At 37.4% G+C, this 104,675-nt stretch overlaps 2 protein-coding genes and 1 long non-coding RNA gene across 3 annotated transcripts; all 3 read left to right on the top strand.

Moving 5' to 3' along the window:
- The first annotated feature begins 2,938 nt into the window (after positions 1–2,938).
- On the top strand, positions 2,939–7,394 carry LOC130013512 (uncharacterized). Its single transcript, XR_008788677.1, has 4 exons — positions 2,939–2,965; positions 3,363–3,499; positions 3,917–4,088; positions 7,198–7,394. It is a non-coding gene; the product is annotated as an uncharacterized LOC130013512 (long non-coding RNA).
- A 6,749-nt stretch (positions 7,395–14,143) lies between these two features.
- Positions 14,144–19,717, top strand: LOC126826820 (AAC-rich mRNA clone AAC11 protein). Its single transcript, XM_050555923.2, has 4 exons — positions 14,144–14,299; positions 15,123–15,302; positions 17,650–18,492; positions 18,776–19,717. Exons 1-4 carry the CDS (start codon positions 14,255–14,257, stop codon positions 18,923–18,925), a joined length of 1,218 nt encoding a protein of 405 aa, XP_050411880.1. The 5' UTR covers positions 14,144–14,254; the 3' UTR covers positions 18,926–19,717.
- An 8,069-nt stretch (positions 19,718–27,786) lies between these two features.
- On the top strand, positions 27,787–88,823 carry LOC126826788 (uncharacterized). Its single transcript, XM_050555864.1, has 19 exons — positions 27,787–27,891; positions 62,463–63,000; positions 64,196–64,347; positions 65,048–65,478; positions 66,526–67,072; positions 68,104–68,270; positions 69,890–70,130; positions 71,259–71,511; positions 72,955–73,089; positions 74,683–74,729; positions 77,066–77,555; positions 78,231–78,448; positions 78,832–79,286; positions 79,506–79,889; positions 80,729–81,064; positions 82,036–82,276; positions 84,018–84,270; positions 85,284–85,427; positions 86,192–88,823. Exons 1-19 carry the CDS (start codon positions 27,846–27,848, stop codon positions 86,322–86,324), a joined length of 5,211 nt encoding a protein of 1,736 aa, XP_050411821.1. The 5' UTR covers positions 27,787–27,845; the 3' UTR covers positions 86,325–88,823.
- The last annotated feature ends 15,852 nt before the right edge of the window (positions 88,824–104,675 follow it).

Consider the following 104,675-nt stretch of genomic DNA (forward strand, 5'->3'; position numbering starts at 1 on the left):
AATATGTGGTTTTTTAATACTTAAGGGGAGGGTGATGGACCCGGTCACCTATATTTAACTCAATTTTACTACTTATTTAAAATAAAAACAGTCGGAACCAAAATATACATTAAAAACGCGCAGGATAAAATGTTTTGCAAATAGTTCGTATTACCATGGATATCAACTGTGCTTCTGTGCAACTGTGTACTTCGATATTGATGCGTTAGTTCAGTTTGACTCCGTTTAAAGAAGATAAAATGCGTCCTTTATGTATATTTAATAGGAATACACGACGTATTATCATTAATGTGGCGCAGTAGTGGTACAATATATTATCTACAAACTGGTACCCTCGGCTTCTGAAATCAAAGATATGCTACTCCTGAGGGTAAAATAGTCATTATAGCCATTGCAACGAGAATATCAATATTGATTTGATTGGTAAATATAACGTGTCTCTCTCGGCTATTATTCTAGATATATTTAATTGACACGTATACTATTACTATCTCCCTGATAATGTCTACTACATCGTTAACACAGTTCATCGCCTGCATTTTGCATACCGATAGTTCATTGGACAATCACGCTATTTTACCGACATTTCGCCTAATAGTTTGGATGCAGCTATGGCGGGTGTGGCGCCAGGCAGGGTAAGCTTACTCTTCCGGACACCTGTTACCACTGTTTGTCGTGTATTTTGTACACGAGGAGCAGTTCATTTGCTGATTACACTATTTTGCTTGAATACACTATTTTGCCTATAACGTTTTTTAAGACTTCGAATTCTGTCTTATGGTTTGGATTGTTCGTACTTGGTTTTATTTTATTCGTACTACCATCTGATTCTCAGATAAAATGGCCAAACTGCCGCCAGTTAAGATTTACCAGTGAGTGGATATGTAATATATTTACTCTTTGTAAAACAATCATTTCAGATACTTTAACTAGCGATCCTAGTTCAGAAAATGAACCATTTACTGTAGCAGAATATGGCGCTGCTGATGGTTCAAGTTCAATGGGACTTATGACAGATATAATTAGTAAGTACAGTGATAATAGCTTAATGGATGTTATTATAATATGGACTATATCGATGGCTATTCCCAGAACACCTAGCACCACTTCTAATTTCTGTGAATATTCCCAGTTTTAAATTAAGCAGTAGATTTCCGATACTTGAGGACGATTGGTACCTCTTGTACTATAGAACAATGCAAAAAGCCTACATTATATTTTTAATTAAATTATATTTCAGACACGGTCAGATCAAAGTGCGGAAACAACAAAGAAATACATATAATGTACGAAGATCTTCCACTGAGTGATTTTAACAGTTTATATAAAAGAATTCATGGTTTGTAATAGGTTTTTAGTAGTTTTTCATTTATCGTGAATAACGAATACTACTATGCATTTGTAGTCATATTCTTAATAAATAGTTGGGAATTACGAAGACAACTCTAAAAATCTCAGATAAGGGCGTTTGAGAGAAAAAGTTGGTTTAAAACAAAATAACAAATAATTCGGGTTTGTTTCTAACAAACACTACATTTGTTCACATTTCCGTCCGGACGTCTGCCCACTCACAATTTGTTTGTGAACACTCTACAGGTCACACCTTTTATCCGATTTTGACGAAACTTGAAATATAGGTTTATATCCCAAAGATCTTGGTTCCTTTCGATATTGGCATGTATCGGACTATAACTTCATGGATTATGGGCACTGATTGTACGATTGTACGCACCCCGTACGCACCCCGTAATACCAAGCCTGTGGACCCTCTAGAAGTCACAATTTTTATCCCATTTTGAAGAAAGTTGAAATGTGTTTTCATAGGCCAAAGATCTCGGTTCCTGCCGATATTCGCGCATATCCCCAAGAACCTTCCAATTATTTCTAAACACTGTGTCCAGAATTTTCCATACTTTCTAGGAGTTTCCAAATGACGATTCTAGACTGCGTGATCTCCTAAAGTGATCATAAACGATATATTTCGATGAATTATCATCACCCCATCACACAGAGGTCGTCGTAAGCTATTTCCACAGTTGGTCGCGTCACGCGTGTATGTGAAGCCCCCGAAGATATATTTGTGATTTCCAACCCAGTTTTCTGTTAAAACTGTTTTAAGCGCAGACATAAAGAGTAACCCACCTCCAGCCCGTGCCATCTCGCTAGCACACCAGGAATACACTGAGCGTCCGATAAATGGGACTATGCCCACACACGCTTGGCTAGACACGACCTCCCCTAAACACACACAAATCAGCTTTAATGATGTCTTGCCTCTTCTAGGTATAACAGCCATTCCCCGGTCATATCTTTTGGACCATGAAAATGTTTACGTAACATCTTCAGGTACCAATTTTTATAAACAATGTTTTCCTGCCAACTCCGTGGATCTTGCAATATCCTTCTCGTCGCTACATTGGTTATCAAAGTAAGTAATCTTTTAAACAAAATAACTGATGTTTAATGTCATACTTTTCTTCACCGACTGGACTACTGAAGACGGAATTACGCCATGCAGAGTGCCACGAGGGAAATTTTACCCACACAGTGCCATCCGAACGACTAGACAACTCGGTTTTATTTTTAATGTATTGTCTTTACAGAATTGAGAGAGAATTGTTTTTATGTTTTTATTTTAGATCGGTGCAACTCTCTGATAGCGTGTATCGTAATTTTTCAAAGTGTGAAGAAGAAAAAGATGCCATTAAGGAACTGGCGTATTATGATTGGATGACTTTTCTCAAAAACAGAACAAAAGAACTAAAACCAGGTTAATAATATGCTTCCTTACTAATCCAGATTAAAATCAAATCTTTTTAAAACTATCCTTGTAAATGATCGAAAATGTCACGGTGGCCATGAAACGGAAGATACACCACATTACTTCCAAAACTGTCCTTTGTATAATGAGCAAAGGAGTATATTATTTGATCAGTTAAGCAAGTACAGAAATACATGTTGTAAGGTATGTAATCCCGAGGTATTCTCCCTAGTCCATATTTTAAATACACTGAACTTGTGTAAATATGTTTGTTTTGTTAATTTATTGTTCATTAGTATCTGATATGTACATTCATTGACTTTGTTTCACTGATTACCTACTACAATTATGTTGTATTGGAGAGGACTCATTTGTAAGTTTTAGTAACTTTGGTTACTTAAGTAATAAAATATGTTTAAATCAATCAAGTTTAACGTCACGAAGTTCAAACAATAGCCGGTGACAGCCGGTAGAGTGAATGTTCCATACTCTCATAGTGAGGTCGTAGCCTATTACGTTCTCCACGTTTCTACCGTGGTCGCACCACGCTACAAAGACCTCGCTGGGGTCATAACGACTGAATTATAGGAATCTATTTTAGGTGGATGGGGTATATTTTCAACTTTTGGGGAAGATGAGGCCACACTAGAGAAACCAACCAAGATGTCCTTTCAGGATCTACTCACTCAGATTGATAAACTTTGGAAAAGCTTTTATTCTCGTGGTATTATTACACAGGTAAATAATTGTAATATAGATACAACATGGAAACCAAGATCGTACGCCAGCCAAAGATAGGTTTTCCCCGGATAGACCAGTTTCCTTCTACTGCTAAAGACGAAATGAAATAGTGTTTAACATCCTACTGTTTTGTACCAACCGGTATAATGGAGATTGTCATACGACATGCAGTACGCTATGAAGGCAATTTTTGCCCGAAGTGGCATTTCGGTCTATTCATATTTCAACTTTTACTGTACACGCCCCCCCCCCCTTCTCTCTCTCTCTCAGCCAACCATTTCCTAGTTGTAATCTGCTCTCAGAAACATTTTGAAGTATATGTCATGTTTGTTGTTTTCATAGCCAACCATTTCCTAGTTGTAATCTGCTCTCAGAAACATTTTGAAGTATATGTCATGTTTGTTGTTTTCATAGGCCGAGTTTGTAAGAGGAACACTTGCTGTCGTCTTTAGAAACACACGGGAGCTAGAAGAACCATTCCGGGCCTCAAACGAATTACAGAATTTGGGATTGCAGCTTCACAAAGTCAAACTGGATATCTCTCCGTGCTACTTAAAAACAGAATGGAAGGAGAGACTAGAGTTAGGTAAATATATTCCGCCCTTCCCGTTTAGAAATCGTAATTAAGTCCGTCTTGGGAATAAGACATGTATTAGGTTAGTGGCACATACAAAGGCAGTGGCGAAGTTTTTAGGTAGTCATTTGCAGCTATCCATTAAAGTAATTTTATAAAACAACTCAGTTATCGACTAGGTTTTAGATTTGAAAGTTGTTAATTCCCCTCTCGTAGACAATCATTGATTTGATCAAAACTCTATTTAAAATTCGAGGAATTACTGCCCAATTTCAAGCATATTAAGAATGAGTTCGCGAGAGAATCATGCAAAATTTTTAAAAAAAAAACGACACAAGCGGTGTCCGGCGATTTTGACCAAACTTTGCAGAATTGGTCATTGGGTACCCCGTATGCCCCACATGAAATATGAGGTTCACCAGCCTCGTAGTTACGAAGAACCAGCTACGGCCATTTTAGAGTTTAAAAAACGTCATTTTTTAAAAAATAAAATTCCCTAAATTCAAAATATTTCCCATAAACTGCCTATTTATTTTTTTAATTTTTTTTATGAATGATCTTGTCTACTACTTCAATATATATGACTATTAAATTTTTTCGAAACAAAATGAGGCTATGAGGAATTTTTTTTGAGACGTAGTTTTTGCTATATGCTAAAACATATAAATTTTAAAATTTCATGATGCTATGATGCTGAGGACAATTCTATTAATAATGGAAGTTGAGAACTATTAATACTAATATTTGGTTTTGACAAAATGAGGAATTTTTTTTGAGACGTAGTTTTTGCTATATGCTAAAACATATAAATTTCAAAATTTCATGATGCTATGATGCTGAGGACAATTCTATTAATAATGGAAGTTGAGAACTATTAATACTAATATTTGGTTTTGACAAAATGACTGGCACGGATTTCTTTCATATTAAATTTGATGGTCGAACATGAAGAAAATGACTTCATTTTTGTCATCATTTTTCCAATAAAATCATTCATTGCCTGGATTATTAGGTCTGATAATGCCCCATGCAACCGCCTTCTAGCAACCCTGTGTAGGGTCGTTACAGATAATTCGGGAGTTCCACAAGGATCAGTCCTTGGACCTGTCCTTTCTGTAATGTATACTAAGAATTTAGGAACACTAATCGATAATCATGGTTTCTAGGACGACATTCTAGTGCAGATGATACACAGCTGACCAAAAACTGTTCATCGCCTAATTATTCTGACGTCAAATTGTGTATACATGACATTAAAGATAAGATGACAAGAGATATGTTGAAATTAAATTAAAATTAAATCAGAATGTATTTTATGTGGTTCAAATACACATCTGAAAAATACAGGTTCAAAAGTGTCCTCTTAGGGTCCAATTTGAGCATGGACAGTCACATTAGTGACATTTGTCGAAAATGTTATCTTCGGTCCAGGAACATTGGCCATATAAGACATTTTATTAGCCAGGAAGCAGCTGCTACACTTGTATGTTCTTTGGTATTCTCAAGGATTGACTACTGTAACAGCCTGTTAGTAGAAACATCTAGTGCCAATATTTAAAAAAAATCAACTTGTACAAAATACCGCAGCTTGAATTCTTACCAGATCATCAAAATACTCTCATATTACTCCTGTTCTGAAACCACTCCATTGGCTGCCAATAAATGAAAGAATCAGCTAACAAACAAGACTGTGCATCAGCTATTATTTTGGCGGAGAAAGTTTACGTAACGATATTGTTTAAAAGGTGTTGATTCTGTACTGATGTTTTTCACTGAGCTATACTAAGTCTTCAAATCGGAAGGTTGCGGGGCGGTGAATAGAATATCGACTGACTTCTGAACAGAACGTCGCGGGTCACTGAATATCGATAGTATTCTACCTCTCATGACCCCAATGCTTCATTGAATAACTCTGGGACGTGTGAACAAGGTTTTCAGGTAAAACGGGATAACTCTGGAACGAAAGGTCGCGGAACACTGAAAATATACAATTTCGTCCTCTCGACTCGTGACCCAGAGCAAGAAAGACTTTGGATCACTAACCTGGGGGTCCCGTGTCGATCCCGGTGGTGGCCGAGAAAGTTCAGCGGGATTTTCCGGCGTGGTTCCCCCTTGTCAGTGGTTCAGGACAAAGGATCTGGCAATCGACAACGTATAGTCGTTCGGATGGGACGAACAACCGGGGTCCCGTGCACACATTGGCGTACACGTAAAAAACCGCTTGGCAGTTGGAATTCAATATAGGAGTACACTGTAGTGCCAATGTCCGGGCAAAATTTCCCTCATATGACCGTCTCCATTAGTGGGTGTAGAACAATTCGAATGGGATGAAAAACCTGGGGCACGTGTACAAATAGGCATATATAGTATTTTCCTATTAAAATTTTACCTGAAATCTATGGGAAAAACTATATAATTTGCACTACAGAAACTGTAGAATATTTGCGACCGCTTTTTCCTACAGACTCTCAAAATTCTGTAGAATATATATAGAATTTCATCCTATAGGAAATGGGATAGCCCCCCCTCCCAACTCTCTAGAATGTTCTAAAGAATTCTATAGAAAACCAGTCCAGGCCTTTATCTTTTACATTTAGGAAAATGGCTAACACCAGTAAATAACTAGAACTGCGGGTGGCGTTACAGATCAGTAGATTTACAGGGAAATTAGCGCATTGGAGATTTTCGCTGGTTGGTAAAAAAATGAATTTCCTTTTAATTAGGAATGTTTTCTAGGACCACCCGGTGAATTTGAAATAAATATGGTAGGTATGTTGCTTGTGTGGTGCTTATTAGATTGGTTGAAACGACTATGCTTGACCACTTTTGCTCCGAGATTGCTTAGTTGATTTCAGCCACATTTGTTACAAAGTTTGCTTGGGTGGTGGTTGTTCCGATTTGTTCAAAGGAAGACAACCAGAGCCATAAAATCGTCCAAATTACTATTTAAAGAATACATTTTAATAAGAAGAATGTCGTTCACCTTTAAGTTTAAATATATAAAAAATGTACCTTGTAGGTAATGGAGGTTTCTGTTTGGATTGTCTTCCTGATACAACCAACTCAACCTGGTAACAAACAGTTGCGTTGATTGTTTTATTGTGTTGTTTTTAATCCACAGGTGTAGATGATAGAGAAACATTTGCTCAGGATTTAGTAAATTTACATAGAGTACCAACATATAATACCTTTTATGGAGCACTGGATGGTGAGCGGAGCGAGGATGACAAATCTCAGATTTGTGAATTACTTTATGAAGAACTGCGAGACGCGTTTTCAACCAGATACCCAGAAGAGGTGGATAACGATGGAATAATTATAAATACGTATGTTTTTAAGCAATAGGCGTATCAGTTACTCAATATGGGACCCAGGATATGAAATAATTAGTTTCAGAATTTAATAAAAGATGATTTCTTTACGATATCTTGTACTTTTTGTAAGGATTACACAGGTTTTACACTTCTTAGTTGGAACCGGGATTGACCCCCACCCCTGTCCGATGGTTGGGATTTAGATTCAAACATGACAGTTCTACACGTAGTTATAAGTACAGGCCATGTTTCACAAAAACTTAAACTAAAATAGATTTTAACTAAAATCAAAATGAAATTTTAAATTTTATGCTTTTCATGAGGTCGATTTAACTTAAAATGCAATTTTAATAGATTTTAGTTAAAATTGCTTGCGCCCGCGCACTGCACAATTTCGGCGAGGGAACTTAGGGTTTAAGCATAAACGCTTCGGAATGGAAAACTGTTGCCAGGTTGAACTAACCGTTACGATACCAACGAGGAGAGTTTCATACGTTGTAACAATGTCTGCACATGGTCAGATAGTAGTAGAAAGATGAAATAAATAAGTTTTTTTGCTTATTATTCGTTTTGAAATGTATCAGTTGGTTGGCCTTGAACTTACATGTCGCTTTCGTGACCTTGACATTTGATTTACTCACAGGCTTCAATGGAAATAATGCGTATCGATAAACTAAATCGCTTGAATTTCGTGGTTTTATGGTATTTTGGATAACAGAAACTATTGAGAATTGTCACAAACATGCGATATTTCTGACGATTAATCTAGACTAAAGTATTGTCGAATTTTAAAAGTATTTAACAACTTTTAAACTACATGTCTAGATTTGTAATGTCAGGTGAGGGGTTGGATGGCTGAATGGTTAGCACGTGCGTGCTGTATCATACGGCCTGTCATTGAGTCAACTGGCGTGGTTTCGAATCCCCGGTTGTACGTGGCAAGGAGTAGGGTCGCCTGTCCAACCTCGTGGGTTTTCTCCGGGCCCTCCGGTTTCCTCCCACTGCTAAAGACCCCTACGCCAAGCGAATTGTTGAAATAAAAAATTAAAATCCACATGTTAGTCCCGAAATGACCTAGTTTGTGTCTAGTGGACGTTAAATCCCATTTCTCTCTCTCTCTGTAATGTCAGTCCCAGGGACCCTTTCAATAATACTTTGAAAATGCCACACTCCTTATTGGATAATGCCTATCTATCTTACTAAATTAAAATGAGTTTTTCCCAACATGAAATACCCTTGGCTCCTATATATATCATCATAACCCCAAAACCATAAATACTTTGCATATAGCGGGATTTCAATTCCCCGGCTGTACGTGACAGAAGTAAGGTCGCCCGTCCAAACTCCCACTACTAAAGACCCCTACGCGCAAGCGAATTAATCAAATAAAATTGAAGTTTGTGTTATTCCCCGAAATGACCTAGTTTGTGTCTAGTGGATGCCCCCCCCCCCCTCTCTCTCCCTCTCTCTCTCTCTCTCTCATATGGTAATATATAAAATAGTAACAAAGAGTTTTGTTTAATGGGGTTTTGAGAGTTTTTTGTTCTTGTGGTTTTAATTTGGGGCGTCATCTAATTGCTTATATTGCCTTACAATAAAATAAACGGATGGACCGCAGCTATACTTCCCATACAATGAAAAGAAATTGAATGAAAATTATTTTTGTGAATGATAGTATGTTTAAATTATATAACCCGGGTCACTGGCAATATTATCATTATTCCAAATATATCTATATGTCGCAATAGATCTCACATAGCTCTAATCAATTTTTGTTTAATGTCGTGATTTTAAGTTAGGAGAGGGTGACGGCTGTCCTAAGTTAAAATTGATTTTGCTAATATTGTCCCTAAAATAGTTTTGTGAAACGCCACTATTTTAAGTTAAGATACAATTTTAACTTACAATATTATTTTAGTGGATTTTATCTAAAATGCTTAAAATCGTTTTGTGAAACGTATCTATCTTCAGTTAGGATGGAATTTTAGTTTAAGACGATTTTAAGGAGATTTAAGTTTTTGGGAAACAGGGCCCAGGTACCTAAACACAAAGATTACAGTAATGATAGACCTCGCCTCCCAGAAAATAATGGATCTACAATCGGAAATATGAGATTAAAATTTACAAAGTTTCATTCGGGAAACATGCTGGTTTGAAATAAAGGGTATAGACAGACCGAAGCGATCAATTCGTTACAGCATATCCAGTATGACGGTATAACGCTTTGGAGTACAATAATAGATACCCTGACAAGTTGCAGTTCCACGAACAATCCCATCAGGTTTGAAACATGAATTTAAAAAAGAAACCATGGAATATACGGGCTGTGATACACATATGTCCACTTACTTGATTATCAGAAAACCATTTTCCTCGTAAGCCTTTTTATACGCCCACATACCTTTACCAATTTACACAACTGGGTGGTCATTAACCGTTTACACGACTGGGTGTTCATTACCCCTAGATTTTACGATGAATTATGGATAGGTCAACATCTTGTTCGAAAACGATACTCACCACTTAACGCCATGTTTGAATAAATGAGCTTGATCAGCAATTTATAGAAACAAGGTAAATTATATAGATTAAATTTAACGTTATCTACATGTAACATAAAAAAAGTATACGTTACAGTTAGACAATCCCTGTTGGGTTGGGGGGGGGGGGGGAGCTGAGGCTATTTGCCAGAAAAGTTTCTTCATCACCCGAATTTTCAGAATGAATCAATCATTGACTAAAACTTATTTTCTACAAAGCTGTGATGGTTGTTTATTTTTAACTAATAACACAATTACGCAACAATATAAATTTACAACATGCTAGGCAAAAAAAAAACAACTTTAATGTTCACCATTCTCTGATGTTTGTGCCCGATTTTTTGGATTTTTCAATTTTTGTAAATTTATTTTCAATTTTTGTAAATTTATTTTCAATTTTTGTAAATTTATTTTCAATTTTTGTAAATTTATTTTCAATTTTTGTAAATTTATTTTCAATTTTTGTAAATTTATTTTCAATTTTTGTAAATTTATTTAAATTGACAAAGGATACCACTCCGAAATGTGCCTCCCGATATAATATATAATGGAGGAACGACCCGTCTATATTATAAGTAAGTTCTTTTTCTCTTTGTATATTTTTATGTAATTTTATTTTTATATTTGTTAACAGTTTTAAATTGAACTGATTGATATTAAACAATATACTATACTGTATAATCAATAAACCCCAAAGTTCAAACGAAGCCTATACAAGCCTATAACTACCATTCGTTATTTCTACTTTTCGCCCCTTCAAAACACGAAAGTCGAAAACTACGACAAAATGTGAGGCGACAGCACGCTATACAAGCCAAAATCGACTCAAAAATAGGAAATTAAGAAGTATTACACCGCGATAATAGCGCCCCTCGTTTTTTCCTAATTTTTTTATTCTCTGCGATATCACCTCGGTGGAAGCGGACGTAAAATACAACTAACTAACAACATTTCCTAATTTCTTATTTTCGACTCTCATTTTGGCTTGTGTACCGTCTTGTCGACTTTCGACTTTGTCATATTTTTGTATTTATTGATGTTAGTAAGATGGCGCCAACACGCATACCAAGCCATAATGCAACTCGAAAAGTAGAAATTAGGAAATAAACCCACGCGCTATTAGCGACCTATCATTTTGGTAGTTATAGGCTTCCACAGAAATCTATGCTGTTATGACTTACATTTGCGGTTTATTCAACAGGTGTAGTCAGATTTAGCGGATAAAAATAATTATATTATTTTGTCTTCTAAGTCATAAGATGTTGTTTATGAAGGTTGTAGCGTCTTTAAAGATGAGTTGGTCTAATTTCGTGCAATGTTTAGTGTTACTTAACCGATTTTCTGCCTCCGAGATATAGTCTGTGCGTCAACGCGAGCCTTTATGACTTTTCTTGATTATTATGTTTTTGTCTTTTTTAGGGTGTTTAATGCTGTTTTTGTTGCTCGGTTGAGATTTGGTTTTTGTTATTGTGGTTGGAGGGATGATATTTCTGAGTTCATTTCGTCGAATGTTTTTAGGATGGCTGGTGATAATGACTTTTTGGGTGGTTTCCATATGGATTTTTCTGTGAATAATTTTTTAAGCACTGCGGGGTTTGTTTCTAAAAATTAAAGATACATTAGTTAAGAGTTTAATAAAGAGTTGGTCATTCATGCTATGATAATTCAAAAATAGATGATAAAAAAAAGAAAATATTGAAAATTTCAGCCAAATTACTTCATTCTGAGCCAAATTATCACTGTTTATTGTTTTGACAAGATGTGTGCATAGCGGTAACTAGCGCACTGGTATATTCGCGGAGGATCATGTGGCTAAGTGGGTAAGACGCTGGTTCGCTAGCCTGGAGGTCGGGTGTTCGATCCCTGCATTGGCCGAGAAAGTTCATCCAGATTTTCCGGCGTGGTTCCCTCTTATCAGTGATGCAGGACGGAGGGCCTGGCGTACATTGGCGTACACGTAAAAGATCCATTGACAGTTGGAATTCGATATAAGAGTAGGCTGTATTGCCGCTGTCCGGGCAAAATTTCCCTCATAGCACACTGTATGGTGTATGCCCGTCTTCATTAGCCCAGGTTAGGAGAACAGTAGGACGTTAAACCCCATTTCATTTCATTTCATTTCATTTCATTTCAAAGTACTAGAGACAGTTATCAGATAAAAGTGAATTGATATATTAAAATTAAAGTATATTTTGAACTCAATGCTTCTTATGGAACTTGTAATACATCGTAGTGGGTAGTCATGATATGGTCTGTCATACAGACAAGTGTCACAATTACGATCCCAGGGATCTTTTACGTGCACGCCAATGTGTACCTAGGTTTTTCGTCCCATCCGAACGACTAGACAGCTGTCCTTGTCAGGCCTTCAAATCCTGCATCACTGCCAAGGGAAGTCACACCGGAAAATCTGGATGAACTTTCTCGGCCAATGCAGGGATCGAACTGATACTTTGAAATAAGACATTTGAAATTTGGGGGCCGCAAAATTATGAATAGGTATGATGTTCGATCCATTTTCTTTTTCATTTTTAAACTAACTTAATCTATTGGAACAACTTATTATCTGATCACGTCCGCTCTTGGTGAGTACATAAATGAATAGTTATAAGAGGTCCGGTGTAATGGCATAACCTTGTCAAAACAGGTCATTTAATCAATAGTAAACGATGTCAATACACCTTCTCATTTAACGTGTCTGTATAGAAAAGGGGGTGATAGGTGTGGATTATATTTGTGTGAGTAACTTAGTTAAGACACGTACTGAATAATATACCACTCGATCAAGGGGACATTTTATTTTCTGATCTTTTCAAGGTGCAATTAATATCTTCAACCCATTGTCTTAAAACATACCCTAACATTTCAAAATTATTTGTTTTGCACACTAATAATAGATAATATATGATAATATACGGCGTTGGTCTGAAATGACTTCACTAATTCAGATTAAAGCGCTTAAATGAACGTGAAGAGCTCAAATAGGTAAGTTCAGTTTTATGGAATCTCTATATCAGTGATTTGTATCATTCTGATTTTGGTTGAAATAAGCTCTGATAGCAAAATGTTTTGTTGTAAGCAAAACTTTTCATAACTATTTCTATAGCTTTATTTCAAAAGCAGCATGACCAATTTTAAAATGTCTTTTAAATCGTATTTGAAACTGCATTAAGGGATTTGTTTCATTCATTTATTGTCTTGTTTTTGTTTGTAACTTGTTTTATTTCAGAAGCTGGTTACCTTGTAAACATGACCACTAGCTGTTCCTCAATACCAGTTATCAATAATGGCAAAGTGATTTCATCAACGAGTACTGAAGCTGAATATGAGTGTTTATCAGGATTTCAGTTGGTAGGCAGTAAAGTTATAAGCTGCAATACTGCTAATGGATGGGAATCAACCCCGACTTGTGACGTTATTAATCAATCTGATAATGTTGTAACTTGGGGTATGCTCGAATTAACATATAATATTCTAAAAACATGATATTTCTCAATCATTTTAACGTGAACGATATCTAAGCTATTCTAAATAGACTTCTTTTTTAAAATTATCATTAACCGCTTTTTTGAATTGACGTTACCAAAGAGATGATGTATACGTTTATGTGCCTGTGTTATGCAATAGCAGATTTTGATTACCAGAAAATTGCCATATATCAATCGGATATAATCAAAGTGTGTTTAATATTTTAGGGCCTGAATGGTTGATGATTTTGTTAGGTGTTATAATAGTACTAATGGTTCTATCATGTACTGCTTTAGTTATTTGGACATGTTGTTGGTAAGTGTTTCACTGTGTTGTGTATTTAGAAAATTAATAGAAATTACGATTACGACTATGTTTTTTTTTATCTGTAATTGTTTGAAATATATACAATAATCCTCTTTATTTTATTTTTTTTTAAAAAAACCCAAAACAAAACAATCACATGGCCAACGAAAATAGAGAGAAGTAATTATCTATTTATTTTAGAGACTGTTTAAAAAAATAGAATTGGTATTGTTTCCACCTGTGTTAGATAAAGAGTTTGTGATCATTCTCGTTAACAGGAATGTAAGTTCATAAATACAATAGAATGTGGCGAGGTTTTAGTTTTACTGCATATTATATATACTTTAGACATATTTGGTCTATGATTAAATCCTCTTGAATCGCTATAATGAATACAAAGGTGTGATGTTTATAATATTCTAGTAAACGTAATGGTCAAGGTTTTCTATGTTTTGGTGGTAATGGCGGTGGTGGATTAGGTGGTTTGTCAGAGAAAGAATATGTTGATGATAGTGAACTGAAGTATAATCAAAGTTCTGGTGTTTATACAATGGCGGACGGTACAATGTTTATACCAGTTCAACCTTTACATAAGGTAGGGTTTTAATTACCGCTTGTATTACATATTTCTGTATTGTTATCTATAATAGAGAGAGAGAGAGAGAAAGAGAGAGCGGGGGGGGGGGGGGCTTAACGTCCACTCGACACAAACTAGGTCATTTCGGGACTAACATAATGGTTTAATTTTATTTCAATAATGGGACTAACATAATGGTTTAATTTTATTTCAATAATTCGTTTGCGCGTAGGGTCTTTAGCAGTGGGGAGAAACCGGAGGACCCGGAGAAAACCCACGAGGTTGGACAGGCAACCCTACTCCTTGTCACGTACAACCGGGGATTCGAAACCACGCCAGTTGTCTCAATGACAGGCTTTATGATACAGCGCGCACGTGCTAACCATTCGGCCATACAACCCCACCACCTATCTATAATCAGAATACTAGGACGTTAAACCCCATTTCATTTAATTTATAATAAGAATTCGAAGCTTACATTGTGATTGAAGAAATTTTACCATTCATTTAAAAGCCTTGCGATAACTATTATCTACTTTTTAGCGAAATGCTTTAAAAGTAAGTGCAGGTCATACCCGTCTTACCTTTCACAATGCACCAGGCCCGTAGCCAGCTTACTAGCTGCGGAGGGACAGTGAAGTTTTTAGGGGGGGGGGGGGCACACCCGGAACAGTCTACAGTAGGTATTTTAGAGCTATGGTCGGCAAATTTTTTTTCGGGGGGGGGGGGCAAAACATATTTTCAGGCCCTCCCCCCTTCCCCTCCGCTGGCTACGGGCCTGTCATGCACAGCTAACTTCAAAATCCAGTTGATAACCATTATACATGTTCTGTTTTGTTAGGGGGCCACACAGAAAAGAGCAGGTGATCGCCAGTATGAAGAGGAAGAAAGTCGTGGATTGTTTTCTTGTTGTGGTGAACGAAGGTTTCGAAGAAGACCCTCGGCCGATATGGTTTATGATGAGGCGGAAGGAGTGTATACCTTAAAGGATGGAACCATGTACACACCAATAAAACCCGAGGTAATTCTGAAATCTGTAGACTCTACCACACACAGGGAGGTGATGGCAAACATGGTTTGTGTTTATCCCCAATAGCATAACTTATCAGCGTCAACTACTTCTCGAGAGAGAGAGAGAGAAATGGGGTTTAACGTCCACTCGACACAAACTAGGTCATTTCGGGACTAACATATGGTTTAATTTCCTTTCAATAATTCGCTTGCGCGTAGGGGTCTTTAGCAGTGGGAGGAAACCGGAGGACCCGGAGAAAACCCACGAGGTTGGACAGGCGACCCTACTCCTTGTCAGGTACAACCGGGGATTCGAAACCACGCCAGTCGACTCAATGACAGACTTTATGATACAGCGCGCGCACGCTAACCATTCAGCCATCCCCCCCCCAAGTACTTCGAGGTTGACCACATCATTGACACAATAAGTTATGAAGAACATGAGTGAAGACCAATAATCGGTTAGAAATTACATGACTCACTTATAAAATCTGAAAGGGCATATCAAGGGGTAAATTTAGGAGTACGGGAATACGCCCCTATTTACGTTAGGAATTATGAAAACTTGGTGAGACTGTTCATTAGCGTAGCGTATATGGTGGTCTTTAATTTTATGAAATCTTGAGCCACTTCATTTAATGATCGATGTACATCGGAGTACTGCTTGGAACTGTGCCTCTCACTTCATCCCTGGGAACCACGGTGGCTAAGTGGGTAAGACACTGGTTCGCTAGCCTGGAGGTCGGGTGTTCGATCCCTGCATTGGCCGAGAAAGTTAATCGGGATTTTCGACGTGGTTTCCCCTTGTCAGTGGTACAGGACGGAGGGCCTGACAAGAACAGCTGTCTAGTCCTTCGGGTGAGAGGAAAAACCGAGGTCCTGTGTATATATTGGAATGCACGTAAACGATCCCCTGGCAGTTGGAATTCGATATAAGAGCAGGCGATAGTATCGCTGCCCGGGCAAAATTTCCCTCACAGCACACTGTATGGCGTATGCCCGTCTTCATTAGCTCAGTATATGAGCAGAACAGTAGGACGTTAAACCCCATTTCACAGCACACTGTATGGCGTATGCCCGTCTTCATTAGCTCAGTATATGAGCAGAACAGTTGGACGTTAAACCCCATTTCATTTCATTTCATTCCACTTCATCCCTTTATGTGGTGTAGAGCGAGCATGACTTTGCAGATGGTTCACATCGCTAATTGGTGTTTTTTTTCTTGTTATGAATTTTCAAAGTTTAACAATTTATCTCTTTTGTGGAATAAAAAATCAATCGAAGTACAGATATAAACCCATTTTAATTACATAACCAAAGTCAAAACATAGATAAGTATTTTTCGTTGTGTTATAATGTGAATTTCAATAAACATTTGGATGAAAGAATCAATATTGCATGATATATCAACCATTTTGAAAACATTACTTCAGGTCTAGAAACTTCTGAATGAATATCGCAGGATATATCAACCATTTTGAAAACATTACTTCAGGTCTAGAAACTTCTGAATGAATATCGCAGGATATATCAACCATTTTGAAAACATTACTTGAGGTCTAGAAACTTCTGAATGAATATCGCAGGATATATCATACATTTTGAAAATATTACTTCAGGTCTAGAAACTTCTGAGTAAGAAACTACACTGCCCACATTTCCATATGGACGTATTAGGTCGTTGTCTCCCCGGTCCGGGACGTCCGTTCACATTTGGTTGTTGACACTCTACAGGTCACAATTTATACCCGATTTTGAAGAAAATAAGCTTATATCGCAAAGATCTCGAATCTTCCCGATAATGGCACGTATCGGAGCGTATCTTATGGATTTTTGTCCCAGATTGTATTACAAATTAGCTTGTGAACCCCCTATAAGTTACAATTTTTATCCGATTTTCATGAAACTTAAAATATATGTTAATAACCCGCAGATATAGGCCATAGAGGCCACAATCTGTGTTCGATTCAGATGAAACTTGAATAGATCTTGGATTAGTTCCATTTTGGTGCGCATCAGAACTTCCGTTCTGGAGTTATTCCCCTTGCCTTTTACGCAAAAGCTGAAGACGCTCGAAGAGTCCACAATTTGTGTCCGTTTCCGAATGAACTTAAAATATGTAAAGGATCAAAAGATCGCAAATGAGGTTGGTCTGGTATACATTCGACCTTGTGATTCAGAGTTATTCCCCCTTTTCCGAAAATCCATCGCAAAATTTGGGCGTATCTTGCATGGCAACCTACTTGTTGTTTATCGTATTTGTTCCATGGGATTTGTCGACAATGAATTTAGACTTCACGTGGATATCGATGTAGGTGACCTTATCGGCCTTGTCAACGTTATTTTATTTATTTTAGAAAACAAATGATCCCGAGAAAAGCGTAATATGGCGGAATGCTCCTGATGTCGACAGTAAGAATTGGTTTATTCACCACGGGGGATATGCAGGTGAAATTAAAGGCCCTAAATCTAGAAAATATGATCCAAGAGATGTAGAGAAGTTTGGCAAAGAGGACTTCAAAAGTGATAAACAGAATGGCCATTGGTTCCTTGGAAATCCAGACAAATCAAACAACAACCGTAACCTAGTAACTACAAGTCTTAGAGAAAGTCACCAAAAACCAACAACTGTATATGTCGTTGACGAGGATCCCAGACTTAAAGAACACGTCCCATCACCAAGACCCAAATCACCTGTTACACCAAAAGCCATTGTTGTACAAAGTCCGCCACAAAACGTAGAACCACAGCCAAGGGCGGCCCCGGGGGTTATAGTCGTCCACGGCAAGAACACGGACAAGGATAAAAACAACGCCAAAGATTCAAAAGATGATAACCATAAAGATAATTTTATGTCCAAGGATGACAACGAGAAGAATAACAAGAAACAGGGGAAATCTAAATCGGATACGAAGATAGTCGTCATCAACGTCAACCACAGGGACAAGGGGCGGTCGAAGTCAAAAAATAACGAGAAGAACCCAAATGACTTGTACAGTGACAAAGGCAACAACAATGATGACACACCAGTGGTTCAGACTAATAATTACGTAACCAGAAGTTTGGATGATAGCCATTTGCCACTTCCCGTATCCACTCCGTCAGACACTGGTACAAGAGATACATTTAGCATGGCGGATGTGAATGATTTGATTAACTCTGGTTTGATTAATGATACCGATGGATCCACCGATGAAGAGGTGAGTTCTTGAAATGATAAAATACATTTTTACTGACTCCCCCCCCCCCACCGAAAGGTGTGCTGGCAGCTGTCTTAGTGTCTGTATTTTAAGAGGTGAGTTCTTGAAATGATAAAATACATTTTAACTGACCCCCCCCCCCCACACCGAAAGGTGTGCTGGCAGCTGTCTTAGTGTCTTTATTTTAATTCTAATGTTATATATATCGTGTTATAGTTTGGGTGAATGCGTCCTGTTTTGTTGTTTATGAATAGGCATATATATGTAATACATCTTTTTACAGGGCCCACATAAAATCAACCCCGATTCCAGTTTTGTGGACGCTGTTAACAGAGAGTTGATCCTTGAGAAAATGAGAAAAAAGAAGAGAAATGATAAGGTCTGGATTCCTCACAGTCACCCAGTTCGAAATAGCAAACATTTCACTAAATAATCTACAATATGACCCTTTTAATTGTCTGCAAAAGTTCGGTCTAAATAAACGACAATTACAGTCATGGCGAATGTACTGCACTACAAATATGGGAATATATAACTTGTAAAATCACGTTATAACTATTATTCTCACGCTTAAGATGTTGAAATTTTATATTTATTGACTATGGGTATTCTAAATAATTTTAATTCGGGTCATTTTGCACAAAGCACGGTCACCATTCTATATATTCGCTACAAATCAGGACCGGTATTTTGGGGTTCCGTGGAAATTACCAGAATTTGATTTGCGATATCACGCGTACACTTTTATTACCAAAATATATCAGAATTAACATATTTATAATCGTGTGTCGGTATCAATAACAGTCTAAAGAATCATCCGAAGTCGATCCAAAGGCAAACGTACCGTCACTGTCACCTGTACCTGACAATGTTCTGCTGTGTAATTTTCGTGCTTTAGGTGGTGGTGGAAATACGTCAATACCAGACTTTTGAAACATAAATCGAAAGTGGTCGATGATCATAATGATAGCTAAGTTTCCTCATACAATCTTACCAGATTCACAAGGCTACATAGCATTTTTTTCAATTATTTTCAAAGCACGGATTTCAGATTTTCAAAGCACGGATAATAATAAAAATAATAATAATAACTAGAACTCCACGGGAATACTGGAGGGTTTCACAACACCAAAACGTCATGGTGAGCAGCTGTAGCATTCTTCACGACAATTTGTAATCGAGGTTAAGCTCGAGAACAAGACGTGATTGGAGTTTACGCAAATTATCTAAGGTATCTACTTAAAGATCTAATTTATAATTTCTATGACATCTGAAGCCTAAATAAAGGCTTGCAATAATCAGATTTAGCTCTTGCATAATGTATGTTTAAAGATACATTAGTTTAGAGTTTTATAAAGAGTTGGCCATTCTTGCTATAATAATTCAAAAATAGATGATAAAAAAAGAAAATGTTGAAATTTCAGTCAAATTACTTTGTTCTGAACGGAATTGTCACTGTTGGAAGTTTGGACTAGAAATGGCATCAATTGTGTCTGCACCGTCTATGAGAATTGGCGATCGTTTGATTGACAGACGATAACTCCACCCACATATTCTCGATTATCAAGTAACAAGCTCAATGGCTATGGTAGCCTCGCTTGGCAGGCCTTTCATCACCAGTTTCCGGTAGTGACATCAGCGACTAACGGTAAACGTTAGCTTGGTCCGCCATTTATTGATTTAATTTTAGATGAACGACTGTTTAAATCCAGACTGTATCCAAGCCATCCGTGGTTCTACAGAGTTGACTCTGAGCTTGTCGTGTAAATAAAAGGTCTAATTGATAATTTTTATAACATCTGAAGCCTAAATAAAGACTTGCAATAGGCAGATTTAGCTCTTGCATAATGTAAGTTACTCCACTGTTTCGCCTGGATTCGGTTGATGACGGTGAAATAATACATCTTTGGCAACGAAATACGCCGTTTTAATTCTCGATCTCTTTTTTCCAATTGACCCAAAAAATGATAACGACAAAGTTTCTAAATTCGACAGTTTTAAACTACCATCTGTTCAGCAATGTCCCCGGCTATATTTTCAATTTTCGTGAACGTTAAAGATTTGACGCAATTCCGCTAAGCGCACAAGTCTGGAAATAGCTTTAGGCAGTAACTGCGCCACACTTTCACAGAAAAAAATTAAACCCCAGACCTCTATCCCTTACAGTTGCTGAGATATACCCCCCCCCCCCTCCCCCCCGCAAAAAAAAGAATAATAATCTTAATAAAAACAATAGTCTTGAGCCGAAGGCGAACACCTAATTAATTTATCCATTTCGTTTAGTAAGTCATTTTCAACATGTAATAAAGCGGTTTCAGTATTTTCTATATGCAGATTGGAATACTTCGTTGAGGTTATTATTATGCAGATGTCTTTTAAATTCGGATGCAACAGAAAAGAAAGATTATAAACCGGTCTGTAAATCTTTAGTAATTCTTTATCAAAGCTGGGCTTTATCCAAAGGCACGTTCATCCCTGTAGGCACGTTAAAATAGGCCCTGCAACAAATAGCAATGTTATTGTTACTTGTTGCAGGGAGTGCTGGCACGATATATCGTTGAATCGGTGTATCGCGATCCACAAGACGCTGAATCGATGTATTGCGACAAACATGACGCTGAATCGATGTATCGCGATTCTTTTTTTTATGTTTTTTTGTCGCTTCAGTAAATAACCTAGTCTCTTTTAATTATCCAAGTTACACATTATCCATAGGTACACAAATACTCTTAAATTGTTTTGGTCCTCATTTTGATCCACGTGAATATCGTGATATAAAATATCACTCCCTAATTTATCCTGTAGTTTTCTTGGTAAATATTGACCTCTTTATGAATCGTATCGTAGCATCTGAGTCACAGTCCGAAAATACTTCCCTCACATTCATCCGCACTTAATACAATAAAAGATATTTTATTTTTTCTACACGACCTCAATAAATTGTTTTAATTGTTGATTTTAGAAATTTGCAAATAGTTATATTTCTGAAAATGTATTTTCTTCGATGTATATAACAACTGACCTAATACAAACTCTATTAAAACTATTAGTAATACTGAAATTTCTTCTGTTTTTATATTATTAAAGATGCATTATGTAAGACCTAAATCTGCCTATTGCAGGTCTATCTGTAATACTATAGGGGTTATTTTAGTTCTATGAAAGATGCCCTGTTTAATATATTAAAGTGGTTAAACAAATGGGTGACAACGAGAAATGGGGTAAGTAGGTATTTTGCAAGATTCAACTTCCTTAGACTCAAAGACAGTTCCTGTCAGTACTATCGTCCAGTCATCTCGTTCACAGATTAATCCGAATAAATAGAATAGTGTTGACGTAACACTTACCCAAAAATGGTAATTGCCCCGCCCTAATAGCTGACGCATCTATACCTTCTATATAAGAAAGAGCGAGGTTAAATTTCCCTTTAGACATCATTTAGTATTCCCACAAATTCCCCGGCTGAGAGGCTGGGAAACAGACATCATTTAGTGATCCTAGGAGAGACATCAGGTGGGCTTCCTAGTGAGACGTACCGCTAGCCGTCCCGGCTTACAGGACGGGATATCGACACCATGCAGGGTTATAAGAAGGCATACTCACAGCCTCTTCGGCTTAGAGGCCAGGATATCGACATCATGCAGGGTTCTTTGGACGTACTCTCAGCCACTGGTTCGAGGCCGGGATAGAAACAATGTAGTGTTTCAGTCTTTAGGTCTGAGTTCTAGACTTGTTAAACTCAGACTGTAGATATCATAGTAACTCCTAGTGTACCATCTTAGATGTTGTAGTTTCCTGTATTTCATATATAAACATATAAAGGTTATGTTCTATACATTTAATCTAAACATTGTTGATGGGAGAAGTGCAGATGGTCAAGCTGGTGAATTTACTTGTGTTAAATACAATGGTGCTTCCGTGGTTGACTATGTCGTGGTGTCGACTGATATTTATAAGCTGATTCAATCCTTCTGTGTAGACTGTAGAACTGAGTCGGATCATCTACACCGCATTCGTTCATTATCATACTATACTCTTCAAAAAAAGTAGGGGATATTGAAATGCAAATACCTATGCAGGTTGTGATATGATAAATAGTCATGGACACTTGACATGCTTTGAGAGTATGTTCACAGATGAAGAACTTATCGCCCCAACAGAACCACTGAGCTGCACATGCGACACGCAATAGCGCCATACACGTGGATGGGGTTCATTGTCAAATTTGACACTTCAAGGAAGGGTTGATGAAAACTACCGCTTGCTGGTTTATCATATCCATGTTTGCTTTCCTATCGGTTCTTGCATAAGATTTACTGTTTAGCGTATCTTTGCTTTAGTGTGTTACGTTTAATTTGATCGGGAGACGTGTTCGTCGACGTCAACGTCAACCGACAACACTGCAAGTATTGGCCGTGGCACTGCAAGAGGAGTGGGTCAGATTGTCCCAAATCGTGATTGGACGGTTGATTAGGAGCATGTCACGACGAATTGCTGAATGTCTGAGGATTGGTGGAGCAATTACTCATTAAGACAAAAATCAAAAACGTCCATTTTCACTTTTGACAGTGTATCTCTTTGCGAGTGAAATGGGGCCGTCAGATAAGCCGCCCATATGAACTGTTTATGTTCATGTGTAGGCAATTGGCCTGTTATTAACATACACTGGTTACCACTAATAAAAACAGCAGTGCATTTCCGCAATTTTGTATTGTTTCTGAATATCCCCTACTATTTTTGAAGAGTATATGTATGAGAGACAAACTTGTCTACGAAATCACCCTTGGTGGAAGTGGACGTAAATCTCCAGGAACGAACGGACGTGAGAGATAGTGACGTCATATTCAAAGGAAAAATGGTTGTTGTTATGAGTCTTAACTAATGTTATGTTTTGATTGTTAACATTGTTTTACTCATGGATGTACTACAAATGTATGGTTGTAATTCATTATTGATCATTGTTTGATAGAGATACCTGTAAAAGTATTGAAACGTTGTATGTCTATAGATATAAGGTACGTACAGCAGGTCAAATTACGGCTCTAAACTCTTGACCGACACGTTCCTACATCGTGGGCAGGTTAGTTTAATAAAGATACAATATGGGAGATTAGATAAAGAGCTGGCATAATGTTTGTTTAACGTAATCTGTCTAGTACGATAATAGAATTTATCGGACCTGAATTTTGCGACTGTAAACGTACGTAGTGTTAAACATACATTATGCAAGAGCTAAATCTGCCTCTTGTAGGTCTTTCTTATAGGTCTGAAATGTTATCTAAATTATTAATTAGACATTAATTAATTTATCCAGACCATAATCAACTCTCATGCCATCGCTCGCCTGCGATATTTAATGGATTAGAATCCGATCTGCTGATCAACGCTCATTTATGATTAAATAAATAAAAAATGAATACTTGAGACTATGTTGCGTTTTTTTTATCGTAGTACCGACTTTAGTATCGATGATCAAGGCTAGGTCTAAAATTCAATCGCTAAATTCTCGGTCAGAGTGGACCAATTTGGCTGAAATTTTCAGCAAATTCCCTTTACATTATTTAGTTTTTAACTATTAGAGCGAGAATTGCCAGTTCTATACCTAATCTCCCATAAAGTATCTTTAAGTACAAAATTATTATAGACGGAAATAAAGAAGATAGTCCTAGCCACTAGACAAACGATCTAGCCAGAAGAAACAAGTGATTTAGACCGTTTTCACAACGGGGGGTCTAGACGGTTTTAAGAGACATCCCTCTAGTCCCTCGCAAGAGAGGCTAGAGACTCCTAACCTACAATCGAGGAAAGCAACCGGTATGGTTACAATTACGCATTTCAATTTCTTTGTTTTGTGGTTTCGTAAACCATCTAAAGCCTTGTTTGGCGACTGTTTTCTGTCGATTTTGACCCCCCCCCCCTCGCCCGAGATTAACAAGCCTAGATCAGACGGCTGATTCTTCGGGTCCTCCGGTTTACTCCCACTGCTAAAGAGCCCTACGCGCAAGCGAATTATTGCAATAAAATTAAACCATATGTTAGTCCCGAAATGACCTAGTTTGTGTCGAGTGGACGTTACCCCCCCTCTCTCTCCCTCCCTCTCTCTCTTTCTCTCTCTCTCTCTCGCTCTCTCTCTCTCTCCAACGGCTGAAAAACACTACATATTGTATCTATCCCGGCCTCGAACCGGGCGGCTAACGATATGTCTCACTCGGAAACTCACATGATGTCTGAAGCGAATTTAACCCCGCTCTTTCTTACATAGAAAGTGTAGATACGTCAGCTATTAGGGCGGGACAATTACCATTTTTGGGTAAGTGTTTCGTTTGGCCACCATTTTACGTCAACATTATTCTATTTAATTGGACTAATCTGTGCACAAGATGACTGGACGATAGTACCCTACTTTCAGCAATTGATGGTGGCAGGAACTGTCTGTGAGTTAGTCTAAGAAAGTTGAATCATGCAAAATACCTATACTTAGCCCACCTATTTGTTTAAACACTTCAATATATTAAACAGAGCACCTCTCATAGAACTAAAATAACCCCTATAGTATTACACCTAAACGATTAAGGGTCAGTAGAGTCGTATGAGCGCCATGGACTACCGCAAGCCGCGGTGGCTCAGTGAGTAAATGAGAGAGAGAAATGGTTTTAACGTCCACTCGACCCAAACTAACACATGGTTCAATTTTTTTTCAATAATTCGCTTGCGCGTAGGGGTCTTTAGCAGTGGAGGGAAACCGGAGGAACCGGAGAAAACCCACGAGGTTCGACAGGCGACCCTACTCCTTGTCAAACACAACCCCGCCAGTTGACTCAATGACAGGTCGTTTGATACAGCGCGCACGTGCTAACCATTCGGCCATCCAACCCCACCTCCAAGTGAGTAAGAAACTGACTGGCTAACCTGGCGGACCTGTGTTGGCTAATAAAATTTAATGGGATTTTCCGGCGGCCGTGGTTCCTCCTTGTCAGTAGTGAAGGACGGAGGGCCTGGCAAGGAACAACGTATGGGACGAAAAACAAGCGTATGCTGTAGCGCCGCTGTCCGGGCAAAATTTGCCTCTAGCACACTGTATGGCGTATGTCCGTCTTCGATAATCCAGTCGGTGCAGAACAGTAGGACGTAAAACCCCATTTCATTTCGCCATGGTCCCTAGCTACAATCTCCAGTATGAAAACGGGACAAGGAATGTTCGAATAAATACAACTGTGAAGTGATTTTTTTTATCAGGGTGTGCGTCTCTATGTTTTTGTCTGTTAGCAGTAATTGATAAGTTAGCTAACCCTTAACATCACAGTAACAACTTCACTGGGCATCTCAAACGCTTCCCTTCAATATTTTCACATTGTCAAAGGTCACGGTCATTAATGGCTACACAGGTCGAGGGTTATATGATATTGTGTCTTTATGACGTTTAGTTAAAATAATGTTTTATATCTTGAAGGAAATTCATTTGGGTATGTGTTTATTGGAGGGAAATCAATCTTTGGTATGGTCATGTGCAGATAACCATTTCCTGTTAAGTTTTAACTTCAAATCAAATACTCTAGGTTTTTGTACTGAATAATGTTCATTTGCCTCAAACGTCTTGTGGGTTTTGATTATATGACGTCATGGACAAAAAGTTTGTTAGTTCTGTATTTTTTAGTATCGGTTTAGTTGATTAGACAAAAGGTAGATAGATTTTAATAATGTACAGTGTAATCTATAATGCGCAGTTTAATCTGTAATAGAAAATTGAAATGAAATGGGGTTTAACATCCTACTGTTTTGCACCAACCGGGCTGGTGAGCTGTATTATGGGGACAAATTTCCTACGCCTACTTTTATTTCGATTTCTAAATGTGAATGGGAAACCATGCTGGAAAATCTGGATGAACTTTCTCGGCCAATGCAGGGATCGAAAACGCGACCTCCGGGCTAGCGAGCCAGCGTCTTACCCACTTAGCCAAGACAAGCCTTATGATCAAATGCGTACACATTAGAACCGGGCCCGTATCTACAGGGGGGGGGGGCGCAGGGGGCATGGCCCCCCCGCGTGAAATGCTCGCCCCCCCGCTCAGAAATTGCTAAAAATCATTAAAGTATACACAGTTCCTTATATTAACCTAAAAAAAACTACGCTTCCCTAAGCAGAAGGAGGTATAATTCAGGCGACTATGCGCATATTAATCCCGCGGTATCTTATTACTTTATAAACCATATTTTTTGTACTAATCTAAAATAGTTTTAAATAAAATTTAAAAAATCACGATTTTTTTTTTGTTTGAATACTTATTTTAAAATGCTTATTAGACGCCTAGGTAACTACATAGCATGATGATTACAACAGTCTGTTAGAATGACCTTTCCGAAAATTTCCTCAAAATGTTCGCCCCCCTACCGAAAGGTAATGCCCCCCCCCCCGCCGCTTAATGGTGTCTAGATACGGGCCCGATTAGAACACTTGGCCACAATGTGAGTTGGGTGAGGGGGGTATTATTACATAACATACAGTGTACTACATACAATACAAAGCAAATACATATACAAACTATCGACTATTTAGTGTTGTGTTTTGGCCATTTTGATATTAATAAAGGACGACATTGTACACGCAAGCATGAAAGCGGTTAACGTCGTTTTATTCTTACCCCGCCATTGAAATTCAAAATAATGCATTGAATGGGGTTCAAAGTCTCGTCTATAATTTATCTGGTGAGGTTATTTTGTAAGTTGCTTTGAGAGAGAGAGAGAGAGGGGTGTTACCTCTTTCTAATTGGAGGGGGGTGGATGGCCAAATGATTAGCACGTGCGCGCTGTATCATAAGGTCTGTCATTAAGTCAACTGGCGTGGTTTCGATTCCCCGATTGTACGTGACAAGGAGTAGGATCGCCTGTTCAATCTTGTGGGTTTTCTCAGGTTCCTCCGGTTTCCTCCCACTGCTAAAGACCCCTACGCGCAAGCGAATTATTGAAATAAAATAAATAGAATTGCCAAAATGGAACCGCACTTGAAAATCACAAACTAAAGTCCGTCTAGTATTAGATTCCATCCAATGTGGCCGACATGTTTTACAATCGTTAGCAAATGTTCGGTGAATTTCAGTACCCGACCTTTATTTTGTACACTCGAAAATATTCCGTTAAATAGTGAACGCCACTTTAAGAATAAGTGAGCGAAACACCAAAATGAGGATTATCCCCCTTTAACGTTCCTGTATTATGGAATGAGCCCATTGAGCTTTAAGACCACGTGATAGGTTTATCTCTTTAATGTGTTAAGGTATAAATTGCGACTAAGAGACGAGCAGGATCTAGATGGTGACTTTGTCGCCTTGAGGCAAACAACTATCGGTGACTTAAACATGGACAAATTTATCGTTTTCTTAACTTGGCTTCTGTTTCTGCAAGGTAAGACACAGATCTTAGATTATTTTCATTCGACTTAATTTGCATTTTTTTTTTTTTTTTTTTTTGAAATCCTGGGTAACCGAAAGGTTAAGTACGCTTATATGTTTTTGCAGCTTTGATGTTCGGGATTATAAGAGATCAACTTCGATTTTAAATTTGTTAAACTTGTGTCAAGGTTTGGGATTGGTGATAACAAATCCATAATTATTAAGGAATGAAGAAATTTGGAGAACTACGCTTTTACACACACACCCTACCACACCCACACCCACACACACACACCCACACACATACACCCATCATCACATCTTTACGAGTTTATAAAACTTCAAGACCGTTTTCTTTTTATTATTATTCAGGGTGACTTTAACTTCTGATTTACCCATATTTTAAAGGCATAAAAAAATGTCGATGACCGTAAAGCCTGAGTCCCTTGGCAATTGAAATTCATAAACGTCAACACGAAATGCTGTTATGATAATTCAGTTATCGATCTGTAATATCTGGCAATATTCTTTTAATGTTGACGTACCATTCTTCTTATTGCCTACTTGCCTACCGTATATATATACAGCAACAGTCCGGCGTGGTTCCCCCTTATCAATGGTGCAGGACGGTGGACCTGCCAAGCACAGTGTCTAGTCGTTCGGATGGGACGAAAAACCGAGATCTCGTATACCCATTGGCGTGCACGTAAAAGAAACCTGGACAGTTGGAATTCGAAATTAGAGTAGGCTGTAGCGCCACTGTTCAGGCTACATGTCAGTCTTTATTAGCCCAGTCGAGTGCTGAAAGGTAGGACGTAAAACGCCATTTCATTTAATTTCTTAAGCAACAGTCAATAATCTCGTAATGTAGCGTAGACAATACGGTAGATTATTTGATGAACATAATATCTTATCTAAAAATAGACTAAAATTACAACACCGTGAAAAAAAAAATGAAAGAAAACATGTAAACAAACAAAGTGTACCGAAATAAGATATGACAAAACTGTGCTAAGTACATCTATATCATTATGTAGTATCATTAGGTTGGTTTACCGTTATCTCAGCTGACAGGCAAATATTGTCTATATACTCGACAGAATATATTATTTTAAATTCCTGAGAGAGAGAGAGAGAGAGAGAGAGAGAGTCTGGCACGTAGGGGTCTTTAGCAATGGCTTTTGATCACCGGTGAATGTTGGTCCAGACCGGATTATGAGATGGGCTTTAGAGGCTGCGGTCATGAACCTCTGCAAACTGGGAGCCCTCCACAGATTAAAGATGCAGTCCCGTGTACAAAATATGTGGTTAGGTGATAAGTATATTAAAGATACGTTATGGGACATTAGATAAAGAGCTGGCAGTTCTCACTATAATAGTTAAAAACTAGATAAAGTAAAGGGAATTTGCTGAAAAATTTCAGTCAAATTGATTCACTCTGAACCGAGATTTTAGCGACTGAATATTGGGACTAGCCTCGATCATCATTACTAAAGTCGGTAGGATAAAAACATAGTCTCGATTATCCATTTTTTGATTGATTTAATTATGAATGGAAGTCGAACAGCAAATCAGAACCTAATCAAATAAACAAAGCAGGCTAGCGATGCCATCGAGAGTTGATTATGGTCTAGATATGTTAATTAATGTCTAATTAATAATTTAGATAACATTTCAGACCAAAAGAAAAGACCTACAATAGGCAGATTTAACTCTTGCATAATGTATGTTTAAAGTAGCTAAGTCTTTAACTCAGTATCATCCAAAGTCTTCAACATTGAAAACACGAATTATTTGTCGATTTTAATCAACATTGGTGTTGTGATCTTACCGGGAAAAGATGGGCTTCTAATATCCAATATTTAAGACAAAATAAACATTTTACGAATTGTACCATAATGTGTTTCAGCGCAATTTGTAACAAGCGACCCGAAGAACGAGGTTAGACATATTCCACAAGTCATGTCAAACGGTGACCCCATATTCTTATCTGAAGAGCATGTGCAATAAATACTATCGGTATATTTCAATTAGAGTAAAAAGGGAAACGATTCAGTGTAAATCAGTTTATTTACATTCATATTACATTATTATATGGGTTGTGACCCATTTGTGCCAATTTGTAGGTCCCAAATATTAGCGATTTAGCTCCTTTAACTAAAATATACTCATACTAATGTATCTAGCAAAAGTATCCTTCAAATCCCTCTCAAAACATTTTAATCTAAAAAACTACCCCATGCTGTTAGAATCTGTTTTTATCAGCGCTGTCGCCCGTCATATAAATATCTAAGCCTTAGAAAATTCGGAGTGTTGGATGATCGAATGGTTGGCACATGCGCGCTATATAATAAGGTCTGTCATTGAGTCAACAGGCGTGGTTTCGATTCCTCGGTTGTTCGTGAAAAGGAGTAGGATCGCCTGTCCAACCTCGTGGGTTTTCTCCGGGTCCTCCGGTTTCCTCCCACTTCTAAAGACCCCTACATGCAAGTGAATGATTGAAATAAAATTGAACCATGTGTTGGCCCCGAAATGACGTAGTTTTTGTCGAGTGGACGTTAAACCCCATTTCTCTCTCTTTCTCTCTCTCTCTCTTAGAAAATTCATTTTTCTGAAACAATTGGGCATCGGCTTTATATGGGGATGAGGGAATTTTTGACAGACGTTACTTTAATTCCATCTACCAAGGGTTCTTTTAAATCCCTGACAAGGGAAAACCAAGGTGGAAAACCATTACCAAGAAAATATATATACTTTTTATTATTAGCTAACTAGAACGATAACAAGAGCTTGGACTTTAGAATGTTTTGATTTTCAATAATTGCACCGGCTTACACGTCCTAGTCACATACAATTTGAAAAATGAAATGAAATGGGGTTTAACATCCTACTGTTCTGCTCCGAACTATGGCAATGAAGACGGGCATACGCCATACAGTGTGCTATGAGGGAAATTTTGCCCGGACAGCGGCACTACGGCCTACTCTTATATCGAATTCCAACCGTCAAGGGATCTTTTACGTGCACGCCAATGTGTACACAGGACCTCGGTTTTTCGTCCCATCCGAAGATGTCCTTGTCAGGCAGGCCCTCCGTCCGAATTTGAAAAATATAATAGTGAAAGGTACAAAGTCATGAGTAAACCGTATTAAAAAGTAATTTGTGTATCTAAAAACTGGTTATGTATTCAAAATTATTTAGCAATGAAGCGCTTTACACAGCAGAAATGCCGGCAAAGTTTTCGCAACCTCCGGGTGATACAGGCTTCATATATGCAGCTCTAGATGTCAGTGTGATTCCTTTCTATTACTATAACTAAGCAATTCCAGTAAGTGTAAAACAAAAAAAAATGTCAAAAACTCTGACCCATACCGCCTTTAAAGTGTTTTGGTGACCGCGTCCATACATTCACATAAAACTGATATACGACACGGAATTTGTAATAAGTTTGTAACGAAAAATCTAAAAAAATTTCAGACTCCCAGAGCGTCTATATTGTGGACCGATGCTGGAATTTGTTTGCGGAGTAGGGGAACGTGTACGGCGTCCATACACTTACATAAGACTGATAAACGGCTCTGAATTTGTAATAAGTTTTTAAAGAGCGTCTCTATTGTGGACGGATGCCGGAATTTGTTTGGGGAGTAGCAGGAACGTGTACGGCCAGTTAAATTATAAAATTCGCAATGATGGTTTCTGGACCTCGAGTGAATAATGATAATGGAGACACGGCCTTATATTTAAAACTTAATGTTTTCTTGCGGGGTACATACCAATTTAAGTGGCAACGGGTCTGCCAGATCGACAAATGGACAGATTGAGAGGAAATATTGAATTATCTAATCTTTACTAAATAGTCATTTAGTGGCATTTAGCGATCGGGGAACACATTAACAGAACACAGTTTTTTATGGGGTACAATCACTAGGTTTATTCTAAAAGCACGACGTTTCGACAAGTACCCTTGTGCTTGATAACGATAAGAGGATACTTGTCGAAACGTCGTGCTTTTAGAATAAAACTAGTGATTTTATCCCATAAAAACTGTGTACTGTTTACCAAATAGCTTTATCTTAGTCCTTGTAACGATCTTTTAGAGGCATTTAGTGACTGGATAAAGCAATAAACTATAACACATACTTATGGAAGAACAATTACTGATTTATTAAGGCGACGTTTCGAAGAGTATTCTCTTAAAAACGTTGAGAAAATACTCTTCGAAACGTCGCCTAAATAAATCAGTAGTTGTAAACAATAATTTATAACACCAGTACTTAGTTTTAACATTAATTCAGATAAAACAAATACTGTTTGTTTGTAACTTACATTCATAATTAACTTGAATCTTTTCATGTATCACACCCACGTACATGACTTCCTTAATAGTAAACAAAAAATTTCATTGTATATATTTTATTGTTAATCATCAAAAGATTAAATGAAGCAAAGATTAAAATAACCTCCTGGGCAATACAACTAAAGTACTAGTATTTACAGCAAAATTACTTATATTTATACTGCGTATATAAATATATATAGAGAGAAATGGAGTTTAACGTCCACTCGACACAAACTAGGTCATTTCGGGATTAGCACCTGGTTCTATTTTATTTCAATAATTCGCTTTCACGTGGGGGTCTTTAGCTGTGGGAGGGAACCGGGGGACCCGAAGAAACCCACCTGGTTGTTGAGGCAACCCTAGTCCTTGTCACGTGCGAGCGGGGAATCGAAATCTTTACTCAATGACAGACCTTGTCATTTTACGCGCATGCGTTAGGTCACTAGCCCCCCCCCCCCATATTGTGTATAATAAGTTGTAAATAACAAGGTAGCCACGGTGCCTCAGTGAGTAAGATGCTGGCTTACTAAGCCACCGTTTTTGATTCCAGTGTCGGTCGCGGCTTCCCCTTGTCAGTGGTGCAGTGCGGAGTTTCTCTAGCAATGGACATTTGATGAAGAGTATAATAGCGGAAAGATTGCAAGTCATTGCCATGGGAACTGCTGGGATGTCAATTAGACAGATTGCCCAATAATCGGGTCACCATCCCTCGACCATTGGTCGTTTATTGCAAAATTATCAACAAACTAATGACGTAAAGGGCCGTCAAATTTCTGGTAGATTACGTAGTACATCTGCAGGAGAATATACAACCCCATGCTTATGTGCCAAGCACTATGTTGATAAGTGAAAGGTTACCCCACCTTGGGGGTGGCTTTACCATGTGTAAAATAGCTCTATTTAACATCCGCTTCCACCTAGTGAGATCGCAGACAAAGCTCTACCATGATATTGTTGCCTTTTATATGATTGCAAGCTTCCTATGGTAACTTTTAGAGGTAGCCTCAACTGGCCAAGGGCGATCCTGTACAAGCTTCTTGTGTCCCTCTTTAACAATCATCCTCTTCTCACAGGCCAATTTTTATGGACGACAATGCTAGACCGCACCACGCACCATGAAGCCGTTGCTACACTACCTTGACCAACCAGAAGGCCTGACCTGAATCCAATTGAGCATATTTCGGACATTCTTAATTATGGGCGTAAATCCGTCAGTGCAAAATATTGACGATTTGGATCAGGCACTGCACTAGCAATGGATAAACCAAGCTATTGGAAGTTACACCAGATAACGACCCCTTCCAATGTTTTGACGGCTCCATGCATGGTCAACTCGAACATGCAATAACATGAGCTGAAATGTAGGATGTCCTGCTAACCTATACCAGGCATGACTTGGTTTCACCTATTGTCTGTCCCTGTCTTTGAACACGGCAGAATCACGGCAAATCCTTTTCTTAAAGTTCAGTGTTTGTCTTTATTGGCTTGTTGGATAGTATCCACGAAGTAGTTCTACGGTTAAATAGTTAATCTATTAAATAGCCTATAATAGTTAACATATCTGATCAAACTCTATTATCAAGTAGGAGTGTTTGATATGTTTTTCCTGTGTATCTATTGATACAGAATGTTAGATATTTATAAAAAACGACATTTATATACATGTATATATATAAAAGGTTAAAGATGCATTATGCAAGTCTTTCTTTAGGCATGAAATGTTATATAAATTATTAATTAGACATCTATTAACATAAAAAGACCATAATCAACTCTCGATGCCATTGAATCCGATCTGCTGTTCAACGTACGTTGATGATTAAACACAAAAATCGAGACTTTGTTAATTATCGTGACTGCGCTAACAATGACAGTCGAGACTACAAAGATTTTAAAATAAGGTTTTCTGGGCTTAGAGTGAAGCAATTTGACTGAAATTTTCAGTATATTCCTTTTACACCATCTAGCTTTTAACTATTATAGTGAGAACTGTCAGTTCTTTATCTATTCTTCCATAATGTATCTTTAAATAATATCTACTAATCTACGCGGATATATCCTGAACGTATTATCGCTACAACCTATTTATAATAGGCCAGGTCACGTACCGAAATCAAATAAATCACCGGTTGCTGATAAAATAACTTCGGAATTTTGTAAACACTTATGTTGCCATGTGTGGTCTTATCCGTGGGCTTTAGTGTCATTGAGTCGAGTCCCGTCGTTTCGATCCTTGACTTGTACACGACAGACAGTATGACATACTAAACTTAGGATGCTTGGCTACAGTTAGCTCGACTCGAGGACAGACACTAAGCTAGTTGACCGATATTTTAAGTCGAAAACACTAATTATGCTTCGAGAATTATGTATTCTGCCTCCATTTAATAAAATTGAAAAACTGTATATAGTCTTTGTGTGTATGACAGATGTGAAATGGAGTAGGACCGCTTTACAAAACAGTATACTAATTTTTGGATATGGCGGCCATTTAGGGCAGAGTTCTATTTTTGAAGTAGGAGGTAGATGGATATCTGTGTGCTGAATGGGAGTAGGGTCGTCTGCCTAATTTCGACAGTTTTCTCAGTTTTATCACTGCTATATAAAAATACACGTAAGGGATTTACTGAAAACAAAATGTACCGTATAAGTATTCTCGCGACATCTCCTGGCGCAATTTGGGTGTTTTGCTGGAGAAATGAAACCAATATTTGCCCAGATTTTAGAGAGAGTCGCAATTGCTTTTAAAACCGCTTACCGAGCGTAAATTCCCCCATAACAGCCTGGATGTCGTGCGTTCGTCTTTATTATCCCGATTCTCGTAGAAAGGTAGGACGCTAAACCCCGTTTCATTTGATTACACCTATAACGTGACACGGGGGCCACGGTGGCTAAGCGAGTAAGACGCTGGTTCGTTAACCTGGAGGTCGCCGTGCACATAAAGACCACTGTGGCGAGATTGAAAGATAAAAACGGCGCTGTTGGGGCAAAAATACCCTTATAACATACCCCAATTGCTGCCAATTTCATTTAGGTTAACGCATTCCTGGCTGAAACTAATGAAAAACAAGATTGTTAATCAAATATTAACGCGAAAACAATCGTGTGCACGACATGACCGTAAGACTCCCAACCTAGGGGCTAATAGTTCACGCCACTTTAAAGAATACGCCGTTCAATAAATGGGAATTGAAACGACGAGTATCGATTCCTACATCTGTCGCGCGTGTTGAGTTATGGAGGATAATATCCCATAGAATATGTCTTGATCCGTGTCTGTATTTCTAAATGGCGTTTCGATTGAACGTGAAAGATCACATTGTACAAATATGGATATTGTTGATGTTATCAGTGGGTTTTGTAAATATATATCGAATGATATATACATATAATTATTCTACGTTACCTGTTTATATACCTGTACACGTCACTCAGGTATCAAGTAAGTGATTTATTACATATTAATATAGGTGTATACAACTTGCTGACATGTAACGACCTGTGTATAGTAGCTAATGTTGTAATAAATTTAGAGTTGATTGTCGGGATGGGAGTGGCAGTAGCTTTTTGTTTTGCTATAAACACTTCACCCGCACTTGGGATCACCTCGCGTGAGCCACCGTGTCTCAGTGAGTATGCACTGGCTCAGTAACCGGAATGCCCCGACGTTGGTCGAGATAGTTCCCGAGGACTATTCAGCGGGGGTTCCCCTGGTCAGGGGGGTTGTACCGGTGGCCGGGCAAGGAACAACAGCTAGTTTTTCGGATGGGATGCAGACTCGAGGTCCCGAGTACCATCTACCAAAGGTTATTTTACGTGAATGCCAATGTGTAAAAGGGACCTTGGTTTTAGGCTCATTCGAAGGACTAGACACTTTTAACAATGTGACATAAATTCTTGGCAGTTGGAATTCGGCGAAGAGTAGACAAAAATCTCGCTATCTTGGTACCATTTTCCTGTTAGTAGATGCGTTCTGTTGGTGCAGCAAAGTAGGACGTTAAACCCCATTTTATTTTGGACCCGCCCCATTCCTTCAATCCCTTGGTTTAGTTTAATTAGACCGAGTCGAGTTATAGTGCACTGGTTTCTTGAATATGTTTCCGAGTTCGAATCCCGGTATAGGTTGAGAAGATACTCTGGAATTATTCACGAGCGGTTCTGAATGGTCAAGAGTATACGCGGTCTGTTGCTATCGTGGTTGCTAATCAAGTAATAACAAACAATCGATAGAAGTTCTATTTCCTCGGGAGATTCCGATCGATCACATATATTCATCTACCTATACAATCATATAGTAAGCATGACAGTTTAAAGTAGCTAAGTCTCTAACTCAATATCATCCAAAATCTTCAACATTGAAAACACAAATTATTTGTCAATTTAAATCAACATTGATGCTGTGATCTTACCGGAAAAAGATGGGCTTCTGATATCCAATATTTAAGACAAAATAAACATTTTACCATTGGTACACGAATCGTGTACCATAATGCGTTTCAGCCCCAGTTCTAGCAAGAGATTCGAGCAACGAGGCTAGACATATTGCACCAAACCAAACGGCGTATGTAGACTGGAATAACCAGGCGCTAGAAATTTGCATTCGATTGAGACTGCTGGCTTATTTCGCGGAACATAACTGATTTGAAATTAGAGTAAAAACGGAAACATTTGAATGTATATCAGTTTATATACATTCATATTACAGTATTATAAGAGTTCCGACCCACCTGTGTCAATTTCTAGGTCACAAATGTTAGCGATTTAGCTCCTTTAAAATGAATAAGATATAGCTCTTACATAATGCATTTTTAACATCTGGTTACCAATAGGCTTGCTTTTGGCATCTTATTGGTTTTTCAGCTCAACTCTAAGATGGTTCCTCCCTTTAGTATTATTTAAGAAATAATGACAACTTATATTTTATTTCTTACGGCATTATTGCTTTTTTGTCAATAGAAGAAATAACCTAGTTAGATGACCTTGGTCTGTTATAACCCCTATTGTAATAACAACCCTTATTGCAATAACAACCCCTATTGTAATAACAACCCCTATTGTAATAACAACCCTTATTGTAATAACAACCCATATTGCAATAACAACCTCTATTGTAATAACAACCCCTATTGTAATAACAACCTCTATTGCAATAACAACCCTATTGTAATAACAACCCTATTGTAATAACAACCCTTATTACAATAACAACCCCTATTGTAATAACAACCCTATTGTAATAAAAAAACACTATTCCAATAACAACCTCTATTGCAATAACAACCCTATTGTAATAAACGTAATAAGTGTAACACAATTTCACTTAACCCCTATTGCAATATCAACCCCTATTTTAATAATTGTATTTAAATCCTTCTCCACACTTAGACCCGTGCTTCTCAACCTTTTTTTGCCAACGGCACACCTTGGAACACAAGAAAAATTAGCGGCACGCCAGCCTAAATATATATGAAAAATATTTGAATTTTGCAAAATAAAAACATAGTAAGTCATAGACGGCATACAACAACCGTAGACACAGACTAGTCATATAGACACATAGAAAGTTTCAAACTAAATAAAGAAAAACACAGCTAAGAACTTACTTTATTGCAATGTTTCGAATTTCATAAGTCAAATAGCTGGCGCTTCTTTAGTGAGAAATTTTCTTAGTGTGCTGTTCAAAATTTCGCGGCACACATCGGAAGATAAGGTGTGCCGCTGCACACTGGTTGAAAATCAATTACAATTGTGGTTGACATTACAATGGGGTTTACACGGTATAGCGGCAATAAGTCTCTGCAAGCTAGAATAATTTGTTGTTATTAATCAGATCTAAATCCTACTAATTTTTGAATATATATATTCTAACACTTTAAGCCCCGGTGTATTCTTGAACAATGTCTATTGTTTATTCCTCTGTGATGTTAATTACTACACAAATGTTTGTTTGGTAACCTTACATCATATAGAGCTTTCAAACGTTGTATTTGATAACTATGGAGGTCTGTAAGATTAAAATTTATACATACTCTTAAAATAATATGTTTTAAGCCCCGAAGTAGTTGTTCTTTTGTAAATTATTAAAAGCTTTGCTATACAAGAAACGAAACCATTTCATATCTTGTCAAGCATGATGACCGTAAACGTGCATAGCATTCAGCATCCCTGAATACTATCTGGGTTTCACATCGATAGAATAATATGTTTTAACCCTAAATTCTTATCTTGTCAAGCATGATGACCGTAAACGTGAATAACATTCAGCATCCCTGAATACTATCTGGGTTTCACATCGATAGAATAATATGTTTTAACCCTAAATGCTTATCTTGTCAAGCATGACGACCGTAAACGTGAATAACATCCACCGTGGTTTTATTCTCCCGAAAGCGTTTTGGTAGATTTCAAATATTGCTTGTATCTTTTACTTAACCGGAATCAGAGCCCCGTATCTGCAAATTTGAAGTAATTATAAAAGTCAGAAAAGATAGGAACGAGGGGTTAAATTTGGTACGGATGGCGATGAAAAACAAGCGATTCATTTTATTGGCCTTAAATAAATTCAGATTTAATGTCCTGTTGCCAACTGTGCATCTTGCATTATTTTAAGTATACCAAATATTAAAGGGGCATTAAGTAAGATTAGATAAAGAGCTGGTAGTTCTCGCTATTATAGTTAAAAACAGATAATGAAAACAGAATATGCTGAAAATGGCAGTCAAATGACTTCACTCTGAACCGAGATATTAGCGATTCAATTTTAGGCTATCGTCGATCGTCATTACTAACGCTGACACTATTATAAACAAAGTCTCGATTATCAGTTTTTACGTTAAATTATCCATCACAAAAAGTATTCAAATCCACTAAATGTCACATGCAGTTGATTATGGAGCCATCCGATGGCATTGAAGTTGATTATGGTCTTGGTAAGTTAATTAAAGTCTAATTAATAATTTAGATAACATTTCATCCCTAAAGAAAGACCTGCAGTAGGCAGATTTAGCTCTTGCATGTTTGTTTGATAGAGAAGTTAAAATTTTCACTATGGACACTGAACACCAACATTACATATTTATCTTGTCTCGCAGGACATTTGTAACTTATTGCCAAATCAGTTTATATTTATCGAGAGTGGCGTATTTTTTTTATCGGGAGTGATGTATCTCTATCGAGAGTGATGTATCTTCATCGAGTGTATTGTATCTTCATCGAGAGTGATGTATCTCTATCGGGAGTGACGTATTTTTACCTGGAGTATTGTATCTTTATCCAGAGTGACATATCTTTACCGACAGTGATGTGTTTTTATCGATAGTGATGTGTCTTTATGGAGAGTGATGTATTTGTATCGAGCATGACGGCTCTTTATCGAGTGTGGTGTATCTTTAAGTTTGAAATACCAGAGTATAATTTAAAGTCAGGTTATTAAGTACAGTGTAAAGAGTTTGAGATATTTTACCGGTCATGGTGTACAGTCTTCGTGTAAAAACATAAATCAGTTTTGGTCTTATAGCTGTCAGTTGTTTACGCTGTTTATTTGATTTTGCTGGACTGTTGAAACGAGTATGGCTAGTGTCAGAGAGTATGGTAATGGCTTCCAATTTGATATTCCGTGAAAGATATGTGCTTCTGCTGTCGATAAGCTAGCGTTTTCCGAAATCTTCGTTGATTTTCGCGCACCAAAAGAGAAGCTAGGTACGGGTATATCATGGTGAGTTCTGTTCTTTGCCAACAACAAATAGTAAAATCTTCGACGCCATTATTTTAAAATACAAATGTAGATGCGCAACCATCTCTAAAAATAACGACTTTCCTCCACCATAATGTCATATAATGATTATAATCATCCTACTCAAGAATAGCAGTTTATGCTGGCATGATAATCACACGCAATGATTGTGAAAGGAACGGATAGTTTAGAAGCGGAACTTAGAATTGGGAACACCCACAACTGCATCGATGACTACACAATGACTAGGAATATAGAAGAAGGGAATGGAAGCCATGGGTACCACTTTAATGTTGTTCTCAAACAACGGTTCCATTTCTTTTTCTCCAATTGCTAAATGTTTTAATCATCTCGAGATAGGATAGTATTTATCGTCTAATATAACATGTTTGGCATTATGCAAGGTTCCCCTTATTACAATTCGTGCTGCAATTGAAATCGTGGTTTTAATCGTGAAGTAATCGTGGTGATCCTATCAGGGCCCTATTTCTCGAAATCTTAACTAAAGATAAAATCCAAATTTTAATAGATTCTTCAATTTTGATTGGCTAAGCACTAAAATCAATCTTATATTATCCAATCAAATTACTGAAATTTTGATTTTATCTTCGTTAAAATTCCGTGAAACAGGCCCCTGGTCTTATCATATATTGAGGTCATTCGTATCCGAACGTATCTGCACGTACCAGATCGTGGACTCTATAGTGACAATCCTATCGCAACGCATCGCACGATTGGCACGACAGTTGGAACCTAGCATTAGTTAGAGAGGTAATAAAAGATAAAAAAAGATGATAATATCCACATACCATTCAGAACAAGTCCAACAATAAAAGCAAAACAAACCGTTTGTTTGTTATATAGAGAATCTCCTACTCGTCTTTTTTGATATCAGATGTCAAAAAATATCAACACTCGTCGATAAAGTAAAAAAAAACCCCCAAAAACGAGGCTCTTGATAAAGTAAACAAAAACGAGGCTCTGCCGAGTTATTTTTACTTTATCGTCGAGTGTTGATATTTTTTGATATAAAAAAAAGACGAGTAGGAGAATTTATTTATCACTCAATCTCTTCTTACATGCACAAATAAATAAATATAATTCTTTGCTATAGATTTCACTTTTACTGAACCTGATTACATTACGGCGTAGTGATACATCATTTTTTGACAGTAATTCCACCATTGCAAAGTCCTTTATATTGACCCAGTATTTCCACCAAGGCCAATAAAATAACAATAGTTCCTTTTTAAAAAGAAAGAAGTTTCTTTTAATAAAAAAAAAATGAACTGTTCTTTGAAAATAAAAAAAAGTAGTTCCTTTTTGATTGACTAATCAAATTCATGTAGATTATGAAATTTATCACACAAGCCATATCTACTGTAGAATGTATTATTGGGTGATAAATGAACTTAATATTTGATGTAAAGAAATGCCGTACGAATGAATTTCTTGACATAAAATGTTACACCAAATGATTGTTTTGGTCGCTCATTTAAATCAAGTTAAGCTATTTTGTTTTTGCCGTTTTAAAAATACATCATTTTTAATAGTCAACAATTTCTTGGGGTGGTTTAAACAAACCTCTAAAGGCAGAGTCACACTAATGAACTGATCCTTAAAACAATTGTTAATCCTCCCTACAACCTTAGCTATTTTGAGACGAAGACGTGCTGACCGGGTCGTAGGAGAACTCTGATGTGAATGGGACTTATTTATCCGTAGGCCCAAAGGAATCTCTAACCCACAGGCCAATTTTACCGTTCACACGAAAGAATTTGTCCTATAGATATACCCCCTCCCCCCGATAATTCCAACAGTGTAACCAGTGTGGCGAGGCTTCTGCTCCATTCATTTTACTTCCCTGTCTTTGGGTCAATCCGATCCCTGCGTTGGCCGAGAGCATTCAACGGAATTTTCCGGCGTGGTGCCCCCTTGTCAATGGTGTAGGACGGAGAGCCTGACAATGACAGCTTTCTATTCGTTCGAATAGGAAGAAAAACCGAGGTCCCGTGTACACATTGGCGTGCACGTAAAAGAAGCCTTGACAGTCGAAATTCGATATAAAAGTAGACCATAGCGCTCCTGTCATGGCAAAATTTCCCTCACAGCACACTGCATGGTGTATGCCCGTCTTCGTTAGCCCAGTCAGAGCAGAATAAACCAGTGATTGTTTCCCATAAAAATTGTGTTCTATTAATGCAAATATTTACTTTGAAACTCGAGTATCAAATAAATAAATTGACTAAGTTCTACAAGTAGACAATAAACGTGTAAAAGATAAATATCACGTGGTAACTTTTTTTTTTATAAAAGTGAGATTGTAAGAACTTGTAATTCTATGTTTGAAAGAGAGTAACAATTCCCTTTTAATAAACGATTTAATAGAATGGAGAAATCATTTTGACCTCGGAAGAGAGAGAGAGAGAGAGAGAGAGAGAGAGAGAGGGAGGTAAACGTCGACTTGTCGAGAGAGAGAGGGGGTTTAACTCGACACAAACTAGGTCATTTCGGGACTAACATATGGTTCAATTTATTAGAAAACCCACGTGGTTTGACAGGCGACCCTACTCCTTGTCACGTACAACCGGGGAATCGAAACCACGCCAGTCGACTCAATGACAGCCCTTATGATACAGCGTGCACGTTCTAACCATTCGTCATCCAACCTCCCTTAACGGAATGGACTTGACTAGAACGTTAGAGAGGGATAAATGGGGTTTATCGTCCATTCGACACAAACTAGGTCATTTCGGAACTAACATATGCTTCAATTGTAATTCAATAATTCGGTTGCGTCCACGGGTCTTTAGCAGTGGGAGGAATCGAAACCACGCCACTTAACTCAATGACAAACTTTATGATTTCATGCGCACACGTTAAGCGTCCACGGGTCTTTAGCAGTGGGAGGAATCGAAACCACGCCACTTAACTCAATGACAAACTTTATGATTTCATGCGCACACGTTAAACCACTAGCCCCCCCCCCTCCGGTAGTCAAGCGGTTAATATAATATTCTTGTAACGGGTCGGTCCAACTTACAAGTGTGCTATGGCATACTAAACTTATGCTTTATATCTACAATCAGCTGTGCTTGAGAACAAACACTAAGCTAGTTGACCGACATTTTAAGTCCTAATCGAAAATTTTAGTCGAAAACATTAAGAATGTGTCTAGAATTTTGAAAAGCATTTGTTCCGCTTGAACACGTTGATTTAATCGTTGCGTGTATGAAATTTGTTAAACGGGGTATAATGGAATTACAAAATAGTATACTCGTTTTCGGATATGGCAGCAATTCAGGGCAGAGATATATTCTCGAAGTCGATTGTTGTCTGTGTACAGAATGGCATGTTGAGTTGACAAGTAAAGTGTTGGCTCGAACGTTTTGAGCTAGGTTGGCCTCTTGGGCTCCTGGTGCCTGTTTCACGGAATTTTAACTAAGATAAAATCCAAATTTTAGTAATTTGATTGGATAATATTAGATTGATTTTAGTGCTTAGCCAATCAAAATTGAAGTATCTACTAAAATTTGGATTTTATCTTTAGTTAAAATTTCGTGAAACAGGGCCCTGGTCTATAATCTGGAGGTCCCGTGTTCGATCCCTGCGTTGGCCGACAAAATTCATCGGGATTTTTCGGTGTGGTTCCCCCTTGTCAGTGGTGCAGTACGGGGGCCCGTGTAAACACATTGGCATGCATGCAAAAAAACCCTTGGCAGTTGGAATTCGTGTTTATGAGTAATCTGTTTATTGGTTTGTTTAGTTTTTCGTTCTCTATAGGAAAGTAAATAGTTGAACTAATCAATTTTAAAATAAATTTATAAAACCATTTTGTATATTTCATGTTCTATTTCAAAAAGGATTATGGCGAAATAATTTACCATGCATTCATTTTATATATCATAGTCTATTTAAAAAATTAAATTAAATTAATTCAAATTAAAAAGAAACAGGACAAATGTTTACCAATTACCTGTCGTTGTTTTTATATTCTTTGTTGTCAATTTCCTTTGATCCCGTTGAAAAACGGTTGTTGGGTGAATTTATTCTTTCCTCTGTGTCGTTGGATTGTTTAGTTTTTAGAAGACATGTTCTTAAGGTTTTAGCTTACTGGGGACAGTAAACACGTCCATAGCCGATTTGTACACGGGGTGTGTGGACGGGAATCTTAAATCAACACTGACTCATATAACGCTGTGGTCAAAGTACTTGGTAGCCATATACAACAACTTGAACAAATATATACTACAATGGGACAAGGTTCTGGACGAATTCATAAACAATGTTTGAAGGTTTTTAGTGGTATTAATGGCCTCATGTAGGTATTTGGTATATCTAAGACACTTAACGTCTTCTCGTATATATGTAATAAACCTGTAATCCCTGATATATTAATGTTCATGAGAAAATTCGTAGTATCACGTGATTATTTTCCGTTAACTATGAATAAATAACTGAAACTATTTTTAGGTTTTAAATCAAATGGAATGGGGTTTAGCGTCCTATTTTCGACACCTACTGGGCTATGGAAGACCGGCATATGATCTGAAAGAAATTTTGCTTGGACAACGTTATTTTCGCCCAATCTAACAATGGGGGGGGGGGGCATATGCCCGGGGCGACCCTCCTTGGAGCCTTTTGAATATTTATGGACTAACCTCCATGGAGGTTGAGATGGCAAATCACCGACCTTCGCTTCCGCTATATAAACCTATGCAAACCAGTTCATATTTCAGCAAATAGAGAGAGTAGAATTATGATTTTTCCAAGATATGGGATTTTTCGATCAAATTGAGAGTGGAAGGGGAAATAAACATAAAATGTGTACATGGAGATAAAATGTCATAAGTATAAAAATTGTATTTTAAAATTTCTTTAAGCATAAAAAAATCAACTGAACACAGGGACACTGAACAAAGCGGTTACCGTATGATGCAAAAGGGAGGGGGGGTCACTAAAACTTTTTCCCTGTGGCGCCACATAGGCTTCCGAGGACCCTGTTTTCCCCTACCCTTCTTCCAATCCCAGCTGCCATGGGTTCTATTACATGAACTCAAACGTGTACCCTAAAGACACACGCATAGGCGTACGGGGAAATTTTTGACTGGGGGGTGGGGGATAGTGGTGGTTGGTGCCCAAAAAATGTAGTTAGGTTCTTAGTATGTTACATAATAATAAAAAATTCGCTGTTAAATTGGACACATTCAAGAACACAATATTTTTTTTAAACATCTTTTACAAAGTACAATTGTGTGCCCAAATTTTCCCAGCATTTGGTGCCCAAAATGGGGGGCGGGGGGCGGTAGCGGGTTCGATCCTGGAGTTGACCGAGAAAGTTCAAAGGGATTTGTCGGCGTGATTTCCCCTTGTCAGAGAGGCAGCATTGAGGGCCTGGCAAGGACAGCTGTCTAGTGCACGTAAAAGATCCCTCGGCAGTTGGAATTCGACATAAGAGTAGGGCGTAGCAAAATTCCCCTCATAACACAGTGTATGGCGTATGCCCGTATTAATTAGCCCAGTTGAAGCCGAACAGTAGGACGTTAAACCGCATTTTATTTCATTTCTACAGACACACCAACGTATACACGTGACCTCGGTTTTCCGTCCCATTGGAACAACTAGCCGTTGTTTTACTGTTAAAAGCATGCATTAAATTAGAATTAAAAATAGACCTAAATAAAGACAAACAAGACAAATACTTACCAAGAATTTATTTTCGACCTACTTGAACAATAGATACTGCAATTTGCCTTTAAATATTCGAAAACATACATATTGGGCTAATATAATAAGTCGGATGTTCTTATGTATATTTATTACACGTCGTTGTATTAATACTCATTCTTATTGTAAACAAAATACTTATCTCACGTTTCAATTTTATTAATTCAAAAGTAGGCTGTTGAAATTTATATATACCATTCACAACCGGGATCGAAATTGAATGGGGGTATAATTTGATCGTTGAGGTAGAACGATACATATTCGTGCAAATAACTGCATAAAAACAGGGGAGTTGCCGTCTAAACGTTCAGTTCATGTATCAAAAAACATTTCAATCTCCATTAAACATACATTATGCAAGAGCTAAATCTGCCTATTGCAGGTCTTTCTTTAGGCCTGAAATGTTATATCAACTATTAATTAGACATTAATTAACTTATCCAGACCATAATCAACCCTCGATGGCATCGAATACTCGTGATTTTAACTAGATTAGAACGGATCGCCATTTAAAAATTTAATTTAAAAATGGGAAAGCGGGGCTAAGTTTCGAATATACCAGTGCCCTGGTTACCACAATGCACACATCTTATCAAAACTACAAACATTGATACCTTGGCTCAGAATGAAGTAATTTGAATGGAATTTTCAGTATTTTCATTTTACATTATCTATTTATGAGCTAATTATAGCAAGAATGCTCAGCTCTTTATCTTACATAATGTATCTTTAAATATTTCTTAAGTCATTTTCAGCCACGCACATCGTACAATCGCCTCTCTCAGCTCGTTTGTGAGATTTGGAGGTATTAGATGAGTGTACGCTGTGCAGGTCTTACCATACTCTACCACCAATACCAAACACTACACATTCAGAATAAATTTCTACCTGTTAAGATATTTATAAAACTGTCTCTATATTATCAATTATATGTATCCTATATGTTCTGTAGTTATGTAATTATACTATGTGTAGTTTAATGGTCGAGGGCGAGACATTAAGTAATATATTGATATTGCACGAGTACGTTAGCTCGAGTTATATATCTATATATTACGTATTGTTTTGCACCAGACCATTAAACATCTTAAAATGAAGACACTATCCAGCACCTGCATTTCAATGAATTCCGCGAAAAAGAGTCTATAGGAGATAAAACATACATTTTTTAAACGCTTCCAGATCCAAGTGTAGTAAAGACAAGTAAAACGAAATTTTGAACTATAAAAACGAAACGAAATAGGATCTATGTTTTAACCAGATTGTGCAATGTAGATGATTAATATCTACAGTCAAGTTAAACCAACTGTGTCTATACATTTTTTAAGTTTTACGTCGAGCTGAATAAAGTATATGCATTGAATTATTGTCATAAAAAATATCTATGGGTGGTTAACAGTGTGTACCCAGAATTTTTTATACCAAGTCTATTGCATCCAGGTATTTTAAGCATGTTAACAATATATTCATTTAAGAGAAACTATATCATTTCGCAATGAACATATCGTACAATTCATATTCATTTGACGATCGACATCCTATTTACAAGACTATGGATTATCCTAATTACAGTGTAAACATGGTTAAGAGACTCTATCTGAACTACAGGGTACACCATGTTTTAGAGACTATAGACAGGGTAGATTATGGATTATAGACTCTATCTGAACTACAGGGTACATCTAACTAAAGGGTACACCATGGTTTTGAACCCAATATTGAATTCAGTAACCGTAAAAACCTTATTACAAGCAATATCCACAAGGCCAGGCATCGCCATTTTGGTTTCTATTTTGACTGTCGTTTTATATTTACGCCATCTGGACCATTCACAATTAGTTGAGTTTTATTTTAAATAGAATCCAACAACCACCAAACCCATATATACGACGTATTACAAGCCATATCCACCGGGAAAAAAAGACGATGAATTAAAATTCAACCATTTTGGATTTCATTTTGCCGGCCACTTTGAATTTCTACCTCCAAGAATTCTCTAAATTTATTTTGGAGATTATCGCTTTATTACCAAATTAATGTTGTTGTTTTTTCTTTTTAAGTGGTATTATATTATCAAATTTGGCAGTCATTTAGAAAGAAATGCGCGCCACCAAATGAAATGGTGTTTGTCAAGTTCGATTTTTCAGCACATTTCGCTTGCATAACCACTCGTGTTTGATTAATTTAAAAATAAATTATGTATCCTTTCACCCTGAAAGACACCGATTACGAGATATCGCTCTCCGATAATTCCTGAAGAACGTCAAATTGTATTATGTTAATCATGTCATTTTGCCATAGCCGATTTTGAGTATGATTTTGTCTGACATATTTATCATTGAACCAAACTGCATTGATTTCTTTTGCAATTTGTTTAGGATAAATTGTAGCCCGTAAAACGTTATACCAAGAAAAAAAATAAAACGTTTTGTTAAGTAAAGCTATATGACGCCATGACGTCATAGTTTGTATGGCGTCATAGTTGGGATCCAAAATGGCGCCTGTAAATGAGTTGTCGTAACTTTCTCTATACAGGGCTTTGGACCACTCGGCAAACCTCAACAGATTCCAGTACCCTACATCTAATCTCGGCTGTATTACAAAGTCCGCCATTAGAACTACTTTCAAGTTCCCGGATTACAATGGCGTTGTCCATGACGACCAATGACGTCATTGATGACGACGTATTTGAAGAATGTTTTATCTTACAAAATTTTCAAAGTTTGAAGCTGTTTTTCTTTCAAGTTTATCCGATTTTCTTTAGACAAGGACAAATTTGCACTGAAAATTCTACACACTCTTCGAACGACGCAATTTTGAGAACTTCTTTCTAAACGCGGGCAAGTTTCCCTTATAAGTAAACCGGTGCCGCATCGCAAATGTATAGGCGTAGGTACATATCACTGACTGTCATACAGCCGAGGCTAGATGTAGGTTACCGGAATCTACCGAGGTTTGCCGAGTGGGCTTTGGACGTCATGTTTTCATGACGTCATATCAAATTTCTAACTTCACAGTCGCAACTTTGTCTATATTAATACGGCATTGCGCCAACTCAAAGAACGACGTCACATCTGTATTTTATAATGTATATATTTATACTGTGTACATGTATTTAAATTGGAGAAAGGGGTTACACATAGACATAGCCTGTTACCCAATCCAAATTCAAATATTTCTTGAATAAAAATATTCTTTATCAAAAAGAAAATCTTTTAATAAAGCTCATTATCGTTTCGAAAATCCAAGATGGTGGTCATATTCAAGATGGTCGATGTTCAGGCAAAGAAATGTCATTTGTTGAGATAAAGTCACACCAAATTGTCCTATTTTATTGATCCTTATCATCTATTTTAAGTTTCGTATAAATCGGACAAACATTGAGGGCTTTTGGGGTCCACAGCCTTTGTACATAAATCACATTTTCCGTAAATTGATAGGGCTTTTGTGGTCCACAGCCTTTGTACATAAATCACATTTTCCGTAAATTGATAGGGCCATAACCCAAGAAGTTGCGGTCGAAATCGACACTATCCTAGATATGTTGGACGCAAACATAATATTTTAAGTGTCCTCAAAATCGGATAAAATTGTGACATCTAGATTGGCAAAAAACAAATGTAAATGGATGGAGACGGTCGACAACATAATACGTCCACGGAAAAGTATGGGAGTATAATAATTCTCCGAATCGGTCTGGTGAGTAAAATTATGCGAAAGAAAAGTCGAAAATGGCATTCATCTTGGCAAATGACGGCCATTTTGAAAATGCAAGTGGCTAACAAGATTTTCTTAATAAATAACCCTAAACGGACACCCATTCAAACATATCCAGATTTGAAAGATTTTTGCACTTAGTTGCACCACTATGCAGTACTTATGATATTTTTCGCTTTTATTCGACAATTTGTCATTGGGTTGACGGCTAAAAATATTTTTGGTTTGTTTATTTCATGCATGTGAAACATACTACATAATTCCCCCTTCATTAGAAATATTTTTCTGATAAAAACAAATAGTCGGCTGTCTGGTTACCATCCAAAATATATATATCTTTAGGAAGTTGTTTTATTATTCCCGTTTATTAGACATGTTAGTCGGATATCCGAAAGATTGTCATAAAAAGTATATACCTCTAATATAGTAATGCCATAACGGATATTGTACAAAATTATGACGAGAAAATTTAAGGTGAGTCCAGTGCCGGACTGGTGGGCCAAAAGCCCACCTGTCAGGTCATTGACCAAGGCCCACACAAGTACGCGCCGAAGGCTAGGTTCTCCCCCCAGGAAAATTTTGAAAATTGACAACCACAAACCCATTTTCCAAGCATTTCAGACCAAAGCAGAAGAAGGCAAATTTTTGATTTCCTGATACAATTAGATAACAGAATGAACTAAGAGCACTATCATTAGATGAATTTGAGAATTCTCTTCAGTGTCAAAAACAAAAAATGAATTACACGGTTCTCGGTATAATGAGGTCAAACTCATAAAGTTCTTTCCTTGTAGTACACTTCTTTTTTTGTGTTATTTGTCAGTCATTTTTTTCCTATCTTTTCTTTCTTCTGTCCCTGTCCTGTCCTCTCCTTCCTTCTTTCTTTTCTCCCCCCCCCCTCCTTTGTTTCTCTTTTCCTTTTTCTTTTTTCCTTTCTCTTTTTTCTTCATAGGCTTAGGTCCACCTTTTTTTAATGAGCTTAGGCCCAGTCCGGCACTGGGTGAGTCTACAAGTGAACACGTTCCAATATTATTACCGCCTAGAAGAGGATAATATTAACGAAACAAATTGGCCTATAAGGGCGTAAAAGGCAACCTATTTTTACGGTTCGGTAAATTTAGGTTCTCCATCATAACGACATAAATATGAGTATCTTATTGTATTAGGCGTATACGTTTTAGGCTCGGTTATTCATAATATCTTGCTTCCGTGTGCGTGGTGGACCTATGTTTCGCTAGGGTTAGGGTTAGGATCATGTAAACTGACTCCATAACAAAAGCCTCGTGTTAACCTTATCACACTGATCAGCAGTGAATTTTCGCTAGGCAGCTACAATCACTGATAAGGATGAAATCCTCCGACAAATTAAATTCTAAAACATTTTTTTTATGTATTAGAAAAATAAATAAATACGTTTGACGTATTTGTAGGTAAAAATTATTTCCTATTTAGTGTAAATGGGTATTAAAATGAGTAAAAGACTCCATTCTGCCCGAACTCGAACGTCTTATGTAAACAATGCACGCGCCATTGAGCCAATGATTGACGCCGTTTGATGAGACATCATGTGTTGAAGGTAGTCAATCCTCTGTGAAACAGATTGAACCTTTATGTCCGTCCCGGTGATGAAGGTAATATACACTGAACGGTAAAAACAGGTTGCCGTTTACCTCTTTAAGGGCCTATTTATTTGGTTATTATTATCTCCTTCTATGCGCTAACAATATTATTGGATCGGATGACAAGTTATAAACGTATCTATATATACTTACATTGAATAGACTATACATGTGTCGAGTACGAAATGTTTATTTAGTATACACTGAAACAAATTTTCTATTATACGAAAATGGATTTTTTCAGGTTGCTTAATATTCAAAATAATAAAAGTGACACGGTCTTGAAAAAGTTTTATAAGAGGAAGACGTGCTTGACCGGGTATCGGGAATATAACAGTTAAATATGACCCGTACTTTCGTATACATATTGAACTTTTACTTATATTCTGGGGTGTTGTACCATTATCTTCAATACAAATAGATAAATATACTTTGCTTACTTAACCTCATCCTGCCTTTAATGGCCGGTAATTTCTATTGTATATATGTATAAAGCATATCCCAGCTTCGTCACTTTTTTAGGTCGACTTATTGTCTAGCAACTTAAGCATTTTGGCCCGTAGACATGAGTGTCTAAAGAAAAAAAGAGAGTATAAATCTTTAGAGACTAAGAATTGATAATTTCAGATATAACTATGATACTTGAGTTTAGTATGTAGGTTAAGAGCGTGTCGAGGCTAGCTATAGTTATGCACCACATTCTTTATGCTTTCGATTGCCTCCACTTCACGCAGGTCTGACTGGTTTATACAGATCTGACTGGTTTGCAAGGGAGTCAGATTCTCATAACTGAATTTTGACTGTTTATAGTCAACCTATAGTTTATAGGTGGAAGCTGACATTAAGCCTCAAGGACCGATCAGTTCTCTGCAGCACAATAGATGGTCCCCATAATTCCTATAAACGAGCTAAACTATTTCATTGACCCCCCCCCCCCCACACACACACACATCAAATAGAACGCCGTTTATTAAAACAAAACAACAAAAATACTGGAATTAATAAATACCGAACAAAATAAGGTCTACGTTTAAACAGATTCTGAAGTCCAGATTGTGCATGTGCTTTGACCATTCAGTGGCATAACGGATAAAAAAATACTTTTCGGCATGATGGTTAAAGCTGAACTCCGAGTACAAAACTACAAAACTGTTTCTTCTACAAATTGAAAACAAGTATGGCGGTCGTTCAGGGCGTAACCTTTTTTTTTATTTAATTATTTCTGTAGTTTTGTCATCGGAGTTCAGCTTTAAATGATATGTAAGCACTGTTGGGTCAAATTTATACCAAACAAATACTTAAAGAAACAAGTTTCAGTGCGAGACAGTTCCTTATTTGTAATAATTAGTTCCAGACACCTTTGTTTAAGCAGCCATATTATATATGATACCCCTGTCTAAACCCCTGACTTGGCACATGACCAATAAGGGACATCAGCTGACCATTCTATGAAATAGGTTCCTGTTATGGAGTGGATAGTGATATCATATGTTCTCATGTTACATAACCTCTCAACTTGTTTACCTTAAATGGATATAGCATGACCAGCAATGGGGGTGGGTGTCTAGAAAACAAATTGTAGATATTAACGGAACACTCGCAGATAGATACCAAGGTAATATGTATGAGCCCCACATAAATACAAGCATATATATATATAGACTAATTAACATATGTTATGTATATTATAAAAGTGCTTTTTAAAGGGGTATTATGGAAGATTAGATAAAGAGCTGGCAGTTCTCACTATAATAGTTAATAAATAGATAATGTAAAGGGAATATGCTGAAAATATCAGTCACATTGCTTCACTCTGAACCGAGATAATCATCATTACTAAAGTCGGTACGATAAAAAACATAGTCTCGATTATCCATTTTTGGATTAAATCATCAATGAGCGTTGAGCAGCAAATCGGATTCAAATCCAGTGAAAATTCGACACAAGATGTCATCGAGAGTTGATTAAGGTCTTTTCATGTTAATAAATGCCTTATTGATAGTTTATATAACATTTCAGGCCCAAAGACAGGCAGATTTAGCTCTTGCATAATGTATGTTTAATAGTTAGTACATGAAAAGAATCAGAAATTCACGACCAAGACACGTAACACGCGGACATTGAAAGTAATAAACAATAAACCTACTATCACATCAATTTAGCTAATATAATTATTGAGTCATAAATGACACGTGTTAGCATTCAGTATTGATATATATTTTATATGACATTGAAAAAAGTCAAATGATAGCCTAATATATATTATTCAAAGTGAAAAACTTCTTGTGATATTTAAAGTAGCTAAGTCTTTAACTCAATATCATCCAAAGTCTTCGACATTGAAAACACGAATTATTTGTCAATTTAAATCAACATTGATGTTGTGATCTTACCGAGAAAAGATGGTCTTCTGAAATCCAATATCAAAATAAACATTTTACCATTGGTACAAGAATCGTGTATGATATTGCGTTTCAGCACCATTTGTAACAAGGGACGCGAAGAACGAGGCTAGACATATTCCACAAGTCATGTCAAACGATGATGCTATATTCTTATCTGGAGAGCATGCGCAATAAATACTTTCAGTGTAGACTGGAATAACCAGACACTAGAGATTGCCATTCGATTGCGACTTTTGTCGTTTTTCGCCGAACATTTATGATTTGAAATTAGAGTAAAAATAGAAGCGATTGAATGCAAATCAGTTTATATACATTCATATTACATTATTATTATGCGTTGCGACCCATTTGTGGCAGTTTCTAGATCCCAAATATTAGCGATTTAGCTCCTTTAAATAGAGTAGTAAATAAATTCATATGAAGGATCGCCATTATCAAAAAACATTCAATTTAGACGTCCTTTATCACGATTTTTCAACATGTACACGATATATCAGACTTTTATTTGTGATTTTCTTCTGACATAATCTTTCTTCATTGGTCCCGATGGAGCAGATAAGTAGCACGTCAAACCTCATTACATTTTATGTCACATCTTATGGCAAGACATCGGGGTGGAGACGGGGCTGTATAAATTGTTATCAGAATATATTAATGGTTATGGGTTTATGAATGATAAATTTAGAAAGGAAAACAACTCGATAAATAAATAAATCATTATATCATTATCCACCTAGGAAGCGGGAAATCCGAGGTAATATTAGGTAATTATGTAGAAATCTTATTATCTGTGATTATATTAATTGTGTTATAATAACTGATGAGGAAATATATACGATATAAAGAAATATCTTTACGTACAGGAATGTAGAAACCGCTGCTCACCACCCCACCCCCTCCCAACAGCTTACTAAACCTAACCGGATGAGTGATGTTATAATGACTAGTACATTTATATTGGAACGTAGGCTACTGCTTTTGGGCCTGAAACAATGCCATTTTGGTACTAGCAGCTGCCAAATAACCATTTACATGCACTGTCTAACAAAGGCGATGAGGGTATCCTTTTTATACAAGTAACATCGGATCAGAATAACGTTGTTATGCATTTATTTAACAATCCTAAAAATGTGTGTATTAAATATCCAGCCTCGTGGGTTTTCTCTGGGTCCTCCGGTTTCCTCCCACTGCTAAAGACCCCTATGCGCAAGCGAATTATTGAAATAAAATTAAACCATGTGTTAGTCCCGAAATGACCTAGTTTGTGTCGAGTGGACGTTAAACCCCATTTCTCTCTCTCTCTCTTGTATCAAATAACTAAGCCCCCCACCCAATTATGTCCCTTTAATCTCCTTTTCCGTCATATTTCTTGGTTATTTTTTCCGCTTCATCTCAATCTAGCGACATTTCTTTTTAAGACATATTTTAAACCCTATTTCTCCCTACAAATTGTCTGCGATATCACCTTGGTGGAAGCGGACGTAAAATACAACTAACTCACACACTCTCCCTACAATAAATTATATTACAAACCAGTGAATATCTACTTGCATTTGTTTTAAGTGAAACAGAGATGCAATTCATGATAATTTTAGTGGTGACACATCTGCAATAATGAAATCAATTGATTTATTGTCGTGTGTAACAGCTGAAAGTGAAATATATACAATATAATTGATCTATCAACAGATATGTAAGTACATGTAATCTACATTTGATAAACAAGCGATCAATATAAATATAGATATATATTGTCAATATTTACAGCCTAGATATCAATGGATCTCCAAAAACGTTCGTTTAAGCATGTAAATACAATGATATGAATATATAGACTGTGTACATTGCTAAAAATTTCAGCTCAAAATATTGAGCCGTTTCGAAATGATCACCAAAAGCAAATTATAATGTTTAGTAACGATTTCAGAGTGCTTGCCTACGATTGATTCCTTACTTAGTTTCTTGATTGACTGGCCTGATAAACGTGACTATTTGATACCACTTGCGAACTTTGACGAGAGGTAATTAAAACGCAGCAATAACCTACAATTTACATTACTCACTGGAAAAAGATTTAACAAATTCTAAATTATAGCCGGAAGTTGTCACTGCTCAGGCATCTGATATATATATAGAAAGGTTCATCCAGACACAGGGTGACTTGGATATTCTGATTGTATGCGCCATTAGAGATACATATATTAATTATCATCTTGGTGGTTTCAAAAGCATATTAGGGCCCAACAAGTCTTAATTAGGAGACAGTAACTATTATTAGGACTTTAGTACGTCCTAATTAAGATTTAATGAGGATTTTCTTTTTATCTAGTTGGGCCTAATACGCTTCTGTAATTGCTCTGCGTAGAGGCCAGTTCTTGTATTTTCTTAGTGCTAGTGATGCAAATTGATCCAAGAACAGACCGCATTAGAAAAAAAGTGTGCAGATCTCCACAGAACCCCCGCCCACCCAATCTTATGATTGAGTTGGTACTATCACGTTATGTGTTTCTAAAATATATTACTTCAATTAGTAATTGAGGATGCTAGTTCAATCAGGAGGACAAGTGTTGTTGTTTTTAAACAAGATCATTTGATATTTTAGCAGATTTTCTTAACAACTTGTTCATTTTTATCATTCTGATTCCTCTTGTCACAGTATTATGTCCATTTTAATGTTCTAGTCTAAAAATATACAAAAATACTATTTTGGGCAGATTGTGTGAAATGGCACTTGTCCACCTTATTTATGGAAGGGTATCGCTGTCAATATTAAATGCTCTGCGACAATGTCGTTTCCATTGATTATATGTAAAAAGTATAATGTACAAAGTCCTAATACCGGTAATGATAAAGTCAAAATACCTCTACGTGATATCCTACATTTGCATATGAAAGTTGATGGCGTGCGAAACATGCTATGTTGAATGCCTGAATGACAAATGGGATGTGGCAGAGCGAAAATGTAAAATGTAATGAGAGAAATGTAAAATGTAGACACGTCAAAAAAAGCATTTTCCCACAAAACATTTGTCATTTAACACTTAACATTTGACGTTTTACATTTAAGTCTTGCCTTAGAGGTATTTTGACTTTATCATTATCGGTATTAGGACTTTGTACATTGTACTTTTCACATATAATCAATGGAAACGACATTATCGCAGAGCATTTAATATTGACATCGATACCCTTCCATAATTATTACACTAGCATTTTTAATCGACAGTGACGAGTATAGTGTATGCATTATTCTTTCTAATAAATCAACTCATTTGTATTATTTGGGATATTCACCTAGCTGGCAATTATCAATCATTGTATGTCTTAAATTTTGTTCACGAACAGTAAAGGCTTCCGATCTAACGACATTAGTATTGACAAGAAACTTTCAACTATACAAGTTCTGTGAACATTAATCTGGATAAATATTTACCTTTACAGCTCTCCCAGATAAAAAGAGCTTCAATATTTTAATTTAATACCTTCCTCTAGCAACCAGAGGCCTTATTACGTGAGTCGGATAAGATTAGGTTTACAATAAATGATTTCAAATGATATCAAGTGATGTATTGTAATTACGAACGCATGTTTATATAATTCTCCGATTTCAATAATTTATTTGATATTATGTAAAATATTTGTAATACTATAGGGATTATTTGAGTTCTATGAAAGGTGCTCTATTTAAAACATTGAGGTGGTTAAACAAATGGGTGACAACGAGAAATAGGCTAAGTGGGTATTTTTTAAGAATCAAGTTTCTTAGACTAACTTACAGACAGTTACTGCCACTATCAATTGCTGAAAGTAGGATTCTATCGTCCAGTCATCACGTGCACAGATTAGTCCAATTAAATAGAATAATGCTGACGTAAAACAGTGCTCATACAAAACACCTGCCCAAAAATGGTAAATATCCCGCCCTTATAGCTGCCACATCTATAATTTCTGTATAAGAATGTATAAGAAGAGCGAGAATAAATTTACCATCAGGCATCATCCGGCGTTCCTAGCCGCCTCGGCTTAGAGGCCGGGATACCGACATCATTCGAAGTTCATAGGGGAACATCATATCCACAGCCTACTGGGCTTACAGGCCGGGGGAGTTCTTCATGTAAACTTAGAAAGCAGAACGTAACCTTTGCCACAAAACACAAGCTATTATATATGTTCAGTTATGTTCGGCAAAATACGCGAGTAGTCTCTAGCGTCTGGCTATTTCAGTCTACGCCGCTAGTATGACTTGTGGAATATGTCTTCGAGTCCCTTGTTACAAATGGCACTGAAACGCATTCTGCTACACGATTCTTGTACCGATGATAACATGTTTGTTTTCTCTTAATTATTGAATCCGAAGCCCATCTTTTCTCGATAAGATCATAACAATCATGTTGATTTAAATTGACAAATAATTCGTGTTTTCAATGTCGAAGACTGTGGATGATATTGAGTTAAACACCTAGCTACTTTAAATGGCGTGGTAGCATTGAAAATCTTGACCCGCAGCTACAGCCTGATTTTAAGTCGACTTTGATAATTGTCCGAGGAAAGAGAGAACCTCCCCACCTGGATTTTTGATGTCGATTGTACGTAAGTGACCAGTAAGGACAACATAAAGAGACATAAGTCGTGATGGAAACCATGCCTCCAGTCAACCTCCTAATCTTACCGAACAAAGTGAGAAGAGAGGCCTTTAATTCGTATTCAAGCAAGCACCTGTACTCCTCGCTAACAATAAACATGTGACAATTGTTATTTTGGGGGTAATTCAATAAGTCAATATTGTAAGGGGACCGATTTGGTCGTTATACGCGGTAACGTGACCAGAACAACTTCCTTTGGGTGATAAACGTGAGGTATTGGATAACAATTCAATGATTTTACTTTGAAAAAATGTAGAAAATATAGAACAGTAAAATAAATGTTATAGATACTATAGGGTATTGTATAGATTCTTGAGTAGCATTTTACATCATATAGAGCATATACAGATTATTGAGTAGCAATCTATATAATTTATTTAACACAAGCTATAGAGTGTATATAGATTATTGAGTAATATTCAATATAATTTATTTAACACAAGCTATAGAGTGTATATAGATTATTGAGTAATATTGTATATAATTTATTTAACACAAACTATAGAGGGCATATACAGATTATTGAGTAGTATTCTACATAATAATAGAATGTATATAGATTCTTGAGTAATATTCTATATAATTTATTTAACACAAACTAGATGGTGTATATAGATTATTGAGTAGCATTTTACATCATATAGGGCTTTGATAATAATACCTCTATGAGCATTGAAACATGTTAGTTCGGCGTGTTTTACTCTTTCCCTAACCGTTTGGTTCCTCGGTTGTACTTGAAAAGGAATAGGGTCGCCTGTATAACCTCGTGGATTTTCTTCGGGTCCTCCACCGGTTTCCTCCCACTGCAAAAGATCCCTACGCGCAGGCGAATTATTGAAATAAAATTGAACCATATGTTAGTCCCGAAATAACCTAGTTTGCGTCGAGTGGATGTTACCCCCCCCCCCCTCTCTCTCTCTCTCTCTCTCACTCACACACACACACACACACCCACACACCCTGAGAAATCAAACACCAACATATGACGAAATTACATAATTTTTATCTTGTCTGGCAGGACCTCAATCTGATTATAATACAGATCTATATTTCGTTTCGTTTTTTTTTATACTTTCGATGGCCTACACTACATGAAGATCTCTAATTTTATATTAAGGCTAATCAAATTCCTAGTATTGTTAACGGTCGTTGTTGAAACGACAAACAACCGCTCATCTCAAAGAAACGTCGACAACAGATAATCTAAAATTCTGCATACAGGCTAATTTGAACCCGGCATTACACACCCATATACCTGTTTAGTCAAACAATGATTTTACTAAACGACCAATACCTTGAAAGCGTTAACGCCTGTTTGAATAGTTGCTAAAACACAAAACAACTATTCAAAAACATATTAAAACCGAGAAGAAGAAAATCACAGGGAACTCGTTTTAATGTCCTCTTTACTAAGACTAAACAAAAATTCTAACAAGGAAGTTCCCGAAATGCTAACCCAAACTCTGTTTAGGTTACGCACTTCTTTTTGTACAAAATATATATTCACCAAAATGACGTCAATAGTTTACTTCTCAACAAAAAGTGTGACGTTTTTCACAATAAATCTTTTTTTTCTAAATACAAGACAACATTAATTATATTAGATAAAACGATTGTTAAATAAAATGTCGTCGCTGCGTTAAGATAACTTCACATTATGAGAGGGTTGGCTCGCTAACCTTGCGGTCCCGTGTTCGATCCCGGCGTTGGCAGAGTAAGTTCATCGGGGGTTTCCGACGTGGTTTTCTCTTGTCAGTGGAGTAGGGGGGGGGGGGCTGACAAGGGACAGCAATGGACAGCATATTGTCAAAAACTCTTGACAGTTGGAATTAGAAATACGAGTAGGTCGTAGCGCCGCTGCCTGGGCAAAATTTCACCCATAGCACACTACATGGCGTATGTCTGTCTTCAATATCCATGTCGGTTTAGAAAAGCAATCCTTTAAACCCCATTTCATTTCATTTCACCTGCTGAGTGTAAACATTGACCCCAGTGACATCCACACGGGTAATTTTGTAAAAAAAGCTAAAAATAAATTTAAAAAGTAAAAACGTCAAATTGTGCTTCTCCCACACGTATGTTAGGTTTCTAAAATTGACGGATAGCTTAAGGTGTTAAAATAAACACACAACAATCTTAACTTGTTGATTCTAGTTGAACAAAAACGAAATTTTCTGCTTGGACTAGAATACTTGATTGACTTTCTGTTTCAAGTGTTTAGATAATTAGCAGTTTGTTTATGTGTGAAAAGTTACACCCTAATCGGATATCTAGGTTCAAATATATGGGAGATTCGATAACGAGTTGGCAGTTCTCACTATAATAGTTAAAAACTACATAATGTAAAGGCAATTTGCTGAAAATTTCATTTAAATTGATCCACTTAAAATTCCGTCTAGCCTCGATCATCATTACTAAAGTCAGTACGATAAACAGCATAGCCTCGATTATCCACTTAATCGTTAAATCGTGAAGGAAAGTTATGCAGTAAATCAGCTCATAAACCACTAAAGATCACAGGCTAGCGATGCCATCTAGAGTGGATTATGGTCTGGATAGGTTAATTAATGTCTAATTAATAATTTATATAACATTTCAGGCCTAAAGAAAGACCTGCAATAGACAGATTTAGCTCTTGCATAATGTATGTTTAAACAAACATTCTTTGGGCCTTACATGTTATATAAATTATTAATTAGACATTTATTAAGACAATAATCAACCCTCGATGCCATCGGATGCCTCCGACTTTAAGTAGATTAGAACGGTTCGGTCATTTAATTATTTCATTTAAAAATGGTGAAGCGAGGTTAAGACTCGAATGACCAGTACGGTCGTTACGATCAATGCACACATCTTGCCAAGACTAAAACTACTGATAACTTTATTCAAAAAAAAGTAATTTGAATGAAATTTTCAATATATTCAGTTTGCATTATCTTTTTTTGAAATAGTGTAGTAAGAACGGTGAGCTCTTTAAAGGTGGTTAACGTCTTACCGTTATGCACCAACCGGGATAAAATAGACGGGCATGCGTCATGTATGGTGTGCTATGAGGGACTCTTTTTTCTATATCCAAGCCAGGAGATCTTTAGCGTGCTGTGAATAGTATACGTGGGACCTCAGTTTATCGCGGACTCCGTACGACTAGAAGCCTCTCCTTGCCAGGCCCCGCCGTTCTGCATCACTGACAAGACATTTTCCGACCAACTCCGGTATCGAACCTTTGACGCATGGTTTAGTAAACCAAAGCCTGAGTTATTGTAAGATTAGAAAATATGCACCGTTGAACCCATTACGAATCTTTGAAATTGTATACAGGATCGGTCGCAGCATTTCCATTGCTTCTTTCTTGTGTTCTGTGATGTTTTTATTTTTCTTTTTTTTTCCTTTTTTTCTGTTTTATAGAAATAAGGACAGGTGCGCTAACTATGTATTTAATACACTTACATCTTTTTACACGGTTTTATGTTTTGGCGCCCTATTTACTACTAAGTCACAGCTTTAAGAAACCCAACTGGACCCCGTACAGTTTAAACAATTATAAAAAAAACATTCACATGCGAAACATCCAAATCCACCTGAAACATACACGAATAGTTATATGATTTTAAATTCCTTTGTCTAGTTAGTACACATATATAAGAGTAAATCATTATCCTCTGCATGTGGGATATTTTATATCGTGTTCATCGCACCACAAATTCTTAATAAGGTCAATGTTTTGCCCTGCACTAAGATTGGTGGGAATGTAATCCATCTATTTATAGAAATTTCTCTTTCCCAGCATTTGCATGACAATTTTTGATGACATTTTGGTATAGAATCGAATAAAAGCGTTTGAATTTATGCCAGGTTTTGATTTTGAGCCCAGGAAGGAAACTGACATGATTTCGGGAAATCACCTATGACGTCGCATCGTATATATAGATTATAATCCTTTAGAGGCATTTAAAAACTGAATTGGGCATAATTCCTTTGATAAGAGGAAATCAAGACGAAAATGACGTCACGTCGTCTAGATTCCTTTGATTACACCAAGATCAAAAGAAAATCAGCCCTACCCACCCCACCCTTTCTATATTTTGTATGCCCCCATCTTCATACACACCGATGGAACAGAAAAGTAGGACATTAGAACCGATTTTATTCCATTTCGTTTCCCAGTTCTGTTTTTAGTCTTCCAAGGTCCCGTGTATATATTGGAATGCACGTAAAAGATCCCCTGGCAGTTGGAATTCGATATAAGAGTAGGCGATAGTGCCGCTGCCCGGGCAAAATTTCCCTCATAGCACACTGTATGGCGTATGCCCGTCTTCATTAGCCCAGTATAGGAGCAGAACAGTAGGACGTTAAACCCTATTTCATTTCATTTAAATGTTGTGGTTGTTTTATATTTCAGGACTTCATTCGATAACGATCGATCAGCAATACGTGGACGATGTTGCTGCAGGTCTTCACATATACTGGAGGGTCGTTACCAACACTAAAAGCATGGCATCCAATGACATTGAACTGACCATGACCAACAATGCAACCAATGTGCTTAATAACGGTAGTAACTGGGGAATATATTTTGACACTCCAATGATGGTAGAACCAGGAATTCTGCCAGAAAAGGAGGCCATCTTGAAAGATCAGGGAATAAAATTGAAGCACTGGAAAGGAACGCATTATGTGATATCCCCCACTACGGATTTCATAGACTTGAAGCCCGGATCACTACGAAAAATAAAATTTCGATTAGCGGCTTGGACGGTATCTCGAACGGATTCCTTCCCGAATTGGTATATTAGTATAGAGGGTTTCACACCTAGAGTCATTGCCAATACTGTAGGAGAATCGTTAGATTATGTGGTAGATTTTACTTCACCTAACCAATGGAAAAGAGCCACTACAGATACGTACAACCCGTTTTCACCACAGCAGCGATATATGAGGTAAACTATGCAGAATTATTTTGTTTTTTTCATACTGGTGTAAAATGATAATTAATTCTGCGTTAGATTCATGTTGTGTTCGTTCACCTTAATTATCAATGGAACGGACTTTAAAGTCCCGTCCACACAACATACATATCGCCTACTCATCATCGAATTCGGGGGTTGCGTGGCCGAATGGTTAACGCGTGCGTGTGAAACCATAAGGTCTGTCATAAAGTCGAGTGGTTTGGTGTCGATTCCCCGCTTACACGTGACAAGGAGCAGGATCGCCTGTTCAACCTCGTGGGTCTTCTCCGGGGTCTCCCATTTTCGCCCATTATTGAAATAAAATTGAAGCATATGTTAATTCCGAAATGACCTAGTTTGTGTCGCGTGGATTATAAACTTGATTTAAACCGTGGTAAAAAAATATGCATATATAATTGTTAAATGATATCAACATTTTAATTTACCTGTTCGAGAAACAGATGATTGCTCGGTGTCATGGAGAAGATCAGCTGCTGCAGTTACCTCCCTTTTCATAAATTGGTCTTTACTATTTTATCGTGCCGACATTTCACTTTTCATTTCAATGATCATTGCTTGAGTCGCCAATAGCTACCATGTACAATGCAGTACGCACTGGTGGAAGTTTGGCCGTATGCCACCATGCATTGTGCACTGGGGAAAGATTACCAGTATGCCACCACGCATTGTGCACTGGGGGAAGTTTGGCCGTATGCCACCATGCATTGTGCACTGGGGAAAGATTAGCAGTATGCCACCACGCATTGTGCACTGGGGGAAGTTTGGCCGTATGCCACCATGCATTGTGCACTGGGGAAAGATTAGCAGTATGCCACCACGCATTGTGCACTGGGGGAAGTTTGCCCGGAATGAAGTTGCAGCTTACTCTTTATCGAACCTCAGCTGCCAATTAAAGTCTTCTTTTACATCTACGGCAACGGCTACGCGGTTGGACGTCGGTCTTCCGTTCCATCCGATCGAGTAGACGCTTTACCTGGAAACCAGACTGAAAAATGCTATGGAACTTTCGGAACCAACATCGGGGTCGAATCCGGGACATCTACCATGGAGAGTAAGCCAGTCCCAAACAATGTGTGCCTCCTGCAATACCAAAAATGCAAATACTGCACAGCAGATCCAATGATATTTAGCAATAACAATGTTTACTATTTTTCATCTATTACAGATATATGAAGCCACAGAGTACCGCCACCCATCCTCGTATTATCCCTAAACCACTCTATATAGATATATCATCGTCAACCAAACTGAATGTAGATTTAACATGGCAGATCTTTTCCACGCAACAACTCACGAAACAAGCCCAATATCTTAACGGTTGGTGTTATTCATTTGTTTCCTATAAAATAAGGTGGTTGGGTGGCTTAGTGGATTAACCTCATAGGTTTTCGTTTGGTCCTCCAGTTTCCTCCCACTGTTAAAGACTCCTACACGCAAGCGAATAAACATAAACATTGAACCACATGTTAGTCCCAAAATGACCTAGTTAATATCGCCTACGATCAGATAGATGAACTCGTGTCACCCGAGATAAGGTTAAAATTGTATGCAACCAGTCACAGTCGGTCAAAAACTGTTGTTCCGATCAACAAGTTTTTCTTTAGCCCAACTTTATATTTTCCAATAAATTGTGTTCTCGGCTATGTGACCCAAAAAATAGCATTGAGTTAAACCGAATATAACTTGTAGTTGTCAAGGCGACGTAAGCATTGCTATATGTGTTTCTTTCCCGATCCATAACTGCGAAAATATATGACCAAATATTGCGTTGTGAACTTAATAGAGATAAACTGCTAAATCTATTTGTTAAGGCCAGCTCAATTTTCGTCAATAAGGTTAGGGCACGTGATTGTTGGCGAAATTTTAGGTTAGGTTTAAGAATTTTGTGGAGATGTTAAGTCTCCACATAAGCACTGACCTACGATGATGAACATTTAGTTCGCGATATTTCCTGGTATATTTGGTGGATGTAAAGATGTCAATTAGTGTTTTAACATATAATTGCATATACTTTCAGAGAAAATGGGTTTACCAATAGCTACATCAGCGCCCACTGAAAAAGTCATTGAGCTAAACATCGGTGACGTCATTCATCCTACAACCCGACAACGTTTAACTAATACAGAAGCCTATCGCTTCCATGTAGATTCCACCAGTAAACGAATTGTGATAACAGGTACAACGGAGGCGGGTGTATTCTACGGAATTCAAACATTGCTCGCATTATTTGACACAAATAATGACGTATTCGTAACCACCGTGGTGGACCAGCCTCGATTTGAATATCGCGGTATGCACCTTGACGTTGCCAGAAACTTCCATTCTAAAGCATCCGTACTGCAACTTCTAGATGCCATGGCAACGTATAAGTTAAATAAATTACATTTTCATTTATCTGATGATGAAGGATGGAGACTAGAAATACCTGGATTACCAGAACTTACACAGGTAAATTTAGACAACTCTCGGTAAATATTCCTCGAAAATTAAATTGATATTAAAATGGGATTCAACGTCGCACTTTTCTGCACAAACTGTACAATGTGCTCTGGCACAAATATTGCCCGTCAAATGTTGTTCTACGTGCAAGCCGACAAGTGCATGGGCATAACTCGGTTTTTCGTCCCATTCAAACGACATGGGTTCTTTTCCGTACACACCAACATCCCATCCAAACGATAAGGTACCTTTCGTAGCCCGGATATGATACAAAACGAGGTCCCTTTATGGATCGGCAGTGCAGATAAAATAGCCCTTGGTACCTGGAATTCCAGCAAAATCCTTCGTCACACATTGCACCCGTAGTCAGTTAAAATGGATGCACGTGACGTTCCTTTGAAAATGAAAGAAAAAAGAAATCAAGTTTAACTTGACAATATAATAATAATTTTAATTTTGAGATTTGAATGTTGTTATTTTTTCTGTCGTCACAGCTAGAAATGAATCCCAAATGTGCCCGCCCGAGTTTACAAGGCTGGATCACCGTGTTTTGTACAATCTGAACGAATGATCATGCAAGAGTTTCTATTTCAGCTCCACGAGGGGCATCCCATACTAAGCTTTCACTGTCTGTCTACATCTAGCTCCGATTGAGAACAGACACTAAACTACTTGACTGACATTTTACTTCCTAAATCGACAATTTTAGACGAAACCACGTTCTATACTTCGCGAATTTTGAGAAGTATTTATTTAGTTTCCATTTAATAAAATAGATTTTTTTTAGTCTTTGTGTGTATGACAGATGTGGAAAGGAGTAGAATCGCATTACAAAATAGTATATTAAATTAGATATGGTGGCTATTCATGACAGAGATCTGTTCTCGAAGTAGATAGTTCTCTGTGTGCTAAATGGGGCCGTTCCTGACAATTGCTAACCCGGCTGAAATATACCGGATGTAAAGTATCGAAACATCGTCTTATATTATTATTAATATGGCGCAAAGGCAACTGAAACTGTTAGCTAAATTGTTTTCTTTTTAAATTTCCATTTAGATTGGTGCTACTCGATGTTTTGAACCAACGTGCCTTCTTCCACAATTGGGTTCCGGTCCAACAAACTCTACTTCCGGTTCAGGTCATTATACTGTAACAGACTATCAGGAGATTTTGACATATGCTGCTGATCGACATATACACGTTATACCAGAATTTGATATGCCGGGTCACGCTCGGGCAGCCATTAAAGCTATGGAAGACAGATATAGCAAATTAAAAATGCAAGGGAACATGGCAGAAGCAGAAGAATATATTCTAACAGACCTCAATGACACCTCTAAATACTGGTCTGTGCAGAACTTTGATGACAATGCCGTGAATCCTTGCCTCAATACAACGTATGCCTTCCTGTCACATGTCTTAGATGAGGTGAAGAAATTACACGCGAATATCCAGCCCCTAACATTGTATCATTATGGTGGTGATGAAGTCGGTAATGGTGCCTGGGTTAATTCAACTAAATGTAGAGAAATTAGCTTGAGTAAAGACGTGTCTTCAGATGACATCAAAGAATTATTCTTTCGCCGTGTGGTTAATTTAACTGGTAAAGATGAATCTTTTCTTTTTTTTACATTTTAAAATATCAAAATTAAAATTAACGAATTATATATCTAATATTATCGTCACCAAGCCCTTACTTGTATGCATATGCATGAGCCGACGGTCATTGAACTTGCTTTTGCCCAACTCAGATTCCAATCGCGTGATGCTGTGTAATTGAAAGTTGTATTAATATTCTGTCTTGTTGACATACTATAGCAACCCAATCCAAGATATGGATTCAGGGACTGACTTGGGGTCGAAGGCTCCCGAGTCTGGCCCCTTGAAGGGCCCTCACTCTAAGGTTGATCGGGGGGTTACATGGGTTGAGTACATTTTCAGTATAACTGTATTTGGTACATTCTAGAGTATGTCCTGAGACCAAAAGTCTCCAAAGTAAGTAAGAACATTAACGTCTTTAAGGGCTCTGTCGTCTGAGCCTACCTTACTCGCAGACTCCTTCTTAATCCTCGTCTTCATCAGCCATTATCCCAGTTGGAGCAGAACATTAGGACGTTAAACCCCATTTCATGTCCTTCTCACTCCATCCCTGCATGGGTTATGTGTGTTATATTTTAAGGCGGTGGGGTATGTGTTTCAATACGCGATTGCGCCTTTGACCTACGCACACCGTCCGGCATGAAGGCTAATGTTATTATAGTACTGCTGGTGGATTTAGTACACGAGACAGGTTATGCCTACCCCTGATTATAACTAAAGAGAGAGAGAGAGAAATGGGGTTTAACGTCCACTCGACACAAACTAGATCATTTCGGGACTAACTTATGGTTTAATTTTATTTCAATAATTCGCTTGCGCATAGGGGTCTTTAGCAGTGGGAGGAAACCGGAGGACCCGGAGAAGATTATAACTAAATATGTAAATAAACTCAAAATGTAAATAAGTCCCAAAAAATGTGATGTGAACACCTCAAATTGCATGGGATGCCATAGAGAGTGTGTGTATAAACTGCACGATACCCGTCACCGTTTATAGCTTTTTTTTCAAAATAAAAAGACATGTTTTTAATTACAGGCGAAAAAGATCTCCATTTAGGAGCCTGGGAAGATGGTGTCATGAAGGGCGAGGATCCATTTAATTTTACTGGACCACATAAAGATATGTACGCCTATTCCTGGAATAATATATGGGAATGGGGTGGGGCTGGACACGCCCATAGGTTGGCTAATGCTGGCTATAAGGTGAGATTATGATAACATTGGTTTAGTTGTTATTGTGCAATAGACATTTCCTGAGATTTTACATTAGAGAGAGAGAGAGAGAGAGAGAGAGATGGAGTTTAACGTCCACTCGACACAAACTAGGTCATTTCGGAACTAACGTATGGTTTAATTTTATTTCAATAATTCGCTTGCGCGTAGGGGTCTTTAGTAGTGGGAGGAAACCGGAGGACCCGGAGAAAACCCACGAGGTTGGACAGGCCACCCTACTCCTTGTCACGTTCAGCCGGGGATTCGAAACCACGCCAGTTGACTCAATGACAGGCCGTATGATACAGCACGCACGTACTGCTAACCATTCTGCCATCCAACCCCCCTTTTTACATTAGAACCCGCGACACTAATGCGTCTTGGGTCCTAATGATCTCATCGCATGTCTATTGCACAATAACACACCTCTAAATGCGAAACAGGAAGTGTTTATCTTCTAAATATTCATTAATTTATTATCAATGAAGCCATGGAAACAAAAATTCTTCTTTACGTGTAGTTATGAACTTGATAAAAACTTTGGCTAAAACTCGGCGAATTTAGTTAATGATAACCAATGACGTATATATTGTAACGGTTCTTGGTTCAGTGTCACCTCAAGCATGGACCTTATAATACATTATAAAGTCCATGCCTGAAGTAGTTTCGTCCTTTTTCAATGACGATCGCGGCAATTTGCCGACACTGCAGGACTGTGAAATTTACTTTTATTTAACCTTAAAACTCAGTGGTTAGTTGCCGCCTTAGTGAGTTTAGTAGATAGACTGTTTGTTTGCTCTAAATACGAAGAAAAAATTTGAGTCTGGAAAATAACCGAAACAAACCTGGTATTCGTAGTCTTCATTTTCCAGACACTTTTTCTTTTTGTATTCGTGTAAATAATTTACACCGTATTTGAAATAATTGTATTTCTTTATCTATTTATTTTTTGGCATTTTGATTTTGTTGTTAATGGATCTTCTATGTTGTATTTACTAGTCCAATCTGCACCAACTTAACTTTCATATTACCATCAAATAACTCCATGTAGTATACATGCCATTATAAACAGACTGATGTCTGTGGGTATAAAGAAATGAAATCACTATTCATGTTTCTATTAGGTTAATCTTTAAACAATTCATGTCAAACATCGATCTTTCCATATGCAGCTAAACATGTCTTCTAATTGCCACTGTAGTATTATAAACAGTTGGCATTAAGAAATTTGAAGGCGTGGGCATATATTGCCTACAGAGGATAAATTTAATTGTCTCATAGAGTGTAATCCGTTACTTTACAGCAAGAAAATAAACGATATTTTTCGACTGTAATAAAGAAATATTCGTTACAGCGACGTAGGTTAAAATATTAATGTAACCAACGACCAAGGACCATAACTCGTATTGTTATTAAGAGTTAACTGCCTTAATCATGAAAGCCGGTCAGGTTTTGAGCAATTTAAAAAAGAAATGCCCAGATAGTTATATCTTCAAAAATTCAAACGTGGTCAGACTTCCATAGTATTAAAATAAGCCCCAAATATTGTCTGTTTGTAAGTATAGCTTAATAACTTAGAATTCTGGCTACGAATTTCTACTTTCTTTCAGGTTATTATGGCACAAGCGACCCACCTTTATTTTGACCATCCATATGAACCTGATCCAGTAGAAAGGGGATATTATTGGGCACCAAGATTTGCCGATGCCAAGAAAACGTTTGGTTTTATGCCTGCAAATCTCTATGAGAACATAGACGTTACTCGATTTGGGAAACCACTCACAAAAGAAGACGTTTGTGGTGCGGAAAATGAACATTGTCCTGCATTAACTAAACCTGAAAATGTTGCTGGTAAGAACAAATCTCTTATAATTATTATTAAATGTTCTGGTCAAAGGGAGTGTATGGTCGAATGATTAGCACAAGTACGTTGTATCATAAGGTCTATCTTTGAGTCACCTGGTGTGGTTTCGATTCCCCGGTTGTATGTGACATGTAGTAGGGTCGCCTGTCTAACTTCGTGGGTTTTCTCCGGGTCCTCCGGTTTCGTCCCACTACTAAAGACCCCTACGCGCATGCGAACTATTGAAATAAAATTGAACCATGCGATAGTCCCGAAATGACCTGGTTTGTGTCGAGTGGGCGTTAACCCCCCTCTCTCTCTCTCTCTCTCTCTCTCTCTCTCTCAGCAGTCACAATGCACACAACAGTTTCATGCAAACAATTATTGTATTTTGATCGGAGACCCGCCTACGATTACAATCTGTTTCACAGAGAATTACGAGTCTCGTATAATATCTCTGTCATAGATGACTGCCTTAACACGTGCTGTCACAGCACGCGGTGTGAATCATTGGCTGAATGGCGCGTGCATTGTTTACATAAGACATAACTGCTTCGGAGAGAATGCTGCATTTTAGTCATTTTAATACCCATTTACACTAAATCGGAAATAATTTTTAACTACAAATACGTCAAACGCCTTTATTTATTTTTCCAATATATACAAAAAATGTTTTAGAATTTAATTTGTCGCAGGAAAAAAGTTAATATTTCTAGCTCATTAAGCCGCATCAATGTCATCCTTATCAGTGATTGTCGCGGCCAAGCAAATATTCACTGCGGAATCAGTGTGCTACGATTATTGTACAAATAAGTCGCGCTGGTCGAGAAAGTTCATCGGGATTTTCCGGCGTGGTTCCCCCTTGTCAGTGGTTAAGACGGAGGGTCTGGCAAGGGACGAGGTATAGTTGGAACAAAAAACCGAGGTTCCATGCACGTTAAAAAACCATCGACAGTTGGAATTCGGAATAAGAGTAGGCCAAAGCGCTTCTCTCCGGACACAACGTCTCTGATAGAACACTGCATGACGTGTGACCGTCTTCCTTAGATAAGTAGGATGTTAAACCCCACTTCATTTCATTTCATGTATTCATCTCATCATGTGTATTTTATTGTACATTTGACTCGATTATCCAGGTATGCAGGGTCATCTCTGGAGTGAAACCGTTAGAACAACAGATCAATTAAATTATATGATATTTCCAAGACTATTGGCGGTAGCCGAGAGAGCGTGGCACAAAGCCGACTGGGAAACAGAAGGTAACAAGATCACACGTGGAGCTTTGATTGATGCTGATTGGGCAGATTTTTCAAAGGCCGTTGGAGAACGAGAGTTACCTCGACTTGATTCAATGGATATCAAGTTTAGAGTATCTCCACCTGGCGCAAGGTAGCTTTAAAATTATTGATAATAGGCTAACCTTAGGGTGAACCTTCCTCGCACCTTTATCAAAAAAAATATAATCCCAACTATGACTAGTAATTGCTTCCCATGATTTTTATAATATACGAATTTAATTTTTGTTGGTTTCTTGGTGTTAAATCACAGACGAGCGGTTGAACTTACATCTACTGTCAAGATTTGGTAAATATTCATGATTTGAGGTGGGAGTAAATGAATCCGAATATTAAATACAAAATTGACGCCAGGGGATTCATTTGACTCAGCGTAGAAGAATATCGACATTGCCAATCTCTCATTCAATATTTTTATCACATGACCGTGTTTGGCTCTTTGTGGTTATAAATATTAAGCTCATCGGAATGTTTAAAAAACGTTATAGGAACATGAATGGAATAGATTTAGCAATGAAGTCAATGGGGAGAAGATTTACTAGTTTATTTAATTTGCACCAGACCGAGTTAACTGTCCCTGATATTGACATTATGCAGTCATAGAATGGTTAATAAGGCACAGAAGTGGACTACTCCCAGTTTGATCACATGGTACAATGTTGCATTGTCCCTTTCCAATACAATATAATGTACAGAGTTTTTTCTGATTTTACACTATATCGGAATCGTCGACAATAGTCCCTTTGTTCACTGCCATCCATTATTGTTTAAAAAATTTGCTCCAGTTCGAGAATATTAATAAATAATAATTAATTTATTCATGATACTTATAATCACTTATAGAACCAATACTCACCAGAAATTTATATAGTTAACGATTTCACGCTTTACTGGCGACGGTTCCACTTACTGACGCACATCAAAGATAACTGGCGGTTTCACTCGGGTAGTAAGCGGTAGCCTAAATACTGACGGTTTCTTAATTGGTCACGCTTTTTCCAATTTCTCCCGCACGCGTCTAACTAGTGATATGTTCTGATAAACTCGCGTTTGTTTAATTAGTCACGTTATTTTTTGTATACTGACACAGGTAAGGAATACTAATCAATTGACTTAAATACTCACCTTGTGATTATTACTGGCCATTTATAGGAATACTGACGTACGGTGCAAGTACTGACGGGTTTAAGCGACTACTGACAACACGTTTATTTCTCATGAGTTTCCATGAATAGTAAGCACAATTAAGCTTTTCTACTTGCTAGATGGATATTCTAACGCAGAAGCCCGTTATTAAAAGCTCTGACACCAGTTCTACACACTATGCATCTTGTAGTGGAATATGGCCAAAATGTGAATGTGGCCGTTATACGACCATCTTTTCAAAGGTTAGACCAAGTCTTAGCTTCGAACATTTGTTGTTTTATTATATTCCACTCTTGTTTAGAAAATGGTAAACTGGTCGTTAATACAGAATACTCTAGTCAAATTCTTGTATATGATATAGATAATGGTCTCACATGTTTATTTTTTACAGGGTAGAAAATGGTAAACTGATGGTTAATACGGAATATTCTGATCAAGTTGTTGTATACAGTAAAGATAATGGACTCACATGGATTATACCTACTGAAGAAACCATGATCAACCAACCCATTCTTCTCAAATCAAGGTAAGTATACTTATTACATAAATACAGCAACCTACCCTATTCACGAAAAACCTAATCTAAAATATTGTCAAGTTGAATCTCTAATAAGAAGGGTTGGGCGACCGCATGGTTAACGCCAGCGCGTTGGATTAGAAGATCTGCCATTGAATTAAGTGCTGTGGTTTCGATTCCCCGCTTGTACTTGACAAGGAGTAGAACCATATGTCAGTCCCGAAATAACCTAGTTTGTGTCGAGTGGACGTCCCCCGATTTCCAACTACTGCTAAAGACCTTACGTGCAAGAAAATTATTGAAATAGACTGAACCATATGTTAGTTCCGAAATGACCCTCTCTCTCTCTCTCTCTCTCCCGCTCTCTCTCTCTCTTTCTCATAATTTGAAAGACATAATTAAATGACCACGCATTAGCAACATAGAACGTCGCCCTTACGTTACATCATACATGCCGTGTTCTCTTTATTTGTGCTTTGAGTCGTTGGAAAATCTCCACAAGAAATGTTAAAATATCAGCGTGAATCCCATAGATTAAAACTATCTAAGAGTTGATCCTAACAGCAAACACGAGGTTAATAGAAGATGGAGGCAGCGCCGTAAACGGTTACCTTGTGACAGGCAAAGTTGACATATAAAACTCCGTTACTTTATGCTCTATAGCCAAAGTCCAGTATATAATAAGTGCTTTTTAAAAAAAATCTGACTATATTTTGGAACATGGATTATGTGACGTTGTTCTTAATGTCTGTTAGTGTGTTAGATTTAAATGAGTGTACACGAATATTGGATCCTTTACCAGGCTATACGGATAATTATACGACAAGGTAAATACAAATGCATAAAGAGAAACGCCCCGTTTCGCCCCACCCCATCCCACCCCACAACACCCACCCAAGACGTTCTAATGGTGAGTCTGCTGGTGTTCAAAATACATGACGAACGCTACTTTGTCGCTGACGTATATTGTGCTTTTGTGCGAAAAGACATCTTGTGCATGTGTTTTCGACCTCGGATTTTCGTTCCATCCGAACTAAGTACACGTAAAAGCATCCTTGAAAGTTGGAGAGAGAGATAATGGGGTTTAACGTCCACTCGACACAAACTAGGTCATTTCGGGACTAACACATGGTTCAATTTTATTTCTATAATTCGCTTGCGCGTAGGGGTCTTTAGCAGTGGGAGAAAACCGGAGGACCCGGAGAAAACCCACGAGGTTGGACAGGCGACCCCACTCCTTGTCACGTTCAACCGGGGATTCGAAACCACGCCAGTTGACTCAATGACAGACATTATGATATAGCACGCACGTGCTAACCATTCGACCCCCCTGTTTTTTCGACTTTTTTTTGGTTGTTGTTTTCTTGGGGGGGGGGGGGGGGTATTTCAATTTCATGCTTTGTCGTATGTCTGTTTGTTTTTGTATATCTGGTTTGTGTGCATGTCTGTTATTTCGCACGCGTGTATTATGGTGTGCCTGCTTTGTCTTATGTTTGATCTTTCGTATCTCTTTAATTTCTTTATGTCGGGGTTTATTTTTCATATTATTATGTCTTTTTTTGTTTTGCGCTATGCTTATGATGCTATCATTTGTTGTTACAGAACACCAGATGGTAAAAGAGAAAGTCGAATCACAACCCTTTATCCTGGTATGCTAGATCTTAAATCTCATATTATTTTATCAACTAAAAAAACATGGATACATCTATCACCATCAGTGACTTGACAATCAAAGAGTATTTATTCATTTTGGATTATCTCCACTTTGTGTCTTAGTTTCACGCACTACTTTCATTTTGATGAACAATAGTTCTGGGCTCGAACTCTTCGGTCGTTTTTGTTTTGTTTAATAATATTGCAAAGATATGGCAGGGGCGGATCCAGCAATTTTTGCAGGAGGGGGTTTGCCAGGTTCCTGAGACAATGAATCTCCCCCCGCCTCCTCCCGCATAGTCTCTATCGTCATTTTGGCGTATATACATACACATTGAGCTTTTTAAACAGAGCAATTCAACACCTTGTTTGACGTCAATTTTTATTATGAATTAATACAATGACATTGTGATTTAATTTCATGGATGCGAAGCATTAATTGTGATATCAAATAATGTCTATAATATCATTATCTCGTGCTTTGATTGCCCATCCTGTCCCACATCTGACGATAAAGGATAAAGCACACGGAAGAGAAACTATTCTCATAAAAAGTGTTGGTTTACAAAATATTTATGTAGCTGAGCATGTGGGGGGTGGGGGGCGCCACCTACCCCCCCCCCCCCTCTGGATCCGCGCCTGTATGGGTCAATTTCTGGAACATTTATTGGGTTTACACTATCTGACCTCAACATATACAGCATAGAGTACAATTTCTTTCAACCTTTAATTAGCCACACTGATTAGCAGTGAATTTTCGCTAGGCCGCTACAATCACTGATAAGGATGACATCGATGCGACTTAATGAGTCCCAAATATTAACTTTTTTCTTCCGTCAAATTAAATTATAAAACATTTTTTTCATTTATTAGAAAAATAAATAAAGACGTTTGAATTGTTTGTAGGTAAAAATAATTTCCTATTTAGTGTAAATGGGTATTAAAATAAGTAAAATTCACCATTTAGCCCGAATCAGTAACGTCTTATGTAAACAATGCACGCGCTATTGAGCCAATAATTGACGCCGCGTGTGTGACGTCACGTGTCGAAAGAGTCATCTGTAACAAAGACATTAAAAGATCTCTGTGAAACAGGGCCCTGATTCACGAAATCTTAACTAAAGATAAAATCCAAATTTTAGTAGATACTTCAGTTTTGATTGGCTAAGCACTAAAATCAATCTAATATTATCCAATCAAATAACTAAAATTTAGATTTTTATCTTAGTTAAAATTTCGTGAATAAGGCCCCAGATTGTTAATTAGCCTGAAAAATTACAACACCTATGACGTTTCACGTTTTCCTTTAAGACAATATTTACTTATGACGAAAGCACATTATAAGGTATGGAAACATGTTAATGACAAGACACATTGGTTAAATTTCAAAATGATTTTTCCACGAAATTTGCCCCTAATAAACCAAACGTGTGAATTTTATTTGAAATGTCTCATTATTATATTTTTTATTTATGCTTCAATAGTTATTATTATTATTATTATTATTTTATATGTCTTACACAAACAACCTCCACTTCACCTTTTGTTTTTTTGGGGTTATTCCTGTAGTCTTAAGTTGACTTTCATTTTCTTTTTTTTTCAATAATTTGTTAAAGTCGATGCTCGTTATTTAAATGATTTGAATCCCGTGCAAACTATGATATTATGAAAGGAATGTCAGTCCAATACCATATTTTAGTTAAAATAAGGCGAACAATTTTGAGTAAATTCTTGACCTAAGTGAACTCGGAAGCAGATTTGTTGCAAATATATATTCGATGATGACTTTCATTATTTCATTAGAATTACATATTTTGCTTTTTCCCTTTCCTAAAGACCGGGATTATACAGCCCAATGACCCTATGCTTAACGATACGCCCCCGAATCTATGCAATTGATTTAATAGTAATTTTATTATGTATTACCTATAATGTCCTTATGTTGTATGTGTCTTGTCCGCGGGTTTGTCTTCTGGGTTTTTGTTTCTTTACATATTATTTAAGACACTCCAGTTTGTTTAAATGTACTTTCGGTTGTCTTTATATCATTTGATTTATAATGTAATATAGTAAAGTTGTAAGCTATGATGCTAAAATCAAATACGGGGTTACACCCCATCATCCATCATATACATTATATATATCTATGCAGTATTGACGAATATATTTTTTTCGCCACGCTCAAATAACTAATTAATAATAATCGATAAATAATCGATAGTCGAAATGATTAATCGATAGTCGAGATATATGATCGATAAATAATCGATATTTTTGTTGTAGACTACTTTTATATTGTATCCTTATGGTTTCTTTTTTTTTCTTGTTTTAGTTGAACCGTTACCAATAGTTGACCAATCAGTCATAGATTATATAGCAGACTATCTTTCTATAGAATACGAAGTTCTTAATAATTTCGACAGCGGCTTAGATACCTATTTAGCAGAATATATCTTGAAAAATGTCGGCGATAAAGATATAGTACTTGGTAATTGGGAGATATATTTCTACAGTATTTACATGGTAGAACCACGTTATCTTAAAGGGGGTCTACCATACGAACTTCCTGGATATAACGTCATTTTACAACATGTCAATGGTGGGTTGTTTAAACTGACTCCATCGCGAAGCTTTGGTGTAATGAGGCCAGGAGAATCCCGGAATTTCCAAATCCGAGTGGAATATTGGTCCGTTGCTAAGAGTGATGTCATGCCGAATATTTATGTGACTGCTGAAGGAATGACGAGTAAAACTATCAAGAGTACGGCTGGTGAAAGTCTGTCGTTCGTGCATGACTACGTCAGGATGAACCAATGGAAAAGGTGAGAAAGCATAATGTCGTCGGACAAATATTATAATTTCCCTTAGGTTTTGGCCTTGGCTTATGTCAATCTTATTATCTCAGTAGATGCAGAAAAGCAGGGCGTTAAAATTCATTCATTCATTCATTGAAATGAAATGAAATGGGGTTTAACGTCCTACTGTTCTGCTCCAAACTGGGCTAATGAAGACGGGCATACGCCATACAGTGTGCTATGAGGGAAATTTTGCCCGGACAGCGGCACTACGGTCTACTCTTATATCGAATTCCAACTGTCAAGGGATCTTTTACGTGCATGCCAATGTGTACACGGGACCTTGGTTTTTCGTCCCATCCGAACAACTAGACAGCTGTCCTTGTCAGGCCCTCCGTCCTGCATCACTGACAAGGGGGGACCACGCCGGAAAATCTGGATTAACTTTCTCGGCCAATGCAGGGATCGAACACCCGACCTCCAGGCTAGCGAACCAGCGTCTTACCCACTTAGCCACGTGATCCCCCATTCATTCATTCATTTATTGTGACTATTTAGTGCTTACAGTGTCTGTGTGTAACGTGTCATGTGGGTGTTCCTCTTTGTCTGTTTGTGTATGTGTGATGTGGTTCTTCTTGTGCACACACTATTAGATCTGTTTGAATTTTAGCCCTGATCATGCTCTGTCGCTTATTCTTGCAGATATAACACTGAAAACTTTAAAGACAGGTTCGATCCTTTCACATTAAATCACCGATTCACTGTGAATGATGACATCAAAGATCTTGGTCTTGCACCAGTTCCTATTGTACCAACGCCATTATCTTACGTCATAGAGAACGAGAAAACTCTTTCACTGGGAGAAAAGGACTGGACTATCGTGGCTGTTTCTTTGTTGAACGAAGCAAATTTCTTACAAGGTTGGTGACAAGCATTTCATATTTACCCCGGGGTACCCGTTAGTTCACTGACATCAACTATTCAAAATTATTCTTTGTTGAACGAGGACAGTTTTATTATCTTACATGACTTCCGCTGTATACACTCACCCGATAGAACTAACTATGCAATTATGAGAATTTTTTCTTATAAAGGCACGTGGTACTATCAATTATAACGTCCTGGGTTCAAATCCCGTAGTGGCCAAGAAGAACCATGGGATTTTTCAAAATGGCCGAAGTAGACGAGACGTTACCTTCCATGCCTATCTTGTCTGGGGTTTTTTGTAATACATTTGGTGATTTGCCTTTCGGTTAATCTAGTTCTGTGCTTTTAAAGCGTTTGTTTTTTGGTTATATTTCAGCTGGTATAGCAGATCATGGGTTACCGGTACCAGCAATAGCCTCCAACAAACCGTCCACGAAATTCATTCATCTCGTCATTGGTAACCCGGAAGTTGGTGATAACAATGCTACTTCTACATCACCGGAAGCCTACTCACTCAATGTAGAACCTGGTAGTCAAACCATAGAAATAAAAGCTCTGAATGCTAAAGGAATATTTTATGGTGTCCAGAGCTTACTCAGCTTCGTCAAGAAATCCAAAAACGGTCAAATACCTAAAGCTATGATTAAAGACGCCCCTCGATTCCAATATCGTGGAATGCACCTAGACGTCGGAAGGAATTTTCATCCTAACACTTCCGTCCTGAGACTCTTGGATGCCATGGCAATGTATAAAATGAATAGATTCCATTTCCATCTTTCGGATGATGAAGGATGGCGATTAGAAATTCCTGGATTAGAAGAGTTAACACAGGTATGTCAAATCTTAGACCATTATTTGATTCACTATTTTTCTTAAATTTTTATAGCAATGGTAAAAAGCATTAAGGGCATTATAATTAGTGTCGACTGTGGTGCTACAAGCAGGATGCCACTTTACCGTAAATTGCCATGGAATATTGCATAATTTTACAATATTTTTGGAATTTAACCATTATTGCTTTTTTCTCTTTTTGTTTCTTGATAAATCTAGATTGGGTCAAACAGGTGTAGTGATATGACAGAAAAGTCCTGCATCATTCCGCAGTTAGGGTCCGGTCCAGACACAACTACTTCCGGTTCCGGTTTCTATACTATAGACGATTATAAAGAAATATTAGAATATGCAGCCAAACGTCATATTGAAGTCATTCCTGAATTTGACATGCCCGGTCACGCCCACGCTGCTATAAAATCTATGGAGGCCCGGTCACAGCGTTTAACTGACATTGGTGAAACTAATGAGAATGCAAATTATTTTTTGCTGCACGATCCTACAGATAAATCACACTATATGTCAGTACAGAACTTCAATGATAACGCCATCAACCCTTGTATAGAAACAACGTATAACTTTGTACGATATGTAGCTCAACAGGTAATCACGCATTTTAACATAAATTCACAGCACAAATGAATATTTTAACATAATTTTAAAGTACAAATCAAAATTTTAACATAAATTCATAGTACAAATCAAGATTTTAACATAGATTCACAGTACAATGAAATTAAAGAGCAAGTCAAGATGATTTTAACATACATTTAACGTAGATTTACTGCACAAATCAGGATTTAAACTGTTTAGAGGACACGTTAAGATTTTAACACACATCTGGTCTATAACATAACTTTACAGCACAAATCAGGACTATAATATAAATTGAAAGTTAATATAATGATTCTTCTTTGTATGGACTATTAAATATTATATTTTAAATTTTATCAATTCTATTGTTAATGAAACTGTTTGAGCTAGATCTCATAGCCCATTGGGTAGAAGTGTAGAATACTCAGGTAATGTTACCTAGACAGCAGTAAAGGATGGGCCATTTATTTACTTACACTTCAAAGGGCATTATTGGAGATTAGCTACAATAGTTAAAAAATAGATAACGTAATATGCCGAAAATTTCTGTCAAATTGCTCGACTCTGACCCAAGATATAGCGATTGAAATTTAGGTCTAGTCTCGATTATCAAGTCGGTACGATAAAAAAATTAAAGTATCGATTGTCCAGTTTGACGTTAAATCATCCACTACAAAATGTAGTAAAATCCAGTGGCTGCATCGAGAGTTGATTATGGTCTGGATAAGTTAACTAATGTCTAATTAATAATTTAGATAATATCTCAAGCCGAAAGAAAGACCTGCAATAGGCAGATTTAGCTCTTGCATAATGTATGTTTGTTTAAAGTTTCATTCTATATATTTCAGGTTAAAGCCATGCATGACAATATCAACCCACTGAAAGTCTTCCATTTTGGAGGAGATGAAGTAGCTTCTGGGGCTTGGTTAAATTCAACCGCTTGCAACAATCTGGACCAATCAGTCACGAGTCTTAAGGAAACATTTACTAAAAGGGTTTCCGGTTTGACGCACAGTCTGAATTTGAATCTTGGTGGCTGGGAGGATGGTTTGATAGAAAAGAATAATATCCCCTTTAACAGAAGTGTTCTTAGTAATAAAGAAGTGTACGGGTATGCCTGGTCTAATGTGTGGGAATGGGGAGCGGCTTCGAGGGCCTATGTGATGGCTAATCTGGGTTACAAGGTAAGGATATATATTCGTCGCAGTCGCAGCGAGGATAATTTGGACTGGAGCGAACGAGACTGTACATGCATATTGGTCTAAATATTCTTAAAAGTGCACACTGCCATCTTTATCGTTATGGTTTTATAAACTATGAAAGGATAATTCATTGTAATCTACAAGCACTGAGCACACCTTGCTATCTAACCTATTCTTTTATATTATCTAAATCTTATCTAAATATTACATAATGGCCTTTTAATATCTACTCGATTTTACCATTATTTTTGTGGGCGTTTTTGTCTATGATTTCCGCATAGGAATTATTACGTACAGACTTAAGGAATATAAGAAGTTATAATACACAGCAGACCACTACTCGTACACCAGACTGTAAGATTCGTTCACCTTATCATTACAACGCAGGCCTACTGGCAGAGGGGAGATGGATGACTGAATGGTTAGCACGTGCGCGCTGTATCATAAAGTCTGTCATTGAGTCAACCGGCGTGGTTTCGAATCCGCGGTTGTACGTGACAAGGAGTAGGGTCGCCTGTCCAACCTCGTGGGTTTTCTCCTGGCCCTCTGGTTTCCCCCCACTGCTAAAGACCCCTACGCGCAAGCGAATTATGGAAATGAAATTGAACCATGTGTTAGTCTCGAAACGACCTAATTTGTGTCCAGTGGGCGTTAAACCACATCTCTCTCTCTCTCTCTCTCTCTCTCTCTCTCTCTCCCTACTGGTCGATTGCGTGTCCAAGTGTACATAGTTTTCATATAATGAAAATAAAACCTTGGTTTTAATTACTTTTTGCAGTTCCTTGCTTGCAAACCTCTGATCAACAGCTCCTTCAAAGTTTTAGCGTACGGTGACACTCGCGCAACCATCTAAACACACAGCTGCTGGTGGGCGTATTCTTTTATCTGATATAACTTTATTAATCAGAACGTGCACATAGCTAATGATTTCTGTCGTGTTTTTGTTTTTAAAGGTTGTAATTGCTTCTGCCACGAATTATTATTTTGATCATCCATATGAATCCGACCCAGAGGAACGTGGGTTTTACTGGGCAACTCGTTACACAACCACCAAAGATGTATTTTCATTCATGCCTGAAAGACTTTATGATAACGCGGAGATGAGGACCTCGGGAGATCCCATCTCCAAAGAAGACTTCTGTGGAGAAGATTTTGTTAATTGTCCTAGCTTAGAAAAATCAGAAAATCTAGTTGGTAAGATTTACGTTTGATTCAATCTGATTAAAATACAGATCTATATTTCGTTTCGTTTTTTTATACTTTCGATGGCCTACACTACATGAAGATCTGACAAGTTATAGTGATAGGTCACGTCAGGGGTCAACAGACCGACTTTTGACTTATGACATCAGACATTTGATTAACCAATCAGCATTGATGTTACTAGTGGATTACCCACAGTTCCGGGCAAAAAAGGTCAAACACTCGATTCGACAGACCATTCGATTGGCTGACCCCTCATTTCAAGCAGAACACGAGTTAAATAACAAGTCTTCCAGATCCAAGTGTAATAAAGACAAGTAAAACGAAATTTTAAACTATAAAAACGAAACGAAATAGGATCTGTGTTTTAACCAGATTGCGTTTGATTAGAAGAGCTGGCGAATTATAAAATTCAGAAATTTATTTATACAATATTACTTAGAATTTTCTTATTCGTAGTGATTGACTTAGAGCATTTAGCTTTAGACTACCTGTTTTGGAGTTTTTTGGGGGTTTTTTTTTGTTTTTTTTTGTTTTCTTTTACATTTCACCTATGTGGTTACTTGTTTAGTTAAATTTTACTACAATATGCTTACATTCATATTTCTTGTGACATATAGCAGATCATGACTCATGCTGGCATTACACAATGGTTTCTCTGGGTTTTATTCCTGATTGTTTTCAAATTTGAGTTAAGTCTGTGTCACTACAGGCCCGGGACTGTACAATGCAGCGAAACGCTTACGGCTGGCCCCCGGATCCATTCACTTTATTTGAATTGTGCGTTTGTTAGTGCTTTCTGCGCAATATGTCTTGTCCGTATATTTGTTTTTGTGTAAATTATGTGTGGTGCAGTCCGCCTGCACTTACTATTAGCATTGTGAAATTCCGTTATTGTGCATTATTTTAATTTTACAGTATTTGATGACTTAAATCAGTTAAAGATGCTGATTTCCATTTATATTTTTTGGACACAGTCTGCTACATAATGTCATTTTTTATGATGTGTAGAATATGCATATATATATATAACATACCCTTCCTTGTTGTTCACGGGGGCGGGGTGGGGGTGGGGGGGTTGCGGAATGGTTAGAGCGAGCACGTTGAATCATGTCTGTCATTGAGTCAACTGGCATGGTTTCAATTCCCCGGTTGTACGTGACAAGAAGTAGGGTCGCCTGTCCAACCTTGTGGGTTTTCTCCGGGTCCTCCGGTTTCCCCCCACTGCTAAAGACCCCTACGCTAAAGCGATTTATTGTAATAATATTGAACCATATGCGAGTCTTCTTGATCACTGCAATACTTTGGACACTATTAACAACAAATAGCACCCGTGGCGGTGATAAGTAATACCGGGGTTTTCAACCGCTGTATTTAAAACATGTAGAAGTTAATGAGATTCAATCAGTTGGATGGTGACCTTAAAGATGCATTATGTAAAATTTCAGTCAAATTTCTTCATTCTGAGCGACTTTAGGGAGAATAGTGGAGTCTCGATTGGCATTGCTTCCGTTGTTACGATAGTAAACAAAGTCTCGATTATCCATTTTTTAATTAAATCATTAACGGTCAATCGTGTTTAAATCCGTTGAAAATCTAGAGCATGCGATGGCATTGCGGGTATATAACATTTAGCTCTTGAATAATGCGTCTTTAATGTAGCATGATTTTAATTCAATGTAAAGACATGACGTAGATTGTTTAAACATGGCTACTTTAATGAATAACACAGGTATTCAAGGCAACCTGTGGAGTGAAACCATCAGAACTCCAGAACAGATGGACTACATGATATTTCCCAGGATGCTTGCTCTAGCAGAAAGAAGTTGGTTTAAGGGAGATTGGGAGAATATGGATGATAAAGAGGCTAGGAATAAAGCGAGAGATGCGGAATGGACGAGGTTCTCTAATACACTTGGATATGGTGAAATGAAAATATTAGATGGAATGGGAATAAAATACAGAGTTCCTCCCCCTGGAGCAAAGTAAGTAATATATGATTTTATATTTTATCTTACTCCTCCCCCGCTTTTTAAAGGTGGAGCTGTTAACATGGTATTACTAGATGGTCGAGATTACACAACATTTCCAATTAATAACCCCCTTGGGGCCTCTTTCACGAAATTTTAACTAGTAATTTGATTGGATAATTTTAGTAATTTGATTGGATAATTTTAGTAATTTGATTGGATAATTTTAGTAATTTGATTGGATAATTTGATTGGATAATTTGATTGGGTAATTTGATTGGATAATTTGATTGGATAGTTTTAGTAATTTGATTGGATAGTTTTAGTAATTTGATTTAGCTAAGATAAAATCCAAATTTTAGTAATTTGATTGGATAATATTAGATTGATTTTAGAGCTTAGCCAATCAAAATTGAAGTATCTACTAAAATTTGGATTTATCTTTAGTTAAGATTTCGAGAAACAGGGCCCTGTACTTTAAATCTGAAACGAATCAAATATGGAATTTAGTCACAACCTCAACACGCAGACGAGAGTTCAAGTTTCTGTTCGTTGGTTACAATTTTTTGGACGATATCAAATTTTCCACGGCTTAATTCATGCTGAAATGTACTCGAATTAATTATTTGACGTTTCATTAGTAAAACAAAATCAAAATATCTACGGTAGTTGATCTACAGGTATGGATTCTATCGAATTGATAAGAGCTCATCAAAAGAGTGTTACGGGTGGCGCTGGCTTTTTGTCATATCCCGTTTATCTCGTCTGTAGAGGATGCCAAATGTCGACAAATTTTCAATTCATCATATCTGTGTAGCTTTTGAACGGAATTGAACCTTTTTAGAACTGATATTCCTCGTTCGTTCGTTCCTGGAGTTTTACGTCCACTTAGACACGTGATATCATATAGACAGTGATATTCCTTTTAGAGTTCAGGTTTTATAGTTTGCAGCGTGATGGGGAGGTTGTGTGTGACTTGTAGGGGTCAAACCACCTACTAATAATTTGTATATTTTGAATCATTTCAGAATACGAGACAATAAACTATACGTAAACTCGGAAATACCCGGATTAACAGTATCGTTTAGTAAAGATGACGGAAAGACGTGGAATCCTGTGAGTTCAGATGGAATAAGCGTGAATGGAGGTGATAACATTCAGTTAGTGACGTGGTAAGTCTGACCTGTGGACACATATTCTTTTGTAGTCATGCGTCCTCGGCAGTTTCTGTAATCCGATGAGCAGGATTAGATCGAAAACTGTTTACGCTCGGCTCAGATTTGGCGAACCACGCCATGTGACCAGTCCGCGTTGATCAACAACTTTGATCGAATACAAATGTAGGGTGAGGCGATCGGAAACAAATATTCTGCGAACGTTACTGTTTTGTTGATAGGACTTTAACCCCCGTCCCAGCCGACTGTCGGTTGAAGTTTGGGTGCGTTTTCATAAGTTTATGAGAAATATATTATCTTTGGGTTTTGGGTTGTTTTTTTAGAATATTAATTGTTTATTCTATCATCTTGTAAGTGTTACATCTGCTATATCTATCTATGAAATTACCGCGTGGAATGTAGGACCGAGTGGCAGTTAAACCCGCTTCCATAAAGTCGAATTTCTTCTTACATCTCATGGAACTCTTGTGGTCGAGAGTTCCACACAAAAGTCCCCAAACCGTGCCATAAACAGGACGAGGAAGAAAAATCAATATCAATCTGTTTGCATGACCTTATTTCTCCCGGTTCCCACCAAACCCTTCTGACTAAGCTGAGGATTTTTTTTTAAAGTATAACTGGGATGACTTTGGCTATATTTTTTAATTATGTGTAGATGTCCAATTTCTTATTTCATTTTCACTGCCCATCTCCGTTAACCTAGTCGGAGCAGACCAGTATGACGTTAAACCCCTTTTCATTTCATTTGTCACCAATTTCAGGTCTGCTGATAAACAAAGGAAATCCCGTGAAACGTCATTGAAGGTACCTCAAGTATCATCAGCACCAAGATTCTATTCAAATATACCCCTCAGTGCAATTATTATTCTCATGTTGTGTATCGTGTTTCATTGAATAGTCATTTAGGCCACGTCCATATAATTTCCTGTTCTTTGGAAACATCTGTAAAACAAATCCCTTCTTATTTGAAATCCAAAAGAAGTGGGCTGTGCTATTCAAAAGCTGTTCGTTCCAAATGTGTAAGTTTTGAAATTTCAAACAAAACATCTTGCTGTTCAAAAGCTATTCGTTCCAAATGTTTATATTTTGAAATTTTAAACAAAACATCTTGCTATTCAAGAGCTATTCGTTCCAAATGTTTATGCTTTGCAATTTTAAACAAAACATCTTGCTGTTCAAAAGCTATTCGTTCCAAAGTTTTGAAATTTTAAGCCAAACATCTTGTTGTTCAAAAGCTATTCGTTCCAAATGTTTATATTTTGAAATTTTAAACAAAACATCTTGCTATTCAAGAGCTATTCGTTCCAAATGTTTATGCTTTGCAATTTTAAACAAAACATCTTGCTGTTCAAAAGCTATTCGTTCCAAAGTTTTGAAATTTTAAGCCAAACATCTTGTTGTTCAAAAGCTATTTGTTCCAAATGTTTATGTTTTGAAATTTTAAATAAAACATTTTTCTCGTGATTAAAGTGGATGTTTATTTATCAAAACATCGAAGAACAGAAAATTAAATTTATGTGGCCTAAGTAAATATTTTTTTTTTACAATTCCTTTAAATACATATGTAAATTTATTGTACATAAATTGAAATTTGCAAATATCTGAATTACGTGTATGGCAGCATTATTTAGAAGAAATGGAAAACTGTCAAAGCGGCACTGATTGTGAAATAATTTGAATCTGCTTCAAGATATTTTTTTTATTCAAAATAATAACACGTATGCTTATGTATAGTTAAACGTATGTAAATAATATAGAAGTATAATTTTTCAAAGTTATATTTCTTCAACAAACCTGATCCAAAATAATTATTTATTGAAAATATCTTCAAACAATTCAGGGGGGGGGGGGTGGCCGAATGGTTAGCACGTGCGTGCTGTATCATGCGGCCTGTCATTGAGTCAACTGGCGTGGTTTCGAATCCCCGGTTGTACATGACAAGGAGTAGGGTCGCTTGTCCAACCTCGTGGTTTTTCTCCGGGTCCTCCGGTTTCCTCCCACTGCTAAAGACCCCTACGCGCAAGCGAATTATGGAAATAAAATTAAACCATATTATGTTAGTCCCGAAATGACCTAGTTTGTGTCGAGTGGACGTTAAACCCCATTTTTCTCTCTCTCTCTCTCTCTCTCTCTCTCTCTCTCGCTCTCTAATAAATAATATAAATGTATTATTATGAATGACACTCTTTAAGTGCATGACACCGTTACTATGCAACGGACGAAACAATCGTTTCACTTCGCGCAGCACCTTCTATCTGGAATTATCTACCCTTAGACATCAAAGAATCAAAAGCTGTAGACATCTTCCAGTTACGTTTGAAGACACACCTATTTGACGGAATTAAACAGTAAAAGAATCCACATTAACGTCAAAGCACATCAGGCGCTTTATCAAAGTATTGTTTGAGCTAAACACAAATTCTTTGTTGTTTGATTGACGTATTGAACGTGGGACAATAGCACGCGCCTCCTCTTCTTCTAGTAGGGGTTTTGCGTCCGCTTCCACCTAGGGCGATATCGCACGCGCTGATACTTAAATGGCTTAATAGTGGTTGACAATTTGTAATTATAAAAGTTAATAATTTATTTTGGTCTTTTTTTTATAATTTGTATCCATAAATTTAATTTTACTGGTCATTAGAAATATATTACTTGTAGATAAAAATACGTTTGGTGGATCAAATAGAAGGGACATATATTATCTTTAAAGAGTCAACAAGACAGATAAGAGACATAATTAAATATTTTGAGTTTGCATCCGCTTACATCGATGCCAAGAGATTATGTAACCGATATTTTGGGTTATAATTCGTGTTAACTGCATTATTAAAGATACATTATGTGAGATTAGATAAAGAGCTGGCAGTTATCACTATAATAGTTAAAAACTAGATAATGTAAAGGGAATTTACTGAAAATTTCAGTCACATTGATCCATTGTGATTGAATTTTTGGCCTAGCCTCGATCATATTAATAAAGTCGGTACGATAAAAAATATGTTCTCGATTATCCATTTCATGATTTAATCATGAATGAAAGTTGAGCAGCAAATCGTATCCTAATCCAGTAAATATCGCAGGCTAGCGATGCCATCGAGAGTTGATTATGGTCTGGATAAGTTAATTAATAATTTAGATAACATTTCAGGCATAAAGAAAGACCTGCAATTGGCAGATTTAGCTCTTGCATAATGTATGTTTAAATAGTAATGTTAGCGTGTATGTCTATGAATATTTCTGTCTTGTAATTATTAATTTAAAGTGACTGTAAATAGAATAGGTCTTATATTATAATAATATTATATTTTGTATAGTTTATTTTTGAAGACTTTACATTATGTTGATCTGGTGAATAAAATGTTGATTTGATAATAAAACATTTAATGTAGATAATGGTAGTCGATTTTATTTCTATGGGTGTACGCCACAAGACAGTGTATGCTTACTCATTCTAGAATATTTGACGGAACGTTTCTGATGATTCAACTGATAGCATTGCCCCGTGATGCCCTTAAGTTTGATTCTGGTGTTGGCCGAGAAATTGCTTGGGATTTCTCTGCGTGGCTTCCCCTTGTCAGTGATACAGGACGGAGGATGGGGTGGGCCGAAATCGAGGTCACGTCGAGGTCACGTGTACACGGTTTGCATGTAGCAGTACCTTGCTTGGGATTTCTCTGTGTGACTTCCCCTTGTCAGTGATACAGGACGGAGGATGGGGTGGGCCGAAAACCGAGGTCACGTCGAGGTGTACACGGCATGCACGTAGCAGTACCCTTGACAGTTTGGAATTCGTTGGAACTGGTCTGATGACTCAACTGATGAGCATTGTCCCGTGAATGGTCGAGAAAATTCCTCGTTATTGATGTTGTGGGAAGATAGCCGAAGTCACATGTGCACGGCATGAACGTAAAAGTGCCTTCAATAAGAAATCGACGGCACTGTCCGGACAAACAATTCCTTCACAGCATGCTGCATGGCGTTATATCCGTCGTTATTAACAGAAAAGTAAGACGTTAAAGGGTGCATGGGACAGAGTATGCCACTCTTTGTAGAACCCACGATAGCACTCCTTATTATCCGAGAAGAGAGAGAGAGAGAGAGAGAGAGAGAAGAGGTCATTTCGGGACTAACATATGGTTTAATTTAATTTTAATAATTCGCTTACGCGTAGGGGTCTTTAGCAGTGGGAGGAAACTGAAGAACCCAGAGAAAACCCGCGAGGTTGGACAGGCGACCCTACTCCTTGCCACGTACAACCGGGGAATCATTATCTGAGAAGTTCTCATAGGCATAGCTAATAATTAAAAAATAAGGGGTTAAATGTCTTATCGTTTAGTGGGACATTCACCAGAAGATATGCTAAATCGGATAGCCTACACTGTAAAAAATATCCATTTTTTATGTGGCCGAATTCCGTAATTTAACACCTTTTTTCTGTTAATCGATGGATTTTTTGGAGAAATTGTGTTAATAGTGTGAACTATTTCTTCAAATTACGTGTTTTATGTATTTCTGTAGAATATTCAGTATTAAACAGGAAATTTCCGTGAAATTTAGCGATAAAATGTTTTATTCCCTTCTATATTGGACTTAATTCTGTTATTTTACGGAATAAACGGTGGAATGACAAGGAAGTTCCTTGAAATTTAGGGATAAAATGTTTTAGTCCGTTCTGTAATGGACTTAAGTCTGTTATTTTACGGGATAAACGGTGCAACGATAAGTAAATGAAATGAAATGAAATGGGGTTTAACGTCCTACTGTTTTGCTCCTAACTGGGCTAATGAAGACGGGCATACGCCATACAGTGTGCTATGAGGGAAATTTTGCCCGGACAGCGGCACTACGGCCTACTCTTATATCGAATTCCAACTGTCAAGGGATCTTTTACGTGCACGCCAATGTGTACACGGGACCTCGGTTTTTCGTCTCATCCGAATGACTAGACAGCTGTCCTTGTCAGGCCCTCCGTCCTGCATCACTGACAAGGGGGAATCACGCCGGAAAATCGGGATGAACTTTCTCGGCCAATGCAGGGATCGAACACCCGACCTCCAGACTAGCGAGCCAGCGCCTTACCCACTTAGCCACCGTGATCCCCTGCAACGATAAGTAATCGTATACATATATAATCATTCCTAATAATCATCATGTTATATGTTCATTTCAATTTATTTACCATAATATGAAGAATCATATTTTGTAAAGTTTGGTATATTAATTGTCATGTATATCTAATTTCCATTATTTATAAGATCTATAAAGTGTATTGTGATTCATCATACGGAAATCAGATTGTAAGTTTTTTCATAAATATATAAAAATATGTTTTATTGCTGCGTGTGTTGAGATTGTAATATCTGGTAATCAAGCACGCTTAAATCCGGATAGTACAACCGGTTGGCCAGTGTAATTCGGTTTGTCTCTATGGCAGAGTCTACCTGCGAATTGATAATACCGCAAACTTACATCTGAAAGCCTCCAATCACTGACGAGTAGCGGTTTGTGATACCTTGCTCTCGATTCTTATATTAGCAAAAAAAGGTTACGTTTAAAGATTATCTGCGTTATCACTTCGGTAAAAGCGGACGTTAAATAAAGCTATTTCACGCACGCATATAAAGTCAATGGTTAATTCAATGAAATTTTTATCACCTTCATCATCGTCAGGAAACAAAATTTACCAGGGTTTTTTTTTCTGTATTTGAAAATGGAATTTCTGTTAATTGAGGGAATTTCTGTAAATTACAGGAAAAACAAATACGGATAAAATTTTCCTGGTAATTTTTGTTTCCGGAATTTTTTACGTTTTTTCACGGAAATTTTTGTTACAGTGTAGGCCGGGGAGTTTTGAAATCATCTTAAATTGATTTGTTTTAAAATTAAACTATCGATCATATTCGATTTATGTTTTGTGGGTCGACAATTTGCGCTCGTAGTAAGCTTTACGCAACAGTTAGAAGCTGAATCATGTTTCGTTACATACAAATAAGAATGCAAATTTCGTTAATTCGTGGGCTGAGGATTAACTGGTTCTATGTCCACTTTTTGTCAAACTGAGAAAAATGGGTGTGAAGTTTTGCATCGCTGTATTTTGAAACTCATTGAATTTTTACCAAATTTTCACTGTTGTGGAAGCTGACAATATAAGCAGCTGTCAGTGTGTGTGGTGCTTTTTAATGCAGTGGTATCCGATCTGGTCAAACCGAAATACGATAAATGGAGATGGGACTTTGTGACTTACAAAATTTTATGAATTTGTCAGGCACAAAGTTCTATCTAGGAGATAGAACCTTGTGTCTCAAGACGGTCCGAATCACATAGTTCTATATCCAGCCTCATTGTTTAAAAAAAAACTACCCAAAAACTGTGGCAACTCTAGCCCAGGGATTACATTGTCACAGGTTCAGAATCCTTCTATTTGTGTAAAACATATTTAGCCTATGCCAAAGTAACCCCTTAGGGTTTACAGGAGAACAAAATGGGTTTAATTCATGAAAATTACTATTGAAATCCATGCTACATTTTCGCCTGACGAAGATTAACCATGAGTGTCAATTTATTGAATAGCTACAAAAATATGATTTCGGAAAAAGTAACACATAACACTCTCAAGCATTAAACATAACAAAAAGCCTTTTTCGGCCCAAAATTTAACGAAGAGAAAGCATTGTCCACTGATTGGACAGGTAACCTCACTCTTAGGTTACCGCCAAGGACATGTACATTTGATAAAGATCATAAATATATTACACTGTAAGCCTATGATGGTGGGGAGCCACGGTGGCCAAGTGGGTAAGGCGCTGGCTCGCTAGCCTGGAGGAAGCGACTGTGTAGTCGTTCGGATGGGACGAAAAACAGAGGTCCCGTGTCTGGCATATACGTAAAAGATCCCTTGGGCCTTGATGTCAACTAGTTCCATCTCCATCATTATGCCTGAACTACTGTGTACGATCATTCAAAATAAAAATAGGGTTTCAACAAAACATTAGGCCTAAGCTGTCTTAAATTGCCTAACAATCAATACCTTTCTAACAGATTAAGAATTTCATTCTGGGACAATATTCTGAGGGCCTTACGGCGAGTTTTCTGCTCTAGAAATACAGCCATGCTGGTGTCTCTTTCGGCCATTTTGTCAAAAGACCACATGACACCAAACCCAGGAATTATATTGGTGAAAGTGAACATAGAACTTTGTGAGGGGGAATGGATTGAAATTTAAACAAAGGCCTATGTGTTTTTTGGCAATTTAACCCAGAGGGCGCTTCTGAATTAAATCATGCTCATAGTACATAGCACCTGTTGATTCAAAGATAGTTTTTATGCAAATATCTCATTTTTAGTGAAAAGTGGACATAGAACCAGTTAATCCTCAGCCCACGAATTGTTATTTGCGATTCAAATATTGTTAGCTTACTAAGGTAAGCTGTGGATATATTCACTTTTAAACAAAAAAACTACTGCTGTCTTTTATAATGATAATAAACAGAGCGCTTTATCAGTATAAATATATACCTATCTTGGAACAGAAAGTCCTAGAACGTTAAATCAACTGGGTTCATCCTCTACGATCCCAATGCTCCACGTCAACCTATGCCAAATCTGTATGCTTACTATAGAGGCCAAAGAACGTGTTGAACCAACTACGTCACTTCTGGTTTTAATCAAAATAATTTCTCGCTTACAAAAACATTTTTGCTTGTTTTACAGAGGGATTTATATATGAATATATATGAATATATATTTGAGATTTATGGAAACCTTGATGAAAGTCGTTGGTCTTCCACTTTAATCCGATCAGAAAATAATTTTTATTTATTTATTATTTTTTTTCATTTTTACATAGAACTGGAGATAACATACCAATTTTACCTGAATTGACATTATCGGGATCTTAATTAAAAGCAAATCTAATATCCTTACTTTTGTCAAGGTATTTTTATGCATTTCAATTTGATGTCTGAAAATGAAATGCAAGTAGATTTTGCGAAATGCGAAATTGAGAGTTAAAGGACTAAATTAACATTATGATATTTTAGCTGTGAACATATTTCAAATTGTAGGCGACAACCAAATCAGTTCTACCAAATTCGCAAACACTGTTTAAAATTGCTTTATTCAAGATCTAAATCTGCCTATTTCAGGCCTTTCTTTAGGCATTAACTGTTCTATGAATAATTAATTAGACTTTTATTAACACAAGACCATTACCAACTCGCTAGGCCATCGAGTGGCCCCAATTTTAAGTAGAGCGGTTCTGCCATTCAATGATTTAATTTAAAAATGGAGAAGCGAGGCTGAATCTCGAATAACCAGTACCGTGATTTCGATAATAAACAATCAATGCACACATCTTGTCAAAACTACAAGCAGTGATAATGTCGATCAAAATAAAGTAAATTGAATGAAATTTTCAATACATTCAATTTATAGTTATATAAGCAGGAACGGTCAGCTCTTTGTCTAAATCTTACATAATGGCCCTTTAATATCTACTCGATTTTACCATTATTTTTGTGGGTGTTTTTGTCTATGATTTCCCCATAGTAATTATTACGTACAGACTTAAGAAATTTAAGAAAGTTATAATACACAGCAGACCACCAATCGTAGACCAGGCCGTAAGAATCGTTTACCTCGTAAACCTTTATTATCTCGAATAACTTGGATTGGCTAGTTATAATAACAAACGTTCATCAAAAAAAATGCCGACGGGTTTCCCCTACGCACTTATAATATATAATATATCAAAGAATATCTATTTATATTATAATGTAATCATCGTGGGGGGTTTTCTTATTACAAATATCTAATATCAAGCCAATGGGCACGCGCAGTAAGTTATCTTCGTGAGTAATTAACTCTGACCATTAACCAACCAGGTCAAAATAGTTAGAATTGGTTTGGCTAATAGTGTAACGCACTCCACCAATCTGTAACAGTGTAAAGCTGCATTTCCTTTAGTCCGGCTCCGGTCCCGGAGTAGACATAGCACACGGCAGGTTATCCTTATATGCAGTTATTCAAGCGGAAGGTCCATCTTTTCAACATGGCACCGGCATTGTCAAGGTTCGTTAAAGAAGAAAGAACATTGATAATATTGGCTGCAGCATACAAACTGTGTTTCCTTATGTGCGTTTACGGACACGGTTCCGCGTGCTTTTCTGTACCGAACGCTACATGGTCCGTTTCGAAAAACCGTCATTTTTAAACTACTTAAAGCTGAACTCCGATTACAAAACTACATAAATAATGAAATAAAAAAAAACGTTAACACCCTAAACAATCGCCATACTTGTTTTCAATTTGTACAACAAACATGGCGATTGCTTACGGCGTACAAAAACAGAGGCAGGCCACGCCCACATCCAGTATAATTATGCCTTGTCAAGCAGAATGTCCGCATCCGGCTATTATTTTACTAATTAGACAAAGTAAGTCACCCACCCTTCATTTTAACACTGTAGAAGATGACTGGCCTTTGATCACGTGCATTATATGTCTACGTGTGACGTCACATCATACGGCCTCGAGAGCATGTGTGTTTAGATCGGGCGTAGTAATAACACAAACTCATCCTGGCAGAATTGGTACCTTTTACTCATTTTACGTCGTTGCGTACTATTTTATGTGCCCAGTTACACTAGATAGCAAATAGGAAATATTTTGTATCCAGATATACGTCAAGCACCTTATTTTTTTTTAATAATTTTAAAAAAAATTGTTTTAGAATCTAATGTCCCTTGCACTGACAGTAGCGATCGGGCTAATATTTACTGCTGATCACTTTGTGATCTCGAATGCGTCACAGCGGGCGTAATTGCCTCGACATTCATCGTTTCATCTTTTGAATAGCGCCATAATAATTATTATTCGCCCGAGTGCCCCCCTTCAAATACTACTTCCGATATGTGAATTTATCTTGATATGATAACCACGCAATCGTGATATACTGTGAGCTAAATCCGACTGAGCCGTTTTTCTAGCTTCAAATGTTATATATATATGTAAATATTTAGGGTTTGTCATCATCGCTTTGATTAGTGTTTGTTATGTATATACTCATGGCTTCCTTTTACTGTATATAAATACTTAAGTTTTATACATAGTTATCTTGTCTACGATATCACCTTAGGTGGAAGTGGACGTAAAACCCCAGAAACGAACGAACGAACATAGTTATCATTTGCTTGATAAAGACGAAAGTATCATCTTCGAAACGTTGCATGTTAATAAACCAGTATAGTTATTCCATTAGTGTGTTACTGTTCAATTATTAGTTAAATGTGGGATGGATGGACGAATGGTTAGCACGTGCGTGCTGTATCATAAGAACTGTCATTGAGTCAACTGCGTGGTTTCGAATCCCCGGTTGTACGTGACAAGGAGTAGGGTCGCCTGTCCAACCTCGAGGGTTTTCTGCGGGTCCTCCGGTTTCCTCCCACTGCTAATAGACCCCTACGCGCAAGCGAATTATAGAAATAAAATTGAACATGTGTTAGTCCCGAAATGACCTAGTTTGTGTCGAGTGGACGTTAAACCCCATTTCTCTCTCTCTCTCTCTCTCTCCAACAAATATAGTCACACGCCCTTTAAATTGGCCTCAATCCGATGGTTGTAACTTTTGGATATGGCTAAAATCTTTTTAGGCTTCGAATACAAGCTGTAAATGGACACACATAACACCCTCTCCCCACCCCGCTCCGCTCAGTCAAGTCACGTGACAACAAGGCTACTCAACATAGGTTTTAACGTCTTACGATTAAAATGTTTTGAGGGGGATTTGAAGCAAAGTTTTGAAAAGGACATGAAATGAAATGGGGTTTAACGTCCTACTGTTCTGTCCCGACTAGGCTAATAAAGACGCGCATACACCATACAGTGTGCTATGAGGGAAATTTTGCCCGGACAGCGGCACTACGGCTTACTCTTATATCGAATTCAAACTGTCAAGGGATCTTTTACGTGCACGCCAATGTGTACACGGGGCCTTGGTTTTTCGTTCCATCCGAACGACTAGACGGCTGTCCTTGTCAGGCCCTCCGTCCCGCATTACTGACAAAGGGGACCATGCACGTCCGAAAATCTGGATCGAACACCCGACCTCCAGGCTAGCGAGCCAGCGTCTTACCCACTTAGCTACCGTGATCCCCCAAAAAGACAGACCTGCAATAGGTAGATTTAGCCCTCGTATAATGTCTGTTTAATTAAGAGATCAAAATATCAACCGTGGATAATTTCGCGAGTATTCGGGTGAAAACTAGTTCCTTTAAAAATCGATTTTAGAAAAGATTATATGTCTTCTATTAGCAATATCCCATTACTATTGCCTGCAGCGAATAACAACTGCTGACATATTTTCAGTTAATCATTACTTTTTAAAAATACATTCCCACGGATAGTTATTTCCAATAAAAAGTATGGCAATTTGGTTATATATGGAGAGTAGCGCTCAGTATGTGGGGACTTAGACCAGACTCCGCGTTTGATTTATTCCCACGAAGGCGCAGTTATTGACCACAGCTTTACGGCCTACTCTTATATTGAATTCCAACTGCCAATGCATCTTTTACGTGCACGCCAATATGTACACAGTATCTCGGTTTTTCGTCCCATCTGAACCACAGCTTTTCAGGTCCTCCGTCCTACACCACTGACAAGGGGAAACCACTCCGGAAAATCCCGATAAACTTTTGATGGATAACTCACAAAGCCTGTACTTTGAATGATATCCATATTGGGCGTGAATGCAGAAAAAGAAACAATTAACTACTTACTTGGATGGCGAGAATATCTTGCTATAATTATGGCGTATGAATTTGGGACGATTTCTAATGTATGGGGCTGTTAAAATTATGATTATCTGTGTTCTATATAAAACAGATGTGACGTCATCCTTTGATATTGGCGAACCATTATTTCAATTACTTGGACGGGCACTGGGTCAGTCGTACATTCCTGTGTTGCACTGTCTGAAAAACGGCACCAAAATATTGGGTAACGATGTCCTTCGTCACGGTAGTTCATTCTTTGTTTCACGGTGTGTTTCAATTGTGGACCTTAAATTAGGACTTCAAATTATGGGCTTCAAATTTGGACTTTAAATTAGACTTCTCCGCGGACTCAATATGAATTCATTATAATGAAAAACTTAGGAACACGCTGTTCTTCTAAAACACTTGTTTATATTAAGCAGGATATATCTCAAATACATCATTATAACAGACATGATATGAAACTGAAATGTAAAAGATCCCTTGACAATTGGAATTCAATATAAGAGTAGGCCGTAGTGCCGTTGACCGGGCAAAATTTATAAGGGAAATTTCTCCCGGTCAGCGGCGCTACGGCCTACTCTTATACCGAATTTCGACTTTCAACGGTTCTTTTACGTGCACGACAATGTGTACACGGTGTTTGGCCCCCTTCGAACGACTACAGGCCCTCCGTCGTGAACTATTGACAAGGGAATAAACGCCGGAAAACTGAATATAAATCACTTTACATGCATTCATATTACATTAATAATATATGCTTTTAAATCCATTTTCACCTATTACAAGGTTCCAAGGAAAATAGGACTTACGCCATTCAAAAAAAAAACATAAATAGTTTACATTATAATCAATAACAAATCATTAATTCGAGCTGTCAGTGCTCGAGGGAATAACATTAACTATATGTCGGCTTTTGTTGCAACATCGCAGACAAAATATTTTTCTAATTTTAGCTTTAAATAGTTCACTTTTTCTTAGGTGAACAAAGAAGTTGCTTAATAAATTCAAATAGATTACCATTTGAAAAGCTGGGAGAGAATCTTGCTGGTCGTCAAATTTGATCTTTTCCGGTGACATTAAGACATATACTAAGAAAAGCAGAATAATTGGCACCCACAACATTGGTAACATGATAAAGACCATAAACATTAATTTGGCCCTTTTTAACTCACGTGTGTTTTGTGGTGTGGCGCCATTTGGTGCTATTCGGGTATGCGCCGTTTTAAATATCTTAATGTACAACCCAACGATCACACATGTCGGAATAAGCAGACACACAATGGCATGGAGGCTGAGAAAACTTAGTTCGATACTGCACTTCGGTCTAAAAACTGCACGCACCATTAACACTCCTACTGCAACCAAGTTGAATACCCACACGAAACATACCGCTAACTTCATATGCATTAGACGTATTCGAGCTCTGTGAATAAGCGGGTGAACCACAGCTAGATAACGCTCGAAGCTTACCAACAGTAGACTCCAGGCCAGTAGCAGATCGGATAGCAACGGAATCAAATTTGTAATAATAAATCGACACCATATTCCGTGAAATAAGTCCCGGGTAAAGTACGTGACGGTCAAGATTGGCAACGCTGTTAAAGACGCAAAAATACAGACGACAGAAACGTTTATAACAGGAAGGTCGCTCACAGTCAACGTGTGCGTGTAGCTCAACTTTCGCATGACATATATCTGCGAGATGTTAACTATTAAACTTATAGGCATTAAACACAACAGGAAAGACCCAGCCACTATATCCTGCAAAGAAACCTCCATATCTGCTTCTACGACTACTTGTACATAGCATTCTAATATTAACAACATAATATACGTGGGCTATAAGAAAATTAAAGGGACAGTTGATCGATATACTATTGTAATTCAATGACATTAAAATGTAGTAATCGAACTTTTAAAAAACGCTATATCCTATCAAAGTCTGTCTCTTCGACTTCTAGTAAATATATATAAAGGGACATTAATTTTAATCGATAGACTATGGTGTTTCATCGACATTGGACAAGAAAAGAGCCAGCCTCTATATTCCGCCAAGATATCTCAATGTTTTGTCTCTTCGACACTTTTAACCGTCAGAATATGGTGTTTCGGGGACATTGGCCTAGAAAAGACCCTGTCACTATATCATGCCAAGAATTCTCCATGTCTGCCTCTTCGACTTCTAGGGGTTGGATGGCCAAATGGTTAGCACGTGCGCGCTGTATCATAAGGCCTGTCAGTGAGTCAACTGGCGTGGTTTCGAATCCCCGGTTGTACGTGACAAGGTGTAGAGTCGCCTACCCAACAACGTCGGTTTTCTCCAGGTCATCCGGTTTCCTCCCACTGCTAAAGACCCCTATGCGTAAGCGGATTATTGAAATAAAATTAAACCATATGTTAGTCCCGAAATGACCTAGTTTTTGTCGAGTGGACTCTAAACCCCATCTCTTTCTCTCTCTCTCTCCATGTCTGCCTCTTCGACTTCTTGTACGTGGGCCTACGTATAAGAACATTAAAAGGACATTTGATCGACTGACTGTGGTGATTTAGAGACATTTTTATTAATTGGACTGCCAATAACATCGGACGCCATTGTATGGAAACAATTACTGTTTAATACTGGACAATTTTAGACTCGAATCTCTAGTCTTTATCAGGCAAAAATAGTAATTATATTTTTCATAGAACTGTGTTTCAATTATGTTTTAATTACGTATACGTTATGTCCTGGAAAGCACATGAATCTCCATACTCCTGGCAGTGTTTCGTTTGATTAGAGCTAATCCCACTTAGCACTGCTGTAAACGAAACAAATATCTATTCCAATTTATGTCCGATTAACAACCAATAGCTAACTGCGTAACAACATCATTACGCTTTAAACAGAGCTCCAAATTGGACCAAATATGTTTACATAACGTTACGTCATGACTCACGAAATATTACGCACAATTAACCAGTGCATAGCAGAATATTGCAGAAAAGCTAATCTCGTGCCAAACGAGGCTATCAACACGGACACAATGTAAACAATACTGTATGTAGACGAACAATATTTTCACCGTTTTTAATACCTTAAATCACTGTCCAAAGTTTTAGGGAAGACCCCAGATTAAACGAAGGGCTGTCATGTTGCTGTATTTGGGATAAATTTGAATAGACATACTCCCTCAAAAGGTCATGTATCAGAGGCCAATCCCACAATAGCCAGAGAAGGATTTCTCGGGTCATTGCGTCAGAAATATGATGAATCTCGTGGATCTTCCGCTCTTATGTAAAACGAATATATATTTAAAGAACATTTAGAAATACATGTATTTGAATTCTTTTACCGTCTATCAAGATGTTCATTCCAAGAGTTTTCTATATTCGATGTCCCGTGAAAGTCTGTATTGGGGTTTAACGTCCATTCAACAGAAACTAGGTCATTTCGAGACTAACACATGTTACAATTTTATTTCAATATATTATTTCTAAGGAACACAAAATAACGAATACTTTCGGATTTGAGTTTAACGTTCACTAAATACAAACTAGGACATTACGGGACTAACATTCATGGTGCAATTTTATTTCAATAATTTGTCGCTTCAGTATGCATGAGTCTCTAGAACTGTAAATGACGATGATGGGGATAATGGTGATTGGAATCATTGTTGGACAAGTCGACAATTTTACGTGGAGAGAAAGCCGGAGTGACAAGCAATTCTTAAATGCCCCAAATGGACATCCTCAATAGTCGCACCTAAGTTTTTAAAAATCCTGGGGTGGGGAGTTGGGGGGGGGGGGTGCTTTATGCCTCGGTCAGTACAGGTTCAATGAACGCGGAATTTTATTTCAATAATTTGTCTCTTCAAAGTTAAATGATAGGCAGATTTCCAAGGAACAGACAAGGCGATAATTACCAGTAATTTAATTCAGTGTGGACATATTGATAACTCTGTAACAGGAGAGTTACCTTGCTTGTCGGGGTTTAATAGAAATAGAAACAGTTATAATAACTAGCCGGGGATCCGTTTGATTCGCAAACATTTCATTAATTGTACCAAAAACAAAATCAATAGATGAACTGTCAAGTATTTTGAAGTGTTAGATGAACAGTAGGAGCCACGGCGATTCTCGGTGAGCAAGTCGTTGACTTACTTACTACAATCTGGTTAAAACACAGATCCTATTTCGTTTCTTTTGTTATAGTTCAAAATTTCGTTTTACTTGTCACACTAGGATACGGAAGAGTTGTTATTTAACTCGTGTTATGAATGGTGTCAGGGATAAGCCAATGAAACGGTCTGTTATGGCGAGCTTTAGGCGTGTTTTGCACGGAACTGTGGGTAATCCACTAGTAACATCAATGCTGATTGGTTAATCAAATGTCTGACATCATAGGGCCATAAGTCGGTCTATTGACCCCTGACGTGACCTATCTCTATAACTTGTCAGATCTTCATGTAAGTGTTGGCCATCGAAAGTATAAAAAAAACGAAACGAAATATAGATCTGTATTTTAATCAGATTGTACTTACTATGAAGTCCAGGTTTCGAACGCAATTAGATGAACTGTCAAGTATTTTCATTGGTTAGATGAACAGTATGAGCCACGGTGATTCGGTGAGCAAGGCGTTGACTTAGTTACTTTGAGAGAGAGAGAGAGAAATGGGGTTTAACGTCCACTCGACACAAACTAGGTCATTTCGGGACTAACATATGGTTTAATTTTATTTAATTAATTCGCTTGCGCGTAGGGGTCTTTAGCAGTGGGAGGAAACCGGAGGACCCGGAGAAAACCCACGAGGTTGGACAGGCGACCCTACTCCCTGCCACGTACAACCGGGGTAGTTACTTTGAAGTCCAGGTTTCGAACGCAATGTTCACAGAGAAGTTTCTTGAAATAGTAGGTCTAGAAAGGAACAGCATAGTCGTTCAGATTGGATGAAAAATACGAGGTCACGTGTACGCTTAATTGGCGTTCACGTAAAATAAACCTTTTCAGTTGGAATTCGATGAGGAGTAGGTGAAACCGCCACTGCCGGGGCCAAATTTCTCTCATAGCATATTGCTTATAGCCGTCTTTAATAGATCAGATGGTTCGGAGAAATAGGACGTTAAATGGCAGTTCAGTTTATTTCATCTATGAACTACGATATAGCCCTGCTCAAAAATCCCAAGTAAACGAACCTTAAAGATGGGTTCCCAGAAAAGTATTTATCGGGTGGTTATTTCCAATAAAAGTATGGCAATTTTGGTATATATGGAAAGTAGAGATATCCAATCTTACTAGAAAAATACTGGATTCCCCAAAAAACACTCATGGAGCGTATACAGGACAAAAATGTAAGGGTTCCCCTAATCAACAGCCCGACCATTATGACCTTCTGCACGCACGATGTCAAAGGTCACAAGCGAACATTGAGCGCTTGATGTACAAGTTGATAAACTTTATGAAGAGTTAGACGTACAATACTTTCTGAGATAAAAATGACGGAAAAAGACGCGGGTAGTGGATAATCCGAGAATTTAATTAGGATTCGATATTTGTAATAAATAGTAAGCGATTAAAGACAACATCGTCTTATGTATGCAATGATTTCTCCTCTGACTCCCAAGACGTGACGTAAACATGACCTGGTTTGATCGAATTTTAATAGCAGGGCATTCCTTCGCAATTACAATGTTTGAGAAGGATTTGAAGCATAATTATGACAAATTAATTAGTTTGAATATGTTTTTGGTCCATATATACCATTAAATCACCCAGTTTGTACGCGGGAACCCATCTTTAAACGTCGACTCCCTTCTTACGACTACGCCCAACTCCCTGTAACATGAAAGCTCTGTTTAGCAACATGACCGTGATGTATTTTTGGACCAGGAAATTGTCGCTAACAGATACTCATCTTGTTTTTTTTTCTTAGGGGGGTGTTGGATGGCTGAATGGTTAGCGTGCGCGCGCTGTATCATAAAGTCTGTCATTGAGTCGACTGGCGTGGTTTCGAATCCCCGGTTGTACGTGACAAGGAACAGGGTCGCCTATCCAACCTCGTGGGTTTTCTCCGGGTCCTCCGGTTTCCTCCCTTTGCTAAAGACCCCTATGCGCAAGCGAATTATTGAAATAAAATTAAACCATATGTTAGTCCCGAAATGACCTAGTTTGTGTCGAGTGGACATTAAAACCCAATGACACTAAATCTAATATTTTTGTTGTAATGTCGGTGTCGGCGTTCTTGCTGCTCAGACCCCCACCCCACCGCACCTTTCTTTGCCACATCAGCACTTGTGTCGTGATGTATTTTATACGACCTAATGAATTTTGAATCATTGTCCAATAAATATGTTACAGCTAAATCACTTGTTCGTGATGTTTTTGTATATATAAAAATTTGATATTAAATCTATTTTTTGTTATTTGTTATTATGCGGGACTTTCTCGCCATTATCTACCGGATAGATCAATAATTGAAGTCTGGCAATTATCGTAAAGCAGACATTATTAGTAATCCGATCAAGTTAAAGATGAATAAACTAGTAATGGCGACTTAAAAGTTAATTTCTATGTTAAACGGAGAACTTTCACGTGTATCTCAGAAAAAAAATACATATTGTTGTAATTAAATAATTGTATTAATGTAATGCAAAGAATGTATTATTATAATGTAAAATATGTATTATTGTAATGTAAAATATGAATTATTATAATGTAAAATATGAATTATTGTAATGCCCAATATGTATAATTATAATGTATTATTGTAATGCAAAATATGTATTAATGCAAAAAAAAATGTATAATTATAATGTAAAATATGTATTATTGTAATGCACAATAGATATAATTGTAATGTAAAATATGTATTATTGTAATGCACAATAGATATAATTGTAATGTAAAATATGTATTATTGTAATGCACAATAGATATAATTGTAATGTAAAATATGTATTATTGTAATGAAAAAATGTATTAATGTAATATATTATAATGTAAAAAATGTATTGTATAATGTATAATGTATAACGTAAACAATTATTTTTGTAATGTATCGTAATGTAAAAAAAATGTATTATTGTAATGTAAAATGTTTTATTGTAATTGGTGTTGGTCGCGAAAGTTACTAAGGAATTTTCGATGAAGAAGCGGTGGAAACGTCTCTGTCTTGGCAAACCCCGTTTCATTTTATTTAATTTCCTATTTGATGCCTACTTCCCGAGCTCTTCAGGATTATTCAATTAAACCAGACAGATAATGTGATTCGAGTCGATTCTAAATCAGGGTAACAACCATGTTAATTGTCGTGCACAGGGGCGGGGTGAAGTGTAGCAAATAGACGAACTGTGTGCTTGGGAAAATAATAACTTGCCAAACTGTTGGACACGTTAGAAGTCAGATTGATGTTTGTATTCATCTTTAGGGGGTATACAGGTCACAATTCTATGGAATACAATTACTGCTTTTTACTGAGCGATGTTTCGA

Source organism: Patella vulgata, chromosome 7, assembly GCF_932274485.2.
Source record: "Patella vulgata chromosome 7, xgPatVulg1.2, whole genome shotgun sequence".
NCBI lineage: Eukaryota > Metazoa > Mollusca > Gastropoda > Patellidae > Patella > Patella vulgata.

Bases quoted from the DNA above. Each gene is read 5' to 3' on its own strand.
- LOC126826788 (XM_050555864.1), top strand. From the start codon at position 27,846: ATGGACAAATTTATCGTTTTCTTAACTTGGCTTCTGTTTCTGCAAG. The intron at 71,512-72,954 runs GTAGCTTTAAAA...TATTTTTTACAG, and splicing joins GTATCTCCACCTGGCGCAAG to GGTAGAAAATGGTAAACTGA. The intron at 73,090-74,682 runs GTAAGTATACTT...TTGTTGTTACAG, and splicing joins CCCATTCTTCTCAAATCAAG to AACACCAGATGGTAAAAGAG.
- LOC126826820 (XM_050555923.2), top strand. From the start codon at position 14,255: ATGGCGGACGGTACAATGTTTATACCAGTTCAACCTTTACATAAG. The intron at 14,300-15,122 runs GTAGGGTTTTAA...CTGTTTTGTTAG, and splicing joins CAGTTCAACCTTTACATAAG to GGGGCCACACAGAAAAGAGC. The intron at 18,493-18,775 runs GTGAGTTCTTGA...ATCTTTTTACAG, and splicing joins ATGGATCCACCGATGAAGAG to GGCCCACATAAAATCAACCC.